The sequence below is a fragment of the Microtus pennsylvanicus genome, chromosome 12, assembly GCF_037038515.1.
Source record: "Microtus pennsylvanicus isolate mMicPen1 chromosome 12, mMicPen1.hap1, whole genome shotgun sequence".
NCBI classification, from domain to species: domain Eukaryota; kingdom Metazoa; phylum Chordata; class Mammalia; order Rodentia; family Cricetidae; genus Microtus; species Microtus pennsylvanicus.
The window spans coordinates 16,445,027-16,589,205 of NC_134590.1; the positions used below are offsets into that span (position 1 = coordinate 16,445,027).

Genomic DNA, 144,179 nt, shown 5'->3' on the forward strand with positions numbered 1-144,179 from the left:
GTAGAAGCCGTGTGCACACGCGTGTATGTGTGCAGACACGCTCTTTCTCTAGAGCAAGCTGAGGGTAGAAGCCGTGTGCACACGCGTGTATGTGTGCAGACACGCTCTTTCTCTAGAGCAAGCTGAGGGTAGAAGCCGTGTGCACACGCGTGTATGTGTGCAGACACGCTCTTTCTCTAGAGCAAGCTGAGGGTAGAAGCCGTGTGCACACGCGTGTTATGTGTGCAGACACGCTCTTTCTCTAGAGCAAGCTGAGGGTAGAAGCCGTGTGCACACGCGTGTATGTGTGCAGACACGCTTTCTCTAGAGCAAGCTGAGGGTAGAAGCCGTGTGCACACGCGTGTTATGTGTGCAGACACGCTTTCTCTAGAGCAAGCTGAGGGTAGAAGCAGTGTGCACACGCGTGTATGTGTGCAGACACGCTTTCTCTAGAGCAAGCTGAGGGTAGAAGTAGTGTGCACATGCTTGTATGTGTGCAGATACACTCTTGTTCTAGAGAAGCTGAGGGTAGAAGCAAACACCATGCACACATACTCTAGTAATGTGTGCAGATACATTTTTGCACTAGAGTAAGCTGAGGGTAGAAGCAAACACTGTGCGCACACACTTGTATTTCTGCACTAAACCGAGGGTAGAAGCAAACAGTGCACACACATGCTTTGCATGTGTGCAGATACACTCTTGCAGTTTCACTGGTTTTTTTGTTTTTGTTTTTTTTTTTTTACCATTTATTTCATATCTATGTAGAAGTTATTATTGAGGATGGTTCCTATTGAGCCAGAGTTCATAGTTCCTTTATATTTTGTAGCTGGGGCTAGATGGTTATAAACTACTGTTTGCCATTCTAGGAGAAACAGGAGACAGGAGTGCTCGGCGGCAGAACAGCAAACACCTCTTTCGCCCTGCCTTCATGAACAAGGCGAGAGCTAGAAGATGCCATACCCCATTGTTCCATTTTCTAAGTATCCCCAGACTGCTCTTCTTATAGTAATGCTGACTCAGCAAGTCTCAGTCTCAAGAAGAAAAAATATGGGTCAGCAAAGGTGCTTGCTGCCAAATCGGACCTGATCCCTGAGACCCACATGGTGGACAAAAAGAACCAATTCTGGCAAGCTGTCCTCTGACCTCCATATGGTCCTGCTTTAACCCTGCAAAATTAACAAAATGTAATTAAAAATAATATAAAATATCCATTTTACTTTATATTGAAATTATTCTTTCTTGACAGAACATTTCATTCAAATAAGTAACCAACTGCTGTCTTTCCCAGAGGCCTGGTACAATTTTAACCAGAGATGTGGCAGCATTTGTTAGCTGTCAATCAGAAATAAGTGTCTTTTATTCCTTCGCAGAGGGGATCTATGGGAGACAAAAACGGTTTAGTGTAGATTTGTTCCTAGCGAACTTAAGCCAACTAACTGATAAAGCTGAACTAAAACGCACATCACTGTACCAGCGATGAGTTTGAGTATGTGACGAGGACCAAGTGCTCTCTCCAAAGGATAAGGGCGTGAAGGCGGTGATAACGTTATTTCTTTGACTTTTCCTGGAAATAACTGGTAGCCTCAATTCTTAAGGCTCTTTTGCACCCATTCAACCTAATAAACTCCTTTAATCTTGGATGTTGAGTAGCACCTCAACCCAAGGTTACACAAATGGGTGCCATGTCTTTATAGTGTTTGACTTTAATTTCTTCTGCCACCCAAGGCTTGTTGCCAAGTGTGGCTCGGGATTTCTAGTTCCTTTCAAATGCAAAGAGGGTTGTGTATGGCAGGGTGGGGTGGGGGATCCTTTGAGCTGAATTCGGCTTCATTACACATCAGAGGAAGAGCATGCTCACCTCTCACAATGGAAGGGCAAAGACAATAAAATGAACTCCTTTATTAGCAACCGGAGCTCTCTCTCCTCTCCCCGCCCACCCCAGGTCGAAGAAACGTGTTCTGCGGAGCTGTGAGGGATTGTTTTTCTCCTTCCTTCCCCCAACTAGTGATTCCAACAATGCAGACCAGCTTTACCTGCAAAGAGGTCAAGGAAGGCCAGCTCTATGCCTAAGAGACTGCTATAACAGAACCAGAAAACAAGTGTTTTATGACTAACTTACAGATGAAAATGGCAGTGGTATGTGCTCTCTGAAGTTATCTCTGTACCTGAGCTTTTTTGCCTTCCTTGGAACTCACCATATAGCAAGCCTGCCTGGCTTATCCTTTTACTTAGTCCTTATCAGCCAAACCCTCAACACCATTTCAATAGCATCAAATTTGATCCAGACAGAACTCGACTTTTTGACCTTACTTCCTGGAGTGCCTTACCCCTTTCTTCACCTCCAAATAACCTCTTGGGGTCTTTCATTTTTATTTTTCCATTTCTTCTGCTTTCTGTCATCATATTACAAACTATTATGAAAAAAGAGTACCATGGGCTGGAGAGATGCTTCAGGGATTGAGTGCTTGCTGTAGCTACACACACACACACACACACACACACACACACACACACACACACGAGGATCACTAACAGTGGAGTTTTAAATAAGTGTTTCTTTGTTTGAAACAGTGTTGTTCTGTGGCAGCCCTGGTTGACTCACAATTTGCTAAGTAGTTCTGGCTGGCCTCCAGCTCACAGAGATCTCCTGCTTCGGCCTCCTGAGTGCTGGGATTTTGTGCCACCATGCCCGGCAGTGCTACAATGTTCCAAAATGTTCTTAGTTTTAATTTACAAAGCTACCATTTCCTCTGTAAATCCAGACATACACCCAGGCAAACATCACTTTATAGTTCACCTATAAGCTGGTGACATCTCTGGATGCACAAGGCACACATAGCACTGCACGTGGAACAGAAAACGAACAGTGTGTTTGTTAGACAACTGAACAAGTCTCTGGCTTCTTTTCTCCTTTAGAATCCTCCCAACTTCCTGTAAGTAAAAAGGAGTTTTTTATTTGAATCCTTGGTTTTATTCCTGATTAAAAGCTGGGCGTTAGTACAGACCTTTAACCCCAGCACCCAGGAGGTAGAGGCACGAGATCTCTGAGTTCAAGGGTAGGCTGGTCTACATAGAGAGTTCCAGGACAGCCAGGGCTACATAGTAAGACATTGTCTCAAAAACAAACATACAGAAAAAAATCTACAAGTTATCCTTCTATGTATTTTGGGTTTTGGTAATTTTGATTAATGCATTTTGGATGATTGCTGTACCTATTGAAAAAAGAGAGAGAAATCTTAGGTAGTAGTGATACATGACTTTAATCCAGCACTCAGGAGGCAGAAGCAGATGGATCTCTGTGAGTTCAAGGCTAGTCTGGTCTACAAAGAAACTTCCAGGACAGCCAGGACTGTTACACAGAGAAACCCTACATAAAAAGAGTAGTCGGTGCGATGGGTCAGAGGGCAGAGGGTCCGGATCCCTAACACCAGTGTGCAGCCGGGCACATTAGTATACACCCATGACCCCAGGGTGTATACTATACCAGGAGGCAGGGAGACACAGTCAAGTCAGTGGAAGCCGGGGGGCTCCCGGCCAGTGAGAGACCCTGGCTAAAACATAAGGTCGAGAGTAACAGAATGACAGCTGAGGCTGCCCTCTGGCCTCCACAAGCACACACACATATACAAAAAGGGAAGAGGAATAGAAGTAGATTGCATTTTAGGATGATAATCTGCAATGAAGGGATAATCCATCTTCTTTCTTGAAAGAAAAATTTAGGGGGCCGGAAAGATGACTCAGTGGATAAAAGCCCTTGCTGCCAAGCCTGACTATCAGAGTTCCATCCCGATGACCCACACGGAAGGAGGGGACTGACTCCTTGCTATCTTCTGACCACCACACAGATGCCATGGCACCTGCAACCCTCTCCATACACAGTGAACAAATAGATGCACTAAAAAGGAAGCATTTAATAGGGTCTGGCTGGGAATATATAACTCAGACGACAGTTTCTGACCTAGGGCTTGGGAGGCATCTCTAGGCCGCACCCTGAGAACTGGAAAGGAGAGAGAGAAAAGGCAGACAAATCCTCTCAACCTGTGGGTCATGGCCCCGAGACTGTCAAATGACCCTTTCCCAGGGGTAACCTAAACACATCGGAAAACACAGATATTTATCCATCACAATTCATAACTAGCAAAATTACAGTTATAAAGTAGCAATATAAATAATTTTAGGGTTGGGAGTCACCACAACATGAGGAACTGTATTAAAGGGTCGCAGTCTTAGGAAGGTTAAGAACCACTGAGCTAGGATTTCTGTCTCACAGATGAAATGAGAAAACACCTCTTCTCTTTGACAGTTCAGGCATAAAAAGCACAAACCAGTCAGGTTTCCTGTTCTTCTTGGGCAGAGAAAGGTTTTTTTTATCTGCACTTAGCTTTCCTTATTTACAAGTAGCCCAGGGTAAACAAGCTACAGCTGAAATAAAATAATCTTGAATATCTAAGAGTCTAATGTCATCATGTTACTTTATGGGACTGGAGAAGTGGCTTGGTGTTCAAGGTCATTGTCTGCTCTTTCCTAGGATCCAGGTTCAATCCCCAGCACCCACTAGATGGTTTCCAACCAAGCATCTCTCACTCCAGTGCCAGGGGATCCAATGCCCTTGTCTGGTGTCCATAGGCACACAACACAAAGATTTCTCCCACACTACCAGCCTCCCCATTTTTTTTTAAATCTAAGAACTCTCATTCATCTTTATCTTTTTTGCCTTTGACAGGTCCTGGCCACAGGAGGAAAACTGCACAACCACTCATCATTTATTTATGTGAGCTCTGCATGTTCACTTGCGATTATGCTGTCTTACTAAGGAAGGCTTCATAATACACTTGTGATTTTGCTGTCTTAAGGCTTCATACTATATATATTATACATAGAGATTATATACAACATAAATTATCCACACACAATTTAAAACCAGTTCTTCAGTTCCCATCAGAGTTGGCCTTCTGTACCTATCTCAAGGTTGAGGGTACCAACGGCCCCTCAGCATCGTCCCAACACGTTTTAGATAATCACATTCCTTCCAGAAACCTCTCAGCTCTACCCTGACCTGAACCGAAGCTCTCAGGTCACCCCGTCCGCACCCCTACCGCCCAGGCAACCCCGCCTCCAGGGCGGAGCCCAGGCGGAGCCGCTCGCTCACCTCCCAGCCTCGGTCTCAGCCCCCGGTGCGCGCGGCGCATGTGCGCGGTGCCCCCTCCCCCGTCCTGGATTCCGCTTTCCCTCGGCTCACGCCACAGCGGCCACCACCGGGCCCCGCACCGCCTCCGGATCCCATGGCCGGGACGCGCTGGGTGCTGGGGGCGTTGCTCCGGGGCTGCGGCTGCAACTGCAGCAGCTGCCAGCGCACCGGCGCCGCCTGCCTGCCCTTCTACTCGGCCGCCGGCACCTTCCCGTCGGGCGTCTCGGGCCGCCGCCGCCTGCTGCTGCTGCTCGGGGCCGCCGCGGCCGCCGCCTCGCAGACGCGCGGCCTGCAGCTCGGGCCCGCGGCCGCCGGGAGACTGGCGGGTCCCGTGCCCGCCCGACCCTCCGCCGCCGCGGCCGCCGCCGCTTCCTACTCGGCCCTGCGCACCCCGCTGCTCCCGCCGTCGCTGGCGGCCGCCGCGGGCCCGGCGCGGAGTTACAGCCAGGTAGGTGGCGGCCGCGCGCCCGTGCCCGTCCGCGCCGTCCGCGTGCGCCTCGCGTGCGCGCCCGGGGATCCGCGGCACGCGCCGCACCCCCGCCTCCCTCCCGCTCCGTCCTCCTATTGGGCACGGGAACAAGGGACGCTCTCCCGGCCCCGGCTTTTCTCCTTGTTTTGTTCCCTCCGACGGTTGGGCGGTTGGGCAGTGTAAGTGTGGCTGGGGTGAATGTTGAGGCCTTGTTTCCCGCCGGGCCCATGGTAGGTTTTGGGGGGGCTGCCCGACGCCCCCCATCCCGCGTTCCCTCCTTAGCCTTCTGCCCGCCGGAGGGGAAGCTGAGAGGCCGGAGCCCCCGGAGGGTCGGGGCCGGCCGTGCGGTGGGAGCGGTAGGCCGGGCGGCTCGGGCCTCCTCGGCCAGCCACCGACGCGCAGCCCCGCGCGCACGGGAACGTGGGCTAACCTGGGGACGGACCCCGCGCGCCCCACTCCCGCGTTCGCCGGGAGCCGGCGGCCGTCCACCTGACTGAAGGTCACCTCTGCAAGTCCACTTGTCTTGACAGAAGGGCCTTTCGGGCCGCGGGTGACCGTGGATGCGGGGAGCTCAGGGGAGACCGTGGGAAGTTGGGGGGGGGGGCAACGAGTATTGGGCGGGGGCGACCGTGGGTGAGGGTTTAAGGGCCACAGATGTGAACCTGAGCTCTCATTCTTTATCGTTTCCCTTCTCTTAAGAAAGACGTTTAAAAAATTCATATTGCAACTATTTTGTCCTCTGTCTGTGAAGCTTTTCGCTTTCGCGTCTTAGTTGGCATCGGGGAAGTGCCCGCACGCTTTTGGTCTCCCTACCCCCTGATGCCACGGGCCATGTTTATCTTAATTCAGTTTTGCGTCTGCTTGAATTTATGATATTTGGGAGGTTAATCTGCATGGCTCATGTCTGCCAGTAGCTGAGCTAATTGATTTGAATCCCGGCCCAATACTTTCTGCTGCCCTTCTCTGCAAAAGCCTGATGTTTATGGAATTCTGGGAAAACTCGGGAAAGTAGCAGTGAGTGTCTCAGGCTATTGCTTCATGGACTTTGATGTTCTTTCCAGCATCCTCATGTTCTCACGTTCATCTTTTATCCGCATCTCAATGTCTCTTTATTAACTTCCTTTGCCTACAGAGTTAAGTATCCTTCATGGAGTCCAACACGCAAGGCCATCATCGGCTACTGTGTGGCCCTGAGTTCTCTTTGCCAGCCAGAGTCTGACTTTTACTTCTGTCCAGTTTAGACAAATGAGATAGCCATTTTTTTCAAGTCGGAGAGTCTTTTATAACTCTTGTAAGGCCATCTTGTGTGTTTATTCTTTTTTTTCTGTATTTTTTGAAATTTAGAGTACTTTGTATTTTAATTATAACACTTAAGGCATCTTGTTCAGTATCTAACCTTGTTCTAGATAGTCAGTGCTTTGAGATGGCCTGATGTGATTTGTGTGTATGGGGCCCTTAAGTATAGTCAATTGAAGGAGCTGTTGTACCGATTTTAATGGACGCACTCTTACTGCCAGCGTTGGTGGCTTCAGTGCATGTACTACTTCCAGAACATACTTGTATGTTGTCTTAGGCTATCAAATAAAAACCCCAAACAAAGCCACACTGGTATATAGCAAGACTATAGCCAGCACTCTGGAGGCTGAGGCAGGAGGATTATGGTGAGGTTGGGGCGGCCTGGGCCACAAGGAGAGACACTCTCAAACTGAACCAGAAGCAGAGCTTGAGAAGTGTGCTTTCTACCTGAAGTGACCTCGTGTGCATCTGTTTGTAGATGTAAGCATTCTCTAAGCAGGTTGTCCAAGAAATGTTTTTACAATTCTTTTTTCTTGAAAGGAGTCCAAAACTACCTACCTGGAAGACCTCCCACCGCTCCCTGAGTACGAACTGAGCCCATCCAAGTTAGGCCAGGAGGTGGATGATGTCTATCTCATTCGAGCTCAGGGGCTGCCTTGGTCCTGCACTGTGGAGGATGTTCTTAACTTTTTCTCAGGTATGTCTCACATGTGTTTTAAGGAAGTAGCTTGGTCTGAGTGGAAGGTAGTCCTACAAAAATCCAAGTCTAGATGCTCTGAAGGCAGCTCTCTCTCAGGGTGAGGACGGGTTACCTCTGCATACCATAACACTGTGGGTGCTATATGTAGTACATACTTAAAGTCATGTTAAAATGACAGAGTGTGAGATCAGTTAACACTTGTTTTCCTATGTGCTTGACTATGTCCATGGGAATCTGTAGAAGCTGCTCTTGTCATACATTTAGATCAGTTGCACCGAGTCTTCCTATTAATACATTTGGGGGATTTCCTAGTGTGTGGTTAGTTTTTATTATCCCTCTGACTGTGATTTTATATTTTCCTCTTAAACTAAATGTATCAGCCACTTTAAACTTGATGGCGTCGTGTGGGTCTGATGTTCTGTAAGCCCCTGACTGCTTATGTCTTGGGTTTCCATGATAAGAAATGGACAGTATAAAGTTGTCTTTTGGTGTCAGGAAAGGGGCAAGGTTAGATTATTGTAGTGATTATTTTTGTAGCAAGTACTTTATGGATAGGTTTCAAAGGAAGGTGATTAGGATTAAACAAGTTGTCATTTAATAGCTGGGCAGTGAGTGATGAGCTTCCGTGCTTGGTTTGCTTTTTTTTTTTTTTTTTTTTTTTTTTGCCCCTGCCTCTCCCAGGGTCTCCCTGTGTAGACCAGGCTGGCTTCAAACTCAAGAGATCCGCCTGCCTCTGTCTCCCAAGTGCTGGGATTAAAGGCGTGCACCACAGATCTTTTTTACTTGGAACATTTTTGGACTCTACCACCACCTTCATTAGCATTTGAATGGTTTAAGTAAAGAATCTGGGAGAGTGGTTGGAGGAGGGGAAATATGATAAAAATATATCGTCCATGAAAAAGATGAAAAGATTTGGTGGGCAGTTTTGGTTCCTGCATTGTTGGAAAATTGCATTGTAGTGATATGTAAAGTTGAGACAAAACTTGGATTTCTATTTTTAGACTGCAGAATCCGCAACAATGAAAATGGAGTCCATTTCCTCTTAAATAGAGATGGGAAACGGAGGGGTGATGCCTTAGTTGAGATGGAGTCCGAGCAGGACGTGCAGAAGGCCTTAGAAAAGCACCGGATGTACATGGGGCAGCGCTATGTGGAAGGTGTGTAGGCTCTGGTTCCGACTTTACACTTTTCAAGGCCGTTGTCGCGTGATCTTTAACAGTGGTGCATGCTTAAATGTTACACATCGTACAGATTTTATTAGCTTACTAAGAATTAGGTTTCGTTATATAGCATTTTTCAAATAAAATGTTAATTTTACAGCTTGTGAAAGTGAAGTGTGTGTGTGTGTGTGTCGCGCTTGCTTGTCTGTCTGTCTGTGGAATGTTCAAGTGAATGCTGGTGCCCTGAGGGTGGCAGGTGTCAGATCCCTTGCAGCTGGAGTTAGCAGACTGTTGTGAACTACTACCTGATACAGTTGCCGGGAACCAGACTGGGTCTTCTTGAAGAAAATTACATGCCCTTAGCTGCTGAGCTGTCTCTTCCCCTCTGCTTTGTTTTGTTGTTAAAGATAGTTTTTCTGATTATTTGTGTGGTAGGGTCCACAAGGTAATACCACAGAACAATTCTAAGAAGATGATTCTCTCCTTCCATTTTATAGTTTCTAGTGTACTTGGAACTACTGAGCTGTCTCCTTAGCTCAATCTCAGTTTTTAAGGTTATAACTGGAACACAGTAAATATTCAATAAATGTTACTTAATACATTCTTGACAGAAATTCTTAAGGATTAAAACTATTAATGTTTGAATTTAAGTAGCAGTGTAATTGATTTTTTTTTAAAGTTGAGTTTCCTTTGTTATATAAGTTTCGAATCCATTTTTGTGCTTTTTTTTCTGTAGTGTATGAGATAAACAATGAAGATGTGGATGCCTTAATGAAGAACCTGCAGGTCAAGTCTCCTCCTGTGGTAAATGACGGTGTGGTTCGCTTGAGAGGACTTCCTTATAGCTGCAACGAGAAAGACATTGTCGACTTCTTTGCAGGTGCTTGGCAGTTATAGCGTGTTTGGACTGATGCTCTCTTTCCCAGTGCTGTTCTTCCTTTTGTACCTCTGAGTTGTTTCAGCCTTTCAGGCAGATCTTTGGGTCATGTCAACTTTCAGAGTTGTTCCATGACATTTGTTTAACTATGAAGAAACTATTTTCTTAAAATAGTGGTCATATTTGTCCAAGACAATAATAATTTACATGACTTAAAAGCATCTGGGCTGGAGATGTAGCTCAGTTAGTAGAATGCTTGCCTAGCATTCGCAAAGCCCTGAATTAGATCCCAGTGCCACCTAAACTGGGTATGGCAGTGCACACCTATAATCCCAACACCACAGGAGGAGGAGGAAGAAAAGCATCATCTAACTTCTAACTGCAAAATGTGCATGTCAGTAACTTTGCTTGTGTCCTAAAGAATAACCAGTGGCCCAAGGGGGCGGGGGTGGAGGACTGAGGAAAAACTTTGAGAGAGAAGGACACACAGACATGTGTGTTTATTTGTAACATTCTCCCGGCTTCAAACATACTATGAAGCCAAGTCTGACCTTGCTTTTGTATCTTCCTGCCTTTGCCTGATAAGTTCTGAGGTTTGGGTTACATAATAACTGTTTGTCCTTGTGCTTGTACAGCTTTGAAGTTGGCAAATAGTACCTAAATTTTATTAGTGCATGAATAAACTTGTTAACTCTAATGAAGAAAGTGCTGTTGGCAGCACTGATTTGTAAATTCTTTTGTTTTCTAGGACTGAACATAGTAGACATTACTTTTGTGATGGACTATAGAGGAAGAAGAAAAACAGGGGAAGCCTATGTACAGTTTGAAGAACCAGAAATGGCCAGCCAAGCGCTTCTAAAGCATAGGGAAGAGATTGGGAACAGGTGAGTGGAGCAGCCGTTGGCCAGGTCATTTTGATGAGTGCATTGGTGTCAAGTTGTCCAGACCTAGAAAAGCAGGTATGCCACAGCGAACCACTAAGTGCTCATCACTGAGATTCATTTCGGTAATGTTGAGTGAAGTCTAAGTGACAGGTAGTCCTAAAGTCCGAGTGTAGCCGTGTTCTGTGTTCCTTTTGTTTTTGTATTTCAACCCAGGATTTCTTTGTATAGTGTTGGTTGTTCTAGAACTAGCTTTGTAGAACAGGCTGGCCTCAAATTCAGAGATCTACCTTTTTCTGTCTCCCAGCTGCCACCACTGCCAAGCAAAAACTTTCTTTGTTGTTTTTGTTTAGTAGGTGCTTTTAATGAGGTTTTCTTTCATAATCACAATATTGTAACATTTAACAACATTAGCACCTATTAAAATATTGCTCATAGCTCCCACAGTCAATCACATTTTCCCAGTGTAACAAGAATATCTTTATAGTTGACTTGTGAGCCAGGATTTAAGCCCTTCAGATGTCCATGTGTTATAGCACAAATACCACCAATTTTAGGAAACTAGAGCACGTTCACATTTTTTTTACAGTCCCTCTCCTTTATTTTGTTTTATCCTTTTTTTTTTCTTGTTTATTTATTTTTTTTTCAAGACAGCTTCTCTGTGTAGCCCTGGTTATCTTAGAACTCACTCTGAAGGTCAGGCTAGCCTCAAACTCGTAGAGTGGCCTGCCTCTGCCTTCTGAGTGGTGGCATTAAAGGATTAAAGGCGTGAGCCACCACCGCCATCAGTTCCTCTCCATTTTATGTGTTTGTGGTGTATCACTGTGTGCATGCACACGACGATGTTGGAGGCCAGAAGTTAATATTGTATCTTCTTCAATTTCTTTCCACCTTACTTATTTGGCTCCACTGAACCTGGGGCTTGATTAGCCAGACTGATGGCCAGCAAGTCCCTGAGATCCATCTGACTCTGCCCTCTTCCCCTCCAGCTCTGAGGTCAAAGATAGGTTACCACACCCAGCTTTTACATTGATACTGGGGATCTGAACTCAGCCTCATGCATGTGTAGCAAGCATTTGAGCCTTCTCCTTAGCCCATCCATCCCTCCCCTTTTAAAAATACAGTGATCAGCTTCTTGAAGTCAGTTGTCTTGTTTAGTGTTTCATGTTCTGATCATATTAGAATATAATAAAAATGAGGTAGGAGAGATCTGTGCTTATCTTCATTTTGGAGGTTAAAAAATTGTACACTTTTTTAAATCATTGTTTTGCAATGTTCTTTAGAAAAATTTTTTAGATTTACTTACGTTTTGTTCACATGGATTATCTGGGCACTGCATGCATGCCTATTACCCAGGAATGTCAGAAGAGGGTGTCAGATCCCCTGGAACTGGAGTTAGGATGGTTGTGAGCCACCATTTGGGTGCTGGGAATTGAGCCAGGATTCTCTGCAAGAATAAGTGCTCTTAACAGCTGAGCCAACTCCAGGCTGTTTTGTTGCCTTTTACTTAGCTCCTTTTAAAATTAAAAGGAGAAGAAGCTTTTCAAAGCTTGTGTATTTCAGGATCCTCTTGAACTGATCAGAGTTCTTGGGTTCTTCTGGAGGGTACAAGGACTTTTTTTTTTAAGCGATTGATTTATTTTTGTTTATCCGTGACTGGTTTGTGTGTGTGCGTATATATGTACCACATGCATGCCTCTTGTTGGATCTGGTGGAACTGGGGTTAGTGGTGGTGTGCGCCACCGTATGGATGATGGGGATTGAACCTGGCTCCTCGGAAAGAGCAAGTGCTCTTACCTATTAGCACATGGTCTTTCTTGTAGCCTAGACTAGCCTGAAATTTACAAAATGGACCAGACTGGCTCAGACTTGCCATATTGAACCTCTGCCTCCTGAATATTAATGTGTGTGTCACTGCTGCTGTTATTCAAAGAAGTGGTGTTCATTTGGTCTTCTTAGCTGTCCTTCCTGGTGCCTAAGGACGGAACCTAGGGCTTTGTGTATGCTAAGTGAGGTGCTTTATCAGTGAACAGTGCTCATTTATCTACCCTGGAACCCAGGCTGGCCTTAAATTTGCATTCACTTAAAACTTCTCTATTTATGTGCGTGTATACATATGAGTACACACGTGTGCCAAAGCCTGTCTTTGGAGTCACAGGACAACTTGGACATCATTTTATCGCATGTGTTTTTGAGATCAAAATCACATCGTCAAGCTTGGTAGCAGCGCCATTGCCCACTGAGCTATCTCGCTGGCTCCCCAGCTTGATTTGTATCCTCTGCTGGCCTGAAACTTTGATCTTCCTGTTTCCACCCCTAATGCTGGGATTAAAGGTGTGTACCACTGTGTCTGATGGTATTATGATAATTCTTGAATTTCTCATTAGCTGCTTGGTGAAGTTCTGGAGAATTTCTTTATAGCTTTTAGTGTTTTATATAGAATTAACTATGCAAAATCGACCTGTAAGCCCTTGAGATTGTTAGCTGTGGAAAGAAAAAGAACAAAAAAATTATTTATTTTTTGAGACAGGGGTTCTTCTGTAGCTTTGGAGCCTGTCCTGGAACTAGCTCTTGTAGAGATCCATCTGCCTCTGCCTCCCAAGTGCTGGGTGTGTGCCACTACCACCTGGCTCCAACAAAAAAAAAAATTGTCTGCTTTTCATTATTATAAGAAATTTTTAGTGTATGCTGACTTTACAAAAGAATGTGCTTATTTAGTTTCAAGTTTTAGATGCTTAAAAGTGGTGAGGTTTTGGAGTCCAGCCCCTCAAAACCTTTATCATGAATGGCCAAGAGCGGTTAGTGTATGAATAAACAAATAATACATCGTGGGCTGGGAGGGTGGCTTAGCAGGTTAAAGTGCCTACTCTCTAGCCCAAGGACTGAGCTTAACCCCCAGACCCACGTCAGGGCTGAAAGAGAAAACAGACTCCACAACGCTGTTCTTTGACTTCCACACAAACACTCATACTTGCACGTGTACTGTTTTTAACAAAATCTTAATCTTTCGATTTTTACCAATAAAGATTTGGGAACTGCATGCTGGGGTGAAAACGACAGAGGAATCAAGCACCCAGCTGACCTTTCTCTGCCTTTCTCTTCTGCCCAAACTGAGTGTCCCTCCCTTCTACTTCCTGTGTGTGCCTCCATCCTTCCTCCTGATTCCCCCCTTACTCTCTGTTTTTTTTCTTAATAATCTTCTGTTCACTTCCTGTTTATTAGTTGCTTCTCTGCCTCTTGACCTATAATTGACTCTATTTAATCCTGTTTACAATATTCAAGCAGAAAGCTCTTGGATTAAAGGTGTGTGCTATGCCACACCACAACTAGAAACTGGTTTTTCTAATAAATAATGCAATTTTGGGGTTCAGTGTGATCAAATATTCTGCAGTAATGTGCACAATAATAATAAAATTAAAAAATACATTTTGGAAAAGGAAGCTTGAAGATGACTGAAGTTATGTATGGTCAGATTTATGTAATAGTTTTCTAGTGGCCTGAGAACTTTCCATAGTCAGTGCAGAAAACATCCCCCCCTGTGTCTTATTTCTTAAAAGCTGAATAGTATCTCTCAGTTCTCTTACTCTTTCTCTTTTGGTTTTTTGAGACAGGGTTTCTCTGTGTCCTAGAACTTTCTCTGTAGACCAGGCTGGCCTTAAACTCACAGAGATCTACCTGCCTCTACCTCCCAAGTGCTGGACAGTGGTGGTGCACGCCTTTAATCCCAGCACTTGGGAGGCAGAGGCAAGTCTTGAGTTCGAGGCCAACCTGTTGTACAGAGTTGAGTTCCAGGACGACCAAGGCTGTTATACATAGAAAACCTATTTTTGAGAAACCAAATAATAATAATAATAGTAATCTCTTTCAAAAAACATACATTTAAAACTACCTTGGATGGAAATAGAAAACACTATCCTGAGTGAGGTAAGCCAGACCCAAAAAGAGGAACATGGGATGTACTCACTCATATTTGGTTTCTAGCCATAAACCAAGGACATTGAGCTTATAATTAGTGATCCTAGAGAAGCTAAATAAGGAGAACCCAAAGAAAAACATATAGGCATCCTCCTGAATATTAACCTTCAGCAAGCGATGAAAGGAGACAGAGACAGAGACCTAAATTGGAGCACAGGACTGAAATCTCAAGGTCCAAATCAGGAGCAGAAAGAGAGAGAGCACGAGCATGGAACTCAGGACCGCGAGGGGTGCACCCACACATTGAGACAATGGGGATGTTCTATTGGGAACTCACCAAGGCCAGCTGGCCTGGGTCTGGAAAAGCCTGGGATAAAACCGGACTCTCTGAACATAGCGGACAATGAGGACTACTGAGGACTCAAGAACAATGGCAATGGGTTTCTGATCCTACTGCACGCACTGGCTTTGTGGGAGCCTAGGCAGTTTGGATGCTCAACTTACTAGACCTGGATGGAGGTGGGGGTTCCTTGGACTTCCCACAGGACAGGGAACCCTGATTGCTTTTCGGGCTGGGGGGGAGACTTAATTGGGGGAGGGGGAGGGAAATGGGAGGCAGTGGCGGGAAAGAGACAGAAATCTTTAATAAATAAATAAATTAAAAAAAAAAAAAAATAAAACTACCTAATTAAAAAGTGCCATATGCATAAACATACAGAAATGAGCCTGATATTTTGGCAACAATATTATTAAAATTATCATGTTGACCTACTCTGTCAAAAGCACTTTTCATGAATTAATGTGTAGGTGGGCTTTTTATTCTTGCTGTTGTCTTTGGATATCCATGTTTCATAAGCTGTTGGAATATATATAATCTGGTTATTTTAATTTTTAAAAATATTGGTATATTGTGTGTGCAAGTGCCCCAAGATGCCAGAAGGGGATGTCAGAGTCCCTTGTGCTGGGGTTGCAAATGGTTGTGAGCTGCCCCATGTGGGGACTGGGACCTGAACAAGGATCCTCTGGAAGAGCAGCAAGAGCTCTTAACTGCTGAGCCATCTCTCTAGCCACTCATACTGAATTATTATTTTTTTAAGTTTATTGTAAAGTTAATTTGTGCCTTTTCATTTTGCTTTGTTGTATATAGATACATAGAGATATTCCCAAGCAGAAGAAATGAAGTTCGAACACATGTTGGAGCTCATAAGGGAAAGAAAGTAGTATTGTCATCTCCTTCTGCTAAATATATAACTGACCCAGAAGTAGTATTTGAGGAACATGAAGTAAATGAAGATATTCAGCCTGTGACAGCTTTTGAAAGTGATAAAGAGATAGGTAAGGTCCTGCCTCTTCTGAGGATTGCCTTGTATGTATGTTTAGGTTTTGTTGAGCTGTTTTCATGGTCAGCTTATATGAAATTATGAGATTCAGAATAGGGGTGTTGAGTTAAAGATTGAATATGAGCGTAGAATGTACTTAGTCTACATGCACAAATTATATTTTTAAATAAAAATTTGCATGTATTTTGCATGTACGTCTATATGAATCCAGGTGGGCATGCACACGTGTGGGGTCAGAGGACAACTTCCAGAGTTGGGTCTCTCCGCTAGGGAGCCCAGGAATAGAACCTAGGTTGTCAGGCTGGCGGTGGGTGCCATTACTGACTGAACTTGGCTGTCAGCTACTGTTAGTTTTAAACATTACTATTTTTAATTAGTGTATGTGTGTCCGTGTCCATGTGATAGTACCAGTGGAGGCCAAAGGGCATTTCTAGAGCTGGAGTTAAAAGCAGTTGAGAGTTGCCTGATATGGTCTGGGAACTGAACTCAGGTCCTCTTCTAGAGAAGCTTCAGTCCTTTATTAGTTTTTATTATTATGTTTATTTATTGTGTGTGTGTGTGTGTGTGTGTGTGTGTGTGTGTGTGTGTGGCTGTTTATTTGTGCATCACATGGCTGTGTGCCACTGTGGCTCTGTGGCTCTGGACTACCAGGCTTTCGCGCAGGCGCCACCTGTCTACACTGTCATTTCGTAGGTGCTCAGAAGCTGGTGCAGTGCAAATGTAACAGACCAAGGCAGAATGCCAGCATTTACGCTAAAGTGGGAAATGATTTGTTTCTTTTGTTGATTGATTGATTGGATTTTTCAAGACAGGGTTTCTCTGTAGCTTTGGAGCCTGCCCTGGAACTAGCTCTTGTAGACCAGGCTGGCCTCAAACTCACAGAGATCCACCTGCCTCTGCCTCCTGAGTGCTGGGATCAAAGGTGTGCATCACCACCGCCCGGCATGGGGGGAATGATTTGGATAGAGTGGGATGTTGACTAAAGACTTTTTTGGCCTCTGGATTTAAATCTTTCTTTCATCTGTGACTCCAAAGCAACATTTGGGGTCTTTTGAAATTTGGAAGTACGTACAGATAGATCCAGTGCTCTGGGATTGTCCTGTCACTGTGTTTACTGTCTTTTTGTTCTTAGTGCCCACTTACAGTTTAATTAATGCCCCTTTATTTTATTATCACATGTGATAAATTCTTCATTTGGGAGTGGTTTGAGTTCCTAAGTGATGTAAAGTAGCAGAAATTTCAGGTTTTTGGCTTTAAAGTTCATGTACTCTGGGTCAAGATGAATAGAGGATTTTGACTTAAAGGTCATATCTAATTATCTGCTAACAGCTCTGGAAGCTTTGTGTCCTTGTATTTTTTTTCTTCTACAGAACTGCCTAAGGAGACGTCAGAGAAACCTCCAGAGGCCGTCGACTTTGGGTCTGCACCTTCACTCCATTTTGTCCACATGCGGGGCTTGCCTTTTCAAGCGAATGCCCAAGACATTATAAATGTGTGTGCCAGTAAGCCTCAGAGACATTATAGATGTGTGTGCTAGTAAACCTCAGACATTATAGATGTGTGTGCCAGTAAACCTCAGACATTATAGATGTGTGTGCCAGTAAACCTCAGACATTATAAATGTGTGTGCTAGTAAGCCTCAGAGGGTTGTGCATCTGAAGTTGAACTTGTGTTAATTTGGAGCAGGCTGGGGGAAAGCAGTGTTTCTGGCGAGGCCTCCATCCCACCCCAGCAGAGGCTTGTCCCATCCTCTGTAGCTGACACAGGATGTGGTCCCAGGAGTTTGGGGCCAGCTTGGCCATCCTGGACCCTATCACTTCAAAAAAGCAATTATAATTCAAGGTGGAAAAATCAGGATTTTAGAGACAACTAAGGTGTAGGGTTGATCATCGGAATAGGAGAGGTGGTTTTTTGAGGAAGTTGATTCAATCCATTTACTTTTAGTTTAGGTGCTTAGAATCAGGCTGCACCTATTGCATTTTCCTCAGCCTCAGTGGGCGGTGCCCTGATACTTCCCTCTCAAGTTGAAGTACACTTCATACAACTAACCTACTGAACCTAGCTTAGCAGCAGATTCTGTGGAGTAATGATTGTGCTCTCACGGTTGACTGGAAATTTTGGCTTGTTGGCACTTAGCAACAGCTTTTAAAAACTATTGTGTGAATTTTTTTTTTTTTTTTTTTTTTTTTTGTGAGGAGAACCATGGTTTGTATATGGAAGTCAAAAGTCACCTAGCCGGAGTCAGATTTCTCTTTCCACCATGTGGGTCCTGGAATTGAACCTCAGGTATAGGGCTTGGTAGCTAAGAGCCTTCACTTGCTGAGCCATCTCGCTGGAAAAAAAGTACAATTCGTAATTGTTGTTGTTGTTTTTGTTGGCCCTGCTCAGTTCTTTGCTCCCTTGAAGCCTGTGAGGATCACTATGGAGTACAGCTCTAGTGGGAAGGCCACTGGAGAAGCTGACGTGCACTTTAAGACCCACGAGGACGCCGTAGCAGCTATGCTCAAGGACCGGTCCCATGTTCGTGAGTATGACCCAAGTTTTCCTTTGGCAAATTGTATTCCTTTAGTACTATCAAACTGATTGTTTTACTTATTTCTGTTTAGATTTAGTTTTCCTTGATGTCTGTTTTTGTTTTTTTAATTTTGTGTTTGTGTATATTTAGCTTGGGACAGAGTCTTTCTTTGTAGACTAGACCAGTGTCAGACTCACGGTTGTCTTTCCTCAGGTTCCTATGTCCCAGGGTGAAAGATAGAGGCCAGCACACCCAGTTATTATTATCATTTTGAGATGGGGAGCTCACTGTTATCCAGACTAACCTACTGAACCTATGATCTCAAACTCAAGGGACTCCAGTGATCCTCCACTCCAGCTTCCAAGTAGTCGGGGATAGAGGTGTATGTCACCACACTCAGCTTTGTGTGTGTCTAATTAGGGCAAGGGTAAAGGATTTGTGTTGCTCTCTGAAGTAGGATAAAAAGTCTTTTAGTCTTTGCTAAAACTAACTTTTTTTTATATATTCAGAACATAGGTATATTGAGCTGTTCCTAAATTCATGTCCTAAAGGAAAATAAGAGTTCAACAGAACCCCAGATGATGAGGTAATTAAGCTACAACTGTGAAAAAACTTACATTAATTAAAAATAGACTCACTAATGGATAATATGGCAGAAACAATTCTCTTCACTAAAGACCTAGTTAATAATTGTGAAGCATCAATATAAAAAATTTTTAAATTTAATTGTGTGGTGGCTTTAAGCATCATCTTTGTATAGATTCTTTTTGCATAATTCCTCACATAATGCTGTATGCTTAAACTAATTCTACAGTTTTAATAGCTGTAATCAACACAGAAATGTATTTTACATTATCTTCATATCCCTTTAAAACTTAAGTACATTTCCTCATTTGTCACACACACACACACGTTTCTTTTTAGAATTTCATACTTGAATGTTGTATTTACGTCTTTTCTACCCTTCTCCCATCCAGTTCCTCCCATGCCCCCCTCCGTCCTCTCAAATTAATGACTACTGCATTGATTATTTTATACGCACACATACACTTCCCCTACTGGGTCCATTTAGTGTTGTCTGTGGTTTATTTTGAGGTGAGCACTCAGGATTGGATACCCTATCTATTTCAGGTCTCATCCCTACGGAATTGCCTATAGCTTTTTTTTTTTTTTTTTGGAGGGGGGCGTTTCAGAGAAGGTTTCTGTATATTACAGTCCTGGCTGCCCTCTGTAGACCAGGCTGGCCTTGACCTCAGAGATCCGCCTGTGTCTACCTCCTGAATGATGGGATTAAAGGCACGCACCATCACAGCTCAGCTGATTGCCTATAGTTCTTGATCTAAGGTGCAGCCTTGTGAAATTTCCTCCATCCATGTTGACATGTCAACTGATGGTGACTTATGTAGGTCTTACAGGCAGCCATACTCTTGAGATTGCACTGTGCAGCCTTCTCTCTCAAGTCTAGAAGATGCTGCTCCTGCAGGCATGCTGAGTGTCTGGCTCTCATCCTTTCCACCACCCTCCTCCTTATGAGGTTCTCCCTGAGCCCTAGGGGTGGGCTTGTGTAGTGCATGTGTCGATGGGGCTGGCCACCCACAGTCATTCTTTGCACGTTGCCTGTTTTGGGTCCCTGTAATAGTTTTTCTCTGATGAGGGGTAAGTGCTCTACCTGACATTCCTATCATTGATTCAGAGTGAATTTGGCTCTGTTTGATCTTTCTGTTATTTGTTTTGGCTTTTTAGAAAGGGCTTGAGTTATGAGTTCGAAGTGCCCCTTTTCCTTAAATGTTTACATGTATTCAATATATTGCACTTTAGTTGTTTTCTGAATGTGGTGATGGATTCTTTAAGGAATTTACTGTCTTTTAAAAACACAGGTAATATATTTTTGGACATAAAGCGTCAATACATTGTAACTCTTAAACACATATTTTAGCTTGGTTCTCCACAAAATATATTTTTATGTTCACTTCTGGATTCTAGGCTCTGTGCATACACTAATGTCTAATTTTCCTTATCTATATTAATTGATTTGTTGGATAATTTGCACTAGTTTAGTGGGGTGAAGCTGAATTTGTCACTTTAAGTAATGTAGGAAAACATGTAAACATCTTTTATTGTGAATAAATAATTATTTTTTATTTATTTTTATCTTCAGGATGAAGCAGGAAGCATATCCTTTGCACACCTCTCTTGAACATGGGATACAAAGATCCAGTTGATTGACTGTGACTGCTAGAGAAAGGATCTGGGCGTCTGATGACAGTGCTCTGAAGGAAAATTCACAGTGGAGTGTTTAGATCGAGAAAGATTCAGTTTAGGATTATGAAATAGCTACAAATTTAAAATTCCATTTAAACAGTCCTGGGTCTGATTGGAAAAGTCTGGTTTCTGTAACTTAGTTTCTGTCATAGAGGATATACTGCAGTTGTAAGATGTTTCCATTCAATGCTGCTCTTTAGAACCTTATTCCTGCTTGTTTTTGCCTATGACTGAGAGCTCTGATAAAAAATTTCTCATGAAATAAAATAGTGGAGTATTTATACCAGACACTCACCAAAGCAAGGAAAGGTTTCAGAACTTTAATAAGGCCGTGTGATTTGGTCAAGTAGTATTTAATTTTGTCTGTATTTGATTGCCTAGGGGTAGAAATTAAAAAAAAAATACAAACTACAGGTTACTGAGCGTAAGTGGTCACTTGGCAGTTTTGTCTTTAGAAACACTAGAATCACTCAGCCTCCCTAAGCCTTGACCTATAAAGGCTTTGAACGTTGGCACCTGTCTGTATCAGAAGTTTAGGCTAATTTAAAATTTCACTGAGTCTCCCTTTCCTTTACCTTTTTTCTTTCTTTCCTTCTTTATCTTCTTTTGTTTTGGTTTTGGACAAATCATAAGGCTGTTTGTTAGGTTTGAAATCATAAAGTGACATCAAAGCAGTCCAGACTGTAAGGACATTCATAGCTTCACTTGATTTAAACCAGGTCTAGTTGGAAATAAAACAGTCCGACTCTCCTCATTTGCTTTTCCAGTGGGGTAGCCACCCCATATTTTAGAACAAGTAGGGGTGCCTTGCTTAAATAAAACTAGCATTTAATATATAATTGTGTGAAGGGTTTATGAATAGAGCTGTATTTCTGTCACATTATGGCAGTATCTTCTGCTTTAATACTAAATAGCTTGTTATTTAAATATTGGACAAAATGGCTGGCTTCAAAAATAGTCATTAATAAACTTAACTTTATGTATACCTGTGTAAAACAATCAAAGTCCTGTATATTTTCTTTACCTTGTTTTTGGGGTGACAGCTGCCACCAACAGATATTGCTCATTCTCTCATTCTCTCTCTCTCTCTCTCTCTCTCTCTCTCTCTCTCCCTCCCTCCCTCCCTCCCTCCCTCCCTCCCTCCCTCCCTCCCTCCCTCTCCCTCTCCCTCTCTCTCTCTCTCTCTCTGTGTGTGTGTGTGTGTGTGTGATGTTCTTGTTTGAGGAATCTGGTCTAGGACCAGGTAATCAATTCCTAGTTTGAGGTTTCCAAATCCTCTCTGAAGTTTTATCGCTGGTACTGCAGCTGTACTTGAATCTACTGTTCCCACTGTAGTCGGACATTTCTCCTGCCTGTCAGTTTACAAATAACCATTCAGAGACTTATTATTACTTGTAAATGTTTGGCTGATAGTTCAGGCTTATTACTAAATAGCTCTTACATTTTAAATTAATCCATATTCCGTATTTATGCTCTGCCACGTGGTACCTTTTTTAGCATGGCACGTTCATCTCCTATTCCTTCTGTATCTGGCCGGTGACTCCTGACCCCACCCTTCTCCTTCCAACATCCTTAGTTTGGTTGCCCCACCTGTACTTCCTGCCTGGCTACTGGATACAAGTGACAAATCTGTACAGTGTACAAGATGATTAATCCACAGTATTTTCTCCTTTTTATCATAATTAAAAAGGTTTTTAACTCTTACATAGTAAGATCATAAATGGCAAAAAGTTGTCAAGTAAGAATTATAGTTACAATATTTAGTCTATTTGTACTTGACAAAGTTAGAGAAAAAACTTACTATGAAGTCCAAAGTTTGCACCTAACTTATCTTTTATTATAACGGAGAAAAGCTATAACTATCTAGTCTTCAACTCCCTCAAAGACTCAGAAGGGGTGAAATGTTACATAATGACCTAATCTCAAGCTGCTTGGACAGTCACCCAAAGTAATGTTGCGGCATCCATGTTTGGTCTACAGGCTTAGCATACCTGACCAATGTTCCTGTGAAGCAGGGAATTCTGAAGAACCGTTCTACCTGTCTGAGCAAAGTTTGGCAGTTGCCTTTCTTGTATCCTGCTGGTCCAGTTTGGACTGTGACTGGTAGCAATTGAGGCAAGGGCATTTTCTTTGCCTACATGGCTAGCTTTTGCCATAATGAAAGCAAACTCCATATGAAGTTTCTTTGGTGCCTCTTTGAGGTAATCGGTGCTGCCGGGAGCAGATGTGTCAAACTGACAGAAAACTGGCCAGCACACTGGATAAGTTGCAGAAATTTTCAGCTTTTGGGTCTGCAGTGCCTTCACCTGCTGAATTGGTGGGACTATAGTCCTACACAAACTCAACTAGACAGACTTTTATTTCTGCAGGTTTTTCTTTTGTTGCCTATGCTTTTATGTTATATCTAGAATGTCATCACTAAATCCAATGTCATGAAGCCTTTTCAGAAGTTTGGCTCTTACACTTTGTGCTGGTCAACTTTGTCTTTTGTGTGCTACAAGAGTCCAACTTTATTTCTGTGCACATGGGTGTCCAGTTTTCTCAATACTTTGTTGTAGCAAGTGGTCTTGGCACCCTTGTCAGAGATTATACTTAACAGGTTTATTTCTAGGTTGCCTGTGCTTTATGCCAGTATCATTTTGACGTGGTTACTGTAGTTTGAAGTGTTGACATTATGTGGCCTCTGAATTCACACTTTATAGAGTTGACTAGGAAGTTCCTTGAAATTGTATGAATAAAATCTTAGGAAAGACCCCCCCTCCATTTCTGCAGAAAATTTGGATGGTATGGGGATATCCTCCCCCCCCCGCCCCCAAAGGATCTTCCCATGTAGGTCAGGCCCTAAATTTGTGATCCCTTTGCCTAGGCTTTTAGTGTGGATTCAGGGCCTGCCTCCTGCATGTTTGCATGGTGGTGTTTTCTAGTCTATAAACATAGTGTCAGTTAATTTCATGTGGAACATTCTGTAGTTTTTACTGTGTGAGTTCTTGCATCTAGTTTATTTTACTTTACTTGGTTGATGCTGTTAAATATTAGGAAGCAATTTTTAAGGAAGATTCCCTAGGGATACTTACATTTGAGTATTCGTGACTTGGCTCCTTGTTTTTGCTTTTGGGATGGTGGTATAAAATAACAGCCTCAAATCTTTGTATTTATTCTTATAGTCCATGCTAAGCAGCTGGCTCCTTAATTCAAAGCTAATCAGTCCTTCTGCCCCTCATATATAGTCCCGAAAACTGCTCTTGTCACCAAAAACAATATGTGCAAAAAAAAATCCCCCCCCCCCAAAAATTGCATGCCAGGCGGTGGTAGCACATGCCTTTAATTCCAGCACTCAGGAGGCAGAGTTCGAGGCCAGCCTGGTTTATAAAGCTAGTTCCTAGTTAGGGCTACACAGAGAAACCCTGTCTCAAGCCACCCACCCCCCAAAAAAGTATTTTGTAAAACAAACAAAAAAAGGCGGGGGCTAGAGACATGGCTCAGTGGTTAAGAGCACTGGCTGCTCTTTCAGTTTTCAGCATTCACAGGGAATTTCCCAGCTGTCTCTATGGTTCTAGGGGAACTGACCTGGACACACACACATAGAGGAGAACACTCATTCACATAAGGACATTTAAAAAGAGGCAGCCAACACAATAGGTTAGAATTGCTAATTTTATTTCCTCCTAATATTCTTAAACTTCAGTGTCACCTGCAGGCGAACTATCTTTTGAAATGTCGACTTTCCCGGGCTTTCCCCCTTTCTAGGAGACAGATTTGTCAGTACCCATCATTTAGCCCGGAATTCCGCGCATGCATAGAATCATGTCTTCTGAGTCTTGACTGGAATCAAACAATCCAAACATACGACATAATCGGCAATGAAACCATTTCTTTCAGTCTTTTTTTCAGTGTGCCCCGCCCCCACTCTTCTACAGAGGGTTTATTATGAAGAGATGTTTGAATATTATCTTTCCAAGAACCCTGCCTATGGGTTCTGATCTGTAGTTAAGGACTTCTTATCAAGTGAACAGTTAAATGTTGAGTTCCTGTCCTCTGCCATTGACATATTATGAGTACCTGGCTTAGCTTTACTTTAATCTACTTGCAAGAGGGAGGGACTGGGTAACAGAGATGACTTGCTGTGGTAGGGATCCTAAGAGAGCAGATTCTTCTGGGGCCATTATGGAAAAAAACAGATATTCTTGTTCACACAAAACCCTCATAGGTGTCTCCCCCACCCCCACAAAGAAAATCTGGTCCTGAAATTACATAATGCATTACAATATTATTACCAATACATTCAGATTTTATATTACTCTTAATTTCTTTCCCTGAGATTGGGTTCACAGTTTGGCAGGTTAAAGAGGTAGGTAGTGGGAGGTGAGAGGAAACTGTCCAGCAGCACCTGGGCAACAATTGTTTTTTTGTTTTTATTTCTCTCAAGACAGGGTTTCTCTGTGTAACAGTCCTAGCTGTCCTGAAACTCACTGATACCAGGCTGGCCTAGAACACTGAGATTTGCCTGCCTCTACTTCCCGAGTGCTGGGATTAAAGATGTTCATCACCACCGCCTGGCAACATCTTGTTACCCCCCGAGAATGGAAATGTAATGTTTCCTTCCATCTTTTTTGGCAGTGATGCTGCAGTCAGGGTCTCATACTTGCTAGGCAGTGCTTTTCCACTCAGCTACAGCCCAGTTTTATCACCTCATAGATATAAAAAAAGCCCAAAGACTATGCCTCTAAACCCTCCAAAGTGGGCTTGTTTAGGTGTTGAGAAAGGCTCAGCAATTTTTATTTATACACTCATTAGAGAAGATGAGCAAAGGTTCGAGCACCTCCAATTGCGGCCTTGCCCCATGGACCTGGTTTACTTCTATCTTTGCTACCAACTAAGGTTGGTTCTGAGGACTGGTTCCAGGACATCCTGCATCTAACATGTGGAGGGAGAGGCCCAGCGTCAACACTCTGGCCTGGGTCTTGGTCTCCAGTCTTAGGATGGGCTGGTGGAATACTGCTTCATCAGCTGTTTGTGACAGGGATTACACACTCGTTCCGGCTTGATGCTAGAAGGAAGAGGCAGTTCCTCTGCCATGCAGGCGTTACAGAAGGTTCCTCTGCAGTTTGTACACATGCTCTGCAAGATTGGGGGTGGGATAGAAAGGGTCAAATGCGTCATTGCTCAGTGCATAATAAAGTACAGTGTGGCCGCTGTGTGCTAAATGGCCCTGACCAGACATGTTCCTAAGGAACGTGAAGTCAGCTATTAGACCTAATCATTTAGCATGGATACCACAGAATCAAGAGAGACAAGAGTATATTCAGTCTCTGGAGCACACTTCACACTTTTGATCCCCACAGTCACTGTTGGGTAGGCTAATTCTAAGTTCTAGCCAGTTTCTAAGCACCCTGAAATGGTTTGGAGAAGCTAAAGTGTGCTCAACATCACCTCAAAGTTCCCAGAGCACTGGTAAGCTTAATGCTTCTCTCCGATGCCCCTATCCCGCTACCTGCATCTTGTTTCTAGGGATGCTAGTCTCCATACATTCTGAACCTTTGGTAGCCAAGCCATGTGTTGCCACGGCAGTGCCACCAGGGCAGCCGCGACAGGGTCACACAGACAGCACTTCCTTCATAGAAGGCTCCAGAGACACCTTCATCTGAGGAGTGCATGGAATAAGGTGGGGGTTTTTGAGGCAGGGTCTCCCTGTGTAGCCTTTGCTGGCCTTGAACTAACAAGAGACTGGCCTGCCTCTAGGAGTGCTGGGATGAAAGGTGTACACTATAATACCTGGCTGTTTTTTTTTTTAAGACAAGGATTTAAGCTTGAACTTGGAACCCTCCTGCCTCAGTCTTGTTGGCATAAGACTTGTCATTTTTATTGTAAATTTGTTAGCGGGACATTGGAGGTGAAAGATTGAATTAAGTTAGCAGTTTCTTCTGTTTTGTAATATTTATGAATTTCCAACCATATAGCAATGGTTCTGCTAATCTATGGCTATACCACACTGTAATTTTGTTAAGATTCAGCATGATGTAATCCAGAATTTGGGCACATTTCTTATAATTCTTCAAGCACTTACATGTAATATCCTTTGAACATAACACCTGGGCACCATATTGATGCTGAGGGATTTAGCCAGTCCCAAGCCAACTGAGGATGTTGGGCCTTTCCGATCTAGACCTATTCTCTGATGGCAAACTGGCAAAAGCACATGGAAAGGGGCCTGGTGGGGAGAGCGTTCTGCTCTTCTGAGCACGCAGCAGCCTGAGAGGAACATGAACCAAAGACTAGGGCGTGGGAGTCTCCAGCCATGGAGCTGGGATAATGTGCCATGTAGTATGGAGCTGGATGTGGCTCAGTGTAGAGCTCTTGTCTGGGGTACCGGGGGCTGGGTTCCATCAACAGAAAACAAAATGAAACACAGACTTAGTTGCAGGTATACACCGCAACTTCAGCTCTTGAGGTTGGTTACATAGGCCAGGGAGTATGGTTGGTGATCACAGCCAGCCCCAGGCCATCTGGACTACACAGGAGACCGGGCCTCACGACCCACACAAGGTCCCAGTGAGATGGCTCTGCAGGTAAAAGGGCTTAATATGAAAGACTGAGAACCTAGAACCCACGGTTGGAGAAGGGAACAGACCCTTCAGAGTTGTCCTCTGACCTCTGTATGGGCACCATGAGTAACGTCCCTCCCTCCCCACCCCTCTCTCACCCAGTTAAATAAAAAGTAAAAACAAAGCTGGGTGCTCACCAAATAGTGTACTTTATAAATTAGTACTTCCTTATTTGTTTCAAATTATGTATGTTCTTATTTGTATTTCTGTTAAATAGTAAGTTCTGGCTCCCCCCTGGCACCATGAGAGGCATGCTGTGTTCTGCACAGCGAAGTGTAGCTTGCTCTTGGCAAGGAGCTGAACAGCGCATGTGTCTGTGAGAAGCGCTCACCTTCCTCAGGCTGACGTCGTGCTGGCACAGCTGGCACACCTGTGGCTTTTCAGAGAGCTCGGGCTGACCCTAAGACACAGTAAACCAGTTAACTCCTGAGCACAAGAACATGAGCCTGTCGTAACGTTCTTAGCTCCTAAAGCCAGACCACACACTGATGGGAAAACACAAATTACATACTCTCAAGTGTTCTATCATCTCAGCTCGGAATTCTGTTTCTAACAGGAAAACCCAAGCATCCACGGCCTCATTACTCTTCCATTACTCTACCAAGCATGAAATCATTTTAAATCTTGATTAGGTGCCCCAGGCATAGTAGCAGTACATGTCTATCTCATGGGGTTGCCGTATTGTATTTTCAAGCTGTTTTATAGTCACCTAAACCACCATCTCCTGTAACCAGGCAAGACTTCCAGTGGAGGGGTTGGGATTCCAATCCAACCACAAAACCTTCAACCTACAATTTGTCTTGCCTGCAAGATGTGCTGGAGTAGAGGTGCCACAGAAACTGTCGGAGTGGTCACCAATGACTGGTCTGTCTGAGACCATGCCATGAGCAGGAGCCCACCCCTGACACAGTCTGGAATGCCCAGGACCCAGAGGATGGACAGCCCAGGGATCTAGGATAGAACCAAACAAAGCCAATCAAATGACTCCTAATGAGACGCTGCTATGCTTGTACACAGGAGACCAGCATTATAGTCATCAGAGAGCCTTCATCCAGCAGCTATGGGGGCAGATGCAGAGACCCACAGCCAAACATTAGGCAGAGCTTGGGGAAACCAGCTGAAAAGGGGGAAGAGGATTGTAGGAGTCAGAGGGGTCAAGAACACAACAAGAAAGCTCACAAAATCAATTAACCAGGGCTCATAGGGGCTCACAGAGACTGGACCAATATCAGGGAACATATACAGGTCTGACCTATGACCTCTGCATTTATGTTATAGTTGTGTAGTTTGGTCTTCTTGTGGGACTCCTAACATTGGGAGTAGGGTGGGGGTTGTCTTGAGTCTTTTGCCTGCTTTTGGGACCCTTTTCCTCCTGGGCTGCCTTGTCCAGCCTTAATGTAAGGGGAGGTGCAACTCGATATTCTAAGTTTAGTTGAGAATTCCTCCTGGGAGGCGGAGGCCTGCCCTGTTCTGAAGGGAAACATGGGAGGGAAGATGGGCGCTGGGATTGAAGATTAGGTGCTGTTCCTCAGAGGTGACATCATGTGGGGAATAAGAATTGCTGTTGGCCAAATGTCCGTAGGTCCGAGCACACCACTGACTCCCGGTCACATGATTCCCATCGACAAACATCAAGTGCATCTTTTCCAACACATTAGAGTATTAAGGAGCTAGCCAGGCAGTGGTGGTGCCTTTGATCCCAGCACTCAGAAGGCAGAGGCAGGCAGGTCTCTGTTGAGTTTGAGGCCACCCTGGTCTACAGAGCTAGTTCCAGGACAGCCAAGGCTACACAGAGAAACTTTGTCTCGAAAAAGCAACTATAAATAAATAAATTAAAAAATATATTGTTAAGAAAATGCTACACTGAGGACTGTGTCCACCTGTCCTCCTCCCATGTTATCTTGTTTCCTGGCTAGCCATGGCACATGGACTTTGTAATGGTGTGCAAGACGTTTTAAAACAGGAGTCTTGCTGGGCGGTGGTGGCGCACGCCTTTAATCCCAGCACTCGGGAGGCAGAGGGGGGCGGATCTCTGTGAGTTCAAGGCCAGCCTGGTCTACAAGAGTAAGTTCCAAGACAGGAAACAAAACAAAACAAAACAGGAGTCTTACCCATTCGTCGGTAGAGTGAGTCAGCAGCCTATAGTGGGGAAATAAAGGGTAACAAATGTCAAATATGACTTACTGTATTTCCACTACAGAATCTGAAGAAATGCTCAGGACAATACTCAATAATTAGGCGATGCTGCCCTCCCTTTATACTGCTGGGGAAAATGTCATTATTAATTTTGACATCCAGAATTCTGGACAATTTGGTTAAATCTTTTACGAGACTATCTGAACCCTGACATACATCACAGATCTGATTTACAAACAATATGTGGAGTTTATTTTATCTTTCCTTTTTACTACCTAGAAAATAGCATTTGGTATATCATGTAAAATTCCAATGGCTCGGGGCTGGAGAGATGGCTCAGTGGTTAAAAGCATTGCCTGCTCTTCCAAAGGTCTTGAGTTCAATTCCCAACAACCACATGGTGGCTCACATCTGTAACGAGGTCTGGTGCCCTCTTCTGGCCTGCAGGCATACAGACAACATTGTATACATAATAAATAAATAAATATTTTTAAAAATTCCAATGTATTTTTTAAAGTTTTATTATATCTGAGATTATGAGCATCTACCCATTATCATATGCCATATATTCGTCTTCATTCCTCAAATACTCTTACATTGGAAGCTTTAGGAAACTCATCACGTGAATCAGACTGTCCTGAGGCCATATATGAAAACCTGTACCACACAGGCTGAACTCTTCCTCCAGCAGCACAGCGAAGAGCTCACTCCTATTCAGTAAAATGCAGCTACAACGGTTCCTGTTCTCCTCAGCTGAGAAGCAGAGGACAGACAAACACCTATGCTGAACAAGCCTCCGAATGTCCTGTGTTCTGTGGTTGCCGTTCTGGCTGAAATAGGTCCTAGAATTTGCCACAGTGTCCCAGAGATAAAGCAATTAAAAATAACAGACAGGAGCTGGGAGTGGTGGTGCACACCTTTAATCCCAGTACTCGGGAGGCAGAGGCTGGTGGATAGAGTTGAGGCCAGCCTGGTCTACAGAGTGAGCTCCCAAACAGCCGAGGCTACAAAGGGAAACTCTGTTTCAGACAAACAAATAAAAAACAAACAAACAAAGCACCGACATTTAAGGGAATGAGAAGAGAATGAGAATATTTATCTTAAGCTTGGCAGGTGAGTGGAAACAAATACTGATGAATTCACATCCTGATTTACCCTCCCAAGGGCTGGGACTATTGTGTGAGGAACTATACTCAGTTGAGAAATAATCTTTTAAAATGATAACATAAGTTGAGGAACAGTAGGGGACAGGCTGGTTAGGTGACTTGGCTAATGAGTTATCTGGTTTATTATCTACTAGCTTTCTCTTTAGCTGTCTTTCTGCTTCACAGCTCCGTGTCAGTACCCTAATATCAGGAGCCCCCTTCCCACCAATGCAGAATGACTTTATAGCTTAATATGCATTATAATCACCTGTGGCTTTCTTCCAGCCTTTTCTGTTTAACATTTTCTTCTTGAAGTCTGCGCTTCCCATCCTGCCAAAAAAACCCCAGCATTATTCAGGACCCTAAATGGTGATGGTACCCTAGGCTTCTTCTGTACTGTCTCAACTTGGGTACAAAGAGTAGCTCACTCCCCCCTGCCCCCGTCTCTCCCCTTCCTTCCTTCTGTACTTACTTAGAGAAAGGACTTAACTTTCAAACCAGCTTCCTCATACTCTACTCCAAAAGTTATTAAAACATTCTGATAGAATTTAGAAGTAGTTACTTTAGGAGTATTTTGTTTCCTGGAATTCAAATACAATCTAAAAGAAATGGCCTCTTTAATGGGTTCAAGGTAAGCTGGTACTTGTGAAAAGTATCTTCTTTCCTGACTTTTCCAAACCCAGCACAGTCGAGCCACTGGATGTGCGACCCTCTGGACAGTCCTGTAGCTGCCCCACGGCCAATGACTCTAACCTGTACACAGGTGAGTTTTCTTCTGTGAGGTGTATCTCTATATCTCTATCTCTGTATATCTATCTATCTATCTATCTGTCTGTCTGTCTGTCTGTCTGTCTGTCTATGTATGTATGTATGTATGTATGTATGTATGTATCTGTCTGTCTATCTATCTATCTATCTATCTATCTATCTATCTATCTATCTATCATGTATCTGTCTATCTATCTATCTATCTATCTATCTATCTATCTATCATGTATCTGTCTATCTATCTATCTATCTATCTATCTATCTATCTATCTATCTATGTGTCTATCTATCTATCTATCTATCTATCTATCTATCTATCTATCTATCTATGTGTCTGTCTATCTGTCTATCTATCTATCTATCTATCTATCTATCTATCTATCTATCATCTATCTATCTATCATCTATCTATCTATGTATCTGTCTGTCTGTCTGTCTATCTATCTGAGCAGGCAGCGGTACATATCTATATCTATAAATATGTACATGTGCTCTGAACTGCAGTCCATTTGCTTCCAAAAGCGGACTAAGTTCTTAGACCACCACAGCATCAGGCAAGAGAGGTCAATGCAACATTTACCTTCCAAGAAGCTCTCTTCACAGCAATCAATTCAAAGCAAAAACTTACAGTCTTCTTGGGAAAGTAAAGCAAGATAGGTAGACCTCCTCAGGCCTTTAGATTTACCTGCACTCAAAGTAGTAAAGAACACACTGCCTGGTGCTTCTCTGCACATTTCAAATAGCAGTGTGCACTAGGTAACACAGTTCCATTTACCATTCCTGTGGGCTCTGCAGCAAACTAGCAGTTCTCTAGAAATTATACCGCATGCCCTATGCTGCATGTGCTAATACACAAAGGTGCTTGCTCCTCTGAATAGAACAGAAATGTCTCATGCTTTCTAAGTTGCATCATTTCCAGAGGCTGGCCCTGTTTCTGCTCCCCGAGATGATCTTGTGGCTCCTCACCCCTGCAGGTGCTAGCAGCTTTCAAGACTGTTACACAGAAAGCTCCATTCTGTTCTTTAACCATTCTACATGATATTATTCTGTAATTCTACTTTCTTCTCCTTATAAAAGATGCTCCTTGTGTATATTCCCACTGAAGTCCACATGACACAGAGGGCCCCAAGAAGCAAACCCAGAGCTGAGGAAATTCTGTTGAAGGAAAACTTGGGGTTAGGAGGGGCTATTATACCATATTAAACAGTATTAATTATGACTCCATTTATGCTGTGGGACAATGGTCTTGTACCCTGTAAAGACCTGTCTGTCACTTGTATTAGTTTAATAAAATGCTGATTGGCCAGTAGCCCGGCAGGATGTATAGGCGGGGAAACCAGAACAGGAGAATTCTGGGAAGAGGAAAGGCTCAGTCTCCAGTTGTCACCCAGATGCAGAGAACATAAGATGAGAATACCTCACTGATAAAGGTACCAAGCCACGTGGCTAACACAGACAAGAGTTATGGGTTAATGTAAGATGTAAGAGTTAATTAATAAGAAGCCTGAACTACTAGGCCAAACAGTTTATACTTAACGTGGGTCTTTTTGTGTTTCTTTGGGATGAACAGTTGCAGGACCAGGCTGGACAGAAACCTCTGTCAACCTCTATCATTTACAATGATACCAGAATACTAAACAATTCAAAGGAAAAGAGTCATTTTCTTTTCCAGCAGAGCAAGTCCAAGATCATCTTAGAGGTCAGCTCGGGATCACAGTTTCCTCCATTCTGAGAAGCTCACTTTGCTGTCTGCACACTGTAGCCCACAGGAACTAAGCATGTCTGCACACTGTGGTCCACAGGAACTAAGCATGTCTGCACACTGTGGTCCACAGGAACAAAACATGTTTGCACACTGTGGCCCACAGGAACTAAGCATGTCTGCACACTGTGGTCCACAGGAACTAAGCATGTCTGCACACTGTGGTCCACAGGAACAAAACATGTTTGCACACTGTGGCCCACAGGAACTAAGCATGTCTGCACACTGTGGCCCACAGGAACAAAACATGTTTGCACACTGTGGCCCACAGGAACTAAGCATGTCTGCACACCGTGGCCCACAGGAACTAAGCATGTTTGCATACTGTGGCCCACAGGAACTAAGCATGTCCACATGCTATGTCCCACAGGACCTGAGGAACTAAGCGTGTGGGCAGTGAAAGACCCGCTGGACCCATGAGGCTAGGTCGTAAGATGTAGGTGGAATGAGCACCTGAATAAAGAACACACTCACTGGGTGGGGCTCCGGCTTCTGGGTCCCCTTTCCTGGGGTGCTCCTGTTTTGTGACCTCTTCTCCTTTTCTTGCTTCAGTTCTAACTCCAGCTGAGTCCTGGTCAGGTGAGAGAAGAAAGGTTGAAAATTCTGATTTCTATATTCATATATTCTAAAGAAGTTCAGCAATTAAGTTTTAATGCCTGATAAAGTTACCAGAAATATATGGACAACCAAGCTGTAAAACAGCAGAACACAGTAAAGCTAGTAATGCTTCCATGTTTACTCTTTTTTTCTGGCAATTCAGAATGCAAGTTAGGAGTGGCCAGTTTTAGCAGGTCAATTATTTCACACTAATTCTTAATGAAGAGCTGCGGTTATCTGGATGACAATGTACTTATACTACAACCGAGTGAGAGCTGTTTGGCTGGTCTCTATAGTTCTCTACATAGTTCCCACACACCCTATACCCAAAGCACCCCTGGTCGCTTTGAGTTTTTCAGCCACCAGACTCCCTCGTTTGCAGTCAGTGGCTTCAGCACCAAAATGCATCCAACGTGACAGGTGGCATGAGAGAGTACTTAGAGTTTAGTCAGAGAAACAGGTTTTTAAAGGGGCACTGTAGGCACTTACTAGCTTACTAGTGTGAACTGGGACACACTAACCCCTCTAAGCTGTCACTTTATCTCAAAGTAGGGGCAGTAAGAAGTGTTGTGAAACATATACAAGACACTGTAGGAATTCAGAAGATGTTAACTGTTGTCACTAAAATCAGATTAGATATCAATTACTATATATTTGGGAACTTGGTCTCAAATTCTCTTTTTATTTTAGTTTTTGAAGACGAGAGTGTCACTATGTGCAGCCCAACTTGGCTCTGGGCTCCTGTCTCGGCTGAGATTTCAGCCTGTGCCACCATGTCCAGCAGTCAGTTCGAAACTATTTGATAAATAAATGTTGAGTGGATTTTGGAACTGTTCAGCCATGTGACGCTTTCTGAGTTCCCACTGTTTGTGAAAGACACTGGAGAGATCAAGCCTAGACGGCTCAAGACCTGACTTCCTCTTTGCTGTGGAGCCTCCCTCCTGTGCAGTACCCACCACCACCCTCCTGTGCAGTACCCACCACCACCCTCCTGTGCAGTACCCACCACCACCCTCCTGTGCAGTACCCACCACCACCCTCCTGTGCAGTACCCACCACCACCCTCCTGTGCAGTACCCACCACCACCCTCCTGTGCAGTACCCACCACCACCCTCCTGTGCAGTATCCACCACCACCCTCCTGTGCAGTACCCACCACCACCCTCCTGTGCAGTACCCACCACCACCCTCCTGTGCAGTACCCACCACCACCCTCCTGTGCAGTACCCACCACCCTCCTGTGCAGTACCCACCACCACCCTCCTGTGCAGTATCCACCACCACCCTCCTGTGCAGTACCCACCACCACCCTCCTGTGCAGTACCCACCACCACCCTCCTGTGCAGTACCCACCACCACCCTCCTGTGCAGTACCCACCACCACCCTCCTGTGCAGTACCCACCACCACCCTCCTGTGCAGTACCCACCACCACCCTCCTGTGCAGTACCCACCACCACCCTCCTGTGCAGTACCCACCACCACCCTCCTGTGCAGTACCCACCACCACCCTCCTGTGCAGTATCCACCACCACCCTCCTGTGCAGTACCCACCACCCTCCTGTGCAGTACCCACCACCCTCCTGTGCAGTACCCACCACCACCCTCCTGTGCAGTACCCACCACCCTCCTGTGCAGTACCCACCACCACCCTCCTGTGCAGTACCCACCACCCTCCTGTGCAGTACCCACCACCACCCTCCTGTGCAGTACCCACCACCACCCTCCTGTGCAGTACCCACCACCCTCCTGTGCAGTACCCACCACCACCCTCCTGTGCAGTATCCACCACCACCCTCCTGTGCAGTACCCACCACCCTCCTGTGCAGTACCCACCACCCTCCTGTGCAGTACCCACCACCCTCCTGTGCAGTACCCACCACCCTCCTGTGCAGTATCCACCACCCTCCTGTGCAGTACCCACCACCCTCCTGTGCAGTACCCACCACCACCCTCCTGTGCAGTATCCACCACCCTCCTGTGCAGTACCCACCACCACCCTCCTGTGCAGTACCCACCACCCTCCTGTGCAGTACCCACCACCACCCTCCTGTGCAGTATCCACCACCCTCCTGTGCAGTACCCACCACCACCCTCCTGTGCAGTATCCACCACCCTCCTGTGCAGTACCCACCACCCTCCTGTGCAGTACCCACCACCACCCTCCTGTGCAGTACCCACCACCACCCTCCTGTGCAGTACCCACCACCACCCTGCTGGCCAAGCTGCCCCTGTTCACCGCTGCCTGGTGAGTGCCTCCACTTCCAGCTGCAGACTGTTGATCTTGTCTCCGAAGTCCTGTTTGAAGAGCCTGTTGTCCAACTCAGCAGACTGGCGGCCTCGCTCAGCCTGGCGCAATCTGAATGTGAGCCATATGAACTTGTGATAAAAACAAAAGCCATGGTGGGGAGGAAGACCAAGTTCACAAACATAAAATAAAAACCCAAGGGAGAGAAAGTAAAAGGAGACAGAGGGAAAAAAAATGTAGGACACAGGAAGAAATTACGATGGGGAAAAAGATGGAGAAGAAACAAATTCTAAAGAAAAGCAAGATGAAGGTGAACCAGGCAGAGGGGAAGCTGGTTTTCTATTTTTTTATTCTAGTACTACAGTTTACAGCCATTAGGTGATCAACAAGAAGACATCACTTTTTGGAAATCCATATCCAGAGCCACCCTCAAGTACACAATCAATTATGTTGAAGCCACTGTCTTTCTTTCCTAACAGGCTGGGACGGTATCCTTCTGCCTTCCACATATAGCTGAAGGTGCAGGCGGAGCTGCCTTCTCATGTGGGTTACCGTGATTTCCTGACCCTTCCCTGACCACAGGAAGCTGGAGGGCAATCTCTAGCAACCCTTACCCAAGCCTCTCATGATTCCATAAGGACAAGCCTCTCTGAAAGTCTAGCTGTGTCTGCCCTTTCCACTTCTATCATGGGGTGACCAAGCAGTAAAACACTCAGCATTGGGGTTCCCAAGACTCCTGACCATATTCTCTGGGAGCTTCTTATGGATGCTTTCTTCTAAATGTCTTATAGCTTTGCACCTATAAAGGATCATTCTTATACGGTGGAATATTTGAGGCTTTCTGTAATAGAATTTATAGGCATGCTATATGTAGTCTAACTTTTGTTGGTTTGATTATTCCCTTTCAATGGGTATGGTAAAAAGCAACTCATCACCATAAAAGGCTGATGAGCAGCAGAACGCAAGAGGAGGATTATTTATATAGGTGCAAAGTTATAAGAATTAAAATGAGTTTAAGGATCCTCCATTAAGTTGGCTCTAACACAGGCCCTTTGAGGACCTATAAAAGCACACACACTTGGTTACACTCTTAATTATGTTTTGCCAAGAAAGTAAAAAAATTGAAGCAAAGGAATTATCTTTGCCTCTCTCTTAGCAGGGGCAATGCTACATAGCATGCCAGAAGGAGGGACAGAAAACATGGAACAAAACCCCAGGCACTGTGCCAAACCCGCTGGATGGAGTAAAGGCTCATGTATATAAAAGCCTGCCTCCCCAAATCAAAAATAGTTTTTTCTAAATCAAAGTATTTATAGGATTATTTACAGTGTAGAGCCTAGAAAGGGTTAGCTCTGCAGTCACTTAGGAAAAAGCCCTGCTAGTATTGCTGTGGCTATCTACTGAGGATCTTTGTTTTGATACTAACCAATGCTACTGCATTATTGATTTCTCATTTGAAATTATTTGTTTTTAGTAACTAGAACCTTTTGCAAATATCTATCACAAAAAAAAAGTGATAGAAGCTCTTGGGCCAGTGTTCCAGGCAAGGACGGCAGGTCGGAAGTCATGACTACACTGTGGCCTCTCTATCCCAGGAGGAAAAAAGCAGGGTAGATCTGAAAATCGTATTTGTATTAAAGTGTTCTCTCTGAGCTACCTAAGTAGTACGGAGGATGGCAGAGAAGGGCAGAGGTAGAGGTGACGCGTGTCAAGAGGGGTTCCCAGCTTCTGCACTAGGACAGTAAGAGCTACCTAATTACTACTTTGCTTCTAAATACTTTAAAGAAATGCAAGGATGCTGTTTTTGTCCAAAATCACTAAGGGAAAAAGAAACTGCAAGCAGTCTTGGTTACTGAGAATAGAAGTGTAATGAAATACTAAGTACTTTTCTTGGGCTGGGGATTAAACCTACACAAGGCAAGAGAAGAGGAGTCACGGTCTAAGAGACAGAGCTACTTTAGGCCCAAGGTCCCCAGGTGACACCTGCCTGCATTACACGGCAGAGAACAGGCTCACTGATGGGGAAATGGGCCACCTACAGAGTCTGATCACTATCAAGGACACATGTACAATGCTTCTGTTCCCCAGGCTTCCTGAAGATGGTCTTTTGATTTATTGTTCAACTCAGAAATATTTCTCAAAGTTTATTTGGTATTTAATGAGGAACCCATACCAAAATTTCTAACTCTGGGGGAGAAAATAACAGCAGCAACAACAAAACCCAACCTATATATCGAACTATTTTTTTTTAAGTCCAACAAATTCAAGGTCAACTTTTGGTGACTTTTTTAAATATAGAATCAGAGCTTAAATGTAGGAATTTCTGACTTCTTCCTCTTATAGTTATTTTGTAACATCAGACTTGAGAGGCGACCATCTATGAAGTGTCTAGTGATGTTTTGGGATCAGTTTATTTGCGGCACTATTTAAGGTCTTTGCCTGTTTCACCAAATCTTTTTCACTTAAAATAAAAATAAAAAATGAGTTGGAAGGGTAATGAGAAAATGGATAAACAGGAAACAAAGACAGCAAGAAAATCAGTCAGATGAGTCGTCATTATTTTAGTTCTCTTGGTCTTAACTGCCAAGTCAACATCACTGAGAAATAGTTTCCTACATTACAAAAGTACAACTTATGAACATGATCATCAGTTTATTAAATCATAAAATATCAGTAATCATGAGCAAGCACTTGGATAATCTGCTATAGAAATGGATTCATTTTCATCTATCATTCATAGCAGGACCAACCGTGCCAAAGTTTCGGCCTCATTTGTAAGTCTGCAATTAGCTTCAGTGTTAACACTAACATGCTCCGCTGTTCAGGACTCTCCTCCCTGGCCAAGACTCACCTGAAGGAAGTCACCCATCCCATCCATCCATCCATCCATCCATCCATCCATCCATCCATCCATTCACCCATCCATTCATTCATCCACCCACCCACCCATCCATTCATTCATCCATCAGCTTATGCCATGTGCATTCAAGAACTGTGACAGATCCTAAGACAGAACTGGAACAATTAGTTAACTAACTGCAAAGAGCTCACACTCTGAGAAGACAAGAGACTACAAGGTGAAGTGCACAGTGAGAGATGCCAGGCAGGATGGGATCGGTGGATACAAAGTGCCAATCCTAGCTGGAAAGAGGTATCAGAGGAAGCCAATATCAGAATGTGGCATTTGAACCTTCATGTGAAAAATGGATTTGAAGAAGGGAGTGGAAGGGACCATGCATAATTGGTGGAACTATCAGAACAACAGGGATGAGGAAGCAGAAAGCATGGCCTACATGATTCAGGTTTGCTCAAGCATAACAAGGGTGATGAGCAGGCATTAGCGGTAGAAAGGGCAGATGATCTTGGGTGCTACACTGCATTGAACTGTGAAGTCTCAGACATTTCTCTGTTGCTACAGAGGTACGGGGGAGGGGGTGACTTCAGACAAAAGGAGAAAGAGGATGTCACAGGAAGAAGGAAGTACTTGTGGGTAGGACTGAGTAGAAGAGGGAAACTCCCAACTGACAGGTGGAGGTGAGAGGCACAGTGGAGGCGTTAGCGAAAGCCACACAACCACTCAGGAGAGAGGGGAGATGAGAGAGATTAGAGGAAGGAGTTCAAGATGGGAGAGCAAGCCACGGCCAACACTTGGAGGACATCTGCCTTTCAGAATCCCTACCTCACTTAACCTGAAGACATCTAAAGACCTCAGTGACAAACAAACTACACAATTACAAACACTGCTCACTTAGAAAGGGCCACACACTTCAACCCAATCTGGCCTGGAACTCGCTATCTACAGACCACTAGAAAAAAACCTTAAAACGTAAAATATAATTACATAATTTGTTGCCTTCCTCCCTCCAGCCTTTCCTGTGTCCCTTTTACTCCCTCTCAAACACATGGCCTCTTTTTTTTTTTACTTTACTTTACTTTACTTTACACACACACACACACACACACACACACACACACACACACACACACACACACACAACTACAACCTGCTGAGTCCATTTTGTGTTGCTTGTATGAGCATGACTTTAGAACTGACCACTTGGTACTGGATGCCCAGCTATAGGCCCCTGTAAGTTCTCTATCTAGAGCTGCGGGGACGTGAGATTCAATCCATGTTAGCCTGTTTGTTAGACAGACCACTCTTAACAATATTTCGGAACGTCATGGAACACACACAGATAAAATTTAACCAACATATCTTATTATGTTGCATAAAGTTCTTCTATTTTCTGCTCTCTACACGCACTCTCAGCATTCTTACCTCTGCTCCAGCTGTCTGATGGTGGCGGCCATCTGGTTAGTCTTCTCTTCCAAGCGGCTGTTTAATTCACTCTTCTGCTTTACGCCTAGGTCTGAACTCTGGAAAAAAAGAATTATAAAGATTTACAGTACACGTCTGTTTAATCATAGTGGTGAAGAGGAAATAAATGGCACTGCTCTACAATTGTGTATTGCTAATTTCTAAGTAGAAAAAGAAAGCCAAGGAGCATTTTTGCTAAAATAAATATTATATATTATTAAATGAAGTTTATTACAATATCAGAAGGCTCATTGATTTATCTGTCCATTAAAGATCTAATGCAATTTACAATTCAACTGATATGCTAAGCTGTGGAGCAGAAATTATAGGATACAAATATTTATATTATTATTATTCTAATCTTTGTAACTTTCTTCCAACATAATATTTTCATTGATTATTGGGACTTTCACACAGTGCACCCCAATCGGTCATTTCCCTTTCTTCCCAGGTTCCACTGTTCCACCTTTCTGCCTTCCCCCCAAAAGAAAAACATACACCAAATCTAATTTGTGTTGCCCATACACTCATGAATATTGATATTAAATAAATTAAAAATATACCTAACTATGATCTGAAGGGAAAATACAATATAACAGTAGAAGGAGAACTAGGAGGGGAGAGGGAGAGCCCATGGCGGAACGAAGGACAAGAGGACAGAAAAGACAGATATCACATGTCCTCTAGTGTGGAACCTAGATTTAAATACACATTATTGGCTTAATATATAAAGGAAAGGAACAGTAAAAAGAGGGAGTGAGACAAGGAAGGGACTTGAGGATGAATATGAACGAAGTTCAATAATAAATATGTGCACAAAAATCTCATTAAGAAACCCCTATTTGGGCTGGAGAGATGGCTCAGAGGTTAAGAACACTGTTCTTTCAGAGGTCCTGAGTTCAATTCCCAGCACCCACATTGTGGCTCACAACCATCTATAATGAGATCTGGTGCCTTCTTCTGGCCTGTAAAAATACATGCAGACAGATACTGTGTACATAATAAATCTTCAAAAAAAATTTCGGGCTGGAAAGTTGTCTCGAGAGTTAAGGGTACATGCTGCTCTTGTAGAGGACCAGGGTTCAATTCTCAGCACCCACATGGTGGCTGGCAACCACCTGTAACTCCAGTTCCAGTGGGATCTGACAACTTTGTCTGATCTCTGTGAGCAGCAGGCAGGCATCCACATGGTGCATGCAGACATATATGCAGGCAGAACAACCATATACAGAAAATAAAAATGAGTATTTAAAGACAAAGAAAAGAAAAGATGCCCCTATTTTGAGCTACAGATATGGCTCAGTGAACAAGAGCACATACTGTGCCCGCAGAGGACCTGAATTTGTATCCCAGCACCCAGATTAGCAGCTCCTAAACCCTGACAGTTCCTGTTCTAGGGGATCTAACACCTCTGATACGCTGAGCCAGCATGGGTTCTTCAGGGAGAGAGAGAGAGAGAGAGAGAGAGAGAGAGAGGGAGGGAGGGAGGGAGGGAGGGAGGGAGGAGAGAGAGAGAGAGAGAGAGAGAGAGAGAGAGAACACGAGAGAGAGAGAGAGAGAGAGAGAGAGAGAGAACACGAGAGAGAGAGAGAGAGAGAAAGAGAGAGAGAGAACACGAGAGAGAGAGAGAGAGAGAAAGAGAGAGAGAGAACACGAGAGAGAGAGAGAGAGAGAACACGAGAGAGAGAACACGAGAGAGAACACGAGAGAGCGCCGGGGAGTCTACTCCTCATCTTCCCCTACCTGCAGCTTGAAGGCAAGCTCATGCTTGAGAGCCCGGAGATCATCCAGTTGCTGCCGCAGAGACACCAGGGCATCCTGCTTCTCACAGACATCCTTCTCCAGCATCTTCATCGCCAGTTCCATCTCCTGCCTCATGCTGATCTGCAGCTCCAGTTCCTTCTCCACGTCCTGCCGCAAAGCAGATGAACTGCTTACACTCTTGCCTCCATTATATAAATGCCATAAGGTTTCACAAGGAAAGGTGGACGGACACCTTTAGTGCCGAGCATTTTGGCAGAAGGTATTTAAGAGACATTAATGACTAATAATAATTAATAAGACACTAATAATAACTATTAGGAGCTGGGTGGCAGTTTAATCCACCCACGTTTAATCCAGCAATCGGGAAGCAGAGGCGGGTGAATATATGGGCTAGCGGCCAGTCTAGTCTGCAAAGTGAGTTCCAGGACAGCCAAGGCTACACAGAGAAACCCAGTCTCAGAATAAAACAAAATAATAATAACAACGATTAGGATTAAGAAGAACATTTGCTGGGATGTTCTTGATAGAGCTGAGACACTGAAGTAACAGTTCAGTTTCTGGCCATCTGGATGGCCAGTAAGGCCGAGTGAAATTTCATCACTACTATGAGACTCTTTGGTTTCTACTATAGTCATGGCAGCATTCTTTAGCAGAACAAAGATACAGACTGGAGTTTTCTTACACATTCAGGCTGTGCCCAGGGCACACCTTGGACGGTCTTACCTAGTTTCATATCTCTTAAATGACAACTTTCAAGTTCTGTATCATGCGTTCCCTCTTTAAATAGTTATGATAAAAATGAATCATGCTGCAACATGCTGATGTTATTTCTAGGATACTTTTAATGAAAAACATTTTAATCCCTAATTTACAAACATACAGAGAGTAAATGGTAGTTATTGAAGTGCATTAAGAAGGTTCTATTCGCAGAGAACCTGAATTTCTGCCATGTACTCTTTCTTTTAAAGATTTATTCATTTTATGCATGAGTCCTCTGTCTGCATGAACAACTTTTTACCAGATGAGGGCATCAGATCCCACTATAGATGTTTGTGAGCCACCACGTGGTTGCTGGGAATTGAACTCAGAACCTGGAAGAGCAGCCAGTGCTCTTAACCGCTGAGCCATTTCTCGACCCCCTCTGCCATGTCCTCTTAACTTGAAGTAACTTATTAAGCACACATTAAAGCATCTCTCATTTTCCAACTTTCCACATTTTTAGAGATACTGCAGAGTGGGCAGGGCAAGAAACAGTTTCATAGGGTTTGTAAAGACAGGGCGCATTATTGAGTGTTGCATCTTTGATGGGACATCTGCAGCTTCTCGCTACTAGAAGTTAAGGAATTTACCAATCGTAACTGTGTCTCCTCCTTTAAATGCTTTCTTGCTTCACTCAGTGCTTGCCCTTCTGCAGTTCTGTCTTGTTTAGGACCCTTGAAAAGGCACAGAAGAGCACATATTTAAGGACTACGAGACTTGACATCAAATTTGCAAACACAATAAAGAAATGCACACTGCGTATAAGGTTTATTGTGTATGAGGTTGGATTGGAAATCTGCTGTCTCTTTATTAAAAACCCTAAAAGTGAGTTACCAAAACTGGTGGTGGAGATTCGCCCCCTCAGTCCTGGAAAACACTGCCATAGCTGTATGTGGTGCCCGTAGTCTGAGTACGTGGAGCCTGGCAAGAAGATTGCTGGGAGTCTGAGGCCAGCCTGGAGTACAGACTAAGACACTGTCTAAAAACAAAGACCACACACACAACAAAAACCACTCACCCACCTACCCAAGCAAACAAACAAACAAAGGGGCTGATGCAGTGCAGATGGCAGAGTGGCTGCTCAGCCTGCACGAGCCTTGCATTCAACCCCTAGCACCTCCTAAAACTGGGGACAGCTCAGATCTTCAACCCTGGCACTGGGAGGTGGAAGCAGGAGGATTAGGAGTTCAAAGCCATCCTTAGTTATATACCAAGTTCTAGGCCAGCTTGGGTTCCATCGGACCATGGCTCAAAAACAAAAACAAAATGCAGAACCCCAATATCCTGATTCACTGCAAAATAGGAGTTGGTTCAGAGGTGTGGGTGGTACTACATTATTTTCCCAGAGAGTTTCACATGTCACTGTCCAAATATCTTCGCTAAAAGGAAGGAAGCCACTAACGAAATTCTTCTGAGCATTTACAGTTGTTTTAATGTTTAATGTTTTAATGATATCCATTCCTCAAAGTCAAATACTAATACTCTACATAGGAAACTTTTTATCCCATTATACCTCTAGAAACACTAGCAGTAGCCAGGAAGGATGCCATGAAGTCATAAACAAACAAACAATCTGCACACAGTTGATAGATCTATCAATTAGAATGTTCCCCTAATGTAATTCTGTCATAAATTAGAACAGTAACGACACCAAGCATTATCTGGGCTGAAAGCATCATGTTATGCTCCCCAAGGCTGGACACAGGTATGCTTACTTCTAAGCCCAGCACTTGGGAGGCAGAGGCAAGAGTCTGAGGTCAATCTGGGTCACACAGTAAAACTCTGTCCCAAAGGATAACAGCAAGAAAATTAAGAAGACAGAACTGAAAAATATAAAATAAGTTTGTAAATTTATACTGTAGGCAGTTTTCTGTCCCACCAGACAGCTCCCAAATAGCCACATGGAGACTTCTTATTATGAACGTTTGACCTTAGCTTACTTGGGCTTGCTTCTAACTAGCTCTTAAAATTTAAATTAACCCATTCCTATTAATTTATTTTCTGTCTCATGGCTGTATTATCTTTACTCTGTACTGCCCATGCGGTCTTCCTGCTTCCTCTGTGCCTGGTTGGCAACTCTGCACTTCTTCCCAGCATCCTCTGTCTGTAAGTTCTGCCTAGCACTTGGCCAGTCAGCTCTTTATTAAACTAATCAGAGTGATGTATTTTCCACACTGTAATCAAATATCTTGCAACACTACACTACCTAAAGCTTGGTTCTTGAGTGGGCAGTTGGTGGTGCACACCTTTAATCCCAGCACTTGGGAGGCAGAAGCAGGTGACTCTCTGAGTTCGAGGCCAGCCTGGTTTACAGAATGAGTTCCAGGACAGTCAGGGCCAAAAAACAACCTCCCCTCAAACAAAACAAAGCAAAAGCTTGGTCCTTGAAAATATTGATATGTAGAAAATTCATTTTCATGCTAATTTACCCAGTGACAACACATAACTAGGCTACTCACTTTTAAAGGAGTAGCACAGTGTAAAAATAATGGTATATTTATCACATAAATTATTTTAAGATATGAATATTTTGCCTGTATGTATGTCTGTGCACACCTGTGTGCCTGGTGATCCCAGAGGGCAGAAGAGGGAATTGGATCATCTAGAAAAGGAGCTACAGATAGCTGTGAGCTGCCGTGTAGGAGCTAAGAATTGAACCCAGGTCCTCCGGAACAGCAATAACTTTCTTAACCACTGAGCCATCTCTCCAGCTCCATTATAAACATTGTAACCACTAAACACAGAACAAGTTATTAGCTCATACAGACAAGAGCCTGAATTAGACTTTCCAAGTCTCTAAACAAATGTAAGCAATGATGCGCTGTGGCAGAGTGGAGGGCGCAAGCTTTCGAGAGCTGTACCCTGTTCTCCGTTACAGAGTCCAGGTAAAGAGTATGTTTGATATACGTCAGTGCCCAGAACTGGCCACCTCCCTGTGGACTGCACAATGCACAGAGTCCCCTCACGAAGGTCTTAGAACCCACTTAGGGCTTACCTTCCGACTGGATTCCAATAGATAGGAGCTTTCTTCTTTAACTCGTTCCATTTCTTCTTGTAAGGTAATAATTCTGTTGTTGGCAACGGCAAGCTGTTGACCAAAATTAAAAAACAAAAAATTTTTTTATTTTTTTATTAGAATATTTTATTATCTGCTAAGGCATAAATTTCAGACTTGAACATTCTTAGGAAATCTATAGCTAAAGGAAGCTGTCTATCACCCTTTAAAATTGTACTTATCAGTCAGATATGTGGTACATGCTGTAATCCCAGCACTTTGGAGGCTGGGGCTAGTAGAGTCTCTTTAGCTTCAACTACAAAGTGAGATCCAGTCTCAGAAAAAGAAAAGTTCTAATGAGGAACATAGGGGAAGTTTCTTTCAAGTACGTAAAATGAAAATGAAAATCACCTGATATTGCTTCTCTACCGTGAATACTTTTATGTGGATGTGTGCATGGGTGCAGGTATGAATGAGTGTGTACACGCAGGTCTCAGGTCCGCGTGGGGAGTCTTCCTTCAGCGTTCTTTCCCTTACTGTCTGAGACAAGGCCTCTCACTGAACCTGACACTCAAGTTTTGGCCTACAATGGCTGTGAGCATCCCCCAGGGCTGGACTGCACACATGTGTGGACACACCCAGTTTTTATAGGGTGCTAAGCATCCAAACTCACTCAGGTCCTCCTGCTTGCACAGTGAGCACATTAGCCACTCGGTCACCTTCCCCGTTCTGCTGCCTTTTTACTACGCCCCGGGGCAGAGACTGTTTAATTCAAGAGCATCTCCATGGCTACATTCTAAACACATTTAGTGAGAATGCTTCTAAAATGTTCACAGGATGAGGTCCTGTCTCAAAAACAAATGAACAGAAGATCGTGAAACGCTGTCTAAACAAAGGTTTAATCAAGTAGTCACTTCCTGTCATGGGAATCACATTGGGAACTCTCCAAAAGACCTGTTATAGGTAATTCAGCACTTAGGAGGCTAAGGCAGGAGGGTTTAAATTTAAAGTCAGGGGGAGCTAAATAAGACTGTGTTTCAAAAAAAGACAGAAACTATATTCTATCTGTCTGTCTGTCTGTCTTTCTGTCTCTTTGTCTATCTCTATTTCTAAAGAAAAACTAATTAGCATACTCATATTTAATGCACTGAATTTCTTTAAACCAAGTTTATCTCGCTGTGCCTAATAGGATGATTAAAAACAGCGAACGAGCTTGCATTCTGGCTAGTTCACATAAGATCTTGATGAAATGTCTACTTCTATTCAACAAAGGCTAAGCTACAGATTTAGCCTACTAATCAGATGCCAGCCTTGAGGTTAATTTCCCCTTCCTATTCTAAGGGCTTTTCTAAGAGCGTTCTCATTTATATTCTTGCCTAATCTTCAGAGTCATTGTGGAGTTGAAAGAGGAAGTAAAAGCACCCCCATTTGCCAGTGGGGAACCTGGGCTTTTTTAGAGGTCAAGTGATCATCTTAGTCAGGAGCACATGACAATAAGAAGCATAACAAGAGCAGGGATCACCGGCCAAAGCTGCTTGGTCAGGCATACTCAAGAACAGACAGGATGTGTGGCTCAGGAGCTTGCCAGCTTGGAACACACATCAGTGTTCCACAAAAATCTGTCTAAAAGAGATGGGGGAGGGGGTTGTCTTTGTCTAGTTGTACCACATCAACAGTGGCCAGAATGCTTACTGAATCCTGAGTATCAGGTTGTATTCTATCTAATCCCACTGGGAAAATGAATGACAATGCAGCCAGGGCAGGAAGTTGTTTCCTACAGTGGTTCCTACCTGAAAAGTCAAATCATGTCCAAGGCAACAGGAATGATCGGTTTCACTAATTTATGTTATTAAATTTATAGGTCAAATGATTGATTCCCAAACACTTACCTCCTCTGTCAATTTAGTGTTGGATTTTTCTAAAGCATCTACTTTTGCCTGAAGGTTGTTTACAGTAGCACTATTAAGACAAGAAAAAACATAACAGTCTCTTGAAAAACAGGACAACAGCTTGCACTTGCCTTCTTAACCCCTTTCATAGTTATCAGTCTATAACAACTCTTTACAAGCTCAACTAGATCATTAATTGCACAGAATGAGTTTGTGATTTTTCATACATGCATACAACACGTTCTGATCATATCTATATCCCAATCCCTTCTGAAACAATGCACACGATTTCTGCCAGACTGGTATGCTCGGAGACAGCATACATGAGCCAGTCCTTGGCACAGAGGTGGCGCTCGGTGAGTGAAATCAAAGAGCGAGTACCTGGTACATTCTGAGCGCTCCCTACAGGAGACAAAACAGCCCATATGTACACCAGCTACTCTTGTGATGCTTTTCACCGCACTCGACCGCTTCCTTCCTTCAACAGCTTTTGTTAGGTATCTCTGCCTACAGACAGAGAACTGAGGTACAGTAAGGGCAAGGAAGAACTGAGACTATGTTTGGGTATCAAATACAAGCACATCTTTGCTTGGCTGACGTGGTCGCTGACCGTTATGGTCACACTTACTTCTTACTTTTCCCCCAGAGAAAATATACTTAATTGTTCTTGAATTTCCTAGCTGGAATCAAGATTACTCAAAATTTATATTGATACTGATAGGATTCTAGGCATGAAGGAAGGAAATAAAGGGTCCTTTCTCACTATCATTTCCTTAGGTGCCGTTTGAAATATGAATATCAATATGCCAGCTTCCTCTGAGACAAATTAACAGTCATAATATCTTGGTGAGAACCAAAAATAAATATACAAATAAATATATAAAGGAGGCCAATATCAAGCACTACTGTGGAAAATCCCAAGCTCATAACTCATTCTCAATGCTAGCCTTTCCAGCTAGATTAAGAATAAACCACCGTGACTGGCCTTCCATGCAGTTCATACAGATCTAAAAGTTGAAACAAACTGCAGGGTTAAAGATACGCCAATGGCATGGGCTTTGGCTTAACTGGCCCAAAGTCAGAAGTCAAAGGATAAACCCACAGAAACAGCTGCTGTTGGCTGTTCCCACCAGCCCCGAGCTAAGGACTGAAGAACGTAACTGACAGAAAATGCTGATAGCTGTCACCCTTCCACCTTAGACACATCCTCACAGCGGGGCTGCCCAGAGCAACTCTCAGGAGACCCCGAGGCTAAATAACGCAACTGAAGTGAACATTTCTTCCTTGGTTGGCCCTACAGGGCAGAATCCTGCTTCTGCAACCACACTCACAAACTCTGTAAGAAGTGCAATATTGCACTTTTCTTCCTAGAAACTTAGTCTTCAGGATGTATCTTTTTACTTGTATACTGTTAACATGTAACTTCCCCCCTTCTTCAGCTCAGCAGCTGTCAAGATCTGTAACTTGCCTGCTTGGGACTTTTTCTTGAATTCCAATAAATTGCCCCTGAGATCCCTTCTGAGTTCATTTTTAATTTTTATTTCATGTGTATGGATGTCTTGCTGTATGTATGCTGTGTACCATGTGTATGCCTGTGCCCACAGAAGCACTGGAGTTACAGACAGTTGAGTCCTCATGCGGGTGCTGGGAAGTGAACCTGGATCCTCCTAAAGGACAGTCAGGGGTCATAACTGCTGAGCCATCTCTCAAGTCCCCAGTATATTTTAAACTTTTTATATAATGAGACCTGAGACCTGCAAAGGGTACTCTGCCTCTGTGCCTATAGAAACTTTATAAGTCAGTTATAATGCCTTTTATGCTAGGCATGTGGCACACACCTTTAATCCCAGCCCTTGAAGCCGGGGAAGGTGATCTCCATGAGTTCAAAGCCAGGTACCAGCCTGGTCTATATAGCAATTTCCAGGCCAGCCATGCTACAAGATGAAACCTTGTCTCAGAGAGAGAGGGCGGAGTGGGGGGAGTGACTTTTACAACAGACCTTATAAACTGCAAACAAGATAATAATTAATGGCTACGATGTTAATTGTTCTTCTAAAATTAATAATTTTAACCCAAGAATATTAAAGTAATTCTGGAGAGTGTGAAGTATCTAGTGATAAATTAGTGGTAGTGAGCAAGGAGGGGGAAAGTTAATATATCAATTTAGTGTGTAAGCGAGAAGTGCAAGGGAACAAGAGAGATGCTTTACCCAAGGTCAGTACTGCAGCAGGTGGCTTTATCCAAGGCCAAAATATATGTGTCACGTTTTATGATTCTTATTGAATATATTTACTTAACCTCTAAGTTACAATCTCATGATAACCTTTTATTGCCTTCTGCTGAAAGTTCCCTAACTTATCCAGTACTTAGTTCTGTGATTGGCAAATGGAATTTTCTGTGTTTCTGCTGTACAGTGACTGAACGGGTCGTCACTGCTCACTGTTTTATGATTCCCTTTTCTCTCTACAAGCCCCCAATAAAAGAATTCTATTCAGTCTTTACTTCAGATGTCTGTTGAGTTCTTCCACGTAGTTCTTCTGGTCTAGAATTGCAGTAATCTGACCATCCCTGGAGGGAAAAACAATGGAAACAGAGGTAAGAGAAGTGGCAGAAATACCTGATACAGCTTTCACCCAGCTCTCCTAAAGCCAGAGACGGCTGGCCACAGACACACCGTGGACATGTTAAAGAGAAAGAGTCAGTGGTTCAAAAGTGGGAGAAACAACCTACATTAATACGGCTTTCTTAAGGGTCAAGATATTTTAAGAATTATTTTCTGTGACTGCATGTTTTCCTTTGTGTATGACTGCACAGTATGTGTGCAGTACCCCTGTGCCCCCTAAAGTTACCCATGGTTGTGAGCTACTATGTGGGTGCTGGGAATGGAGCCCAGATCCTCTGGAAGAGCAGCCAGTGCTCTTTCCGCTGAACCAGCTCACCAGCCCCAGTCCATATCTTTCTAATACAGGGTCTCTCTACTCAGCTCTGGTTGTCCTTGAGTGCACAGATATTGAGTGCTGGAATTAAAGGCATGTGCCATCATGGCTGGCTTGTTTCTCTGTTTGAGTTTCTGGTCATCGAGGCTCAGCCTTCCAGGGTGGGGCAAAGATAGGGCGCAGCAATGCTGAGCTTGTCCAAATTTTCAAGCTCTACTTCAAACAACAGAGAACAGGCTGGACGGGGTGATTTTACACTTGGCTCCTATGCTGAGAAGCAGAGGCAGCAGGGAAGCCCGAGTTCAAGGCCAGCTTGATCTACGTGGGGAGGGAGCGCTAGGCCACTCTGGGATATAGTACGAGGCTATCAGGAAAAAAAAAGATATGGAGAATTGGGTTGACTTTATATATCTTTATTATGTCTGCCCCCGAAATACCTAGCAGGAAAGTCATTCACCTAAAAATCCTTTTAATCATAGGCCCAATAATCAGATATTTTTGTCAAGACTTTATTAAAGCTATATAACCAAAAGTTTGTCTACTAAATCTACTAACACAATATTGTTATAAACTAGACAAGGAAAAATATGCTATATCTAGTCAGGCAGTGGTGGTGCACGCCTTTAATCCCAGCACTTGGGAGGCAGAGGCAGGTGGATATCTGTGAGTTTGAGGTCAGCCTGGTCTATAAGAGCTAGTTCCAGGACAGGCTCCAAAGCTACAGAGAAACCCTGTCTCAAATACAAAACAAACAAACAAACAAAAAAAACCCAAAACACTACATTCTGAGGAAAAAGAAACTCAATTTCTTCATACATACCCCTCACTACCTTTACTGCTGTTTCCATCTTTGAGATACATCGAAAAATCTATAACTCCAACCTACAGAGAGAATTTTCAGAAGTTAACAGAAAATTCGACACTATTCCCGACATAAAACAATGTTGCTTTCTAGGCATTTAGAAGTAACATAACCATCACCATCACCAGAAGTCCATGAGGAGCGTTTAACATTTTACTAGGAAGGTAATGTAAAGTGAGAAATTAGAGGAGCCAACGTGAGTCACAGGGGCGAGGGTGTGGCTCAGTACAGCCGACTGTGCCCCTAACAGGCACAACTCACTTCCATGCCCAGCAACACACACACACACCACCACCACCATCACCAAAAATAACAACAAAAGAAAAAGGAAGAAAAAGAAAAAACAATTCATGACAGTCAACGAATACTTAGCACAAAGAGTAAGGTTTAAATTTTCTTTCTCGTTTTCAGGCATTCTGCTACTGGCTTTATTTTCTTCTAGAAAAAGCTTTTTAAAAGTTATTTATAAAAGTTTTCTTTTTAAACTTAATTTCTACAAGCTTGCAAAGAATTGGGTTTCATTACGTACTCTTTAGTGCCTCATCCCTTCTTCCTTGTCCCTTCACCCCTGTGGCTTACTCTGCATTTTCGTACCACATGTGACCTTTTGACCTTCTCATCTTTGTCAGCCCCTTTGTGGTCTCCTATTTAGTTTTAAAGTTTGAAATTGTATAGTCAGAAGCTACACCCATAAAGTGTCACCAGCTTGATAGCCTAAACCCGAGGTGAACGAGGACATCAACAAAAGATACAAAAGCAGACAGGGGACAGTCAGGCCCCAAGCACACACAAAGAACTACAGGCCACCAAGGAATGCCAGCAGTGGGAGGGAGGTCTCCTCCAGGGAAGAGCATACAGCTGCTAATCCAATACCAAAGGGTCAACCCTGAAAACACCCACACAAGAAATAGTATACAGACTGAGCAGGGTATAGCTAGGGATCTATATGTATACACATAAACACATATGCAGGGAACAACAATTAAAAAGGGGGGCTGTGAATCTGGAAGATATTGACGAGGGAGTTATTAGAGGATCTGGAGGAAGGAAAGAGAGAAATGATGTAATTACATTATAATGTAAAAATTAATAAAACCATTATAGTTATAATGCAGAAACAACACCTATTCCCTTGTTTATGTTTCACAGGATCAGAAAAAGAAAAGCAATTTAAACACCCACAGCCTTCGCACCGCCCCTACCGACCACCGCTAACATTGTGGTGTCTGTTTCAACTTTCACTGAGGAACATCTTCATCTTCTCAAATCTGCCACTTTATTACCATCTTATTCCTTTCTTAAAAATCCAAATCACACAACACAACCTTCCTATTTCCCCTAGAAAAATGGAACAAACTCACCACATTATAAGGGATGAGAAATAGTCTCAGTGAAACATCTTTATTACTGGGCAGTTAACTCAAGCATGGCCCTGATCAAGGTGAACTGTATTTACATAAACTCCATTAGTGCTCATAAAAACCCCATTAACTACTCTTTTTTATCTGTACAATTCAAGAAATGGAAAGCACCAAAAACAACTAAAAGATATATTCAGCTAGAAAATAAGACTCTGAAACTAAGCAGTTGAACCCCAGAGCCTTCACTGCACTCCCTCGCTGCCCTGGCTTTTAATATATATTCAGGAAGTACAGCCGAGGCCAGAATTTGAAAAAGACAAAAACCTAATTTTTCCTATTCACACTGAGACAAAGGGGGAATTTGAAGCAGGGCAATGATGCTATGAAGGATTTACTAATAAACTTGCTTGAGAAATAGTAAGTTATAGAAAGTGAATTTCTCTAAGAGGACGCTGCCTCCAATGTGACTGAAAGACAGTAATGTACTGAGCAGGCTTTTTAGAAACTGAGAGAAAGAACATTTTGTTCCTTAACTTAAAGTTTGCAGTTGCTGAGAAAGTTTCTGCTAATGTGTGTTTGCCAAGATTGACCTGCAGTGAAGGCTCCTTTTCCACAACAAAAGGAGACAATCCTGACTTAAAGTCCCTTAGGCCCAACCCAGAACAAAGAATATGCCTCCAGGAATATCAGGGGGCCACAACCACCGTGAAACCCTGGTCTGCCCTTAAATCCCAGCGCTCTCACTGGGTAGGGTGGGAGGAACCTGGGTAACAACTACACGAAAAGCTCAACACTGCTGCACTTAAGCAATCAGGCATTGTCCTGCTGTGCAAATGTCCCATCTGTCCAGGTGGTCAGTCAGACTTACAGTTTCCTAGCTTGTTCAAATTGTTCTAAGTGTAACCTGGGGCCGAAACAATATGTGTAAATTGCATAAGCCTGGGGCCCATATATGTAAATTGGTAAAATTTTCTATCTGAGGCTGGCTCCCTTTTGTGCCTAGCCAGAATCAGTCACAAACTAATAGAGCTTCTTCCTTTACTGACCTCTAAGTGTGCAAAGCGGTTTCTTACTTCAAAGTCATATTAAATATTTACTCTATAGGAACAACAAAATGAAAGGAATCCTGTTTCTGATGCTCACAATGTCTTCTAACTTGGTTGGTGTGAGAGGACAGGACACAGAGTGGCACCATTAGTTATAGGAGAATTTCCCATACCTGAGAGTCCAGGTCCTCTCCTTTCATGCAGAAATTGGCATCGATGACATTCAGACCCACCAGGAGACCAGCAATAATAGCTCCTTCCTCTTCCATCATGAGGGCATTGGCTTCGTAGAACTCACTGCAACAGAAACCAGGGAGCACAGTAAGACCTCGCGCTCCAGAAACCTATGGAGCACAGTAAGACCTCAGCATATATATTCATATGTGTGTGTGCATATGCACACATGTACATGGCTAGAAAACGAGGCTCTGCTAGAGACTGAACCCCAACCTTTCTGAATGCTATGCAAGAGTCCTCTACCACCAAGCCCCACCCCAGCAACACAGCTGCCTACCGAATAACATGTACTGTAAATATCCGAAGATGATCTTAGAGTTTTGGTTTTTTTTTTTAATTTTTATTTTATGTGCATCAATGTAAAGGTGTCAGATCCTGAGTTACAGACAGTAGTTGTGACCTGCTATGTGGGTGCTGGGAATTGAACCTGTGTCCTCTGAAAGAGCAGTTTGTACTCTTAACCACTGAGCCATCTCTCCAGTCCCTGATCTCAGAGTTTTAAAGAATCATTTCCCATCTAACTTAGGTAAAAATAGTTATTACTAAAAATCAAAAGTAAAAGAAACACACGTGAAACCCAATAGGTTTCCTGATAACAGGTTTCTCTGTTGCCGCAGTAAGCCAGATCAAGCCGGACGGAAAAAGTAAAAGAACAGGTTTATTTGAGCAAAGCAATTCCTGGGTGTGTCCCTCAACCCAGATATCAAGGCCAGAGAAGTCACACACGGGAACTAAAGCAGGGACTTTTATACCCCACAAGTGATGGCGCAATGACGTATCCTCCACAAGCTTGGTTTGTGCCCAAGTATGGTCAAAAGTTGGCCGCTTTAGGAGGGGTCTTGAACTACTGGCAACTTCAGGGGAGGAGCTGCTGCAGTGGCCAAGAGCACAGAACTAGACTTTCTGGCACCTTTTCTTTGTTGGAGATTCTCTGAGTGGGTGGGGTTTGGAGAGAGAGAGAATGGGACTTTCCAGATCAAGCAGGAGTGAGCTGGAGATTCCAGCCAAACAAAACCTTTTAATTACATCTACCAATTATTTAAGACGCTTGATAACTTATGAAATACATATGCATTTGATGTGGGAGTCCCCTCTGTGTGTTGCTTGTATTGGTTAATGAATAAAGAAAATTGCTTTGTTCTGATAGGGCAGAACTTAGGTAGACAGAGAAGACAGAACTGAATTCTGGGAGGAAGGAGGCAGAGTCAGAGAACCACCATGGAGCCGCCAGTCAGACATGCTGAATCTTTCCCGGTAAGCCACTGCCACGTGGCAATATACAGATTAATAGAAATGGGTTAAATCAAGATGTGAGAGCTAGCCAATAGAGGCTAGAGCTAATGGACCAAGCAGTGATTTAATTAATACAATTTCTGTGTGGTTATTTTGGAGCTAAGCTAGCCGGGCAGCCGGGATGAACAAGCGGGCCCTCCTCATGCAATATGCATTTATAATATGTTTGCCATATGATATATGAAATTATGTCATAATTAACAAAAGAGCAATTATACCATTATAATTAATTTGAAAATAGTTTCTGGCTTAAAAAATTTCTTAAAAAATATTTCTGGCTTAAAAATTATTTTAGAAAATAATTTCCTATAATTTTGTTTACATTTTGTTTTTCTTTTTTCTTTTCTTTTTTTTTGAGACAGGGTTTCTCTATATAATTTAAGTCCTGGCTGTAGACCAGGCTGACCTTGAACTAACTGAGATCCACTTGCCTCTGCTTCCCACTGCTGCCCAGCCTTACATTGATTTTACAGCATCTCACTGTATTACTTAATTATTTATCAGTCTCCCTTACTTTAGCCAGTCCCTCTCTGAAACAGGCTGCCTGAGCTTTTACCACTTCAGAGCCCAGAAACAAAAAAGCAAACTTAAAAAAAAAAGAAAGAAAAAACCCCAAGTATATAGAAAATTATAAATGGGTGGAGAGTCTTCAAGATCCACAGATGGTTAAATATACCTACACTACCCAAACAGTGATGTATGATCTAACAACTATGTTTCTTAGCATTCATTCAAAGAAGCTGGAAGCCTACATCCACACAGACCTGCAAGGGGTGCTGTGAGCAGCTTCCTTTGAAAAGTGGAATCAACTAAGATGGATAAATAAACATAAGGAATGTATTATTGTTTAGCACTAAAAATGAGTTCCTGAGCCATGAAAAGTCATGGAGCACCCTGAGAGTATATTACTAAGTGAAAAGGTTATATATATTTATGCTTCTAACTAGCTGATATTTTGGAAAAGGCAAAACCAAGGAGGCGGAAAATGGTTAGTAATTAAAGTTGAATGAGAGAGTCATAAATAGGTAGACCCCAAGAACATTACAGCATGACACGTTCAGAGTTCACAGCATGTACAGCACAAGCGTGAGCCCTCATACAAACCACAAACCTCAAAAGAACAAGATGTGCCCGTGTGTGCACGCGCGCCTGCATGTGCACACCTAGAGCAGAGGATACAGGAATTCCTTCTCTGTACCTCGTACTCTATTGCTATCAATCTGTAACTGCTCCAAAATGAGTCTACTGAAACAGTTTTAGAGGTTAGCCTGGTCTACAGAGCAAGTTCCAGGCCCACAGGGTTACACAGTAAAACCCTGTCTAGGTTTCCAGGTTTAGCATGGCATCTTACAATTATAATCTTAGGACTTGGGAGACACAAGCACGAAGAGTACACTTGCAAGGCCAGACAACATGGTAAATTCTAGGTCAGACTGAGCTAGCCGTGAGACCTTGTCTCAGCACATGCACGCACGCATGCATGCACGCACGCACAGCTTTTTGAAGCCATCCTTGGTGAGGCATGGCTATACCCCCAGAATTCAGGAGGTTTCTGAATCCAAGTCCTGTCTGGGTTACATAGGCAACTCTCTAAAAACACCAAATGTGACCTTGCTCCAAGGGGTTGGATGTGCAGCTAAAAGACAAACCATGTGTGTGGTGTGTAGCATGTTTGAGTTTTTGTCCTTAACCTCCAACTCGCAAAGCTAAAGCCAAACAACAGAAAGACCCAGAGACATGCCATACAACTTTCACCACCTCGACATCAAGCTTTGCAAAAACACTGTACTCTATTGGCTTCCGATAAGTCACTGGGGAGTCCTCACCCAAGGTCAGTCACCCTTGATCTCTGGCAACCATCAATGCAGGACACCAAATTTCGATTTTTGTTTTTCCTTTGACTCTACAAAGTATATTAGCAAATGATAAAAATGTTGATTTTTTTAAGCAAATTTTTAGCACATTTTTTTTATCCAAAAACAAAACAAAACAAAACCAGCACCATTGCAGCACAATGTTGGCAAGTTTGCCGATTCTCTCAGTAATGAATCATGTGCGGTTCTGCACCCTGACAGCCTGTGAAGGAGACTCTGCAGAACTGGGGCCACCAGTGCTCTTTAACAGCCGAGTCTCAGGGCCTCAATTTCAACATCTTCCACTCACGAGCTTGGGAGCTGAGCATGGCTGCATGCCAACATCACACATTTCAAAACTACCAGCAAGATGACTTTCTGACTTGAAGTTTAATATAGGTACAGAAGGCTACCCTTCTGTAAATCATACATGTGTGAGTGTATGAATTTTCCCAGGAGCCACAGTTATGTGTGCAATTGTTAACTGAATCAGAGAGAGACTCTTGGAGACCTTCTTTCTCCATCATTGTCCTCCCATCCCCAAGGTATCCTGCTTTCTACCATCAGAGACTGATATTACCAGTTGTGAACTTTTGTAGTGACTTTCTTTTTGTATCTGGAATCCTTTGTGCAATATTCTACAAGTTGTAGTCTGTTTTCATTGCTGGACTGCACTGTATGACAGGAATACCCATTCTACTTTTAGTTTTTGGCATTAGGACAGGATGGCCTGAACTTTACTATGTAGTCCAGGCTGACCTTGAGCTCTTCGTGAGCCTTCTGAGTACTGGCTAGACTCACAGGTGTTTGCTCACACACCTGGTTTATTATTGATGGTGGACATCTGGGCTGTCCAGTGCATGGAAGTTACGGTGCTTCTCAGAACACTATTGTGTGTATTTTTTTTTTTGGTATACACATAGATGGCCTTTTGTTTTCTGTTTTAAGACGGAGTCCCATCATGCGGCCTTGATTGGCCTAGGACTTACTATGTGGACGATGCTGCCCTCACACTCATGGAAATCCACCTGCCTCTGCACCCTACTGCTGGAATGTAAGCCATGTGCCACTCTACTGAGCACCACAGATACAGTTTTGTTAGACATACTCAGGAGTTTAACTGTTGAGTTAAATGAAATGAAGTTATATATAGCAAAACCCTCTTTGTCCAGTTTACAAGAGCTAATAGTTATTCTGTGCTCTACTGGACAAGTGTTAATATTTCAGACCCCGTTCAGCATTAGCAGAAAGTTACTTCATATCCCTTCTAACATTACACACATATATACATGTGTATGATATATATAATGTATATATATTGAGACAAAGTCTCATGATACAAGGCTAAACTTGGAGTCTGAACTTGGCCTAGAACTTGGAGCAATTCTTCATATGTCCTGGTGTTGGATTACAGGTGTGTGCCATCATACCTGACCAATAGTTGGTACCATCTGCCCTTTCATTTTGGTTATTTTGGATAAACACCAGTATCACCTTGTTTTATTGCATTTATTTACTTGTTTGTGTATGGGGGGGTGTGTGCCACAGAATGTGTATGAAAGTCAGAAAACAATTTGCAGGAATTGGTTCTTTCCTTCTGCCATGTGGGTCTGGGGCTTAAACTCTGGGTACCAGGCTTATGGGCAAGTGATTTTACCCACTAAGCCATTTTGCTGACCCCTGTATCTTGTTTTAATATATACTTTTATGATGGCTGGTGAAGTCACACATCTTTTTCTATGTTTACTAGTCATTTGTTTGTTTCATTTTGTTTTGTGAACAGGGTTTCTCTGTGTAGCCATGGCTGTCCTGGAACTCACTCTGTAGATCAGGCTGGCCTTGAGCTCACAGCGATCCATCTACTTCTGCCTCCCAAATGCTGGAATTAAAAGCATGTATCACCACAGCCCAGTTAATTTTTCCTTATTAAAGCTTAAATTTTCTGTCCATGTTCATATGTTTGTATTTGTTTTTACTTTAGTAGAATTATTATTATTATTATTATTGAGACAAAGTGTTCTGGAGTTTACCTTCTACACCAGGATGATCCTGAACTCACAAAGATCCTCCTGCGTCTGCCTCCCAAGTGTTGGAGTTAAAGGCGTGTGCCACTATGCCTGCCAGCCAATTCTTTATATATATTCTTTGTTGAATATGCATATATTTACATAATAATTATTATAAAAATCTCCTTCACTCTATTGGTTGCCTTTTATTTTGAATATTATGGTTGTATCTGTTTGTTTTTGTGATGAAGATTTGCTATGTAACCTAGGCAACACATGGTCTATGTGAATGGTACATATGAAATGATTATCAACCCGTTGTCCTATTGGGTCTATGCACAGGATGTGGGCCATAAGCTTTCCTTGTTTTCTGGTGGTGCAAAGTTCTGAACTGCCCTACAAAGGACCACGCGTAGATAGCCACAGCTACAGAGGACATACACTGCATAAAATACCCTTCCAGGACTAGGAATGAGTATGGGAGGTGCAGCACAGCGAACTGATCAAACTGTTACGTATAAGTGTTTCTGACCTACGCAATTAGCAAGTTTCTATGACTTGAGTTTGAATGATATTGGCAGAACATGTCAAGAAGAAAGTTTGTCTTGTGTTCATACCTGAGAAGTTCCTTCTTATTGATCAAGGCCTTCATATACTCAGAAAGCTTCTTCTGCATTAAAGCCAAACGAAGCCAGGCTCTTCCTCTGCCAACTGGTGTCCTACAAGAGCACAGAAACCAAGTGGCTGAGAAGAACAGGAAAGGCAGCAGGGCGGGTCTGGTGTGGGACAGGACTCATGTTCCTTCCAATGCCCTTACAGTAGTAGACTAAGGCCCTGCCTGAGGCCCCCACCTGTTCTTGCACTTGTAATTGTGGGTGGGATTGTGAGTCTTGGGTGTTTGGAACAAATAATCTTGCATTTGCATTAATAAGTAAATGTGCTGTAGTCTGAAGACCAGAACACTGTTTGGCACAGCTGGAAATTTCCCATCAGTTTAGTGTGTAATGAGCCCTAAGTTTGGAGCGGGTTAGGTAAGAAACCGGATACTCAGATGGACACAGGCAAAGTGTGCTTGCATCCGGTTAACATTAAGCCAGTTTCCCGTGGGAAGCCAATCTACTTTTTCCCCCCAAGTTTGAAGGCAGGTCTCATGTTTCTGAGGCTCACTTAATCTTGGCTCCCGAAATCCAGCCAGGCATAGGTCAAATTTCTTAAGTCCTGCTGATTCTCATGTTCATTTTTGTAATTAAACAGAGATGTCCGGTATTATTATATGAAGACAACCTCTCTTCAGGAAGTACCCTTCAAGAGACACTGACAGTGTCTAGTGGTAACAACATTACAAACTTGAGCTGTTTTGAAAATGCACACATTATTATTAACCCCATTCTTCAAAGAGAGAAAGAAAACTTAGCCCGAGACTTACTTAAGTCCTGGGAGATCTTTAACACTTGCTGTTATCTCTGCAGCTTCTGGAACGAGCTTTTCTACTAGCTCTAGAGGCCCCCAGAAGGATTTGTTTTGTCCAAGAAAAGTTTTCTTGGCTAAGGGAACAAAGCAAAACAGTATTTTAATATTCTTTACAACATAAATACCCCTCTATTACAGACACATTAAGGTGCTTGCATATCTGTGGCGGCATTCTCGTTCCCATTCCCTCGTTCTCTCTCTCCAGCATTCTTTCTGGGTATCCAATCCTAGGCTATTAGTGTCAAACGCTTCATGCAAGTTGAGAGATGGCTCAGTGAAGCAAGTGTTTTCCACACAAGCGTGGCCAGAGTTTGGATCCCTAAGGCCCATGTAAAAGCCAGGTGGGCGTGGTGGCTGACCTATAACCCCAGCACAAGGAGGACTGAGACAGAGCATCCTGGGGCAAGCTGACTAGTTACACTAGCCAAGTCTGTGAGCCCCAGCCTGACTAAGACCCTCAGCTGGTAAATAAAAATTGAGAATAGGAAAGATACTCGCCATCAACCTCTGGCCTTCACACACACACATTCCCATAGATGTGTGCCCCAGATATATGTATACCACATACATAGAAACACATGTAAAAATCATGGTTTCGTAATAGATAAAAATTTACAAAAATAAAAATTCTGTACTTCCAAGATTCAGTTCTTCATTTTTTTTTTAAGAATTTGTAATGGGGCTGGAAAAATGGATCAGCCATAAAAAGTATTGACTATTTTTGTAGAAAATCCAGATAAAACTCCCAGCACCCACACGACAGCTCATAACTGTCTGTTACTACAGTTCCAGGGGATCTGATGTCATCTTCTGGTCTCTGTGGGCACCAGGCACAAACATGGTGTACAGGCATAAATGCAGAAGAACACCCATATACATGAAAATTAAATTAAGTTAAAAAGAGTTAGTGATCTAGCCTATAATAATATTTAATGATTCAGTAGTTAAAACCATATAGTGTTAGTGATGAAAACAGCCCAATGAAAACCCGAATAGTGAAATGGAAGGAAGGAAGGAAACTAAGGTGACTTAGACTGGGGCCAACCCCAAAACTGCTTAAGGGAGAAGAGCAGAACCTGACTACAGCACCCGTTCTGCCCAACTTTTGATCTGGGCTGGTAACTCGTCAGTGCTACGCAGGTCTCTCCTCCTGTTAGTTGATGGAGGGGCCATCTTTATTTGCTTAGCCACCAAGGCTCTTTCAACTCTATTATCCAAAGACAGTTGTACTTTTATTACTGTAAGTCCTTTAAGTCAACTAAAATGCAATGTAGGTTGCATTCTATTATTTTTTTTTAAAGACAGGGTCTCTTACTATGGAGCCCTAGCTGGCAAGAAACCTTCTCTATAGATGGGCTAGTCCTGAACACACAGAAATCTCCCTGCCTCTGTCTCCTCAGTGCTGGGAAGTAAAGGTGTGAGCCACCATGCCAAGGCCATTATCAATACTATTCACCCAAGATTTCTATTTCTTGTCGCCATGGAAAAGGCTTTCTTTCCAGGCAGGCACTGCTAAGGACTGGCTGCACATCTGCATTCCGAGGCCACACCCACCTTTCAAGCCGTGCTTCAAGCAGTGCTCCATCACCACGAAGAACTGTTGGAGGGGGGCATAGTCCGAGTCCAGGGTTCGCCCCAGGTTCAGAGCGGATTCAATCAGGCCCTTGATACTCAGCTTTGCCATGTTCATCAGGTTCATGCGTTCGTTAGCCATGAGATAATTAGGATCTGTGGGAAGGGAATGAGCTTACTTAGTGGGAAAGCACACCATGAAACAGTACCATTTCACCATAGTGATGTCTACATCGACGGCATAAAAGCAATGATGAGCAAGACTGCGGGCCATTTGTCCTGAACCAAGGAAGTGGCACCAAATAGTTATTTCCCATTCTATTCTTCCTGGCCATGAATTTGCTGCAGAAAAAGGTGTTAGTTTCCTTGTTTAATCAGTTTAAAAGCAAAACTGAACAACTTTATCAATGCTTAAGTCTTAAATACTCCTCTGGTACCTACCTACCTGGGCACCTCCAAGCATACTACTTTGCTACCCTGACACCTGGCTGGGCCGCCATTCTCACTACTCCTCTGACAGCGCATGTCCGAGGTGGGGGAAAGTGCTGTACAAGCTACTCCAGGTGTACATTTACTTTCTTGGTATCAATAACAATCGCTACTGGGATGAAAGGTGTGAGCCACCATGCCCACCTCACTTGCTACGTTTATGTCTACTTGACACAAACTGGAGTCCACTCAGAGAACATCTATTGAGAAAATGCCCCCCAAAGATCAGGCTGTAGGCAGTCCAGTAGGGCATTTTCTTAGTGACTGATTGAGAAGTGGCCAGCCCATTGGAAGTTGTACCACTCCTGGGCTAGCTGTAAGAAAGCAGGCTGAGAAACCCATGAGGAGCAAGCCAGTAACCGACATGCCTCTGCATGAGCTCCTGCCTTCAGGTTTGGCTTCCCTCAATGAACAGTGATTCAGGTTTTATAGGCAAATAAACCCTTTCCTCCCCAAGCTGGTTTGGCCAATGGTGTTTCATCACAGCGATATTAACTCAAAGACATTACTTATTAAATTACTTCATAAACTTAATGAACTATTGGTACAATATGGTACAAGAAATTAACTCCCAAGTTTTGAATACTCAGTACCCAGTGTCTGGCTCTAAGCACCAGGAATAACCTAGTTGAGGAAAGCAGCACCAGGACCTTATTGTATTTACAGAACACAGAAGGTCCAGGTACTACTGTGTGCTTCTTAGAATTATCTTTTCTTTTCTCCTGAAACAAGGTTTCACTAGAACCAATAACAATCCTCAGCCTCAGCCTGAGCCTCCATAGTGCTGGGATCATATCCATCTACTGCCAAATATATCCAATTGTGGTCTTAACTGTTTCTTGTAATGAGCTATGCAGCTGGTCCATAGCACAGTGACCAATGACAGAACCAGAGTCCAGAATGCCTTTGCTCAACTCCAACCACAATGCCTGTGTTCCTCCCCCACCACAATCTACTTACAAACGAACTGATGGGAACAGATGCTTTTGATCCTCCAGTCCTAACACGATTATCTTATGTACCCACTATCTCATTATTACTGCTGAAGTATTTCCCTTCCTTTAAAGATCTACTTATTTTTATGTGACTGAGTGCTTTGCCTGTGTATTAGTACACCATGTCCACGCAGTGCCTGTGGAGGCCAGGAGAACAGTCAGATCACCTGGAACTGTAGTTCCTGAGAGCCACCATGCATATCCTGGGACTAGAATCTAGGTCCTCTGAGAGCAGTGAGTGCTGTGAAAGGCACCAGCCCTGCTTCCTCTTCCGTTTAGATGAAAGAACAGGGACAGAACAGTGCTGGGGCTGAGGCTCCACAATCCACAGAGGAAGGATTTGGACTTGTATTTATTATGAAATCTATATGCATGCATATACACAGAAATTACATAGGAATACACTGTGTATGTGTAAACCCTCCCATGCATCAGCAAATAACAAATCTGTGTAAATAAACTAAAAGCTGCCCAGTGCTTTATGAAACATTTTACTTCTGCACAGAAAGTCCAAAGTCCTGCTAAAACTACACTTTCATAATTCAAATAAACAACAAGATAAAAACAGGCTATTTTGTCATACAATGCTTTCCTTTATATCTGCCTTCATACTTAAATCAATAAAGCAAAAGTGAGCAAATCCTAAACTAATTTACATTAACTTTACAGACTAATAGACTTACAGCCCCAACTATAAAAATTCTTATTTGTTGTAGTGTTCTCATAGGTACTGTGGTAATTATCCAGTTAACTAACTTTTAGAGGAAATGTCTCATTACACAGCCCATGCCAGTCTTGAATTAACAGTCTTGAAGCCTCAGCATTCTGAGCAGTCACGATAAAGAATGAACACCTAGTTGGAGACCAGCCTGGACTACAAGAGCTAGTTCCAGGACAGGCTCCAAAACCACAGAGAAACCCTGTCTCGAAAAAACAAAAAAAAAACAAAACAAAACAAACAAACAAACAAAAAAAGAATGAACACCTTTTCATCTAGTTTAGGCAACATTTTGGAGAAACACTTTACATCAAAGTCAAATTGGTCTATGTTACCATTACTTACTTCTTGCACATTAACACATTTAAGGCTACCATCAGACATCTCCTTTTGATGTACAGGGATGTTCTGCATGCATGTGTCTACATATACATGATGTACAGGGATGTTCTGCATGCATATGTCTACATATACATGATGTACAGGGATGTTCTGCATGCATATGTCTACATATACATGATGTACAGGGATGTTCTGCATGCATATGTCTACATATACATGATGTACAGGGACGTTCTGCATGCATATGTCTACATATACATGATGTACAGGGACGTTCTGCACGCATATGTCTACATATACATGATGTACAGGGATGTTCTGCACGCATATGTCTACATATACATGATGTACAGGGATGTTCTGCATGCATATGTCTACATATACATGATGTACAGGGATGTTCTGCACGCATATGTCTACATATACATGATGTACAGGGATGTTCTGCACGCATATGTCTACATATACATGATGTACAGGGATGTTCTGCATGCATATGTCTACATATACATGATGTACAGGGATGTTCTGCACGCATATGTCTACATATACATGATGTACAGGGACGTTCTGCATGCATATGTCTACATATACATGATGTACAGGGATGTTCTGCACGCATATGTCTACATATACATGATGTACAGGGATGTTCTGCACGCATATGTCTACATATACATGATGTACAGGATGTTCTGCATGCATATGTCTACATATACATGATGTACAGGGACGTTCTGCATGCATATGTCTACATATACATGATGTACAGGGATGTTCTGCATGCATATGTCTACATATACATGTATGTCTGGTGCCCACGGAGGCCAGAAGAGGGCATGGAATCCCCTAGGACTGGAGTTACAGAAGGCTGTGAGTTGCCATGTGGGTGCTGGGAGGAGAAGTCAGTGCTCTGTGCAGCTCAGCCATCTTCTCTCCAGCGTCAGACGTAGCTCTCTTTGTCCATTCTACACTAACTTGTCAGGGGCAGGCACCTGCGTGTCTGTGTTCACTGCTGCTCTATTCACAATGGCAAGGAAGTGGAACCAGTCTAGATGTCCACCAACTCAGGTAGGGTAATGAAAATGTAGCACATATACACAATGTAACTATTCAGAAATGAAGAAAAATGAGGTTATTAAATGTGCAGGAAAAGGAACAGAACTAGAAATACAATATGAAGGAAAGAACTCAGGCACATTAGACAGACACATATTCTCCTAGATGTAGATCTTAGCTATTAGTTTCTATGCATGTGCATTTATGTGGGAATGAGAATGTATCAGGAAACTAGAAAGGGGATTGTTAAGTCAAAGGGGGAAATTATTTAAGTTGAGGAGGGCAGAAGAACGCTGTGATATGAGAGTGGGGGGGGAGTAGTGGAGGTAGAAAAGTTGAAGTGGGGAGAGTATTGGGAGTTGAGGGACAGGAAGGAGAGGGAGACATTAAACCAAATCCAACAATGTAGTTTTTAAAAAGTCGTAAGGAAATCTGATACTTGATAAACTAATAAAAAAATAAATAAATGGATACCACCACGCACCACCACCAAGGCTCGGAACGTCCGCGAGGAGGAAGTGGAGACAGTGTGAGCACAGGGGATAGAGAGGAGTGATGTGGGTGCTGTCTTCTGAACTGACATGGCTATTAGACTCACAAGTTCACAGCAGCCGATACCTGCGCAAGACCGGAACCACATAAAGCTAGATGAAATTATGATATAGATGGGCTAGGTGAGCTTCCGACCCCTTACTGAGGTACTATTGGCAGTTGATAATTGCTTTGGGGATGGATGGAAAACATTCTTTCTGAAGATGTAGCCACCGGTAGGATTCCCATGTTCCAATGCATAGTCCCACACTCCACTTATATGGGCAGCATTAACTGTTCCTGTACTATAACACAAATACAAACAGAATGACAGAAACAGGCTAGGCATTGTGTGGCACACACCTTTAATCTTCGGTACAGACAGGCAAATCTCTGTGAGTCTAAGGCCATTCTTGTCTACATAGTAAATTCTAGACTAGTCAAGACCACATAGTGAGGCCTTGTTTGGAAAAAAAAAAGTTGAGCTGGGCACAGTGGTACTTGCTTTTAATCCCAGCACTCAGAAGGCAGAGGCAGGCAGATTTCTGAGTTCAAGGCCAGCCTAGTCTACAGAGTTCTAGGATAGCCAAGGCTACACAGAAAAATTCTGACTCAAAAACCTAAAAAGTTGAGGGTGGAATGTTTTGGAGGGGATATAGAGAAAGTTGGAGTGGGGAATTATCATGTTTCATTGTATACATGTTCAAAAATGTCAAGCCTCCCCCCTAGTAATACCAACAAATGCCACTGTCCTTGGATGCCTACCAGACTGAGATAACAAGATTCTTCTTAACAAAGATGCTACACGTCATGGTTGTTGGACATAGAGAAACACAACAATACCAACTACCAGGCAAGAAGCGCTGACTTGCTCAATAGTGTGATATGTTACAAAAGTAACCAACCACTTGCTGATTGGATTTGCAGCCTATTCTGTAAGCAGGAATTCACATCTGGAATTGTAAACCTGGTCACAGGCCTACTGGGAGATTGTTGCTGCTGTTCTGCCGAGCAGACACGGTGTGTTCATCCAACTGCCTTACACATGTATTTATGTCCACAGATTCGTGGGGCCGGCTTTGATCAGAGGAGTTTCTTCTTGCAGAGGCCAGTAGTTAACAGCAAAAACTCATAACTGATCCCAGTGCTGTTTGTGAGTGGTTTTAGATTCAGCAATGAGATATCTATATTACCCCCTCCAAGGCTCAAAAAAAAACTCAGAGAAGGGAAATAATGTTGTCATTAGGTGTATGTGTATAGATGATCAAAATATATTGTGTGTATTCATGAAAATGTCACAATGAAACCATTATGTATAATTCATGTCTAATACAAATTTAAAAAACAGAGTACTTGCTTAGATATATGAGGTCCTGGGTTAGTGTCCCTCAGCACTGGTGGGGGGGAGGGAGAGAGTCAGACAGGGACAGTGAAATATACAAAAAATTATCATCTCGCTGGGAGATGGTGGTGCACACCTTTAATCCCAGGACTTGGGAGACAGAGAGGTGGATCTCTGTGAGTTCAAGGCCAGCCTGGCTTACAGAGTGAGATCCAGAACAGGTTCCAAAGCTTCAGAGAAACTCTGTCACAAAAAAACAAAAAACGTTTTCCCTCTCAAAGCAGAAGACTATACCAAAAAATATAAATTTTCTTAGCAGCAGGATGCATCATCCAGTGTTTCTAACATCTTGTAATCACTGGTGGTGGATAGTATTTTAGAGAGCTACTGGACGCCCGACTGCGCCCCTCTCAACCGACGGCAGGAGACAACCAGATCTCTGCCGGCCTGCCGTCAGTAGCATTGCTATGCTTCAGTCTGTGGACCACCAGTTTGGGAGCTAGTCACTCCTACTCCGTCAGACTCAAGGTCATGTGTAAGTCTATGAACTCTCAGAAGAGAAGATTTGCGAGTTCAACCCAGCAGGACAAAACACCTGACAGGAATCCACTATGTAGTATGTTTAGGTAAACCTAATTTCTACTAAAGCTGAACTAATTTGTTTTTTTTTTGCAGCAGTTATTCCTCAAGATTTCCTTATTATTTGGAAGATCAAAGTTTTCTCTTGGTGAACTGGCATGTGGCCTGTAAGGCCAGATTCTCAGGAGGCTAAATTTAAGGTCCGCCTGGGAATCAGAATGGGTTCAAGGCCAGCTTTGGGTAACTTGTCATCAAGACCTTGTATCAAAATAAAAACAAATAATTTTAAAAATAAAAAAGGACCCAGGATGTAGCTCAGGGCTAGAGAGCTTGCCTAGTATCTGTGGAAACCTAGGTTTAATTACTAGTACTGAGAAAAATTAAAAGCATTACCACCACCCCCCCCATACACACACAGAGTCTCACTATGTAGCCCTGGCTGTCCTGGAACTAGCTATGTAGAACAGGCTAGTCTTCAACTCACAGAGATTCGCCTGCCTCTGCCTCCCACCCGCTCGGTTTGTGTGTTTTTCTTGATAGTAAAAGAGATATCTGGAAACCCTAACAAAGACCTTCATCATAAAACAGCACCTAACTAACGCGAAGACACTTATTTCTGAGAATTCGGTAGTCTTCATCACTAGCCTGATTGTGTACAGTCCTATCTGCACACTCTCCATAAGCCATGTCAGACATCACACACATTTCTACTCGGCAGAAGTGGAGGAAACTGACTTCTGCACACTTTTCTGAGGAACTCTGTTAAGGCAGCTGGTCAAGAGTATCTCATGATAAACTCATCTTTATCGCTACCTTTTCTTGTTAACAGTATAATCCAAAATGGGCTTTGCTGAAATATGGCTCTGTTAGAAGGTTTGTATCCACTCTTAATCTTCGGTACCAACTATTTACTGGTGTGAACTAACATTTGACTTTATGCATGGAATTTTGTCATTTTGAGGCTCAAATTCCCCTGAAGTTAAGTAACAATGAGAGAGAGAGAGAGAGAGAGAGAGAGAGAGAGAGAGAGAGAGAGAGAGAGAGCGCAGTCCTAGTTTTGCTGTGAAAACAACACGCATTCATATCAACCATCCTCATGACACACTGGCACATGGGTTCTCCACGGGATGGAGAGAAACGGACATGCTCCCCCCTCCCCAAATTCCTCTGACACCAAGTACCATGAACTCCGTGGTCCTGGAGCATCAGTATCAGAACACAGGAAAGCCATGGGGGTTAGCGCTCAGGCGCACTGGGGCTAGTGAATCTTGTCTGTAATTTACCATGAAGTGAAACACTTACTTAGAAGATTCTTGTCTCCAGTATGTCAAAACTTCACGATTCCACAAAGGCAAATAACGTAGTATAATATAATATATAATTTAATAATATATGATGCATCTCACCAGGAGCAGAAAGGATGAAATTAAAAGGAAAAGAAATAACTAAATAGTGTGTGGGGGGGAGAACAAACTAACAAAACCCAAAACTTAAGAAACATCAACAAAACTCAAAGCTGAATCTTTGATAAAGATCAGCAATATTGAAACCAGAAACACTGACCCATGCCTGTAATCCTAGTAGCCAGGAGATTGAAGCAAGAGGATCGTGATCTGAGGTCAGCCCGGGCTACCTGGCAATGTCCTGACTCAACAATAGGCTTCATGACTCCACGTGTAATGTGACCACCGCCTCCCACCCTAGCTGTCATCCTTCCCTGCCCTGATGAGCTCGATCCCTTCTCACACTGTAATCCCAACAATCCCTTCTTTCCCTACAGCAACAATAGGAAGAAAACATTAGCATACGTTTACCCACAAAAGTTGAATGACTAAAACCAAAGTAAAGGAAAGACAAGACACTGGGCTCACTGACCTTACAGAAATAAGCGGAATTTTTTTAAATTGTTTTTTGAGACAGGGTTTCTCTGTGTCCTTGGCTGTCCTAGAATTTGCTCTGTAAACCAGGCTGGCCTTGAGCTCACACAAATGCACCTGCTTCTGCCTCCTGAGTATTGGGATTAAAGGTGTGCACCACCACTGCCTAGCAACTAGTGAAACTGTAAATGAAAAACGTGGGTGATTTCCTCGAAATACACAAATCAATTAAAACTGACAAGAAACAGAGAACATGAGCAAATAAGTAACAAGAAAAGATACTGAATTGGTAATAAAGCAAAACCTAAATCCCAGATAGAAAACCAGAAGCGAATGACCTCACTGTTGAAGTTAATCATTTAGAAGTAATAGCAATCGTTTGCAAAATGTTCCAGAAAATATTTTTTTTACGACAGAAAGAGAAACGAGAGACCTGCACTGTAATATTCCTCACAAATGCAAATATAAAAAGCCTCAACAAAACACTGGCAACATACACAGAAGATCATAACACAACCAAGCAGGACCGAGGCCAGAATGGAAGGTTTGCACGGATTCAGCATACGTTAGTCAAGCAAGGCAATACGCCAAGTTAATAAAGGTGTGATTTCAATAGAAATAGATGTAGACAAAATGTAGGCTGACATATCTAAAAACACTTATATGTAACAAACTAGGAAAAGAAAAGAATTTCCTTTTTGTGTGTTTTTGGTTTTTTGAGATGTGGTTTCTGTGTGTAACAGCTCTGACTGTCCTGGAACTTGCTTTGTAGACTGACTGAAATCCACCTGCTTCTCCCTCCCCGCCACCACTGACCAACTGAGAAGGGAATTTCTTTAACCTGGTAAAATGCAAGTAGGAAAAACTATCTACTACAATAATATCTAAAGGTAAAAGACTTTGCTAGAGGTCAGCAACAGGATACACACGGTCATTCTCACCAGTTCTAAAAACACCCTAGAGGAGAGCTTAGTCAGGGCAATTAGGAAAAAAAGAAGGCATCTAGATGAGAAGAAGGGTAAAATCATAGTTTTGGAGATTATTTGGAGATTGGTTATTATAGACTTAAAGATTCCATAAGCAAAAAGAAAGTATTAGCTAATCAGTGTATTTGGCAAGGCTACAGGATACAAGATCAATACAAGACTTAATTGGATAGCAGTCTCTTCGCTGGCATATTGCTTTCTACAAGTCACCATGATCTAAAAATATTAAATGGAAAATTCCAGAAATAACTAATAAGTTTTAAATTGCATGCCTTTCTATGCAGTGTAATGGAAATGTATTCCTTTCTTGTCCACAGTGGAAAATGAATCACCTCTTTGTCCAATCATCTCTATGCCATATAAGCTGTCTATATGCCTGTCAGTCACTCAGAAGCCGCCTTAGTTACAGTATCACAGTGTGTCTATTATTCATTAATGGCCATTATTTAATAACGGCTTGAAAATGCAAGAGTAGTGATGCTGGAAATGTAGATATGCCAAGGAGACAGTCTGTTGTACAGTGTTTCTGTTCACTGAGAAAATGAGCATTCTCAGCTCTACCAGGGAAAAAGACACTTCTGCACCATAAAGTATCTGAGGTCACGTCCAATCAACCTACTACACAATATTATTATAATTGTTATCGCTTATTAGCTAATCTCGAATCCTGCCTAATAACAAACTGAATGTTTTCCCTGAAAAGTATACATAGAAAAAGCATACTGCATATAGCTTTCAGCATTACTACAGTTTCAAAAATCAACTTGTAGATGAGAAAGGACCAAATCAGTAGCAAAAAGCTCAAAAATGACTTCACTTGCATGGTATCAAAAAGAAAATACTTACAAATAAATTGACAAAAGATGTGCAAGCTTTGTGCACTGAAAACAAAATGTGGAAATGGATTTTTTTTCTTTTTTTGTTGAGACAGGGTTTCTCTCTGCAGCTATGGAGCCAGTCCTGGAACTTGCTCCATAGACCAGGCTGGCCTCAAACTCACAGAGATCCACCTATCTGTACCTTCCGAGTGCTGGGATTAAAGGCATGTGCCATCACTGCCTGGCTGGAAATGAAAATTTAAAGCATCAAAATAAACAGAAATCTAATGTCAATGGATTTCAAGACTTAATTATGCTAAGATAGCAATACTCTTTGAGTTAATACAGATTCAAAGCAATCCCTATCAAAATCCCAGCTGTCTAATTTACAGGAATTGGCAAACTTATCCTAAAATACCTACAGGAATGCAAAAGACCCAGATGAGTCTAAATAAATCCTGAAAAAGAAAGGAGCTGGAGAAATGTCTCAGCGGTTAAATGTGCAGAAGGCCCAAGTTTGATTCCCAGCACCCACAGCAAGCACCCCACAACCACCTGCAACTCCAGCTCCAGGGAATCTGACACCTCTGCACTTGTGAGTGTACCCAGACACACAGACATGCACACACAGACACACACAGAGAGATACAGACACACAGACACACACATACACGGTGCATACATGGTACACATATATACATGCAGACAAAACACTCCCACATAGAAACACACACATAAGTTTTTTTAAAAAAGGAAACTAGAAAGTATTAGTTAAGGATCTAACGAAGCTACAACCTTATGTGCTGCAGATTGTATGTAAAATGGTGCAGATGCTTTAGACAAGTCTGACATTTCTCAAAAATGTTAGAGTCTAGGCTGGAGACATGCTCGTTGGTTAAGAGCCCTGACGGTTCTTCCAGAGGCCCTGGGTTAGAGTCCTAGTACCCACGTGGTGGCTTACAGCTGTCTCATGATGCCCTCTTCGGGACCTCGTGTGTACACCTGCGGTGTAAAGACATTTCTAGGTAAAACACCAATACATATAAAATAAAAAAATAAAATTATTGAAATACCATTTTATCTAGAATTCCACTTCAAGGTATTTTCTCAGTATGAAACATTATGAATCCATTGTGTGTTTTCACATAAACATTCCTTACAATTAACTACAAACACGTCAAATATCTACCAACATGATGGCTGGACAAAATATGGTGTGTCCACACAGCAGCATGTTTTCTGCACATAATAGGGACAAGCCCTGAAAATATGCTGAGTGAGAGAAGTCACGGACAAAAAGACATGGACTTCATGACAGTGTTTCTGTGGATGTCCAGAACAGGTGATCTTAAAGACGAGAAGGAGACTGGGCATTGGCATGGACAGGCAGGTAGGGGAAATAGGGAACGGTTGATAACGGGGACATGGGTTCCTGTTTCGGGAGATGACATTACAGAGCAGGATGGTGGTGACGGAAACACGCAGCTTTGTGAATGCATTCATGATCACTCCGTACACTGTAAAATGGTAGTCTTTACCCGGTGTGAGAATTACATCTCAATAAAGCAGTGATGTATGATTTGTATCATCTCGACGCAGACCACCAAAACGAAGATACCAGAGATCCAATACTCTGAAAAGTGGGCTGGACTTTTAATACTTTTCAGAAATTGCTGTTACTTTTGACTGCTGTGAAATTCACAAATATAAAAGCAAATTTAAAACAAGTCACAGGAAAGTTTGATGTAATTTAATGCCCCTGTTAAATGTTTTGAGAAAAACCCTAAGAAAAACTGTAAATACACAGAGCGCTGTACTACTTGAAAGAAGCACAGGGACTTCCCAGTTATCGCCATGGTACATAAAACCCAAATCGGACACTCTTTCTTATGGAGGACAATTAAAAGGTGGTTAGAAGATAAACAAAAAGAAAAGGAGCAAACGGAAAGGCAACGGCAAAAGAAAGCTGAGAGACGCTGGTGAGGCACGCACCTTCTGTATCATCACGCACTTGTTCCACCAAATCAGTCAAATCCTCCCAAGAGTCTTTGCAAACGGCAAAAAGAAAGGAAAAGAAAGATAAAATGTCATGCAGGCAAGAAAGAAAAGTGCTTTTAAAAATAAGATTCCCCAAGGGGTAACTGAGAGGGAGGCGGCCTGGGATTCTGTCATTTAACAGAGATTAGCAGGGAAAGGGACTGGGATTGCAAGCATGGAGGCGGAGGTATTATCGCACCACTGAATGCTCCAAGCTATGGTCAGTTACCTCAAGGTTCCCAGTGGACAGAAACAAGTGCGCTTACTTCACACAAGCAACACAGATGTTCTTCTGTTGAGAGCTCAATCAGACTCTGAAATCTGTGCCGCAGCCACACGGGTCGGCACTTACGTGGAACACTTCAGCAAAACTGAGCGCATGTGGACATTCTTCTTCAGACTCAGGGCAAATACTATCATGATGAAAATGATCGACTTTTCTTAAAATAATAATAAAAAAAATCTAAGCATGATTTCTAACTCTTTCCACAGAACAAAGACAAAAGTTGTCATTCTGTGCACACATAAAACAAACCACCTAAATGTCACTAAAGTCATGTGGCCTTCATTGTGCAGAACTGGGAAGTTTGGAAAGCACCCCACAACCACAAATATTAATGTTTCTGCATGGCATGAATGGATGTTCAGATTAAATAGTGAAATCTAAAACAACCTGAAGCAAATGCAAAGCCTGCACTTTTACCAAATGAGTTAAGAACAGCTATGAAACATATTTCAGGTTTCCAGGAGTTTGTTTTCTTTCTTCTTTCTAAAGATTTTTTTATGTGTCTCTGTTGCACATGTGCTGATACCCACAGAAGCCTGAAAAGGGTGCCAGAATCCCTGGAGCTGGAGTTACAGGTAGCTGTAGCTCAACTGGCCAGATGTGGTTGCTGGGAACCAAACTCAGCTTCTCTGGAAGAGCAGAGTGCTCTTCATCCCTGAACCACCTTCACAATCAAAATTTGAGACTTTTCAAAACAGTGGCTTCGTGTATGCAAATATCCCTTAGAAAGTGTCTCCCACAGGAAAAGTAGACTTCCAACGCCACTCCTATGACTTCATGGTACGCTGGTATTTAAACATCTTCTGTGGAGATGTGGCTGAGTGTGCTCTTCTAAGCCCTCGACTACATTACGTGCTTCCACCGTACACAACGGAAGCTCACGGCTCATGCAAATGCGCTTTCGGCCACCCATTCACATTACTGGGCTACAGATTCACCATGGTCTCTTTCCAGCAAACAGGATGGACATCCCGTCTTACCTTTTATTCACTAAAATTTTACTGGTCACCTAATAAAACAAATTCTCTGCTTAGTAAAACAAAGCTCCTCCAAGACTTCTGCGGAGAGTCTGCAAAGTGTAGTGTCCACCAGGGGTCTCTGTGACGTCTCCTGTGAGTCCTGTGTAGAGCAGTTTCTGCCGCCTCCCCTACCATCTCTACAGGGCCTCACTCTAGGGTCCATCCCAGGCTGGCCTGGAAGAGCTCAGAGCAATCTTTCTGCCTCATTTTTCTGAGTGCTGGGATTATGGGGTGGAATTTCAGAAATACAGTATCATGCTCAGGTCTGTTTTCTTTTTCAAAAGTATCTGAGTAACACAATCCACCAAGATGCGTCGTCTCTCTCCGAGCTCAAGAGCTGCTTCACTGTCACTTCTCTTTCCTAGGCATCTCGGGAATTTACTGCAGAACAGATGTGAGTTGGGGTGTGACTAGCACACACCCCTCCCCAAGAAGAGACATGCTATTCTTTTATAATTCAAACTCTAAGTCTTATAAAATATTTTTGTTTTGCTTTGTTTTGGGGACAGGGTCTCACTATGTAGACCAGGCTGGTCTCAAACTCACAGAGATCTTCCTGCCTCTGCCTCCCAAGTGCTGGGATTAAAGGCATGCACCACCACTGCCCAGCTTTCTTTCTTTCTCTCTATCTCTCTCTCTCCATCTCTCTGTCTCTCTCTCTCTTTCTTTTTCAAGACAGGGTTTCTCTGTGCAGCCCTGGCCTTGAACTCACAGAGATCCACTTGCCTCTGCCTCCCAGGCACTAGGATTAAAGCTGCACACCACAACCACCTCCCATCTGTAGCAACAGAAAGCAATCTGAAATGACCACTGCCTAACACCATAGAGAGGTGCGCTTTAAGAATCTGCTATAGACCAGGTGTGGTGACACACTCTAATCCTGGCACTGGAGGCAAAGGCTGGCAAATCTCCGAGTTCGAGACCAGCCCGGTTACAGATCAAGTTCCCAACTACATAGGTCTCAAAAAAAGAAAACAAAACAAGAATTTGCTACAGATTCAGAACTGCACCAGATCTTATCAAAGTGTGAAAGCATGGTCAGGAGCTTCTGAAACAGCTCTGTCTAAAGAGTTTCAATTCCCATCTGACCCAGAAGGAAACCTAGTGTTCTCATGGCCTGTGTGGTGCCATGTGACTGAGAGCAAACACGTGGCCACTACTCTTCCAAACACTTAGCTTACTTAAAATACTTCAAAATCAGTTATTATTTATTAATATGTGTATGAGGTAAAGATATGCCCTATTACACAGTGAGTTTGAGGTTAGTATGGGCTATTTAAGACTGTTTCTCTCTCTCTCTCTCTCTCTCTCTCTCGCTTCAGGGCCTGTAACTTGTGATCCTCCTGCCTCAACCTGCTCAGTGTTGTTCAGTTCAAAATAAAGATTTAAATGTTTAGAGCACCCTGACAATGTATTTTTGAAGACTCAAGCATTACTGGATGTCTCAGATATTTTACTTCTAAAATGAAAACTGGCAAAATATCCAAGGTGTAGCAACAGACACCCAAACTCCATTAGAAAACTGAGAACTCAACTGTCTGCTGCACAGCAATGGCCAAAGGAACTCTGGCTAGAGATACTAAAAGAGGGGTCAGGTTGACCGTCACTGCCATTAGCCACTCTGGGGACAAAGCCCAGCCTGCACGTGCTGGGCAAGAGCTTTACGTCTGGCTGCAGCCCACTTAAAATCCTGTACTTTTAGATTCTGAGACAGGAGCTCATTACATTGCCAAGGTCGGCTTCAGAGTCATTTTGCACCCTACACAGGCCTTGAACCTTTGATCCTCCTGCTTCAGCCTTCTGAGCAGCTGGAATCCCAGGGCTAAGACACTGCAGGAAATCACACAGGTAATGCAGGCTATAGTCACAGATGTAGAACACTGACTATGGATGTGAACACAAAGAAAGCATGTTCAGAAAGAGCATCCAGATAGAACTTTAAGTAAAATGTATTACTTTTTATTTTATATTTTTTGTGTATTGTGACTAGAAAAATGTTTCAATGAAACTATACATGTATATCAACACTAAACATTTCATTTTTAAAAATTCCATTCTTTTGAACATATTGACACAGAAACTTGTATTTCTGGGATACTGAAGTATAGTGAAAAGCAAACAATTGCTTAGGGACAATTCCATTTATCTACATAAATGGTTCTAGCTCAAAAAATCCTATTTCTTCTCTAGAACAGTAGCCAACAAAAACTGGGGGTTGAGATGGTCATTGGGCAAAATACCTAGGGTGCAAGTGTGAGGATCTCAGTGTAAACCCCAAAACCCATGGTCATCCATGTCTGTAACTCCAGTTGTGGGCCCATCAGTGAGCACCAGGTTCTCTTGTCTCTCAACAGTAAAGTGGGGAGATGATAGTGGACGACACCTGAGGTCAACCTGTGCCTCTTTATGTGTATGCACAGACCTACACATATGTACATACATGCTCTACACAGACAAGACATGCCTACACATACTGTGTACATACATGCTCTACACAGACAAGACACGCCTACACATACTGTGTACATACATGCTCTACACAGACAAGACATGCCTACACATACTGTGTACATAAATGCTCTACACAGACAAGACATGCCTACACATACTGTGTACATAAATGCTCTACAGACAAGACACGCCTACACATACTGTGTACATACATGCTCTACACAGACAAGACACGCCTGAAGGGGTTAAATCAGCTCCCTTTAGAGGGCGGGGTTTGCCTCAGGCAAATCCCGGCCAATAAAGTGTGCGCGGAGAGGCGGCTCGGCCCTTTTGTTCCTCGCTACCTGTGCTACGCTGGAACTTTGGTTTAGTAAGTTTAACAATAAACTGGTAAATATTCTTTGATATCTGCATTGCCTTTATTTTGTGCCGGAACATCTGGCGCCTCCCCCGTGGGGCTTTGCCCAGAACCGGCCCCGAACGGAGTCTCTTGCACCCCGGGGTCGCTACGGCGGTCTCTCTGGGCGCGCGCGGAAGAAGTTGAGATTCTCAGCAGTCTCTCTGGGCGCGCGCTGAAACAGCTGAGACTCTGAGCGACTCGATTTTCCCTGCCGCTTGTTAGAGTATCAAGCAGTGAGTTTGATATCCACAGAGCCTTTTTAACAGCGCCTAAAGCTCTGTTCCGAGCCGCCCCGGCCAGATTTCCCGTGCGCAACCGCCCGCGGCGCGCGCGCTGCCTGTGTCTGCTCCCCCTCCCACCACCCCCACCGCCGCCAGCGCTCAGGTCACGTGACAGCGGCCTGAGAGCCCCGGCAAAAAATACTTATCAGCTTGGTGTCTGTTTCAATTTTGTTTTTGAGTCCTTTTATTTCAGATTTAGGACACGTGGATTCAACTGGGCTCTTTCGCCACCACTGGCAGGAACCAGTTATTACAGGTAAGAGAACTTTTTCTTTTCTAAATAATGTCTGACAACGTGACCGCAGCCTATTTCAATAGTTCTTTTGAATGCACCGTTTGGGAGATCTTACAAGAGGTGTCTACCACACCGCATATATGGATATTCCTGGGATTCTTATTTTTCCTTAGCACTATTTGGTTTGATAATAGGAAAATGATCAAATCTCTTAAGGCAGAGGTTGAACGTTTAAAAACAATTGAGAATGACAACAATCTTCTCAAGAATCAGTTTGAAGTTCTCCAGGAAGAAAACAAATCTTTGTTTAACATGACTCGGTTAACTGAGCAAAATCTAAAAAAAGTACAGGTTGATGTTAAGGAGAAATTCATTACTATGGAAGAAGGAACAGCTGAATTGGATCGTAAGTTTCAGCAGTCCCTTTCTGTAGGAACTGAAACGTTAACTGAGAGAATCAAAACTGCTGAATGTGACAATCGAATTTTGTCTAAAGCTTATGACAGATTGGCGGAAAGATTGTCAATACAAGAAGGCACGGTTTATGCCATAAAAATTATGTCCAAAGATGACAAGTTATCTCTACTGGACAAATTTCATACTCTAGAATCCTCAATGAAGGCTTTAGAACATAATTCTGGGCAGGAGATTCAGACATTACAAAAAGCAATGGTGAATAGAATTGAAAAGATTGAGGAATTTCTAAATTCTGAAGAAGAAGAGCAAAGGGTAGAAAGGCAAATTTTAACTACATCTGTGGATAAATCCCTCCGGGACAATTTTCACAAAGCTCTACCTACAGCTCTACATGCCTTTCCTGTAATAACAACAGAAAAGGTGGTTGGTTCCAGAAACCCTAGGGTCATCAAGGAAGATACATGGGAGCCTGTCCGTATGAATGATCTCAAAGAAATTAAACAGGCCATCATGTCTTTTGGGATGCACTCCCCTTTTGTTAAAGAGATGCTAAAATCTTGGGCCACAACAAGCAAAGCAACCCCCTTGGACTGGCTCCAGCTGAGCTCCGCGGTCCTTGAGAGTGGACCGCACTTAAAATGGAAATGTTTATTCAGGCAAGAGGCTGGACTTTTAGAACAGCAGGAAAAGGCGAAGGGAATTGACGTTTCCCTAGATAAAATTTTAGGTGAAGGGCTCTTTTCAGACCCTCAGGAACAAGCTAATTTGGATGAAAACATACTTTCTATGTGTACTACAGCAGCCTTAAGGGCTTGGGACAGAGTACAAGACCCAGGACAGAGAATGGAATCATTTGTCACAGTTAAACAGGGTCAGAGAGAACCCTTTAGTGACTTTTTACAAAGATTAACTAAAGCTGTACAAATGGGGATACCTGACCCAGAAGCAAGACGTATAATAATTGAGTCTTTGGCCTATGAAAATGCTAATGTGGAATGCAAAAGGATCTTGAGGCCTTTAATGTTCAGATCAGCGTCCTTGGAAGAATGGGTCTTGCATACACTAGATGTTGACACATTTGACTATGGCACGGAAGCATGGGTAGAAGAAGCAATTTCCAATGGTAAAAAGAGACACCAGAATACCAAATGTTTTAATTGTGGCAAAATGGGTCATATGAAAAGGAATTGTAAACAACGGGTTTTCAGAAATAATAATAATGCATCTTCTAGAAATAACAGGAATAGAAGGAATCAGCCTTCAGGTTTATGTAGAAGATGTGGGAAGGGCAGACATTGGACGAATGAATGCAGGTCTACAAGAGATAGACAAGGCAACCTGATACAGACGGGAAACGTGAGAGGGGGGGCCTCTCAGGCCCCCATGGCAAACATGGTTCAGACATTCCCAGTTTCTGCAGAGAACATGCCTCGTCAGGACAATTAGAAAGCCACATGCCTACTGTTACAAGCAATAGTAATCAGAAAGATGAGTTACGTGTGTTTTGGCAAACTTCTATAAATGATCAAAGACCTAAGCTGAGAGTGTGTGTAAATGGCATTTTTATTACTGGCCTACTGGACACAGGTGCTGATGTAAGTATCATTACCCCAGAATCTTGGCATCCATATTGGCCTCTTCAGAATGTAAATGTCCAGCTCCTGGGAATTGGAACCCTATCTCGAGTAAGGCAGAGCACGAGATGGGTTGAATGTATAGGGCCTGAGGGACAAATAGGAAAATTAAGGCCTTATGTAGCCAATATTGCAATGAATTTATGGGGTCGTGACCTATTACAACAATGGAATACTCAAATTAACATTCCTGCTACTTCTAGAGCCCATATTTCTGAAAGGAATATTAAAAGTTATTACAAAAGGACAAAACCGGCCATTAGGGCTGTGCAGGAACAAGCAATTGATGTCCCTTCAGAAATACCAACAGCCTTGCCTCTAAAATGGTTGACTGAGAAACCAATATGGACAAAGCAATGGCCTTTAGCTGAGGAAAAGCTACAGGCTTTAGAACAGCTGGTACAAGAGCAACTAGATGCTGGACACATAGAAGAATCTACCAGCCCTTGGAATTCTCCTGTATTTGTGGTTAAGAAAAAATCAGGTAAATGGAGAATGGTGACAGATCTCAGGGCCATCAACAAGGTTATTCAACCTATGGGCCCTCTGCAATCTGGAATTCCGTTGCCCTCTTTATTACCAAAAGGATGGCCTCTCATAGTTATTGATTTGAAGGATTGTTTTTTCACTATACCTTTGCAAAAAGAAGATAGAGAAAAATTTGCCTTCACAGTGCCTACTTATAACAATTCTCAACCTTCGAGGAGGTACCACTGGACCGTCCTCCCCCAGGGTATGTTAAATAGCCCCTCCCTGTGCCAATATTTTGTGAACCAACCATTGCAAATAATACGCAAGAAATTTCCCAAATCTATTGTATACCATTACATGGACGACATATTGTTATCTGATTCAAACATAGATACCTTGAACAGGCTGTTTGAAGAAATACAGATATTGTTACCTAAATGGGGATTGCAAATTGCTCCTGAAAAGATTCAGAAGGGAGATTCTGTTAATTATTTAGGTTATAGAATAGGTTTGCAAAAAATTAAGACACAGAAGGCACAAATTCGGAGGGATCGCTTACGGACTCTTAATGACTTTCAAAGACTGTTAGGAGACATTTCCAGTTTACGACCAACTATTGGGATAACACCTGATCTAATAATTCATTTGAACAAGACCTTGGATGGTGATAAAGATTTAAACAGTCCCAGAGAATTAACAGCTGAAGCAGAAAAGGAACTGACAATGATTGAGGAGAAATTACAACAGGCACATGTGGACAGAGTGAATCCAGAGCTCGATTGTATTCTCGTCATATTACCATCGAAAATTTCTCCTACAGGAATTTTAATGCAGAGAGATGATATTATCTTGGAATGGATCTTTTTACCACATAAACCAAGTAAGAAACTGAAAACTTATGTGGAAAAAGTCTCTGAGTTAATTATAAAAGGCAAGCTGAGACTTCGTCAACTAGCAGGCATAGACCCAGCAGAAATTATAGTGCCTTTCACTGCTGATGAACTAAAGAAATTATGGGAAGATAATGAACCATGGCAAAGAGCTTGTGCTAATTTTTTGGGAGACATTAATAACAACTATCCAAAAAGCAAGCGGCTCAACTTCATAAAGAGAACTTCTTGGATCCTTCCTCGAATAGTCCGTGATGCTCCAATAACTGGAGCCCGTACATTCTATACTGATGCCAATAAATCAGGGAAGGCAGGTTACAAATCAGAAGACTTGGGTAAGGTGGAACAAAGTCCTTATGATTCTGTCCAGAAGGCAGAATTATATGCCATTCTTATGGTACTAAGAGATTTTAAAGAACCTATTAATATAGTTACTGATTCACAATATGCAGAAAGAGTTATTTTACATATTGAAACTGCTGAATTTATACCTGATGATACAGAACTAACCTCATTGTTTATCCAGGTTCAAGATTTGATCAGGAACAGGCTTTGCCCTATGTACATAACACACATCCGATCCCATACGGGTCTGCCAGGTCCTCTAGCACAAGGTAATGCAGAAATTGATCAATTATTGATTGGTAGTGTGCTTCAAGCCTCTGAATTTCATAAAAAACATCATGTTAATAGCAAAGGTTTGAAGAAAGAGTTTTCTATTACATGGCAACAAGCTAAGGAGATTGTGAAGAAATGCCCTACCTGCTCTTTCTATAACCAAACGCCACTGCCAGCAGGAGTTAATCCAAAGGGCACTCATAGAAATGAAATCTGGCAGATGGATGTGTTCCACTTTCCAGAATTTGGCAAATTGAAGTATGTTCATCACACCATCGACACTTATTCAGGCTTTCAGTGGGCAACTGCTTTAAGTTCAGAAAAAGCTGATTCAGTAATCACTCATTTATTAGAAGTCATGGCTATCATGGGTATACCTACACAAATAAAGACAGATAATGGTCCTGCTTATGTCTCTAGGAAGATGAAACGGTTTTTTGATCATTACAATATCAAGCATGTTACAGGTATACCATACAATCCTACAGGTCAAGCAGTCATAGAAAGATCAAATCGAACTATAAAGGATATGTTGCACAAACAGAAAGGGGTGGAAAACACCCCTAGAAATAGGTTACATAATGCTTTGTTAACCTTGAATTTTCTCAACGCTAACGAGAAGGGAACGACGGCTGCAGAAAGACATTGGATAATGGAAAAGTCTGCTGAACTAAATCAACCAGTTTATTTCAAGGATGTACTGACCTCACAATGGAAGCCAGGAGATGTGCTGCGTTGGGGAAGGGGTTTTGCTCTTATCTCCACAGGTGAGGAAAAATTATGGATACCGTCAAAATTAATAAAGGTTCGGTTTGAGGAAGAGAAGTCACTTGGAAAAGATAAATAACAATTCATTCACAAGGATGACCGACATACAGATGGTAAGGTTTACTAATAGGATGGGGGCAGGGTTCTTTTCTTATCTCCACAGGAAAATATTCATCTCCAAAGAATTCGAGGGACCCTGAATATTTAATTACTGATGGATGGAAAATAGATACGACCCATTAAACATCAACAATAAAATTCTATACGTATCGTAAGTATTGGTTTTATATATATTTATGTATATTTATATGTTTTATTGAACACTTCTTTATAAATGTGTAGAGCTGGTTTTGGAGTTGGACTATGGCTCAGTCCTTCTTCAATTCCAAGCCTGTTGATAAGAGATATTTCAAAGTTTCTGTCTCAGGTCAGGAGCCATGAAATGGGACAGAATAAGAATAATTTTATACTTGATAAACTTTCTTTGCCTTCCCTCACATCTGTGTCTTTCTTTATATGTCAGTATAAGTCCTTGTTGTTAATGTTTAAATTTCCCATAACAAGCAACATATTTTCCTACAGTAATTTTTGAAGTTTCCAGGATGAAGATGGGGCCCCACAACATCAACTCAATCTGGTTTTTATGACGTCATGAATTTTTTTTTTTTTTTTTAAGCACTAATTTTGGATCTGTTTTTTGGTACCAATTGCAAGAGACAATTTCATATGATGCACATTTTTGACAACGCTCTGGCCGGACCTTCTCGAAACACACAGAGACTAGTTATAGTTTTCTTAAGTCAAAGGTTAATTTGGGAATTTTACCATCGTTTGCTTTCACAGGGGCCCCTAAGAAGAACGTCGCCCCCATGTCAGCTAGAAGCAATCTAAGAGGACGACGTCCCCTCTCCCAACAGAGTTTGCCCACAGGGTTAAGGACATCTTTTAGTGGTTGGTTTAGGGGTGAGGGGATGGGGAGATATTGTATGGAATTAGGGATATATATATATATATATAAAAAAAAAAAAGAGGGGGATTAACTGGGTTGATGGGATGATTGGTATTTGTGACTTACTGTTTTTAGAAAATTATGTTGGTACTGTTTCTTGTATATTGATATATTGAATATTGAATGTGAGTGTTCCTACCTCTATTTTGGTATAAGAGTATGCTTATATTGTATGGATACATCTATCATATCACAATGTACATTTCTACCTCTGGTCCTATTTATGTAATAACATTGTTTACATTTGATAAGTAATGACATTGTTTACAAGTGAAGATCATTGTCTTCATACATTGCACAATTGTTTATTCCCTTAGTTTTCAAATTAGATAGGTATTGAGAATTACATGTTTGTCATATTATTTTTAGGTTAATCAGGTCTTTTAGATACATAGAGATTATTTTCAGTATAGATAGTATAATCTTCAGCTTCTTTGAAGAGCTGTAGAAAATGGCCTTTAATCTAACCTAGAATTCTGTGCCATCGAGACACAATTTACTCCTGGCAACACCACTCTACTCCCGAGAGAACGTTGAGCACCAAAGACACTCCACTGGGAGCTTGTCTTCCTGGCAGAACTGGCCTTTGGGTTAAGAAAAACCCATACCTCAACTACTGACTAAGATATAAACAGGATTGTCTTATCTTGCCAAGACAGGGTAGGATAATCCTAAGAAAGTTCCTTGCATTTGAGAATGGTATGTCAGTTATGTTAGGCCTTAGCCAAAGTTGGTTGACTCAACATTGCAAATGAGATTTTGGGTGATTGCCCAGGCAGTCAGTTGTCTCTGTCATTTGTTGCACATTTTGGATATCTCTTTTTTGTTAAGTAATATTTACTCCCTTCTCAGATCTTTGATGGAGTTGAAGATTATTTAATTGTAGTTACTCTTTAGCAAAACTTTTGCTCCCAATATTGTTTGTTATATTTATCATTTGTTATTATTGTTATAGTTATATTTGGTTTAGTTGTGTCTTATTTAGACAAAAGGGGGAGATGAAGGGGTTAAATCAGCTCCCTTTAGAGGGCGGGGTTTGCCTCAGGCAAATCCCGGCCAATAAAGTGTGCGCGGAGAGGCGGCTCGGCCCTTTTGTTCCTCGCTACCTGTGCTACGCTGGAACTTTGGTTTAGTAAGTTTAACAATAAACTGGTAAATATTCTTTGATATCTGCATTGCCTTTATTTTGTGCCGGAACACACGCCTACACATACTGTGTACATAAATGCTCTACAGACAAGACACGCCTACACATACTGTGTACATACATGCTCTACAGACAAGACACGCCTACACATACTGTGTACATACATGCTCTACACAGACAAGACACGCCTACACATACTGTGTACATACATGCTCTACACAGACAAGACACGCCTACACATACTGTGTACATACATGCTCTACAGACAAGACACGCCTACACATACTGCGTACATACATGCTCTACACAGACAAGACACGCCTACACATACTGTGTACATAAATGCTCTACAGACAAGACACGCCTACACATACTGTGTACATACATGCTCTACAGACAAGACACGCCTACACATACTGTGTACATAAATGCTCTACACAGACAAGACACGCCTACACATACTGTGTACATAAATGCTCTACAGACAAGACACGCCTACACATACTGTGTACATACATGCTCTACACAGACAAGACACGCCTACACATACTGTGTACATACATGCTCTACACAGACAAGACACGCCTACACATACTGTGTACATACATGCTCTACAGACAAGACACGCCTACACATACTGCGTACATACATGCTCTACACAGACAAGACACGCCTACAATACTGTGTACATCCATGCTCTACACAGACAAGACACGCCTACAATACTGTGTACATATATCTTCTACACACACAGACACACGTGTATATTGTGTACATACATACACTTCACACACACACACTCCACACAAACACACACAAACAAAAAAAAAATATAAAGCATTACTCCCGTGAAAGCTACTCAAAATGCTGAGACAGGAGGACACGAGACTCAAAGTTAACCCCGGGCAACAGAGAGATTCCCAACCCTTTCTGATACCCATAGCAACTGGCAGGGGCAAAAGAAGCCACAGTAGAAAAGCTCTCTGCTCGAGACGCAGCTCAGTGGCCGAGTGCCAGCTGATGCGTGCATAGGAGCCTTGGTTTGATTTCTCAGTACCACAAAACAGCCCTACCCTATGAAAAAGAAAGAGAGGAAGAAAGAAATGCAACTGAAAAGCAGAGGGCACGGTGGGCAAGCACAGCATTTGCCCCTTCCCCAGCCAGAACTTGATCCCCAGGCTTGGGACTCTGGCAATTTGGATAGAACTGAATTTCATGTAAGTGCTATCGCGGCTAGAAAAAAATCTGAAAATGATTTATATTTCAGAGGTTAGAGAGAATGACTTCTGTGATGCAGAAACTGACAATCCAAGAAGAGTTTGTGTGAGCTCTTCATTCATTACAAAGGCACGAAGGGTGGGGAGTGGGGGTGGGGCGAGTGAGATACCCCCCCCCCCGTGGTTAAGAGCATTGAAGACCAGAGTTCAGATCCCAACATCCATGTAACAAGCCTGATGCTCCACCCCCTCAAATGTCTCTAATTCCTTCTCCAAGGAAGCTGATGTCCTCTTCTGTCTTCTGTTCATGCCCAGACACATTACATATGCTCACATAGACACACACACACACATGCACACAAAAGAAATACATATATACTTTAAAGACAGAAGGAAGCAGGTGTTGGGGTACACAAACACACCTATAATCTCTGGCACTAGGTAGGTGGAGGCAAGACCAGCCTGGGGGCACATGGCCAGATACTGGCGCAAAACAAAACAATCAGTTAAACAAAAACAAACAACCCAAGCAGTCTATTTTTTTTTAAGGGTTAAAAACTAAACAATTAAAGATTAACATAGCAGCCCTGTCTACCGGAGAAGTACAACTGGAAGGCTCTGCAAAGAACCACGGCCGCAGAGAGCTGTGCCTGCGGGAGTACCTGGGGATGAGTAGGAAGGCGTTCTGAGGGGCCAAGAGGGGTCATCCCCCACAGCAGCGCTGTTTGTTACAGCGCTCCTACAGCGCTCCTGGCCGGTGACTGGAGGACTGTAACACAATTAAAATCTACTAATATTTCTTACTAGACTTAGGAATTTACAGAATGCAGAGGCTAGGAGGGGAAAACTTACCAGGAGGGTGGCCCGACACACCGCTCTCCCAGCGGAGCAACTGGAAAACATGAACCTTGTCCAGAGTACTTTGCCCCTGGCCTTGCACGCCGTTCACAAAGACTGCCTTGTGCACACATAATCATGACTCTGAGAACCTGACAATATAAATCTATCACTAACGGCCACTGGCAAGAAATGTGCTTAGTCTCCCCAAGGGCTGATTGCAAAAGGAGTGTGTGTGTCCGCGTACATGTGTGCACATACGCGGGGGCTCACATGCGAGCATGAGTGTGTGTGTGTGTGTGTGTGTGTGTATGTGTGTGTAGGATGCACGATGATGTCCTCTGTTGCTTTCTACCTTCTTTTTTGAGACACTGACTCTTATAGAGCCCAGACAACTGCAGGCGTCCATCTTGTGTCTTGGCTCTGCCAGCCCTGGGGTTAGGAGCCTATCATTGCGCCACTGCACCCAGACTGAACATGAGCACTGAAAACACGATCTCAGGTCCTCAGGCTCACGGCACAAGCACCTCATCCACTGAGCCATCTTTCAGCCCCCAGGATTTATGTCCCGAACACTCAGGAAAGCAGTAAGCCCCAGACAGAGGCCTCCTTCTGTAACTCAGGCATTTGGGATGAAGAGCTGGGGGCTACACAGCAACTTCGAGCCTGTCCTGAGCTACTCAGGATGCTACGGGAATAAAGGGAACGTTGTGCTGATACATCTAGGTCTAGACACCGGGGTCACTGTGCAGTTGGCATGCAGATGACACAGACATGCTCATGGGCATGGCAGTCCGCAAGCATAACACTGTGATTTTTAGCAGAAATGTGAAAAATAAATACTGCAAATTCAAGGGTGGAGAGATGACTCAGTGGTTAAGAACACTGAGTCCTCTTCCAGAGGACCCAGGTTTATTCCCAGCACTCACGTAGTGGCTCATAACTATCCATAATTCTAGGTCTAAGGGGTCCGATGTCCTCTTCTGGCCTCCATTGGCACTGCACCTATCGGGTGCACAAACAAAATACCCACACACATAAAATAAGAATTAAACGATATATTGGAAAAGGAATCCAAAGTGATGCTTCTGCTTTGGGCTACAGTCTGCTCACGTTCACATGAAACTCCCCTCACAGGAAGTACTGGGGTACAAATGAGACTAAAGGATGAACGAGTGCAAATCTTCCTAAGTGTTGTGTGTGGGGAGTCATTTCCCCGGTTGGAGTTCAGAGCAGGTATTGCTCTTGCAGAGGAACTGGGTTCTGTTCCCAGGCCCCATAAAAGGCGGTTCACAGCTGTCTGTATCTCCAACCATAAGCCCCCATATATGTATATATAAAAAATAAAAAGGCCTTTTACAAAAGTGATTTCTGGATGACACCCTTTGCTGACTACGTTGAAGGTGTAAAGAAGTAGGAATAATATAGAAATCACTTGCAATTTCACTATCTAGAGATAATTTTTATATTTTCTTTTGCATGTTTATGTGTATTTTGTATTGAAAGTTGTGGTGATGGCACATGGGTGTCTATGACACACACTGGCTATGGCACAGCATGGCTAGAGCACACACTGGCTGTGACACCTAGCTGTCTAGAGCACACAGTGGCTGTGACACCTAGCTGTCTAGAGCACACAGTGGCTGTGACACCTAGCTGTCTAGAGCACACACTGGCTGTGACACCTAGCTGTCTAGAGCACACACTGGCTGTGACACCTAGCTGTCTAGAGCACACAGTGGCTGTGACACCTAGCTGTCTAGAGCACACACTGGCTGTGACACCTAGCTGTCTAGAGCACACAGTGGCTGTGACACCTAGCTGTCTAGAGCACACACTGGCTGTGACACCTAGCTGTCTAGAGCACACACTGGCTGTGACACCTAGCTGTCTAGAGCACACACTGGCTGTGACACCTAGCTGTCTAGAGCACACACTGGCTGTGACACCTAGCTGTCTAGAGCACACAGTGGCTGTGACACCTAGCTGTCTAGAGCACACAGTGGCTGTGACACCTAGCTGTCTAGAGCACACAGTGGCTGTGACACCTAGCTGTCTAGAGCACACAGTGGCTGTGACACCTAGCTGTCTAGAGCACACAGTGGCTGTGACACCTAGCTGTCTAGAGCACACAGTGGCTGTGACACCTAGCTGTCTAGAGCACACAGTGGCTGTGACACCTAGCTGTCTAGAGCGCACAGTGGCTGTGACACCTAGCTGTCTAGAGCACACAGTGGCTGTGACACCTAGCTGTCTAGAGCACACAGTGGCTGTGACACCTAGCTGTCTAGAGCACACAGTGGCTGTGACACCTAGCTGTCTAGAGCACACAGTGGCTACAGCACATACATACGCTCCTGCAAAATCATATTCCTGGAGTCACAGGTGTGCCATTACACCCAATTTTCTTGCTATCTTCTGGGAATGCTTAAGTAAAAAATATTTAGAACTTTATTCTTTGCAAATACAAGAGTTTAAATCTATAAATTTCTCCTTAAGTGTTGTTTACTGCTTCCTGTAAGTTCTGAAATGTTGAGCCTCCATGTTCATTCAGCTTGGGGTACTTTTTATTGTGACTTGATTTACGAATAGTTAGAAGTCTGTATTTTAGTTTCCAAAGGTGTAATTTTTCATATTTATCCAGTGATTATAAATTTAAGCATTTTATCAGAAAAACCATACTTTGTATTATTTTAAGATTTTAATGCTCACGGATACTTTGTGATGAGTTAAAACAAAAGGCCCCAAAAGATATTCATGTCCCAGTCCCTGGAACTTATAAATGGTATTTGATTTGGAAGTAGTTTCTACCGATGCAACTGAATGACAGACTCTGTGAATACCTTGGAAATGCAATCATATATGTCCTTGTAACAGAAGGCACGACAAGGGAACAGAAGCAAGCGAACGTGAAGGCAGATTCAAGTGATGAACCCATAAGCCATGGGATGCTGTCGGCCATCAAGTACCGGAAGCAGCAAGGACAGACTCTCCCAAATCTCTTGGAAAGAGCAGCTTTAATCTTAGCTTAAAACAAAGGTTTCTGACATCTGGTACCCATAACTGTGACAGAATAAAGCTCTGTTGCTTTAGGGAGCCACCTCTGGAAATGGAAACACAGGAAATGAATCTAACTTAGGCCTAGAATGGGTCTACTCTCCAGAATGTTCCTTAAAGCCTTACAAAGAGTTTGCATTCTGGCCTTTGGGAGGGAGAATGCTTTACGTACAATGATCCCTCTTTTCCATGCTTAAATCTGCAACCAACACACTCTATTATGTTTTCCCCTCTAAATCCTCTGCAGTTTTGTGTTTGTATACAAATACAACTACAATAAAGCTTAATTTATAAACCAAGCATAGCAAAAGGAGAATTACAATAATACACTAGGCTATATACTGTAATAGAATAATTGTGATGAATTATAAAAAAGTGTGGTGGAAATTATATTCTGAGCATTAGCGTACTAACTAATCTTGCACATCAGTATTTAGTGCTTGTTATGTAGATGTTTCATACATTTGCATTGTTTTTCTTTTAGGCTATATTAAGTGCCTTTTGATGTTCTGCTACCACAAGCCAGAATATTTTAACATACACATGATGAAAATTCTTTATCTGTAGGCTGGAAAGATGGCTAATCAGTTATGAGTACTTACTGCTCGTGCAGAGGGCCCATGTCTGGTTACCAGCAATCGCATGGCCTCTTACAGCTGCCTGACACTCAAGTTCCCAGAGACCTGACAGTCTCTTTTGCCCTCCATGGGTTCCTGGACACACATAGTGCAGGATGTCACTCAGGTTCACATACATACACATAAATACATAATTTTTTTTTGAGACAGGGTTTGCTGTAGTTTTGGAGCCTGTCCTGGAACTAGCTCTTGTAGACTGGCCTCGAACTCACAGAGAGCTCTGCTTGCTTCTGTCTCCCGAGTGCTGGGATTAAAGGTGTGCACCACACCACCACTGCCCAGCCACATAAATAAACTCTAAAAAAATATTCTGTGCCTGTATTGTTATCTTCTTAAGGTAGATGTCTGACATGGTTGCTGGAACTATTTTCTCAAGACCTTTAATTTAAATTGATAAAGTAATTTCCAAAAGGGCCGTCCCTGGGCTGGCAAGACTTCTCAGTGGGTAAAGGCATTTGCTTAGCAAGCCTGGAGATCTGTCGAGGTGAATAGCAGAACCCACAAAAAGTAGGAGAAAAGTGACTCCACAGTTGTCCTCTGACTTCCACATGTGAGCTGTGTCATGCACACCACACCCGGCATCATGAATGTGTGTGCTCATGCATACACACAAAAATATTAACAAATAATTCATTAAAAAGGCTTTTACGCTGGGCGATGGTAGTACACGCCTTCAATTCTAGCACTTAGGAGGCAGAGGCAGGTAGATCTCTGTGAGTTTGAGGCTAGCCTGGTCTACAGAGTGAGTTCCAGGGCAGGTTCCAAAGCCACACAGAGAAACCCTATCTCGAAAAAACAAAAACACAAACAAACAAACATGGCTTTGCAATCCATGCTCCTGGCAGAGCCCGCGGCTTCTTCCCATACTTCCATCAGTACTGAATGCCATTATCCACAAGCAGTAACAACTTTATATGAAACCACATTCTAACATGGTAGGTAAAGTGGACATGAGCTAAATAGTTTTCAAACATCAGAAACAAGCAGAGGAAAGATATTTTAATAATCTTTTCTCATAAGATTAATGGGTCTGAAGGGATGGCTTAGGGGTTCTAAGCACTGACTGTTCTTGCAGAGGACCAAGCTTTGGTTTCCAGCACCCATATGCTCACAACCACCCATAACTCCAGTTCTGGAGGGTCTGGTGCCTTCTTCTGACCTCCTTGTGCTTCTGTAAAATACACACTGGGATATGTACTCTTTTTTTTATTCAAACATATGTGAATCCCTGGCTATGCTTGTACACATGAATGGGTAGAAATACTTCATGTCAACAGGGAGATCTTGGCATCAGCATCTACCAGTCTCTAGATGGCAAACCCTACGCTCTCACCTTGAGACATCAACCCAGTGGGAATATACAAACACCATATTCCAAACCTACCCCTGTACTATCCTTTGGGAAATCTCGCCAGTGGTAAGTGCTGTCTGGGTTTGAATCCACATTGCAGTTTCTAAGAAACCAGGACTGCCCTTTGACAAACCAGCAGCTCACACTTGCTTCACAGGTTCACTGTAACCTTCACTCTGATTATGCCTGCTGCCCAGTGGTATTTCCTACGAACCTCTCTCTTCTTGCTGGTACAGATGCTGCACATCTGGAGGGAGCCCTGGTTCTGCTCTGTCAGCCTTGGCATGTTCTGTTATCACGCACTGTACCAACTCTAAGTTAAAGGAGCAGAGCCTCATTTCTCAGCATGTCCTAAGCCAGCCAGGGCTACAGAGTGAGACCCTGATTAAAAAAATAACTAAATAACTGAATAAATAATCCTTTCATACCATTTTTTGTTATCTGTATTTGAGAAGAGTATTTTAAGTCAATAACCATGCAATCCCAGTGATCAGGAGGTCAAGAGGTTGGGGCTAGCCTAGGCTAAACAGTGAGTATCAGGTTAGCCCAGGCTACAAAGTAAGATCATGCCTTAAGAAAAAAAAAGCTGGGCAGTGGCGGTGCACACCTTTTAATCCCAGCACTCTGAAGGAAGGCAGAGGCAGGTGGACCTCTGTGAATTCAAGGTCAGTCTGTCAACAGAGTGAGGTTCAAGGACAGCCGGGACTAGGACTACACAGAGAAACCATATCTCAAAAAAAACAAAAAAATAAACTTCTAACGTAGAGTTATGCAAACTTAGAGTTGCTTTCTGTTTGTTTAATACGGCTAACAGACCGTCCATGCATCTCTTCTTTTTAAAAAAAATTATTTATTTATTATGTATACAACATTCTGCTTCCATGTGTGCCCACACACCAGAAGAGGGCACCAGATCTCATTATAGATGGCTGTTAACCACCATGTGGTTGCTGGGAATTGAACTCAGGACCTCTGATCAGTCAGTGCTCTTAACCTTTGAGCCATCTCTCCAGCCCCATGCATCTCTTCTTAATGCTGGATTGGGCTAATGGAGAACTGGACAGTTCCTGGTAACAGGTTTACTTTCCTACCACTTTCTATTTTTGAGCCAGGAAACTGGAATGCAGCAAGGATTAATTTAGGTTTTATCATCTTGCGTCAAACTCTCAAGGAGCTACCATTTCTGATGTGTACTGCCCCACCTGGCTCCTAAAGCTGTGTGTAAGCGTAGCCATTATGCATGCGGTATATGCATGTATATATACGCACATAAATGCAGGCACATGCGCATGGGCCAGATATTGACATCTAGTGTCATTCTCAATAGCTTCTGGCCTCACACTGAACCTGGAGCTCATTGGTCAGGCAAGCCCAGCTGGCCAGAGACGCCCATGGAACCTTCTCTCCTGTTTGTCTCCAGGGCTGGGATTTCATGTCTGCGCAGCCACACGTCTGGGCATAGGAACCCAGGTCCTTAAGCTTGCATGGCAAGCACCTCGCCTTCTGAGCCCTCTCCAGCTCTACACTGAAGAAAAAAAAAAACTTGTTAGCCAACAAACCCTACAAATATCCCCAACAGACAAGGAAGTGTAGGAATATGGAAGAAAGGGGGAAAGGGGACATGAGCTTAGGAAGCTGGAGATTTAGTGTAAGAACGATTTAGAGATTTCATTTACACAAATCTATCCAAAAATCATCAATTTACGAAGTAAAGGTAATAAAACTAAACATATTATTTTCTCTCTTGAAATAGAATACTATTTGAGACTTTTAACTTAAAATCCATTTAATCCCATAACAGATAAAACACAAAGGCTCAGGACTTCATTCTTGAAAGATTCTCTTTAAGATACCAAGAGATTTATAAACATACACTGCCAGCTAGGTAACCAATGGGGTAACCTGATTTTAAGTGGGGCCACAACCATAGACAAGTTGCTGCTAACACTTGGTACTATGACGGCGATACCTACCCTGTCCCCATACCTGACGTTTACGAGAGTCTCTGAAGACAGTCTTGTTTCTTATTCTCCTGATTCTGGAGGAAGTACACAAACTTGTTTCAAGAATGCGGCTCTAAGAAATCCAGATGCAAAGGACAACAAAACCCCACAAAGCACATCACTTCATCTCAGAAACAGACCAGAAACACGTGTAAAGCATTTTGCTTCCATTCTTGGGAAAACCAAGGGCACAGCCTCTGAATACCCACAATGCTTCATGGAGTGGGCTGAGGAAGCCCTCAGTCCATGTGTGTTGTTTGACACGGGCCCAGCTCAGGACTGGAAAGGCCTTGGTCTGGTCCGTGCAAGTGTTTACAAATGATTGACCAGTGTGTGCAGGAACCAGAGAGTGCAGCTCCCTCCTGGATGTTTACTGCCTGAGACTGCTCACCCATGGACACCCTGGAGACTAGCTGACTCCTCCCTCAACACTGAGCACAACACACACACTGAGGTTCCCGATTGCTGCAGTAGTCGGTGCCGCATGCCGTGAGCCCAGCTCTTCTGCACTTGTGTCTGTCCTTCTTTCTCCCCCTCACTGCCCCAGCCAGCTCCCAGACCCACGCCATGTAGGGTATGCTAGTATTACAAGTCCTTTATTCAAACTTCCACTATGCTTCCAGAAACTTAAAAAAAATAATCAAACACTAGTTCAGTTCAGTGGCAGCTGTGTTTCTAGATCAGCACACATTTGCAATCAAAGCTCTTGAGAAGTGGAGGCAGGAGGATCGGATCAAGGTTCAAGGCCAGTCTGGGCTGTAGGAGAGCCTGTCTCAAAAGCAAGACAACACAACAGCCACAGAAACTCAGTTTCACACAGGTGAGACTGTTCCTCTGGTGCTGACAAGACAAAAGAAAAACAAGTCATCTCCTAAATCACTAAATCCAGCTCTTTAAGGAGCTGTATATTGTTTAAATGACAGGATAATGATTAGTAGAGTCAACTTGAGCCGAGTTTCTGTGGGGTCGGCTGGAAGGTTAAACGATGACATGATAATGCCTCCTTTGTTGGCCATGGTCTATTAGCACAGAGAGCAAGCCTTGTCTTGCTTTTGCAATCTTTACTGGTGAAAAGGGACTCGGGAGACCTGAAGATAAAAGCCTGGCAGCCACCGAGGTCTTGTGCCATTCTCGTCTCCAGCCCCGGGCTGGCTGCTTTTCATCAAGAAACTTCCACTTCTCAGGTGGCTGTTCCTTCCCTCTGTGTTCACTGTTCACTACTTTAGACTGGATTTGTTATCTCTCACCTGGATCATTTTATTAGTCATGGCTAGGGTCCCAAGAGAGCATTTATCGTCCTGATCTACCCACAATGTTGCTGCAAGTGTGCTCACTCCGTATTAAGAAACTACATTCATAGTATCCCTAGGTATAAAGCCCCTCAGTTATCAAGCCCAGGTGCCCCATGTCAGAGAGTGATCTTTCCAACCTCATGCCCTGCGATGCCACACAGTGCTGCAGGTTTCTGACCACCTGCTTTTCCTTCACAGGGATAGCTCAGGACAGACGGAGGAGCCCTGCCCCACAGCCGCGTGCTGATCAAGGTCTAGCTCAGGCCTGTGCCGGGAAGCTTCCCTGACCCCTCCCTCTCCTTTCCAGCAGACTCAATACTTTATGCTGACCAGATTAGCTTTTAGTTTTGGGGAGAGGACACACAAGAAAGACGGGTCATTTCGAATGCCAACAAGCATGGAGCGAAGGAATCAAAGCGCTGATTCTCCAGGCACTGCAGTGGGCAGAAGGGCCTTCCTACACGGTGCCCTCAGAGTGAGGGACAGGAACTGTTTCAGAAAACAAGACTTGGAGTCCACGTCATCTCCAGAGAGAATGATTTTGTCCGTTTTCTTTTGTGAAATCGAGGGGGCTCTGGGATTTGAGTGGTCAGATCTTTTCTGTATAAATCAACCAGGAGACAGACTAGGCATTAGGAGTTCCAGTTTCTCAGTTACTCATACAGCCACTGACCACACAGTTAAATTGAATAGTCGTCAAGGGTTTTAGAAGGAAAGCAGACATTTCTTGGGTCTAAATCGCTGTTTAGACACAGTCAGTAGAGCAAAGAAACAAACTTCCCACGGAGTACCTCCTGGTTTTCTAGAACATTACAATTCAAATGTTTCCTTGGCTTTATACTTAAAAAAAAAATTCATGTGAAATAATTGTTTCTTTCACCTAATTTAAGGAAAATGCCCCCAATATACTGTTAGAATCTTATTAAGTTTCACATCCTTTCTAAGTGACTAGGGGCCTGTCTTCCTAGATCAAAGGGTGTGCCCTGAGAGTCTGTCTGCACCTCTCATTCTTTGTCCCTTACTACTAAAGCTGCTGTCAGCAGCGACACACTTCTCAACGAAGAATTCAAACAGCATTATTACAAATATTTAAACAAACTGAACAGCAGAGTTGTGTTCACCACAGAGGCAAATATATACTCAAAAGAATCTTTAGGAAACGTACAAACTAGGTTTTATAATTAGGGTAATATTTCATAGTATGACTTTCAAAATGAATGGGGACTCTCAAACCAAATACGTCAAGAGCACTAGCTAAAAGACTTCTTGGTACTTTTCTTTAGTAAAGACTGGTAAAACATTGGAGGGTGTGTAAACAGTACCAGCATTGTACAGAGTTTTAGCTGATGGCCTCCAACCCTTGCGCACATTTTGAAACATAACTAAAGGAAGCTGTTCAACTGACAGAATCAACTTAACAGATGCCAAACATCTTTAAAACTACTAAAACATTGTTAGGAAGAAACATACAAAGTGACAGCTTTTGTTTTACGATCTTAACTCTTAAACTTTCTCAAGGCTCAATCTGACTGGAAAAAAGAAATCCTCACCACACACAGTAGAGTAATCTGAATCAGGATAAAATTGCAACCCAAGGTCAAAGGCGTGGAATCACTTTTCCTAACTCCAACTTGCTATGTGCAGTGCACCTGTCCTGCAGATATGCCTAAGTACCCGGCCGGCATTCATAAAGGATTTCTTGTTCAAGCTAATCTTTTCATTTTTGTTTTTTGAAGAATAACATAGTTAAGAAGCCATTATTTTTGCAGCAGCTTGGTATCAGGGAAATTAAGGCGTATAAGCTAAAATACACCTTACAAGATTAGTTGCAACTGTAAAGATAGGCAAATAAGTCTGTGTGTGGATACATATACATGCACATATGTATATACACATGTGTATATACATGTACAAAACCCCACAGGAACGGCCTTACTAATAATGCTTAGCCTTGTCAAGAGAGGCTTTTGTTAAGAGGCCGCATCCCTAAGCACTGAATTGAAAACTGCTTCCCCACTTAATACTATTTAAAAGAGCAACTTTCTCGCATGTTTTCCGGGTGCCATCGCCTGTTTCACAATATCCAGTTGACAGAACACTCCTCTGGCTTTTCCACTGAATTTGTTATAGCCTGTAACTACAATTGTGCTTTCTTAATTTACTGTTAGAAATCACTAATCTCGATAGTATTTTAAAGAAGGAACACAATTGATAGATCTTTCCCTATCTGTTAGCAACCGATGTTTAAATCACCTCAACTGTTCCCTTTGAAGGGCTTTCAGACAAAGAACTATAACAGAACACAAGCATGTGCAGAAAGGAGACCTCAGGGGGGAGGGAAAAAATCCTTTCCCCAGTAAGCAGACACAGGGGCGGGGCGGGGGTGCAGGGAAGCTGAGCCCTAGATAATAAGAAAAGCCAAGAGGGGCTTCTCCCCTCCTCTGACCCTCCCGCCCGAGACAATGAGGCCGCTGCTGAGCGGTGCTAACAGCTGGGGTCTGACCGTACCTTCATGGGTAGGCTCTGGGTCAGGTGTAAGGGAGATGTCATCCAGCTCTCGCAGGCAGAGCCATTCTCCATCCATTGACACTCGGAATTTGCAAAGGTAGATGGTCTCCATGGCAGCCTGTGTGATCTTGTCAGTGGTGGGGGTTGGCATGTCAGTCGGAGGCGTCAGGGCCGACATGATGACTCAGCTGGGACCACAACACACACACACAACACACACACAAATAAATAAGACCTCAGACCCCAAAAAAAAAAAAAACCAAATCCCAAGCTCTTAAAACAAAGCTTTTAGAAATTGGAATAGGAGATGTTGGGGAAAAAAAAAAAAAGGAAGAGGAAAAAAAAATTCCTTGTAGAGCAAACTGCTCAAAGTAAACAATTCTATACTATCTTTTTTTACTGGCAATTCCTAACAGTTAGCAAAATTAGATGGTGTCCGTCTTCTCCCAGCGTCCTCTCCTTTATCTTCCTTTCCCTTTATTCCAGCCGGGCTATCTATAGGCTAAAATCCTACACACCCAATGCTGTCTTATAAAGCTGGTTTTCAAAAATTGGTCTTAGCATGAATAAATAAAAAAATCCTCCTTCTTTGTGCAGAAAAAAATACAAAAGAAAGAATGCAAAAAAAATCAACCTATATTTTAAATCTATCTGAAAAAAAATTTGACCAGCAGAAATCACTACAGGACCTGCTCAGACGAGCCGGGATGCTGAGTTCTAACAGGATTGGCTGTGTGCAGTAAGCAGGGTGTTGACCAAAATGGCTGACTAATGAACTGAACTGAAAATTCAGGCTCATGTGACCAGCTGCTCCGAGAGAGCGCTGGGCGAGCAATTCCCAGGATGCTTTATAGATGCTGCTGATGCAGGAAGAGCAATTAGGCTGCTTCTCTCATCCTGCACAGCCCACTTCCAGACTGTGCTAGTCAAACTATGATCAGACCTAACACAATGCACAGATCCTCATCAATTCTCGACTCTCTTGAGCAGAAGGGCAGGAAAGCAGAGCAATATTAGATAATGCTCTGTGATAAGAAGCAATCAGAATAATTTACTAAGCACTTGATTTACTTCTCCCCTTGTACATTGTTATTGAAATTCTTTACTACAAAAAAGGTGACTTTTTTCTTCCCCTCCCCTCAAAACAGGGTTTCTCTGTGTAGCCCTGGCTGACCTGGAATTCACTCTGTAGACCAGGCTGGTCCTGAACTTACATAGATCTGCCTGCCTCAGCCTCCTGAGTGCTGGGGTTAAAGACAGGAGCCTCCACCACCCGGCAAACGATGACATTTTATGAATAGCTAAAACAGGTTTTCTAAGGTATCTTATTCTTAGGCATTTATAATTTGGTTTTATAAAATACTTTTTAAGACAGTAAAACACACACACACACACACACACAATCTTAAAGCTAAAAAAATAAAATCCTTCCTGATCAATGGCAGCTCCTTTTCCTTTTGCTATATTAACTAAGTGTCTGCTATAAATATGAAGTGTGTTTCTAAAGAGAGATTAAAACAGTGTTATAGTTTAAAAATCTCCCTTTCCTGGAATGAACTAGACACATTCTGAAATCAGTCAATATGTGTGCAATTCAATTGTGTTACTAATCATGCCCTGACCACACAAAGTCAGGAAGTAGCTTTCTGAGCTACCTAAGAGGCAAGAGCAACACTTTTAAAATATTTTAGTGACCAAAGACACCTTCCAACCCCCATTTAAGGGTTTCAGTTTAAAGGAGAAAAATATCTCTTTGAGAAATCTAACCCAGGGCTGGAGAGGTGGCTCAGTGGTTGAGAGCACTGAGTGCTCTTCCGGAGGACCCAGGTTCAATTCCTAGCACCCACAGGCAGCTCACAAGTGTCTGTAACTGATACCCTCATACACGCAGACAAAACGCCAATGCACATAAATAAAGAAAAATTATTTTAAAAAGAAAAGAAGTCTAACCCAGACAGCCAGGGCTATATAGAGAGAGACCTTATCTCAAAAAGAAACCCAATCCAGTCAGGCATGGGGAATGGCACATGCTTGTAATTCTAGCGCTCATATAACAAATTTATATTTAGCCATATAGCAATTTTGACACCAGCCCAGACTAGGCCACATGAGATTCTGTCTCAAAAAAGTGATGGGTGAGGAGGAAAGTGGGGGAAGAAAAGGCTCCAGGTCAATGACATAGTTGAAAACACAGGACAACAAATACATAATAACTTTGGATGCTCTTGTTTGTCTAGGGTCCAATATAGACTCTCCCACTATCTGCAGGGTGCATTCCATGTTTTCCAGATGTCTGAAACCAATGATAGTTGTTTTCTTATACTGTACATACATATGACTGCTCAATTTATAAATTAGGTAGAGTAAGAAGAGATTAATAACTGCTGAGCATACATGCCTTTAATTATAGTACTCAGGAGGCATTGACAGGTGGATACCCAAGTTCAGGGCCAGCATCATCTACAGAGGGAATTCCAGAACAGCCAGGGCTATACAGAGAAACCTAGTCTTGAAAAACAAACAAACAAACAAACAAAACCAAAGAAATCAATATCTAATTATAAAACAGAATTATTAAAATATCACAGTAAAGGTTAAATGAATGTGGCCTGTTGAAAATAACCTTTCCCTCCTTTTTCCTTGAGACAGGAATTGTGTGGTACAGGCTGGCCTTGAATTCCCTATATAGCTGAGGATGAAACAGTTGATCTCCTTGCTCATACCTCCCAAGTGCTAAAATGACAGGTTTTGCTGCTACAAGTGGTTTATACTGTTCTGAAGATCAATTCCAGAACATTGTGCAATGCTAGGAAAGCATTCGACCAACTCAACTACGTTTCCAGCCCCTAAAAAATCTTGCTGTGCTGTAGATATGATTCAGTCAGGAAGGGGCTTGTCAAGGGAGGTTGAAGACCGGAACTCAATCCCCAGGGACCAAGTAAAGCAGTTGGGCCTGGGGGCGCAGCTCGAGGCAGACAGAGACAGGTGCGTTCCTGGGGCTTGCTGGGCAGCCAGCCTAGCCTAATGGCTGAACTCCAGGCCAATGAGAGATTGTCTCAAAAACCAAGGAGGAGCTGTCCCGTGGAACAACATATCCTGGGGCCTCCACATGCTCAAGTGTGTGTGCGTACACACATACACACACCTTATTTCCTGAACTCCCGTCTCTTCTTGCAAGGAGAGGAGATGGTAGCATGGCCCGCTGTGGTGGGTTATGGAGGCATTGTGACATAGTGTCAGATGACAGCACAATGAGAACAGGAGGGGAGCACCTCCAGGGTAAATACACCAAAGAGATCCATGCTTTGAGCTAGGAGCAGAAAGAGGTAAGATCTCATAACATTCTTTAGAATGGAGTGTAATTTAAAAGTAATGAAGCTGCAGAGTTCTGGAATTTTAACCTTAATGTTTTCAGACTACAGAGGAGCTGCAGAAAGTGAACCCCCAAACAGGAATCATGCTAATGGACAAATACTGAACTAGTTCAGACTGGTCACAAACTACGATCTTTTCACCAACCAGGTAACCTTACTAACCATGAAAGGGATCCAGGCTGATGAAGACAGCACAGCAGGAATGTTTGGTTATTGAGCAAGAAGCTTGGCTAAGATCCCTCTGACCCCTCCCAATCCCATTCTACTCAGCCAGAGGACACAGAGAGAGAACCCACTGCGACTACAGCTTTGGCTAGGAGAGAAAAATCCATTAGTTTGCCCTATCTGTCAGTCTGTGGCAGGATTGGAGTGATTTAAAAAACAACAGCATCTGGTAAGAGCACCCTTACCTTCAGCGTAGTTACACCTGCCCATCAGATAAAGGCCACTGAGTCATCATCACAATCACCCATTGTACATAAGCAATGAAATTATTCTAAAACAGCACAACTTATAGAAGTTAACAAAAACACTTCGAAGTATTTCAAAGTGCTGTTTTATACATGGTCTTTACTAATACATAAATACATCACTGTCGTCACATAAAAGGAAAACATTAAGCCATCGGTAAGACATGCAATCTGGACTTCTGAACGGTTTAGTATTGGTAGAGTTACTGCCCTGGCATGCACTAAGTTCTGTCCCCAGCATCACAAAAAGCATTACCCTTTTCTCCTGTATATACTAACTATGGGCTACATTGGACTGTTTTCCTCATTTGAACCTATTTGTCAATAACTGTATGTATTTTCGAGGTGGCTGTGAGAAGGGCGAAGGCGTGGAACCCAAACCACTATGGATTGTGCTCTACCTGCTTATACAGCTTGGATTTTCTACACTGAGTGATTCAAAGCAAACAAGACACACATCTTGGGTGGAAGTTACATTCCTAGTAGACTGCGGCCCGCACTCAGATGTGGCTACGAGACAAAGACTGACTTGTTAGGTCCAAGGCCCCTGTTGTGCAGCATGGAAAAACTCTCATCAAGGTAATGACTTCATTCACGGAATTTCTGTTTTCTGTTAGGTGCTTATAAAATGCCACACGGCGTTGTCCTAAGCACGCTGCAGAGCCGACACTCGTGTGTCCTCATACACACAAGGAACTGGCCCAGGATCACGTAAAGGCCAGGTGGCTGATCTGCCGTCTGCTCCTCCACAATGCTCGGGTCACCTAGGTGAAGCCCCCAAGCTGTTTTCTTTAACATTCTGCAACTTCAGCACTCAGGCAGGGTCCTTCCAAAGATCCTACACATGAGTGTCCAGTCCCTGATCTGAAGAGAACCTTTTAAAAATCAGCCTTTTCAGTTCATACTCTGAAGTCTCACAAACCAGCTCTGCTGGCCTCCCTTTCCCTAGGCTTCCACACTTAGCTCAGAAACACGTCATAAGTGGAAAGCTTCTGAGAGAGGGAGAACCGAAACCCTCACATTTTTCCTGTTCTGTGGTGGCGAGGGCTAACCCCGCCCCCGGAACTATGATGGATGCCTCATTGGTTCCCTCTGCTGTCACCTGGGGAGACACTGTGACAGCTAGAAACCACCTCAATGTGTACTCTTTGCTCGGGTAGACCTCTAGGTTAAGAACATGTAATGCTGCCAGGAGTGGTGGTGCATGCCTTTAACCCCAGCATTCGGGAGGCAGAGACAAGTCGATCTCTGTTGGTTCGAGGTCAGCCTGGTCTGCAAAGTGACTTCCAGGACAGCCAGGGCTACACAGAGAAAACCCTGTCTCAAAAAAACCAAAAAAAGGAAAAAATAATATGATCCATCCAGATCCAGGGAGAAGATAATGAAGGGAAGTCGTCTTCTAAAATGAGCCCTGCAGGCTTTTAAAGAATCGCGTCACTGTACAATTTTAATTCTGCAAAGCATTAACCATCATCTATGAAACCATGGCTCAGCTGGAGAAACGGACCAACAATTTACAAGGATGTATGTATGCACGCTCGCTCCTCCGAACTGCCTTTGCTTTTCAAAACCAACTGCAATAGGAGCAGTACTCAACCTTTGCTTTTCAAATGTTCATTTTCGCTCAAGTATCTTTGTTTTGTTTTCGGTTTTTCAAGACAGGGTTTCTCTGTGGCTTTGGAGCCTGTCCTGGAATTAGCTGTTGTAGACCAGGCTGGCCTCAAATTCACAGAGATCTGCCTGCCTCTGTCTCCCAAGTGCTGGGATTTAAGACGTGGGCCACCACCGCCCGGCAATGGGCAAGTGTTTTACTTGCATGCATTCATGTTATGTGCACCACATTAGTTTCTGGTTTCCAAGGAGGCCAAAAAGGAGCATCAGATGTTAGGAACTGGAGTTAGAGATGGTTGTAAGCTGCCATGTAGGTGCTGGGAACCAAACCCAGGTCCTTTGCAAGAACAGAGCTCTTATCAGCTGAGCCATATCTCTAGTCCTTGTTTTCCTTCCATATAGACACCATATTCTGGATTTTATGTAATATTATCTTACGTGTGATAGCACAGACATACAATTCCCAGTAGGAAGACCAAAATTTACATAGTGAGCTATATGAGACCTTATTTATTTTTAAAGAAAAAATATTTCTTTACTTTAAAAACAGGATCACAATGCCGGGCAGTGGTGATGCACACCCTTTAATCCCAACACTTGGGAGGCAGAGGCAAAAAGATCTCTGTGAGTTCAAAGCCAGACTGGTCTACAGAGCTACTTCCAGGAGAGCTAGGGCTGTTACACAGAGAAACTCTGTCTCAAAACAAAACAAAACAAAACAAAACAAACAAAAAAGATCACAAATATATGAAAGACTAAACAATATATTTAGTTTGGTTCTAATAGTTTCATGATAATAAATAACTTCTAAGTCTTTCACTCAACATTGCATATTTACTGTGTGTGTGTATATGTACGTGTGTGTGTGTGTGTGTGTGTGTGTGTGTGGTATGTACACTCATCCGAACAGGGTCTCTCACTGGCCCGGAGCTTAGCAGTTAAGCTAGGCTGTCTGTGGTCAGCAAATCCCAGAATTCACCTGTCTCAGTCTCCCTGCAGGTCTGACTATTTTTCATAGGCCCAAGGATTGATAGGTCCTTGTCCTTGTAAGTACTACACTGCTTCAGCTCCAACAACAACAACAGAAGCGTGGAGGCCCAAGGTCAACCTTGGGTGCTGTTCTAAAGGGGCCATTAATCTTGTCTGAAACAGGGTCTCTCTTTTGTCCTGAAGATCAGCAAACAGGCTAGACAAAAGACCCAGGGATCCTCCTGTCTCTCTCAGCAGTGCTTACAGCAGGTGCTACCACACCCAGCTTTTTTACCTGGAATCTGGGGATTAAAACTAGGTTCTCATGCTTGCATGGCAAACACTTCACCACTTGAACTACATGCCCAGGCTCCCCCTCTCTCCATGTTCTAGAGACAGGGTCTCAGGTATTTCAAGGTGGCCTTGAACTCACTATGTAGCTGAGAATGGTCCTGAACTTGCCGAGTTCTGAGGTTCCAGGCATACAATAGCATGGCTGGTGTATGGGCTGCCAGGGATCGAACACAGGGCTTTTTGCATGCGAGTTGCGCCCTCTCCCAACTGAGCTCCACTTCTCACTCCTCCTGCACTTAGCTGCCTCCTGTTTTTCTTTAGTTCCTTCCTCTAGAGATTGCATTGCTATGGATCTTGGTTTGCTGGTACAAATTTAAGGTCAATTTTTTTATATGTATATTTTTCCTCTTATTAAGGTATTGTGTTTGTGCAGCTCATTTAAAAATGTAATGAATAATTTAAAAAATAGGTTAATAGAGAGTCGTCTTTAATAATCAAGCTTGTAGTCATGTTAGTTAGGTTTTCTAGATATATAGAGATATATTTTAGTTAGATAGGTATACTTCAAATCTTTCAAAGACCTTCAGAATATGGCATTTAAAATGTTTTAAGAACATAGGACATTTCCTGACAACGAGACACACCTGCTCCTGGCAGTACCAGTCTACTTCAAGAGGAAGATGGGCATTGAAGAAGCTCCTTATGGAGTTGGTTAGCCATTTGAGCAAGAAATTGCTCTTGCCTGGACTGCTTGATCAACTGGACATGCAGGACCCACAGGGAAATGACTGCTGAACTTGCCTAAAGGTGAGATGATCCTTCGTGGTTCCTGCTTCATGAAAGAGTCTGCTAGACCTTCTGCAGGACACAGAAGAAAATGACTGACAAACTACCAATATAGGTAGAATTGTCTTTGAAATTTCCTGCTTCATGGAAAAGTCTGCTGGATACTATGGGCCTGTAGGCTGAAGATGGATGCCCCAAATGGTACAAAGAACTTTGGGTAACTGTCCAGGCAGCAAGATGTCTCTATGTCAATTCTAGAGTTTTGGAAGTTGATTACAATGCACTTCCTGTTTACTTAGGTAATCTTATATCCTTCTGGAGTCTTTGATGGTGTGGAAGAATGGGTAGTTATAGTTTTCTTTAGTTATTATAAAAGATAAAGTAGATATAAATATTGTAACTGTAACTCTTGCTTGATGATATGCTTTGTTATATGTAATTTTACTATGTTAAAACTTTCCTTTTCATTTAACAGAAAAGGGGGAGTGATGTGGGATTCCCCTTCTGTATGCTGTGAATATCGGTTAATAAAGGAACTGCTTTTGGCTTATAGCAGAGCTAGGTGGGGAAAACTAAACTGAATGCTGGAAAAAGGGAGGTGGAGTTAGGCAGAAGCCATGGAGCTGTCACCAGAGACAGACATGCTGAAACTTTGCTGGTAGGCCATGACCTCGTGGTGATGCACAGATTAATGGAGATGGGTTAAATTAAGATGTAAGAGTTAGCCAATAAGAAGCTAGGGCTAATGGGCCAAGCAGTGATTTAAAGAATACAGTTTCTCAACTCTGAGATTCCATCTTATACCTGTAAGAATGGCCAAGATCAAAAACACTGATGAAAACTTAAGCTAGAGAGGTTGTAGGGTAAAGGGAACACTTCTTCATTGCTGGTGGGAGTGCAAGCTAGTACAGCCCCTTTGGATGTCAGTGTGGCGATTTCTCAGAAAATTAGGAAACAACCTTCCTCAAGACCCAGTAATACCACTTTTGGGTATATATCCAAAGGATGCTCAATCGTGCCACAAGGACATGTGTTCATAGCAGCATTGTTTGTCAACCTGGAAACAACCTAAATGCCCCTTGACAGAAGAATGGATAAGGAAATTGTGGTACATTTACACAATGGAGCACTACACAGCAGAAAAAAATAATGACATCTTGATTTTTGTAGGCAAATGGATGGAGCTAGAAAACATCATTTTGAGTGAGGTAATCCAGACCCAGAAAGAATCACATGTACTCACTCATAAGTGGTTTTTAAATATAAAGCAAAGAACCAGCCTACAAATCACAATCCCAGAGAACCTAGACAACTATGAGGACCCTAAGAGAGACATACATATATCTAATCTACATGGGAAGTAGAAAAAGACAAGATCTCCTGAGTAAATTGGGAGCATTGGACCTTGGGAGAGGGTTTAATGGGAGGGGAGAGGCAGGGAGGGGATCAGAGAAAAATGTAGAGCTCAGTAAAAATCAATAAAATTTAAAAAAAGATAACCACATAGACAAAAAAACCAGTCACACAGTTTCTGTGTGATTATTTGGGGCTAAGCAGCTGGGAACTAACTAGTGGCCTCCTTACTACAGTTCCTAATCTGCACATAATGGCTCTTTTAAAACTGTCAGTTTGGTCGGGCGGGGGTGGCACATGCGGGGGTGGGGGTGAGGGGGGGCAAAGGGAGGAACTCTATGAGTTCAAGGTCAGCCCGGTCTACAGAGTGAGTTCCAGAACAGGCTCCAAAGCTACACAGAGAAACCCTGTCTCGAAACACTCCCTGGACAAAAATGACTGTCTAAATCAATTTGCAGATGCTCATAAAATTCTGTTTCCTAATGCTTCTTTCTGGGTTTATGGTTTCACAACTCAAGAAAAATATCTTCCCATTTCACTACTGACTGCTGTCTTGACATGATTATTACAAGTAGCAGACCACATCCAGAACCAGGAAAACTCGAACTAGTTTCCACTGTGTTAAAACTGGTAGAAGGGCCAAGAGCATGGGTATTTCACACGGTCCACTCCTTCCTCCAATATCTTTTTTTCCCCATGACCAAAATCCACCACGTTTACCTGGAGTTGTCAGAATTCTTCAATCTGAGGTTTCTATTCTCGGTAGGTGCATTATCAGTTTGTAGATACTAACCAAAGATGACAATAAGCGATTATAAAATGATTATACCCAGGAAGCTGAGTTATTATTTTGCCAGAAGCAAATACCAGTGGAGGACTGCAATGTCTCATCTTCACTTAATAAAATTAACCAGCATAAGACCAGAAATAACTTCCACCTTGGGATGCAGCGCTGACTTCATGGCTCAGGGCAGGAAGCAACGGCTTACACATGCAGACTTCAACAGCTTACTATTAAATGTCTCTGGGAAATCTCTCCTCCCCTCCCCTCCATTTGCTCAGCCATAAAATAAACCAAATGACCAGCATTGCAGAGAGTACAGCCCCACGAGAAGAAACGTGTAGATGTTACTCAACACAGTACCTACCAAACATCAGTGCCAGTAGACGCTTACTGGTGGAGGGATGCAATGTCAAAGCACTCTCTGCACATAAAATGGTATTTTCCCACTTAAAAAAAAACAAAAAACACTTCAACCTTGAAAAATTTTCAGTTCTACACAAACAAAACGTACGTCTTAAGAAACAAGATTCCAATACACACACTAGAGTACTACGCTGCGGTAAAAAACAATGACTTCTCGAATTTTGCATGCAAATGGATGGAAATAGAAAACACTATCCTGAGTGAGGTATCCCAGACCCAAAAAGATGAACATGGGATGTACTCACTCATAATTGGTTTCTAGCCATAATTAGGGTTCACGGATTCTACAAAAGGCGAATCTAAAGAAGCTAAGTAAGAAGGTGAACCCAAGGAAAAACATATAGTTATCCTCTTGGATAAGGGAAGTAGACAAAATTGCCGGGGAGAAAAGTGGGATCTTGGGGGTGGGGTGGGATGGGGGTTAGGGGAGATGGGGAGAGAAAAGGTAGAAGGGAAGGAGGGGGGACTTGGGGAAACAGGAGGATCGGGATAAAGGAAGGTTGGATAGGGGAGCACGGAACCACAATTCTTAGTTAAGGGACCCACTTTAGGGTGGGCAGGAGACTTGACCCTAGAGGGGCTCCCAGGTGCCCAAGCTGAGGTCCCCAGTTAGTTCCCTGGGTAGCTGAGGATAGGGAACCTGAAATGACCCTACCCTAGAGCAATACTGATGAATATATTGCATATCATCCTAGAACTTGCATCTGGCGATGGATGGAGATAGAGACAGAGACCCACACTGGAGCACTGGACTGAGCTCCCAAGGTCCCAATGAGGAGCAGAAGGAGTGATAACATGAGCAAAGATGTCGGGACCACGAGGAGTGCACCCACCCACTGAGACAGTGGAGATGATCTACTGGGAGCTCACCAAGGCCAGCTGGACTGTTACCAAAAAAAGCATGGGATAAAACTGGACTCTCTGAACATGGCGAACAATGAGGGCTGATGAGACGCCAAGGACAATGGCACACGGTTTTGATCCTACGCAATGTGCTGGCTTGGTGGGAGCCTAGCCAGTCTGGATGTTCACCTTCCTAGATATGGACGGAGGGGGGAGGACCTAGGACTTTCCACAGGGCAGGGAACCCTGACAGCTCTTTGGACTGGAAAGGGAGGGGGAGAGGAGTGGGGGGAAGGGGAGAGGGGTGGGAGGAGGGGGAGAAGAGTGGGAGGAGGGGGAGAAGAGTGGGAGGAGGGGAGGGAAATGGGAGGCTGGGAGGAGGTGGAAATTTGTTTTTTTTTTCTTTTCTTTATTCTCCTTTTATCAATAAAAAAATTAAAAAAAAAAAAAGAAACAAGATTCCAGGTTGTTTTTCTTTTCTTCCCTTCCTTTTTGACAGGGTCTTGATATATAGCCCATGCTGGCCTCCTCTTAACATCCTCCCACCCCAGCTTCCCAAAGTACCTTTTCCAGTGTATACAAGATTCAGGGCAAGAACAGTGTGTTAACTTGGAAAGCCTGAAGAAAAACAAGGACCACACTAGCAGCGCCACAGGTGTCCACGAAGTTCCAAAGTCCCCGCCACACATACGTACATAAACTACTCTATCAAATTTATGACTTATGGATTTCACTGATAGCAGAGATGGTTTTAGTAAAGAACAAACTCTAGAGGGCTGTTGCCTGAAAAGACAAACCCAATCTAGGCCGTGATTCTAGATGGAAAAAAAAAAAGGAAAGGAGAGGTTCTTGGTAGAGCCACGTCGCCTCTAGAAGCAGAAAGTCCTCAGGGAGTCCTATGTCACCAGAGAGAAACCAAGAAACCTTTCCCAATTAACTCATCTGTTTGTCCCTTCTGGGTCCCCCTCTCTCTCGAGACAGGGTCTCACTGTGCAGCCCTGGCTGGCCTGGAACTCCCTATGTATAGATCAGGTTGGCCTTGAATTCAGAGATCCACCTGCCTCTGTCTTTGTCCGTTTCTCTCTACCAAACAGGAAACAATGTTAGCTACTTTAAAATTAAATAACGTGCTGGCACGGCACAGAGCAAGCGGTAAGTAGGGCCAGCCACCATCATTACAGTGTTTCTGCTTCTGAGAATGCTCTAAACAAAACATGATTCTCTTCAGGACAAATTTGTAAAGATGTTTCTGAGAGCAACTCAGGAAAAAAGCAGACGTGAGCAAAGCGTTGTGAGGAAGGAGGAGTGATGGGTCAGAATTCTCCCAAGTATTAACATTTAAAAGGGACAGCAGAGTTGAAGCCCGTATTGGGCCTACACAGCAGAAGTAGAGAAACAACCCTGGAGAGTCCCTAGCAGATTCTAAAGTTAGAAGATTTACATTCTAGATGACTTCTGCTTTCCCAGGCCTCTAGTCCTGCCGATCTCTTTTCATGCCCTTGAACAGACCTTACACTATTCTTTCAAACTCTCTCCCCTCTGCCCCATTCCCAGTCCTTCCAATATCAGCTGAGCATCCAGTCCACTTGATACCAAACAAGATTAGAGCCATGTCAGGCGGTGGTGGCGCACTCCTTTAGTCCCAGCACTTGGGAGGCAGAGGTAGGCGGATCTCTGTGAGTTCAAGGCTAGCCTGGTCTACGAGAGCTAATTCCAGGACAGGCTCCAAAGCTACAGAGAAACCCTGTCTCAGAAAAAAGAAAAAGAAAAGGAAAGGATTCGAGCCAGGGGGTTGCTAAATAGGCTTTACCAAGGGGAATGCCATTCTGGCCAGGATTTTTCCACAGTTATCCAGAAAACAGCTGCAGTAAACAGGGTATAGCAGTGCACACCTGTAACCCCAGTACTGAGAAGGATGAAGTACGAGGATCTGAGTTTGAAGCCAGCTGTGGCACATCCTATAGACACAGAGAAAAGGACATGGACAGGTCACAATCCTATTAGTGCCCTCTAAGTGCCCCTGCTTTGTAATTCTGAAAATACTTCCTTCCATATAATTTGTTTTGCTTCTTTCTTCCTACATTGGTGATTAAACTCAGGACTGTTGCATGCTGCTCACAATTTTGATCCAGGCTCAATTCTCAGTACTGACATGGCAGCTCACAACCATCTGTAACTCCAGTTCCAGAGATCTGATGTCCTTTTCTACACGCACACATGGTACAGACATACATGCAGGCAGGACACCCATACACATATTTGTAAATCTAGAAGTTCCTTGCACACATTATGGATTTGCAAGTGCACACCCGAAAATCAAGTTCATCTCCATGTCTCATCATCAGAACTATCAGGAGTCACCCGTGGTCCTCACTGCTGGATAGTCTTTGAAATGGGTAGTCACAGTGATACTGGCTTTTTTGAGATTCTTACCCCCCTCTCCCTTCTAGCTCTTCTCAGTCTCAAACAGGCACACAAAAGACAGGACGGACAGTGTCTTCTTTATGAACAGCGAGACGTAGTTTGTATCCTGCTGTAATGGGAAAAAATGACAAGAGCTGTGGGCTCTTTTTCTTGCACAACCTTAAACATAAGTATCTGCTATAGCTCTGGAAGTTGGACAGAGAGAAGAACTACTGGCGGCAGTGGCGGCGCAGGCCTTTAATCCCAGACCTTGGGAGGCAGAGGCGGGCAGAGCGGAGTTTGAGGCACCTTGGTGTACAGAAAAGAAGAGATTACTACAGATAGAGGCTGTGTGTTTGGGGGGCAGGGAGGTCGGCCTTTTGATACACAATCTTGCCATCTACAAAGCTCCTGCTGAAGAACTGTAAAACCAAGTTTAAAACAACTAGGCCAGAAAGACGGCCCATCAGGTAAAAAAACACTTCCTGTACAAGCCTGATGCCCTGAGTTCGATTCTTGCAACCCACAACAGAAGGAAAGAACCAATACCCCAAAGCTGTCTTCTGACCTCTCCGTGTGTGCCCGCTCACAACTATGCACACTGGACCATGTCTGTTTCCTGTTGCTTCAGGAGAAACACTGCGACAAAAGCAACTTCCAGGAAGAAAGGGCTGACTTGGCTGACAATGCAAGGTGGCAAGTCTATCATTGTGGGAAAGTCAAAGCAGGAATTTGAAGCAATTAGTCACATCCACAGACAAGAGCTACTTATACTTAGCAGCCTCTATACTTACACAGTCCAAGATCCCCTGCCCAATAATGGCGTTCCCCACAATGTGAAGGTCTTTTTTGCTTCTATAATATAACAAAGATAACACCTCACATCCATGTCCACGTGACAACCTCATCTACATAATCCACCACTGAGCGGCTTTTCCCAGGTGATTCTAGACTGTGTGAAGCTGATAATTAAAGCTCCTCGTGCCCCCTCCTTCTCCGTCTCATGTTTTAAGTGAGTTTTCAACTCTGTGTTGTGTGTTGTTTATTCACAACAAGACCTGTATGGTGTAACAGAAAAAGGAAGGCATTAAAAGTTAACTGCAAGACAGCTGATCAGAAGTCACAGGTCACATATATCAAGAGGGAAAAAAGACCATGAAATATGATCGTAGATGTACTCAAATTATGAAAAAATCCTGGAAGTTAATCCAGTTCAAAAGTGTGGTGTCATCTGACATTGAATGTGATGGGGTGGTGGTCCTGGGGCCCACAAAACAGAAAGGCACTTGGCATGTCCAACACTTGTCTCATAAAACATCTAAGCAATGGCAGCGGATCTATGTGCTATTTGTAGTTATTATAAGGTTAATTTTCAAAAGTATGGTAGAGAAGATAAAATTTAGGAACGAGAGCATAACCAGTCGTGGCGGCACATGCCTTGAATCCTGGCACTCAGGAGGCAGAGGCAGGTAGATCTCTGTGAGTTCATAGCCAGTTTGGTCTGCAAAGTAAGTTCCAGGCTAGACAGCGCTCCACAGTGAGATCTTCTCTTAAGGGGGAAAAAATTGAGTATCAAAAACCAAACAAGCAAGAAATTATTCAGAAAGGAACAAAAATCCACTGTAGCTTATCAGAAGCCACCTTTTGACTCTTTCATATTGATTTTATGAACGCTATAGCCAATACAATTTTATGCGAAATGTATAAACCCTAAAAACCTTAGGGTAGGTTATCTCTTCTGTTTGGATACTTCTTTGTGTTCACACTGCTATTTAACAACACAGCTTTCTGAATTCGGGTTAACATAAGAAATCAGCACAGAACAAAGGTGATGGGACCCCATTGGGAAGTTAGAGGCAAGTGGATCAGGAGATCAACACCGCTCTTGATCACGCAACAAAGCTGAGGCTATTCCTGGCTAAATGAGAGTCCGCCTCAAGAAAAAAGGCATGTAAAAACAGCCACAGTTTCTAAAATAACAACAGTATCTTAACACAATGTTAAGGCTAGTGCATTTTATATATGTTTGGGACACAAATCAGGAAGTGAAAATTGGGTTCTAAGGGTATGGTGGCACACACTCACAAATCCCAGCATCTTAGAGGCTAAGGACAGAAGACAACTTCAAGCTCAAAACTAGTCTGGGCTGTCTATCAAAACCATATCTCTCAAAGAAAAAAGAGTGTGGGAAAGAAAGGGTTCTAAGCAAAACATGGCTACAGTACAGTCATTTGGGGCTGAGTTTGAGTCCATGTGCTGTCCTGGTGGTAAGACAGAGGCCTTTACCCTTCTGACATTTGCACAGTTTCTAAAGTACCAATAAAACCATGTGAAAACAAAACTCAAAAGAAGTACTTTAATTTGAAATTTGGATAAAGTATTCTTCAAGAGTTTAGAGAGACAGCCAAGTGGTTAAGAGTGTACTGAAGTCCCAGAGGACCCGAGTTGGGTTCCCAGCACCCACCCCTGGCAGCTCACAGCTGTCTGTAACACCAGTGGGTATCCAATGCCTGTGGGCACTGGCATTTCCTTACACATGCATACATATGTGTAATTAAAAACAAATCTTTTCAGGAGTATGTAGCACGGCATAGTGGTGCACACTTTTAATCCCAGCACTTGGGAGTCAGAAGCCGGTGGATCACTGTGAGATTGAGGCCAGCCTGGTCTACAAAAAGAGTTTCGGGACAGCCAGAGCTACATAGTGAGACACAGTCCAGGATGCTTTTCTAGAATGAACAGACAATAACTAGTCAAGCAGAGGAGGGGGAGTCACGCTTTCTCAGTATTCTTCTGAACTTTTATACCTGAACTGTTTCAGAAAAAAAAGTTAATTCTAAGACATTTATGTGCTAAAACATCAGTCCACATGCTAGTACCATGACCACAGTGTAACATCACACACATGACCTTGCTGGCAGAGTGCTTGCTTGGCACGTGCAAGATTCAACCCCAGAAACTTTGATTCCTATCATGGTCACACTTAGCTCCTCAGTTCTAATAATACTTAAAAGTAAATACTTGAAAATAAAGTCAATCTTTACTGAGCAGAAAGAGTCAAACAAAATCAAGAGGAATTAAAATAATCCCTACAATTGGAAATAGCCAACAGGTGAAAACAAAATCTATGTCAAATCATGTAGAGTTGCTGCACGGAGAACTCCTCAGAGTGCCTCCTTCATTCTACAGTGATGCCGTTGTAACAAGCAGAACACGCAGAAAAGGAACAGAACAGCTGCACAAAGCAAGCCTATTCCTTGAAAATGAAAAGTATTCAGCATGGAGAAAATTCTTAATTTACCTCCTCCGCCATACAAAAGGACTCAACTACTACCTGAATTCTTCCTATCTGGAGATTAGAGTACACACCTCAAACAAAATGCGGTATTTGAAGACTCAGCCAGGTCAATCTAGGACCACTTTTTAGGCAAGCAGAGAGGCATCAGGAGACTTGCACTTGCTGAATCCAGTAGCTCCATCCTGCTAACTTCCTGACGTACACTACAATCTCAGTTTTGGATATCTGATGTTTGGTTAAAGAGCACCGTCATGGAAGAGAAGGAATCTGGGCCATGTTTGTTTCTCTTAGGTTTACTGAGGACAAATAATGTAATTTAGTCTGATCTTCAGCTTCCTCATTTGAAAAGGGGGCACTGTACACTCACAGAGACTTGAAAGTCATGATAATCACGGTACATGTGCATAGGAGACATTCAACAAATGTTTATCTTTTCCACAGGGTTGGACGGGGAGACAGAAAAGGCCAAGTCAGTTTTTTGGTTGCAGAGAGCTGTCAAATCAAAAAATTCACCGAAGAGCTTTAAAAATACGGAGGGAGAGGCAGCTTCACTTACCCCAGGCAACTTTCTCTCCCTTTTCAGAACTCCTACCTATAGCAAGGTGTTTGGCATTTACAGTAGCATCTTTTGAGTTATCAGCGACATTTTCTTATCGAAAAAGGTCTTGTCTCTTTAAACCATCCCGACACTTCAGTCCTCACATTACCTATTCTTATAGGCCGGCTCATGGCCAGCAGCAACAAACATTTGTTGCCCGAAACAGCATCGGTGGTGGCGGCGGCGGGGGGGGGGGGGGGGGGGTGTTAGTCACTGCATTTAGGGGGCTAGAGTGTGGCCACGGCTTTAAGGCGTGGAAGCATCTTCCTGACAAAAGACACAACACTGGGAGGTGCCCTTTCCAAGCCACACTTTCTCTTCCCTTCCTCTCGCGCACCCCGAAACCATTTTGCTTCTCACTTGAGCGGTGGGGTAGGGGATGGTTACGACTCTCACTTATGGGTTTGGGGACCGCTCCTAGAAATTCCCTCGCCCGCCCGGCTGAGGCCGCAGGGCGCTGGCGCGGCAGCCACACCTACTTGGCCAAGGCGGCTGGGAACCGGCGGGGGCGCATCAGCCGGACCCGGACGCCAGCTCCGCGGTTCCTCCGGGAAGGGCGCCAGTGCGCGGCGCCGCCGGCCGGCGCCAGGGGACGCCTCGGTCCCAGCACGTGGAGGCCGAGGGGGAGCGAGGCCTGGGCGAGACGAGAGGTGGATCCCACCGAGGGGACACCGCCATCGAGGGGCACAGCCACAGCCCCCGTCCCCGCGCGCGGACCCCCACCAGCCCCAGCCCGCGCGGCTTCGGAGCCCGGCGAGAGGCGGGGCTCTGCTGAGCCGGTCGCCGCCGCGTCCCCGTCCCCAACACTCACGGTGCTTGCCGCCGCTGCCGCCGCTCGGGTAGCTCAGAAGCAGGAAGGGCAGCGGGGAGCCGGGCGACGGCGGGGTCCTCCAGGCGCGCTGCGGCGGGGGCCGCGCCGCGAAGCCCGCGCCTCCATCGCCTGGGTACAGCAGGAAGAAGGGGGCGGCCACCGGCGAGTCCGGCTCTGAGGGCCCCGCCTCGTCCTCCCGGTCAGTGCCGCGGGCGGCAGCACCGCGCGGTTCCTCGGGCTCCTCCGATCGCCGCTCCCCGCCCCTCTCCGGGTCCTCGCCGCAACTTTGAGCGGCCGCGCCGGGCGGCGGGGACTCAGCCATCTCGCCGCTGGCTTCGCGGTGACGCCGCCTCGCCAGGCCCGAGCCAGAGGCTCACGGCGAGGATCCCGCGCTCCGTCGTGCCCGCGCCGGCGCCGCCGTTCGCCGCCGCCGCTCGGGCTCGGTGTTCTGCCCGCCCCGCCGGGGCCCAGCCAGCCGAGGACCGCCCCGCCCGACGGCTCGGCCTGCCCAGCACCGCCTCCGGCCTCCGCCCCTCTCGCCGCCCCCCGCCGCGACTCGGCGCCCCTAGGGGGCAGCGTCCTCCGCCGCCGCCCCGCCCCGCCCCTCCGGCTCCGCTCCCGCGCACGGATCCCTCCCGGTTCCCGGAGCCGACGGTGTGCGGGGCCTGGTCCTCCGCCGCCCGGTTCGACCCTGCGGGTCGTGTGCGGCGCTCGAGCCGGGCGGCGTTTTCTGTGTGCGACCGCCAACTTGAGGGGTAGTGAGAGGCACAGAGATCTGGGCTGAAAGGCCAGCGCTTTGCTGTTCAAACACTAGAACTTCAACCGTTGATTCATGGTTTTGATTCAAGAACTTTATATACTATAAACTAGGAGACGATATTCTTCCCACCAGTTTTCTTTTTCATGAGGGCGATTTAGAAACAGTGGATTTGCTTTTACTTTGATCCCCGGTTTCTCAGAACTCCAGGAGCGCATGGGTGGGTTAAACCAGGTAATTCAAAATTTATAGCATACTTGTCTATTACAGTTTCCCCTTTCTTAGTGTTTGTGTTTTGTTAGTAAATTGGGTACTGTTATTTTATTTCAGATATTTGCATCAGTAAGTGCCCAAAGTAAACTTTACCTCGCAAAAGAAAATTCCTTGTGTTTTGTTTGAGGGGATGGGAGGGCTCACTGGAAGCGCAGGCTAGGTTCCCTTTGAAATGCCTGCCTCAACTCCAAAGGGTGGCATTTACAGGCGTGACGAGCTGTCACTCTTATTTATTGTGGGTTGCTTGCTGATTAACTTTTGACTCGCAAAATGCCGGCTTAGAATTTGTATGGGCTCAATTAGAAATCACTGTCTTGACGATTTGTACATTTTGTCTCCCCGCCCCCCCCCCCCCCACGCAAAGGAAGTTAAACTTTCAGAGAGAAAATCTTTGTTATTCTCCAAATGGCTCTTGAGTTACCACTAGAAGTCTCATGGGACTTCTAATGCCAGATTTCAAGTTTTTTTTTTTGTTTTTTTGTTTTTTTTTTTTTTGGTTTTTGGTTTTTCGAGACAGGGTTTCTCTGTGGCTTTGGAGCCTGTCCTGGAACTAGCTCTGTAGACTAGGCTGGTCTCGAACTCACAGAGATCCGCCTACCTCTGCCTCCCGAGTGCTGGGATTAAAGGCGTGCGCCACCGTCGCCCGGCCAAGTTTTTTTTAAAATAAACATTTAAAAAGGAAGTGTTTACATTACAGAAAGCTAACTCTAAACACCCTTAGAAAATTAACTAGAGCCGGGCGGTGGTGGCGCACGCCTTTAATCCCAGCACTCGGGAGGCAGAGGCAGGCGGATCTCTGTGAGTTCGAGACCAGCCTGGTCTACAGAGCTAGTTCCAGGACAGGCTCCAAAGCCGCAGAGAAACCCTGTCTCGAAAAACCAAAAAAAACAAAAAAAAAAAAAAAAAAAAAGAAAATTAACTAGAAGCTTTACGTTTCTGCCTAAGTTATTTGACCTCTTCTATAAAATTATTTATAGAGATGTTGAAAAGGTTAAATAAGAAGAGTAAATAAATCCTTTACAACATGGTTGAACACAAGATCGAATAATTGCTAGCTGTGTGTCCTTATTTTGACAAAACAGTGTGTTACTTTTATTCCCCCTCCTTTTTTTTGTTGTTTGTTTGGTTTGGTTTGGTTTTTTGTTTTGAACTCACAGAGATCTGCTTACCTCCAGAGTGCTCAGTTTACAGATGTAGTTCTTGCCTAGCTAACACCAGGTAACTTTTTGTTTTTTCTAGACAGACTGTCTCTTGGTAACCTTGGCTATCCTAAAACTAACTTCCTAAACAAGGCTGGCCTCTAACTCACAAAGATCCGTCTGCCTCTGATTCCTGAGTGCTGGGATTAAAGGCCTGCACCACCACCAGCAGCAACAAAATGTAACTTAAAAGAAAAGAAAATCATGCACAGAGAGATGGCTCAGAGGTTAAGAGCACTTGCTGCTCTTTCAGAGGTCCTGGGTTCAGTTCCCAGTTGACTACACAGTGGTCTCACAAACATCTGTAATGAGATCTGGTCCCTTTCCTGTCTTACAGGCATACATGCAGGCGGAACACTGTGTACATAATAAATAAATAAATAAATAAATGAATGAATGAATAAATAAATTTAAAAATCCAAAGCAAGCTGAGTTGGGAGGAATTCTCATCTTTGGTTATCCTGGGAGTGTTCTTTTTCAAGGTGCATTATTTATTTACTTAATTTATTTTCATACTGTATCTGTGTTTGTGTAGACTCAGTGTACCCAAGAGCCAGAGGCAATGTTAGAGTCCCTGGAGCTGGAGCCACAGGCGGTTGTGGTCTTCCCAACCTGAGTATAGGCATCTGCCTGTCCTAGGCAATAGCAGCAAGCACTTTTTTGCTTGTTTGTTTGTTTGTTTGTTTGTTTTCCAGATAAGGTTTCTCTGTGTAACCCTTGTTGTTCTGAAACTTGCTCTGTAGACCAGGCTGGTCTAGAACTCACAGAGATTTGCTTGTCTCTACCTCCTGAGGGATTAAAGGCATGCACCATCACTGCCTGGCACAGCAAGCATCTAACTGAAGATTATATTCCTTCAGCCCCTTGTTGAGTGTTTTTTTTTTTAATTAAAAATAAGGCTTGGGCCGGGCAGTGGTGGCGCACGCCTTTAATCCCAGCACTCGGGAGGCAGAGGCAGGCGGATCTCTGTGAGTTCGAGACCAGCCTGGTCTACAGAGCTAGTTCCAGGACAGGCTCCAAAGCCACAGAGAAACCCTGTCTCGAAAAAACCAAAAAAAAAAAAAAATAAGGCTTGGGTGGGGTTGGGAGTGAGCACAGGGTTGGTCACAAACTCATAATCCTCCTGATCCAGGCCCTTTTGAATGCATGAAATAGTATAACCTAGCTCATTTGAATCTTTCGATGAGGGTGGGAATCTTGATTTAAAACAAAAAAGACATTTTGTCTCTTAGGAATTTCAAAATTCTGTTAAAGAAGAAAACCCAAGGTCTGTACTTTAACTGGTACTCTTGATTTTTCATGTAGAAACTCCTACGAATCATATTCTTGTCAGATCCAGTCCTAAAGGTGCCCGGCAATGTTTCCGTCTAGTGGGAGCCTAGCTATGATAGCATATACCTGGGATTTAAGCATGAGGTAGAAGAAGAGCAGACGTTTCACAAATCGTTATTTATTTATTTATTTATTTATTTTTGGTTTTTTTGAGACAGGGTTTCTCTGTGGTTTTGGAGCCTGTCCTGGAACTAGCTCTTGTAGACCAGGCTGGTCTCGAACTCACAGAGATCCGCGGGCCTCTGCCTCCCAAGTGCTGGGATTAAAGGTGTGCGCCACCACCGCCCGGCTTCACAAATCGTTAAGATGAACTACATCTCCTGGGTGAGGGAATGGCAGGTGACAGTCTCTTGTGTGTTGTTTGTTACCCCCTCCATAAAGCAAGAGAAGAAATTCTGTCTAGTCTAAACTCCAGCTTTCTCCTTGGTAAGCCAAGATGTCATAGCTACAGAAACAGCACATGCCGAGGAGTCCTTCAGCGAATTGGTGTCTGTGCTTCTCGGCTTTTAATAGCTACTCTATTTATGTTTTGCTACCACTAATTAAATGACAGCATAATGAATACACGAAATCAGCTGAAATATGAGTCTGCTAAACTGTATAGGACGACTTATGAACTTTGTGTCTGAAAAAAAAGGTCGATGGCACTCCAAGTTCCCAATTTTCATATGCTTTTAGTTTTTTTGATCAATAATAGAATCACAGCTATGCATTAGCGTTAGTGAGCTACGTAATGGGCTGATTCAGCTGCTTGACACAATTACAGAGGCCAAGATGATAAAAACAAGCTTGAACATGTTCCTTCTGGAAAGTGAACAGAACATCTCCCTGGACTTTTAAGAAAAAACGACAAGGTTTTTCTTAATTAAGACTCCAGCTCTGTTTTCATGTGAAACAAAGCAGAAGGAGCCTTTCGATTTGGTTTGAAGTTTTAGTCATCCATGTTTGAGTTTCGAAAGCTCTGGTGATTTCAAGGATAGATATTTATAATACAGTGTATAAAGCCTTGTAGAGATTAATGCCATGGATGATCATGTATTTTTAGTATAAGCTTCTTTCTGCTGTAAGACAACTCAGCACTTGAGAAGAGATGATTATCCTTTTTAGTATAATACATAAATTATTCTATTTTTATGTTAAAAATCAAAGAGGAGATATTTTATTTAAGAGAAAATTCAAGTCTTCAAGTTAGCAACATTTTCGGGTTAATTATAAATTATGATTTTACATCTCCCTGTATTGCATATTATTATTGTTATTTTATTTATTTGTTTTTTGAGACAAGATCCCTCTACTACGTAGTCCTGGATGTCCTGGAACTTGCTATGTAGACCAAGTTGGCCCTGAACTCTCAGAGCTCCACCTGCCTCTGCTTCTGAGGAATTAAAGGTGTGCACTTGTGATTCTAAAACAATCATTTTCTTGACTCATCGGTTTGACGTAATGTGGTAATTTGAAAGTGTCTTATCTGAAAATAATATAGTCAGTTTACTACTGTGTGTTAAACTTATTTTAATGTGGAAATTTGTGTCAGTATGTCTCAAATCTGAGAGCTCTGGAGAACTCAGTTCTTTCTGGAGTGTGGTAGCATATGCCTGGAATCCCAGCATTCAGGAGGGAGAGAAAGGAAGTTTAGCTCAAGACCAGCTGGGCTGCTTAGAGGGTTTGAAACTGGTCAGGGCTACACGAGGCCCTATCTGAAAATAACAACTACATCTAGTTCTTTACTTCTGAACTACTAGATTTTGATGGCTCCCACTAACTTTATTCTTCTTAAACATTAGCTAAAAATATTAAATAATTGTGTTTCCTGTCATTTGTTGTACATTTTCTTAAGTGTTAATGGCAGTGTTCTTTGGGTGGTAGAAACATGGGTGTGTATGTTCCTATGTTTTTGTATTTGCCAGTCTAAAAGTTTTTAAAAGGTATGTTACCTTTTAATGTTTTTAAAAACTTTTTGAGCCAGGTGATGGTGGCGCATGTCTTTAATCCCAGCAATTGGGAGGCAGAGATAGGCAGATCTCTGTGAGTTTGAGGCCAGCCTGATCTACAGAGTCCAGGACAGGCTCCAAAACTACAGAGAAACTCTGTCTGGAAAAACAAAACAAAAAGCAACAAGAAAAAAACTTTCTGAGAAGTGCCCTCACTATGTAACCCTGGCTGGCCTGAAACACACTATTTAGCCCAGGCTGGCCTCAAAGTTCTGGTAACCTTCCTTCCTCAGACTCCAAATATGTGGGACTCTTCTCTGTATGCTTATACTGTGAGTATGGTTTATTACCATTGATTAATAAAGAAGCTGTTTTGGTCCATGGCAGGGCAGAAAGCCAGGCGTGAAATCCTCTCAGAGATATTGAGAGTAGGTGGAGTCAGGGAGACGCCACGTAGACTCCAGAACAGAACCTTCCCTGGTAAACCACAGCCTTGTGGTGATACATAGATTAATAGACATGGGTTAAGATATAAGAGCTAGGTAGGAGCCGGGCAGTGGTGGCACACGCCTTTAATCCCAGCACTCGGGAGGTAGAGGCTGATGGATCTCTGTGAGTTCGAGACCATTCTGGTCTACAAGAGCTAGTTCCAGGACAGGCTCCAAAAGCTACAGAGAAACCCTGTCCCAAAAATAAAAAAATAGCTAGTAAGTAATATGCCTAGACTGTTGGCCAAGCAGTGTTGTAATTAATATAATTTCTGTGTGATTATTCAGGCCTGGGTAGCAGGGAATGAAAGAGCAGTATCTGACTACATCCAATGCTGGAATTATAGATGTGCCCATGACCAGTCAATATTAATTTTATACTAAAAATAAAACATGAATTGTTAGTTTGATTATATTTGATATTTCTTCCTTCCTGTTTTCTTTTTCTTTCTTTTTTTTTTTAAAGACAGGGTTTCCCTGTGTAGCTCTGGCTGTCCTGGAACTTACTCTGTAGGCCAGCAGGCTGGCCTCAAACTCAGAGATCCTTGTGCCTCTCCCTCTCAAGTGCTGGGATTAAAGGTGTGCACTATCATGACCACCTGGCTTGTATCTTTTATGAAGATCATATTAGCAGTAAAACTGTCTTCCTTGTTTATTCTGTGGAGAAGAGAATTCTGTAGAATTCAGAGCTCTGCCGTATATAACCTTTCCATATTTTGTGCATAGTGTTTCGTATATTTTAGGGTGGGAGGTGGTAGATTTTACCCTATGTACAAAGGCCAGACTGGAATTCATGGCAGGCCTCTCGGTCAACCCCTTAAGGCTGCCGAGGCTGTATGGTTGGTTGGTAACTTCATCTTGCTTTAATTCTGATGCTTTCCACTGCCACCTCTGAATTTCTCTCTGGTTTCATTTGTTCTGTGCTTTAGTTTAAATCGTTACATGCCAGCATTGATGTGAAGTACTTAAATAGCTAGTTTCCCTGCCTCTGGCTTTAGTCTATTCCAGTTCCTCTGTTCCATAGAGCCAGCTTACTTTTCAGGAGACCTTGGTTGCCTTCTCCCTATCAGGAATATAACCTTAGCTCCTTAAGCAGCTTGTAAAGGTGTGTGTGTGATATAATGCTTCTTACCTTTCCAGTTTTACCTCCTACCTTGCTTCACATTCTTTTTTTTTTTTTAAATTTCAAGACAGGGTTTCTCTGTAGGTTTTTTGGTTCCTGTCCTGGAACTAGCTCTTGTATACCAGGCTGGCCTCGAACTCACAGAGATCCGCCTGCCTCTGCCTCCCGAGTGCTGGCATTAAAGGCGTGCGCCACCACCGCCGGCTCTTGCTTCACATTCTTGCTTTTCCCCGGCATACTTGGCATTCCTCAGGTTGCTATCCCTACTCCCAATTTTCTACCAGCATTTTGCACCAATGGATACACAGCTTTTCTCACATCTCTACCTAGAAAGGTTTATCCTGCCTTCTCAAGGGAGGCCCAACAAAATCTTTTTTAAGTGGTTAATCACTTTTATTTATGTTTGCTCCCAAAATTGACATTTTTATTAATTTTTCTATTTTGTAATGCACAAAAAGATTTAAGTAGTTCTCAGACTCCTAAAAGTATACCAAAAGTCTTGGGATTTAAAAAATAATTTGACTTTTATTCCTATTTTTAAGGTATACTAAGTACAATAGAAATAAAACTGTCGGGGCTGGAGAGATGGCTCAGTGGTTAAGAGCATTGCCTGCTCTTCCAAAGGTCCTGAGTTCAATTCCCGGCAACCACATGGTGGCTCACAACCATCTGTAGTGAGGTCTGGTGCCTCTTCTGGCCTGTAGACATACACACAGACAGACAATTGTATGCATAATAAATTAAAAAAAAGAAATAAAACTGTCTACAAGTGGTCACTTAATATAAATAATTCTAGGTACTAATATTAATACATTTATTATTCATCACCTCATCTACCAAACTGTAAAATTATCTTAGTTCCAGGGCTAGAGAGATGGCTCAGTGGTTAAGAGCACTGACTGCTCTTCTAGAGGACCTGGGTTCAATTCCCAGCACCCATATAGCAGCTTACAACTGTCTGTAACTCCAGGATCCAGCACCCTCACACAGATATACATACAGGCTAAACCACCAATAAAATAATTAAAAAAAATTATCTTAGTTCCTTATTAACCCAGGACAAATGAAGCAACTTCTAAGGTTAAAAGGAACATTCCATAGTATTTATTTATTTATTTATTTTTGAGACAGGGTTTCTCTGTGTAGCCTTGGTTGCTCTTGGACTCACTCTGTAGCCCAGGCTGGTCTTGAACTCACAGAGATCTGCCTTACTCTGTTTTCCAAGTGCTGGGATTAAAGGTGTGCACCACCATTGCCCAGCTCTATTGTATTTCTAATTTTTCTTTTCTGTTTTTGAAGTCTGGGTTTCTGCATGTAGCCTTGGCTATCCTGAAACTCTCTCTGTAGACCAAGCTGGACTTGAACTCAGAGATCTGCCTGCCTCTGTATCCAGAGTGCTGGGACTAAAGGTTTGTATCACTATGCCCAGCTCGAACGTTTCTAACAGAGAGTCTGGTTTCATGGCCAGTTCTGGTCTTGAACAACTTGAACTCATGGCAATCTTCCAAGTACCACCATGCCTGGCCCCACAGGTTTTATGGTGGCTGTCTTGTAGTTCTTGGATTGACTGCAGTTCTAAGCCCTCCACCACTGAGCTATATTTCAGTGCCTCCTCCCCATCCCCCCACTAAGGTTTTTCTTACCAAACTATGGGGCTTCTGGGTCCACGTAATTCACTTATAAATTGCAATCACTTCTATCCTATGGTTTTAGAGGAAAAAAACTCCACTGTTTAGAACACATTCTGTAGGACTGTCCAGTTTTGTGGTAGTTTCTTGCCTCATTCTTTTGGTTACTCCATATACCTGTTACAGCTGGGAGAAACTTACCTTGGTATGCTCAGCCTAGCATTTTGCAGTGTCCCATAGCCCATGTGAACCAGAATCTCTGGAATGAGTGCCTGTTAAAACCAGAGCTGCTTGGGGCTCACAGGAGCTGGCTGAGTACACGTAAAATGTGGGACTCCTCACATTTTAGTTTAAGAAAGTTTATTGGGGTGTTGGTACACTGCCATCTACATAACCAGGTCAACCCCGGCCTGGGCTGCATGAGACCATCTTAAGCTCCAACTCTTGGACTAAAAACCCTTAAAACAGAACCTAAGCATGACCTGTCACATGGCTACTTAAATGGCTTTAATAATCTACTGTTCAATGTGAGGAAAAGGTGAAATAGACCAGCCACATGCTTAGTGTTAGAATGGAGACTATTAAGTCATCTAACCCGAGGCCACACACATAATTGTGTTGACCATATGTCTAAGTATAATCTTGAAACACACAGCCTAGCTATCCTTGAACTATTTTGACAGGGATATTAGCTCGCTAGTGATAACTCAATACTTATTAGGTGATGTGAGATAACAGATGTTCTAAATATTTCACGTATTACTTCACTTAATCCTCATAACAGCCCTCTAAAGTAGGTAATACTCTTAGCCAACAGTGTCTTTTTGAGAAAAGCTGGCTATGAACCTGAAAATTCCTTTAAAAATTTCTGATTTTGACACTTCCATCCCAAGAGCAGAGATTATGGGTGTGCCCTGCCTTGTCCACTTGAGGAAGTGTGCAGGACTGAATCCAATGCCTCCCTGCAATCTAGGCGAGCAGTATACTAAATGGACACATCCTCAGGCCCCACTACCTGGGTTCTACACAAATAACAAAACAAGCCTGAGAAGTACTTTGTCTAAAGTCACAGCTACTAAGTAAAAGTGTGGTTTGGAATTCAAGTGGCCTAATCAGTCTACTCTTAAACACTGTTATCCTAACAGGTGGAGAAAATGGAACTCAAGTCACTCAGGAAACTTCAAATTTTTTTCTACTTATTTGAAAATGAAGAATGGAGTTCAGCTCTGAAGCCAGCAAAATGGATTAAAATCCTGCCTGTGATGCCTAAGAGCTTTGTGATTTTCAAAGTTAATTCCCTTTGCCTCAAATTTCCTCATCTTCAAGATGTGACTAGAGGGCCAGTGAAGGATCGCGGGGTAAAGGCACTTGTCCCCACACCATGGTTCAATTCTTGCAACTCTGAAGGAAGAGAACCAACTCTCTTAAGTTGTCCCCTACATTCTACAGACCTAAAACAGCAGCATGCACTTATACAGGTAACATTTGCTACCTAGCTGTTGAAGAATAAGGAAATAAGTACTAATAAAGTGCTCAGAAAATTATTTTAGTATGTTATTTCTGAGCCATCTTTTATTTCTAAGAAAAAAAATAATTTGGCATGTGTGCTCCAATGGGGAAATAGCTGTCAGGTTAAGATAATATTAAAGTTGGTTTGTTCAGATTCCTAGCAGGTGTCCTTAGCACGTTATAGCAAGTTAATCTCGCATAATTGCAGCTGTGGGTAGGCCAGAGCATGGTACCTTGGCGTCTTCTTCCTCTTTCCCTTCCTGCCTTAATGCCTTGATTGGTCCCTCACTGGGCTGGAAGCTTGTTTTTGGCCTGGCTGCTGGCCAGTGAGTTTTAGGGATGTCTCCACTTCCCAAAACTGGAATTACAAGACCAAACAGTCATGTTTGTTTTTGTTGTTGGGGATTCAAACTCAAGTCTGATACTTGCAGAACAAGGGCTCTAGAACACTAAATAACCTCTTCAACCCAAAACTGCAGCTTCTTCGTTTGTGAGAGTAAAATGACTGTACCTACCTTTGTTACCTTAAGGATGATCAATAGTTTTAAATCACAATCTTAAGAAATGTCAGCAAACTGAGAATAGGCCCAAAGAGTAACCGCAGTGAATCACCAGCAGAGGGGATATGGCATTCTCACCTTATTGACCACAACAAGGATTAGTAAAAAATTCAACTGGTGTAATTAAGGCATCTTTCCCCCACTTCTTTTGGTCACATTTAACCAAAGTAGTTTCTACCACAGATGTATGGAACCCATTTTAACAACAAACCCATAAATGTAAATATCCTGCCCCAAGAATGGTAATTGAAATCTGCCTGGTCCTTTTTACAAAAACTCTGTCAAAGATTCATTCTTTCCATATGAAGACCTACATAAAAGTGCTTTAAACGCCATTAACACTTCACAACTAGCTCGGACATTCTTCTTGGCTAATATTTGCTAAAATATTGGAACACTTTTCAATGCCGTATTTTTTTTTCTTTCCAATTATAATTTCCACAATTCTTTGTAGAACTTTCATGGGCAAATAAAGTAGTAGCCCAGGCTTAAGACAGCTCTCTGGTAAGAGTGCCTGGCTAGTTATACACAGGCTCCAGCTTCAAATCCGCGGCACCCAGTACAAAGATCAACCAACAAGCCCAAAACAATACCCCTCCCCTCCAATTTCCCTGCTGGCCAATTTTAAACATAATAAAAACTAGGCATTACATATTAACACAATCACTTTAGTTCAAAATACTTTTATTGATCTAAAATTGCTGCCAAAAACTAGGCCAGAGATAACTTTACTTAAGCTTAATGCTCTTTTTAACTCCAGCACGAATGCCAGAGAGTTCACCAGTATACCGCTGCTCTTCTCTACGAACCTCACGAACCTGGCCTCGCCTACGAATCTTGGCTCTTCTGAACTTCTCCCTATGCTTGACTCTGGGGTTCCTATCAATCTTCTTTCTCCTAGGCGTAAGTCCCCTATTTTTAGCAATCTGGTAGGTGATAGCTCTCTTCGCATTCTGATCTTCGAGAACCTGTTCTTCAGCACTAATTTCTTCTTTCTTTCTTTTCAACTTTTGCCCGTCTTCCATTTCCTTAGAGTGTCTTAGTGCAGCTTCATCAAAATCAGCATCATCAGACAGATCGGCAACAGCAGCAGGAGTCTGTGAGACAGACTTTGGCTTCGTTTTGGGTAATTTTGCTTTTGGATTCAGTTCTTTCTTTATAGCACCATCCTTGGCCGTGAGTAGGTGACGGATTTCGGAAGACAGTCTCTGATCCACCACCGAGAGCTGGTTGATGAGATTTCTATAGGTGACAAGCCTATCTATAACAGGATGTCCATGTGCAGGGGTTCTCCTGGCTTTTAAGATCAAATAAAAACTGATGTTGGCGCAGTAGTTCAAGTAGAGGTTATACTTGGTCCTCAGGTACTGGCTTCCTTTCCCAGGGGGAATGACTCCCTTTTCCGCCAACTTTAACAGTGGCTCCAGCTCATCTTTCACCTCCGTCAACTTGACTTTGAGGTCTTCTATCAGCTCTAAGAGCTCTGGTGATTCTTTTCTCAACATTTTCAGCTTCTCTTTTACAGAGACTTTAGCCAAATCCTTCACGACCCGAGTCTCAGCTTCCTCCACCTGGGGCACCGGTTTTGCAAAGGCCTCCACCCAAGCGACTCCAAAATCATCCTCTTGCAGGGCTTGGGCCAGGCGCCGCTGAATTACCTGAGCCTCCTCCTCTTCCTCTCTTTCCTCCTCTTCTACTTCTTGCTGACTCTGACGGCCTCGGGATTTGGAGCCATAGTCTGTATCATAATAAAGCTTTTTCCTCTGACCCCAGGACAAGCTAGGATCCACAGAAGCCTCACCCTCACTCTGCACAGAGCTCCCACCGTCCTCGTCATCATCAACGTCCTCGCCATCCTCCTCATCCTCCGAACTCTCTTCATCTTCCTCGTCCTCTTCGTCCACATCTAAGGCTAGCACCTCTTCCTCCTCATCGACATCCTCCTCCCCGCTGTCGACTTCGTTCCAGCCCTTAGACAAGGCCGCCTGAGATCGGGCTTCATGGAACTCATCTACCTGATCTTGGTAGTAGCTGGAGTCCCCCGGAGAGGGCGGCGACCCCAAATCGTCCTCATTCTCGTCCGTGGTGCTGCGACCTGCCTTGGCCCGCACAGCTGCCCACTGGACCGCTCCACGCTGCCGGGATTTCCTCACCATGGCCCTCACGCCGTCTCGTGTTCCCCGAAGACGCCGCGATTTCCGCCACTTCTGACCTCCGCGCGGAAACAACAATTCCAGCGGGCAGAGGCGTCCAACACCCGCACGCTCCGTCACACGTGTCGCGGAACACGGGATCCCCGGCAGACAGGTCCTCTCTCTTCCGCTCCCAGGATGCTCTCCGCACAGCTCCAGCGGCCGAACTTCCGCTCGCCGCCCCGGAAGTCTAGTCTCACCGTGCCTTCTTAAACCCGGTCGGTTCCGGCGAATTAAAATAGTTCCGGGTGGAAACGCTATCGGGCGAGGGCATTCCGTTCTGCTGAGCCTCGGGCGGCGACTTCCGGGCGGTCTCTCGCGAGCCCGGGCGTGGAGCCGGAAGCTCGCCCCCGCCGCGAGGCAGCTCTCGGCCGGCAGAGGGCGCCGAGTGTCTCCGTCAGCACAGGTCGGCCCGGCGCCCAGTGGGCTGCGCTAGAGAGTTCTCCAGCTCGCGGTCTGCTCTCTCCGCTCCTCAGAATGGAAGTTAGGCAGGTGGCTTGTTTTCCTTCTGTCTGGACTTTTGAAGCAGGGCCTCGCCGGGTTATCCAGGCGCGGGCTTACACCGGCTTGGTTTCTCTCTCTGTCTGTCTGTCTCTCTCTCTGGGAAGGAGTGCGGGAGGATTTCGGGGGACGGTGCTCCTGGGAAGGGGAAAAGACGCCGTGGTTTTTCTGGTGCTGGAAAAGCTTCGTATTTCTAGACGTTCTGCAAAAGACCCATTGAAGCTCTCAGGGGCGGGTTTGGTAAAGGATTGGTCCCTTAGGTCTAGAATCGAATTACAGTGTTGAACAGCTCTTCAGTGTGTGTTCTTCAGCGTTGACTTAGCGCCAAACATGCTGGACAGCGTGTTAGGCTCCGAGAGAATGGTAGTGGCCACAATAAATGATTTTCCCGAGCTTGGAGAGCTTGCGGTCTAGGGGGGGCGCAGTTGTGCACCAAGCAGAACACGTTCAATGCTGGAAACCAGCGTGGGGTTTACCTGTCTTCTGCCGGGCGGTGGTGGCGCACGCCTTTAATCCCAGCACTCGGGAGGCAGCGGCAGGCGGATCTCTGTGAGTTCGAGACCAGCCTGGTCTACTAGTGCCAGGACAGGCTCCAAAACTACAGAGAAACCCTGTCTTGAAAAACTAAAAAAAAAAAAAAAATCAACAACAACAAAAAAAACAAGAGTGTGGCCCTGTAGTAGTCTGCTTCCACCATGTGGGTCTTGGGGATTACAATCCATCAAGCTTCATTAGCAGAGAGCGCCTTTACCGACTAAGTCATCTTCAAGTCTCTGTCTTTTTACACTCCAGCTTCCTTGCCAACAACAACAAAACCTCTTAAAAAGGGTTTAGTAGCCGGGCGGTGGTGGCGCACGCCTTTAATCCCAGCACTCAGGAGGCAGAGGCAGGCGGATCTCTGTGAGTTCGAGACCAGCCTGGTCTACAGAGCTAGTTCCAGGACAGGCTTCAAAGCCACAGAGAAACCCTGTCTCGAAAAACCAAAAAAAAAAAAAAAAAAAAAGGTTTAGTATTTCTGCCCAAATTTAAGGGATTTGTGTTGTGAATAAAATCAGAGCTTAAGTTACTTACAAAAAAGCCCTCTAGTTTTCCCTAAATTTGATAGAGGAATGTTCAGTATTTGCTCAATGAATATATATAGAAAGTTTATTTCACTACGTATCTTAGGGGCTATATAAAGCTTAATGAATGATGTATACAAATGCACCATCTCTAAACTCTACTAGAGTGGATTCAGTAACCATCAGTTTCAACATCAGTTTTACACATGTGGAAATAGAGACTTCTACTAGGGAGTCTGCTATAGAAATCAGGGCCGTACAGAGATCTGCATCAGAGCACTGGACTGAGCTGCGTAAATCCAGTTGAAGAGTGGGAGGAGCAAAGAGGTCAAGACCATGATGGGGACACCCACTGAAACAGTTTACCTGAGCTAATGGGAGCTCACCAACGCCAGCGGGACAGGGAAGGAACAAGCATAGGTTCAAACTAGTCCCTCTGAATGCGGGTGACAGTTGCATGGCTGGGGCAGACTGAGGGGCCGCTGGAATTGGCACCAGGATTTACCCCTACTGCTTGTACTCTTTGGATGGATACCTTGTTCAGCCCAGATATAGTAGGGAGTGCCTTGGACCTTCCCCAAAGCAATGTGCCTTACCTTCTCTGCGGAGTGTATGGGGAGGGGGTGGGGTTGGGGAGTAAGTGGAGGGAATGGGAGGAGGGGAAGAAGTGGGAACTTGAATTGGGTATGTATAATGAAAAAAAAGATAGTTTATTTTCATTTTTAAGAAAATTAAATTTAAAAAAAGAAATCAGGCCCATAAACGTCTACCTGCCTACTTATGCTAGGACTTCATGCTTAGATGTTATCTGCTCCCCCCTTTTTGTTTAAAATTTTTTTTAATTTTTTATTTATTTATTAAAGATTTCTGTCTCTTCCCCGCCACTGCCTCCCATTTCCCTCCCCCTCCCCCAATTAAGTCGCCCCCCCCCCAGCCCGAAAAGCAATCAGGGTTCCCTGTCCTGTGGGAAGTCCAAGGAACCCCCACCTCCATCCAGGTCTAGTAAGGTGAGCATCCAAACTGCCTAGGCTCCCACAAAGCTAGTTATCTGCTCCCTTTTATGTTAAGAAAATGCATGTGTGTATTGCAGTTGATTTCTTGTGAGCTAGTTGACATCCATGTTGTGTGTCATCCACTTGAGCATCATACGGGTCGTACAGTATCATAAAATGATGGTTTTAAATTCCGTAACAAAATGTTACTTTATAAAAAGAGAACATTACTACATTTTTCAGACAAGTGGTATCTTAAAGTACACGAGTGTCCAAGATTTCTGAAATCTTTAAAGGACTTTACACAGTTTTTGCTAATACAATGTAACCAATAGGATGTGGCTGGAAACCCATGTTCTGACATAAACCTCATATTTGAATCTTAAGGTTTCCTTCCCTCCCCTTCTTCTTCCTCCATCTCCTCCACCCACCCAGAAAGGGTTTTCCTACTTAACATTGGCTGTACTGGAACTTGATTTGTAGACCTGGCTGACCTTGAATTTAGAGCTGCTTCTTTCTGCCTTCTGAGAGCTAGGATCTTTTCTTCTTCTTTTTTTTAAAAGGCAAAGTGAATATAAATTATTGAGGAGAAGTGGGGAAAAACAGAGTGGTGCCCTTGAATGTAAGCTTTAGTAGATAGCAATATTAACTGCTTGTGGTTTATGCTATGTTAGTGGCTAATGGTCTGTGGCACACAGTTTATACTGCTGCGGATCCAAAGGCAAACTGAACAGTCAAGGAAGATGTCATCAGATAGAAAAGATGTGACCTCTCAGAGTTCGCCACCAAGGGCAAGGCACTCAGGCAGGCCACTAAAATATATTCAACACCGTGACAGATTAAAAAGGCCTGAGAGATCATTTCAAGAATTCTTGATTTTGAAAACTGTTACATTTAAACTGGGGCTATAATTATACTGTATTAAAATTTCCATTTATTGTGTAATTGTTTTGTGTTCTGTTCATTTTTTTCTTTCAAAGCATATGAAAACTTAAACTTAGTCATACTTTGATCAAAATGAACATATTATAGATAAGTTAAAAACTATTTCAAATATCTTAAGTGGGAATGACTAGATTAATATCATTTATTCTAAACACTATATTTCCTATCTACTTAAAATAGTTTCAGTATTTTTCTTTTTCTGTCTTTTTTGCTTTGTAGACCAGGCTGTCCTGGAATTCAAACATCAGCCTGCTTCTGCCTCTGAGTGCTGGATCTAAAGGTGTTTGCTACCACCACCTGTCTAGAATAGTTTCAGTATTAATGTTCTAGTCTAATTATCTGAGATCCTTTCAATGAACAATAGCTTATAAGTCATTTCTTCTATTCTAGTAGTTCCAGTATTAATTTTCCAAGTCTGATGTTAGAATTACTTACCACTTAATTGAGGGATTTTTTTTTCAAGAAAATGTATTTTTACTGGGTGTGCTATGATCCTAGTACACAGGAGGCTGAAGCAGGAGGATTTTGATTCTTAAAGACATCCTGTTCCACACTATTAGGTGATTGTATGTTTCATGTTCTGTCATATTTTGTTTTTCTTTTTTTTCTTCTTCTTTCAGGTGTGTACTAGGTTGCTTTATAAATTTGCCCAGTACCCTGTAAAGGCCAGAAGTAGGTGTTGGATACTATGGAACTGGAATTATGGATGTTTGTGAGCTACCATGCCTGTGCTCGAAATCAAACCTGGGTTCTTTGTTAGAGCAACAGTCGCTCTAAAACAATGACTCATATCTCCATCACCTCTTTTTTTGTATATTCGCTGTTGTGTTTGGAGACAGAGTTTTGAGCAGCCCTGGCTGGTCTTGAACTTGCTGTGTATCCTGGACTGGCTTTGTACTGCTGACTCTTGTGACTCTACCTCCTGAGTGCTGAGACTACCCGTGCCTGACAACACATCCTTGTTTTTTTGAGGTTATCTCATTATGTAGCCTAGACTGACCTTGAATTTGTGATCCTTCTGCCTCTGCCTCCTGGGTGTAGGGATTAAAAATATTTACTGTTATGCCCAGAAATATAGGTGTTTAATTTTTGTAGTAATTTGTATTTGAATGATGAAATATTAAATAAAGTTTTGATGAACTTAGAATAATAGTTAAATGAATATTTATTTATATCCCAGAAGTATTGGCTAGTTTCAGATGATTGAAATTGTCCAAAGTAGCTTGTTCCTTTTTTCACTTTCAAGGAGGTAGTAATAGTAATATTAATATTCATAATTTGATATGAGGATAGTAGGAAATATATGGTGGAGTTAATGGCTGCTAACTTATTGAGACAAATCAGTACCACACAGTTCACTATTTTTGGTACAAAAAGAAAGAAAGATTATTTTTAGGTGTAAGAAAGAAAATGGAAGAGATGAAGTATAGTTTCCACTGGTTTTTGTTAGAAACCACTTATTTTGAGACTAATATCGATAGAAACCTTTTGCAAATAAGGTCCGTATCTATTTTAAGTCACAAAAGACCTAGAAGTGAGTTGGAAGTGAGATATGTGAAACTTCCCTGGCAGTGTGTGATAAGCACTGAAAGTTTATAAGCTTATATCTTAAAAAGTGTTTGGTTTGGTTACATGAATGACTGATTTTTTTTTTTTTGATCTAGGGTCCTATGTAGCCTAAGATGGCCTGACACTCTTGAGATAGCTGAAGATAACTAGGAAAACTACAGGTTTGGGCCACCATTCTGCGTCTCATGCGGACTGAACTCAGGATTGTGTCCATGCCAGGCAAGCACCCATCACCTTGTGCCCTATCTCTACACCCCTCTTCCCTTAGTGCTTTACAACAAACAGCCCCCTTACGTCCCTTAGTCCTTAGCCCAAAATACATGACCTTCCTTTACCTGCCTCTTGTTTTCCTGTGACTTTCTGATTTATTGCCTTATTTCCTAGTCTACATTATTTTATCATTCGTGAAAATCTCCCAGGGTAGTTTGTACTAGGAAAACTGGAGACTTCAGGATTAGAGACTGACAATACTCACAGACATATCTGCTATGCCCAATATAAAGACAAACATGAATAAATGTGAGCATCATTGTGTTGCTGTTTTGTTTTTGTTTTGGGGCCTTGCTATGTTTGCAGTACTGGTGAAACCCAGGGTGTATGCTATGTCCCCACCCTGACAGATTGTCTATTTGAGGCTATTGAGGCAGGCAGATACCTGTTGTCACCCTGGGTTCAAGTCTCGGTGTTCACATGGAAGGAGAGAACAGAAACCTCCTGGAGGTTTTCGTCTTACACACTCACACAGAATAAAGAAAAAAAACAATTTATTTTTAAAAATAAAAAAATGGTCTGTTTGCTGATTTTCTTTCAATACTTTTATCTCTCCTAATTGTTATTTTAAAGCATTTAGTACCATGACTGCTAACTCGTGTACTTAGTATCCCAGTACACATTTAAAATAACAATGAGTGTATTACCTAAGTGTTTATTTTCAGGTATGAGCAAGTCCCTGATAATATTCTGATACTGTTTCTGCAAATGTACTTCATGTTGATAATGACTTGAATTAGGTAACCAAATATATTTTACAATCATCTACATAAAATCCAAATTTACACCCATATAGAACCTTGTAGTCTTCTATGAACTGTCTTAGATATTCAAGGATCTTTATATTGAAAAAAAGTGAAGCATAGAGTCTTTGAACCCCTATTGACATACTGTAGTTTATCTCCTTGAACGGGCATGGTTTCTTTGAGCTCCCAGTTTGTCAGTGACATTACAGTCTTTACCTAGACTGCATTCATCATCCCACTTATGCCTGATTGCTACTTACTTTTCAATCTTAGCCTGAATATTACTTCTTCCGGGCTTCCCTCCACCTTATAAAGCTGTGCAGCTTCACCATCATGAAAATATCCTAATTACCTGTGAGGTATTTGCCTCTGATCGCAGGCCATACTTCATTTCTGTGTAGCCCAGCCATTTGGAGTAATGCCAATGAATATTTAACAATTGAAAGAATGACCAAAAACCATTTACTTTAAAGACCGAGAAAGTAGCTCGGTCTTTCTGCTAGCAACCATGTTTTAGTTTTCCTTAAAGAGAAATTTTAAATGAAAATATGTGGTTACTTCAATTATACAAGGAAGTTATGGACCTCAAAGATGGAAGTGTTGATCTCTTATTGGTGCTATAATAAATAACCACAAACTTAGTGCCTCAGTGCTACAGCTAGAAGGGTTGTGGACAACACAAAGACCTGGAAAGGAACACAATTGTAGACAGAAACACAGTACTCTGGGTTCATTTCAGAAACAAATAACTTGGATTTCTCCCCAATGCTGTTTGTATATTGTATAGCTAGCTATTAGAGATAACATTGCAAGCAGAGCTTGAACAGTCTCTTTGATTCTGTTACCTGAGTTTCTGCTTGGTACTTCCCTGCCCTTGTGGTGTTGAGTTGCCTCAGAAGACATCCACCTAGGCTTTAAAGCCTGCAGCAAACAGACCATCTTTTCATTTTTAAAAAATAAATTTCCAAAGTCATGTGGCCACATCTCAGTCACGGTTTGTGCTTGAGGAAGGAACTGCAGACCATCTGGACTCCCATAGGTCAAGACCAAACATTAATGATTGTTTCTTTCAGTAGGTTAGAGGTCAGATGTGGTCTCTTTGGATCAAAGTCAAGGTGTTGGAAGGGCTGTGTTCTTACTGGAGTCTCTCGGAGAGAGTCTGTTTCCATGCCTTTCTTAGCTCTAGATATTGCTGCCATATTATCTTGCGATGGCTCCTTCCTTTAATCTCAAAGTCAGTTATTCAGGATCCTAGCATTCCTCCCTTGTTCTCCTGTGGCTTCTCAGCAATAATAATTCTGTGGTTGGTTATCTTGGATCCAGTGGGACAATTCAGGACATCTGCAAGCCAACTGATTAGCAACCCTAACTCCAGCTGCAACTTAAATGCCTCTCTGCTGTGTAATACAGCTTATTCACACGCTCTTAAGGACACAACATATTTAGCATTGATGTTGATCTGTAGAAAAAAAAGCTGCTCTTCAGTAATGTAAATTTTGGCATTTAGTAAAATGCTAAAAGAGTAGTGCTGTTACATCTCAGCTACGTTCTAGGTCTCTGTACTTATTAATTATCATTAGCTTTGATGACATGCATGCCACAACCATACAAATGAAACCTAAGGAGATGTTTTTGTTGTTTTTCAGTGCTCATAGATCAAACCCCGGACCTTAGGCATGTTAGGTAATTGCTCTACTATTTCACTTCAGCCATAGCCCGGGAAAAGAAATTTTAAATCGCTTTCCAAAATCTTATTGAACCCAGACAATATCTGACTATGGATCTGTTGCTTTGGGTTTGTAGGAAAATTGAGATTTTTCTCAGCATATCTTTACAGTTGCATCTCTGTGTGTTATGTGCATATGTATGTTCATGGAGGGAATCTGTTTGTGTGGTGCGATAGTATGTGTGTGTGTTTGCGAAGGTTGGAGGGACAACCTTGTGTGTCATCCTCAGGGGAGTGGTCCACTTCCTATGAGATGACAGGGTCTCATTGGTCCAGAGTGCACCAGCTAGGCCAGACTGGCCAGTGAGACCCACAGATCCTGCTGGTCCCATGTTCTCAGCATTGAGATGAGAAGCACTGGCCAGCACACCTGAAGTTTGGGTTCTGTACATCAAATTCAGGTCCTCATGCTTATGGGGCAAATGCTTTTACTGACTGAGTCAAGCACGGGCCTGCATCCATTTGTTATTCCTCATATATATTATTCTTTCTTCTTGTTCTAAAGAAAAATGTATTTAGTATGGTATTGACACAAATGCAAACACCTGACAAAAGAATTAGAACATGGAACCATGTATTTGCTTTCCTATTCTCTTTTTTCCTTTCTCTGGTACACTGGTTCTCACCCTTCCTAAATGCTGAGATCCACTAATACAATCCTTATGTTGTGGTGAACCCCAACCATAAATATTATGCTAATGTTATGAATTGTAATGTAAATATCTGATACGCAACCTCTTGTGGGGGTTGTAGCCCATAGGTTGAGAACCACTGCTCACACTGTAGTTGAAAATGGCTTGGGGTTTAATGTGTAGCCTGACAATCTTCTTGATAGTCCTCTGGCTTCAGTCTCCAGAATTGAGTCTGGCTCTTTTATCAAAAAAACCCTGCTGTATGTGTATGTGTGTGCTTTTGTGGGCTCATGTGTGTATGTGTGTGTGGTGTATAGGTACATGTGTGTGTATATGTGTGTGGTGTATGTGTGCATGTGCGTGTATGTGTGTGCTTGTGTGGGCTCATGTGTGTATGTGTGTGTGGTATATAGGTACATGTGTGTGTATGTGAGTATGTGTATGTGTGTGCTTGTGTGGGCTCATCTGTGTATGTGTGTGTGGTATATAGGTACATGTGTGTGTATGTGTGTGTGGTGTATGTGTGCATGTGTGTGTATGTGTGCTTGTGTGGGCTCATGTGTGTATGTGTGTGTGGTGTATGTATGCATGTCTGTGTTTATGTGAGTATGTGGTGTACGTATGTGTATGGTGCCTATAGCAGCAGCCCCTCCCCAAATAGATGACATGTTTGTTTCCTTATGTATATGTATACATGACATCTGTGTATGTGTGTGATATGTGTGTGTATGCATGTGTGTGGTGCATGTGCATTTGTGTATGTGTGTGTATGGTATATGTGTGTATATTTGTGTATGGTATATGTGTGTATATTTGTGTATGGTTATGTGTGTGAATATGTCTGCATGTGTGTGATATATGTGTTCATGTGTATGTGTGTTGTGTATGTGTGTGTGGTGTGTGTTGGTAGTGGTAGAGCTCACTGAGCCATATCCCTAGCCCTATGGTTCCTGTTTGGTTTCTCTTTACATTTCTTTCTTTCTTTTTTTTCAAGACAGGGTTTCTCTGTGTAGCCCTGGCCGTCCTGGAACTGTGTAGATTAGGCTGGCCTCGAACTCAGAGATCTGCCTACCTCTGCCTCCCAAGTGCTGGGTTTCAAGATGTGTGCCACCACCACCCAGCCATATTCTTCTAATATGTGCCATTTGATACTACTTTTTATGAACCCCACTTTGCTTCAAGGGAGCATCCATTTAGTATATGGGAGAAATTGTATACATGTGAAGAAAGTTACTTAAGAAGGTAAAGTAGTGTGCTAACTTTTATAAAAGGTACTGTGGGGACACAGTGGAGTGTATTGCAATTTATTTTAAGAGTAAAGGGTGGCTTGAATTAAGTAGTGATTTGCTAGAATTAAATTAAAATAATTTAGAATTTTTGAGAAGGATTGTGTGGGAAACAGTTAAATTTCTGGTAAGGAAATGACAGGGTAAAAGAAGATTCTAAAACAAGAAATAAAAAATTGTATCTTATAGGAAAGGAAATAAGCCATATTTGCCTAGCAGCAGCCTCCTCCTCAAATAGATCATATGTTTGTTTCCTTAAAGCACAGCTAAACCAGACTGCTGGGGTTGATGGCCTAAAGCCAGGCATTGTTGTTTGAGGGGTTCTCTTGGGACCCTCTTTATTATGTGTCTCCAGATACATGGCCATGAACTCTACACTTTCTTTCTCAGATGAAGTTTGGAAGTAGGCCACTTGTAGATCAGGACCTGTGGGTGAGGGTAAGTGCAGGATGATGCCAGCCAACTGACAGGCAGATCCTGATGGCAGTTCTGTGAAAAGCCACTGCAGGTGCAGGTTTATTTAAAAACAGACCACGGCCCAGGTGCGAGTCTCCACATAAACATTTAACCACAGACCTGCCCTAAGGGTCTGTGGGGAAAGCTTTTGGAGAAAACTGGTTCAGTTTTTGTTGCCTTAATTTTTAATTTTTAGAAATATTTCATAATAAAATTTATACCTCTTGTTTTGAGTTCTTTTTAGATGTAAGATTTTGCTTTCTGATATCCATATACAAATTTGACGAATATGGTGATTGACTAAACACCAGCATTGCAATTTCTGCCTGCAAAAGCTGAAATACTTAGGGATAAAAATACCACTTTTTCTCCATACAGATGTGGAAAAATGAGTGTCTAGGATTTTGGTACTTTGAAAGGTCAACTAAGCTGGAAGTTACGTCCAGATTCCACTTTTATTTTTAAGGTGGTGATGGAGATTCTAAAGTCCAAATTAGAACTGAGTGTGTGGCCTATATCTGTGATCCCAGGACATCAGAGCTGGAGGTAAGAAAACCAGGAATTCAGAGCAAGCCTCATCTCCATATCATGCATGAGGCCAGCCTGGGCTACATGAGACACTGTCTCAACAAAGATGCAACAAACAAAAATTTAAAATAGATCATATTTTTTTCCTGTTTTTTTTCTTTTCATTTTGAGGTATGATGCCATGTGACCTAAGATACTATGTAGCTAAACATGACCTCAAACTCTGGATCATCCTGATTCCATCTGCCAGAGTGCTGGAACTCTGGGCATGTGCCATTGTGCCTAGAAAAATTTGCACAGTTTAAAATGGACTAGTGATCTGGTTTAGTGTGTAGAAGAGCTTATGACCCAAGCCTGACCTCTGAGTTGATGCCAGAACCCACAGTGGAAGGACAGAACTGACTCCCAAATGTTGTCCTCCGACCTCCACTTATGCACTGTGGCACAGAAGGCCTCACTCATGCACACATTATATATACACAACAATAATAATAAGTAAAATGATTGGTAGAGTTACTTGTTTTAATCTAAATTGTTCTATTTACCAATAAAGACTCAGGAATTAGATATTGGAGTTAAAAAGTGCTAGGTCAGAGAAGCTGAGAAGCAACCAGCTGACTTTTTTTTTTGCCAGAGACCTGGTAAGAGAGCTTTTTTCCATACCATTGTTATACTCGGAAATGTCTTTGAAATTTCCTGTTTTATGGAAAAGTCTGCCAGAAACTATGGCCCTGTAGGCTGAAGATGGGTACCTGAATGATACAGAAGAACTCTGGGTGACTGTCTTGGCAGCAAGATGTCTCTGTCAGTTCTAGAGTTTTGGAAGTTGCTTACAATGCACTTCCTTTTAACTTAGGTAATATATCTTTCTGGAGTCTTTGATGGAGTTGAAGAATAGATATAGTTTTTCTTAGTTATGATAAAAGATAAAAATAAATATTGTAACTATAATTCTTGATTGATAACTGTTTTGTTGTATGTAATCTTGCTATGTTAAAGATAAAACCTTCCTTTTTATTTAAACAGAAAAGGGCAGGTGATGTGGGATTCCCCTCTGTATGCTGTGAATACCATTGGTTAATAAAGAAGCTGCTTTGGGCCTATTGCAGCACAGAATAGAGTAAGGTGGGAATTCCAAGCAGATATAGGAGGAGAGAGTAGGCAGTCATAGAGAAGCCATGTAGCTGTCACAGGAGATAGATGCTGGACATTGGACAGGACCTTACCAGTAGGCCACAACCACGTGGCAATACACAGATGAATAGAAATGGGTTAACTTAAGATGTAAGAGCTAGCTAGAAATGCACTTAAGCTATTGGCCAGACAGTGTTGCAAATAACATAGTTTCTGTGTGATTGTTTCGGGTCTGGGTGGCCAGGAACAAGTGAGCAGCCTCTGACTACACATTCCAAATCAAAAAAAAGCCCATGAATCTCTAAGTCTCTCCCTGATCCTTCCTGTACGTCCATCTTCCCAGGTCTTCTGTACTCTCTATGTCTAATTATTGCCAATTAGTCACTGCCTCTGCCCCCGCAATCCAAGGTTAATTTTATTAACAGTCTTGGAGTTTCATATTGCGATCAAATATATCATAACGTTTCCCCATTTTAACTCTAACACAGTAAAACTTATACAATAAGAAAAATGATCAGATATTGTCTAAATAAAAAGGAAAGGTTTTAACCCTAACATAGTAGAAGTATTAGCAAGAAGAACAATTAGCAGAGCAATACTGTGGTGGCGCACGCCATTAATCCCAGCACGCAGGAGGCAGAGGCAGCAGACCTCTGCGTTTGTGGCCAGCCTGGTCTACAAGAGCTAGTTCCAGGATAGGCTCCAAAGCTACAGAGAAACCCTGTCTCAAAAAATAAAAAACAGAAACAGACAAAAAAACCAATTATCAGTTAAAAATTGCATTCATAATGTCCAGTAGTAATTGGCAAATTTGGAGAAAATACTCTAATATCTATCCTATCTTGGTGAGTTCAGAGTTTTATACCTGAACCACTTCCTATCTTAACTTGTATTACCAATCTAAAAGTATCTTTTTAGACCTTAAAAAGTTTTCTTGGATAAACAACTTAAGCTTTTATGTCTTCCAACCTTATACACTTTACATCTCTTTTCTGAATTTCGTATAAAAGAAAATGGTATAACTATCTAATCTTTAACCACCATCAGAGACCTGAGAAGGATGAAATATTACCTGAGTAAACAGGAAATACAGAGAAAGTAACTCTTAAAACCATAGAAATGACAAAAACATATGGCTGCCTGGACAGTCACCCAAGGTTCCTCTGCAATGTTGGGGCATCCATTTTTGACCTACAGACCTAGACTATCTTACAGACTTTTCTGTGTAGCAGGAACTTTGAAGGACTGGCCCATTTTATCTTGGCAAAGTTCAATAGTTGTACTCATTTGTGTTTTGCGTGTCCAATTTGGACAGAACACTGTCAGAAGTTGAGGCATGGGCAGTTTCTTGTCCAGTGGCTAACTTGGCCCACATTCGAAACAAACCCCATATGGAGGTTCTTCAATGCACATCATCCTTTTTGATGTATAGTAGAGTTGCCAGAAGCAGATGTGTCTCACTGTCATGAAAAGCCTTATATTATTAAAACATCTTAAATGCCATATTCTGTAGATCTCTGAAGACTATCTAAAACACATGAGGCTACATAAAGTTTATTTCTGTCTACATCTAAACCGTTACTACAAGTTTGATTGTTATCTTAATTATCCTAAATAGTTTGTAATAGTGGTGTCCAAGGACTTGAACTTTACATTACAATTTTAAATAAGTTGCATAGGTATAATACCTTACAGCAAAAATAACCTTAATTTTGTATCAGTATACAAAAGTCCATCTGAATATAAAATATTTGAGACTAGTAAATGCTTTTTAGTCTAAAAGTAGATTCAATATCTACCCTTTTATCTTATTATTCCTATTTCCCCCTTTTTTATTTACAGAAAGAGATCCCTGAATCTAACCTCCTTTGCTTAATTTCCTCCTTGACCATGATCAGTAACAACTTGCACCTAACCCCTTAAACAATGATAAACATACATAACACACTGAATGACAAAAACCATTCATACCCTACCTCTTGGAATGTGGGCATCATGTTCTTAAAATTAGTTCCTTCTGACTGGGGGTAATAGTATCATTGGGGGTACCCTGAAAAAATTGGGATAATGGTCAAATCCTAGGAGAGCTAGCTGTATCATTTGTTGTCCAGTCTCTGTGTGATGGAAAAGTGCAGGGCTTCTCTGAAGTCTTGGCCTAGAGTAGTCAGTCTATGAGGCTGGACTATTTTAGCTAACAGCTTTGAAGTTGTCCTGAGCAGTTTCTAGCCCGAAGCTGATCTTTGGTGTTTGTCACCACAATCCAGGCAGAATCATCATTGCAGAGCCCCATCATCTTGGAGACCTCAAAAGTCACTGCTAGGAATGCTCATGGTTCACTGTAGAAAACTTAATTGTTTTAAATGTCATATACAGCAGATCTCCTAAAGAGGAGAGGACCACAATCTATTAAGTACATTCGGAGTACACAAACTTAATTTCTAGTTACGTGCTTCAAACTCAAACCTGAAAATATGTACAGGAAGCTAGATGAAGTTTATTTCTAAAATTAGTTAGTACTCTGTATGACTACTAATATCCTGACAGAAAGTATGTGTGTGTGTGTGTATGTGTGTGTGTTTGTTTGTGTGTTTGTATAATCTTAAAGATTTTGAGATAATATTTATACCTTTAGAAAAGTTTTAAAGAGTCAAAATAAAACCAAAAGATTATGATATTAGTTACAGTAGAATAGTCCCTTAATTTTGGCTTTCTTCTGTCCTATGTCAATAAGAACAAAGGTTTTAGCTCAGTTTTGAAATAGGATAAACCACCTTCCCTTTTCAGACAGCATCTCACTTTGTAGCCCTAGGCTGGCCTTG

General features: G+C 43.0%; 4 protein-coding genes across 12 annotated transcripts in view; 2 read left to right on the plus strand and 2 right to left on the minus strand.

Moving 5' to 3' along the window:
- The first annotated feature begins 5,183 nt into the window (after window positions 1-5,183).
- On the plus strand, window positions 5,184-21,568 carry Grsf1 (G-rich RNA sequence binding factor 1). 2 transcript variants are annotated; one of them, XM_075942452.1, is made up of 10 exons: window positions 5,184-5,618; window positions 7,476-7,632; window positions 8,637-8,792; window positions 9,532-9,675; window positions 10,421-10,556; window positions 15,616-15,803; window positions 17,179-17,300; window positions 18,197-18,332; window positions 18,833-18,909; window positions 20,482-21,568. In XM_075942452.1, exons 1-9 carry the CDS (start codon window positions 5,265-5,267, stop codon window positions 18,880-18,882), a joined length of 1,443 nt encoding a protein of 480 aa, XP_075798567.1. In that variant the 5' UTR covers window positions 5,184-5,264; the 3' UTR covers window positions 18,883-18,909; window positions 20,482-21,568. The 2 variants fall into 2 exon arrangements, with proteins under 2 accessions (XP_075798567.1, XP_075798568.1); XM_075942453.1 differs by lacking the exon at window positions 5,184-5,618 and adding an exon at window positions 5,687-5,869.
- A 2,657-nt stretch (window positions 21,569-24,225) lies between these two features.
- Rufy3 (RUN and FYVE domain containing 3) lies at window positions 24,226-116,983 on the minus strand. Of its 8 annotated transcripts, XM_075942445.1 has the most exons (19): window positions 98,506-99,337; window positions 73,932-73,985; window positions 62,186-62,359; window positions 60,588-60,705; window positions 59,779-59,880; window positions 53,946-54,069; window positions 51,324-51,385; window positions 50,070-50,135; window positions 47,568-47,637; window positions 45,679-45,771; window positions 43,274-43,357; window positions 41,904-42,071; window positions 40,122-40,219; window positions 35,834-35,953; window positions 33,473-33,569; window positions 30,737-30,798; window positions 29,299-29,326; window positions 27,519-27,587; window positions 25,413-25,703 (listed from the first exon to the last, which is right to left on the minus strand). In XM_075942445.1, exons 1-19 carry the CDS (start codon window positions 98,681-98,683, stop codon window positions 25,560-25,562), a joined length of 1,911 nt encoding a protein of 636 aa, XP_075798560.1. In that variant the 5' UTR covers window positions 98,684-99,337; the 3' UTR covers window positions 25,413-25,559. The 8 variants fall into 8 exon arrangements, with proteins under 8 accessions (XP_075798561.1, XP_075798560.1, XP_075798558.1 ...); XM_075942446.1 differs by lacking the exon at window positions 73,932-73,985 and having other exon boundaries at window positions 24,226-25,703; window positions 98,506-99,381; XM_075942443.1 differs by lacking the exons at window positions 73,932-73,985; window positions 98,506-99,337 and adding an exon at window positions 116,523-116,983.
- An 11,006-nt stretch (window positions 116,984-127,989) lies between these two features.
- On the minus strand, window positions 127,990-129,669 carry Utp3 (UTP3 small subunit processome component). The gene has a single exon (XM_075942884.1). It carries the CDS (start codon window positions 129,476-129,478, stop codon window positions 128,051-128,053), a length of 1,428 nt encoding a protein of 475 aa, XP_075798999.1. The 5' UTR covers window positions 129,479-129,669; the 3' UTR covers window positions 127,990-128,050.
- Window positions 129,670-134,677: 5,008 nt separating this feature from the next.
- Jchain (joining chain of multimeric IgA and IgM) overlaps window positions 134,678-144,179 on the plus strand; it is a 23,010-nt gene continuing 13,508 nt past the window's right edge. The window contains exon 1 of the mRNA XM_075942886.1: window positions 134,678-134,801. The gene's annotated coding sequence lies outside the window, so the exon portion shown is untranslated. The remainder of the gene's footprint in view (window positions 134,802-144,179) is intronic.

What these genes read in the sequence shown, in the direction of transcription:
- Grsf1 (XM_075942452.1), top strand. Translation starts at nt 5,265, where the DNA reads ATGGCCGGGACGCGCTGGGTGCTGGGGGCGTTGCTCCGGGGCTGCGGC. An exon ending in TGTTCTTAACTTTTTCTCAG is followed by an intron (nt 7,633 to 8,636) that starts GTATGTCTCACA and finishes TTCTATTTTTAG; the next exon opens with ACTGCAGAATCCGCAACAAT. An exon ending in ATGCCCAAGACATTATAAAT is followed by an intron (nt 17,301 to 18,196) that starts GTGTGTGCCAGT and finishes GGCCCTGCTCAG; the next exon opens with TTCTTTGCTCCCTTGAAGCC.
- Rufy3 (XM_075942443.1), bottom strand. Translation starts at nt 116,844, where the DNA reads ATGGCTGAGTCCCCGCCGCCCGGCGCGGCCGCTCAAAGTTGCGGCGAG. An exon ending in AAAGATCTCCCAGGACTTAA is followed by an intron (nt 59,881 to 60,587) that starts GTAAGTCTCGGG and finishes GTGCTCTTGTAG; the next exon opens with GACACCAGTTGGCAGAGGAA. An exon ending in ATCAGACAGCTGGAGCAGAG is followed by an intron (nt 35,954 to 40,121) that starts GTAAGAATGCTG and finishes GCTCACATTCAG; the next exon opens with ATTGCGCCAGGCTGAGCGAG.
- Utp3 (XM_075942884.1), bottom strand. Translation starts at nt 129,478, where the DNA reads ATGGTGAGGAAATCCCGGCAGCGTGGAGCGGTCCAGTGGGCAGCTGTG.